Raw genomic sequence first — 101,322 nt, forward strand, 5'->3', positions numbered from 1 at the left:
AAATCATAGAAATCAAATGTCATACTTATATACGCCTGTTTACTCAACAAACATGTGACGTCAAAACTTGAAACCGTTAAATTTTGTTTAATTGTTTTCGGAGAGGAAAAAGCAAAAGTAGACAGTCAGCAGTTATCATGGTTATGAATAGATTTGATAAATAGTAAATATATTTTTTCTATATTTATCTGATCCAAGTTTTCCAAACAAGTTTTGTTGTTATATGTATTAGTTTCTACAGTTCTGCTTATTTCAAGCTTTCATTTATTGACAACCCTGTGTACCCGTGTACCGGGATACAGTGATTTTCACCATTTCATGAGACTATCCGAAATTACAAACATTCACCTTATGTATATATGATCTAGAGTTACAAATGCTATATATACATGTATATATTGGTCAAAGTTTCATATCAATGAAATTGGTCTTTTTCAACCTAGTTGTAATCTAATTTACTTTTACATAATGTGTGTATCATGGTGTATAGAAATCAAAAGGATCAGTTCAGTTGAAAAAAGGCTTTAAAAATATGAACAAGAAAACAAAAGTGGCACAATCTACTAACAGTTCTCTATTTGTTTTGACAACTAAGTTGTCTGGTTTAATAATATCTTTAAAAAAAACTATTTTCTATTGGTTAATTACCATGTATACAATGTATCACTGTCTTCATAGTTTAAATTTCTGCTCTAGTAACTTTAAATGACACTGGATGACTGGTACCTTAAAAACAAATTAATAATAAATATTCATAAGATTTTTAAATTAAGCTAAACTAAAAAAAAAACTAAATACACGATATGGAGTTTAGTATGGCTTTCATTATCACTGAACTAGTATATATATTTTTGTTTGGGGCCAGTTGAAGGACACCTCTTGGTGCGGGAATTTCTCACTGCATTGAAGACCTACTGGTGACCTTCTGTCTGTTCTATCATGTGTTTATGGTCGGGTTGTTGTCTCTTTGGCACATTCCATATTTCAATTATCAATTTTAACCTTCATACCTTTTCTCAAAACATATTTGTGTATATATAAATATAGAAATACAAATGCAATTCCAACATTCCTAAAAGTGAGTCTGGCAACAGTACATGTAATTATAAAGAGTAATATAAAGTCAGTGATGTCCCCTGTGATATACATGTGTGGCGTGGTCAGTTACAGCTAAGATTTGATGGTCAGTTCTTAATCAGTTTAATGATCTTTCATCTTGATTAATGTGACACTTTATACGATACATGAGTTGCACAGTTGAATTGCAATAGCATTTACAAGTTTATCCAAATAACATAAGACCATTAATCTATGCCTTACATAAATTAAGAACAGATGTTTATAGCTAGATCTTGTGAGAAACTTTATAATGGTCAGTCGTTTTAAAGAGTTTGAAATAACAAGTTGCATTATATTTGAGAATGAAATAACATGTAGTTTTATATTGGAATTTGTAACTGTGAATATTATTCATACATGTACTGTTACAAGATTAAAGATGTGAACATTAAGTAGACTTAGTTATACCTACAGTTTTGACAGTGACTTTATGAAGAAAGATATGCGAGTGCTAGTTCTCTCTCTATATATAACGGGCAAGATGGAGTTATCGATCCCGGATACATATTCCCGAAATAATGACATGTAGTTCCAAAACACATACACACACTAAAGCCCCGTTATATCTGGTGGAGGATTCGGATTTAATGTCATATAATTTAAGAAATAGACAAGTAACTGAAATGCCTGGAGACGAGCATAAATCCGCGGAAGCTAGTGGTGGAAAATCGGAGACAAAGGAACCCCAATTGGATGAACTTCTAATTACTCTCAATAAAATGACTCATGTGATGGAAATAAATACAAAACGTGGCAACAGTGCGTCAATCATCGCTATGGATACTTTTTCAGGACACCCTTCCGAAGATGCAAAACAATGGCTGGAAAAATTTGAGGCCTGGATTGTTTTTAATGGCTGGTTACAAAATGTGGACAAAACTGTCAGTGCAATGCAGCTTAAACTTGAGGGCAATGCACTCTCATGGTTTCAGACTCTACCCAACATTACAAAGCAAAGTACAAATGCATTGTTCAAGGGATTTTCGGACCACTTTCTATCTCTTCATCCAACGTGGATGCTGAAGCAACATCTATTCGAACGCTCATTAAGTTCAGGTGAGTGTCCAGAAGATAAAATCACGGACATACAAAGACGGTGTTAGAGATTATTGAAAACAGACAGGGAGACAGTGACAGCGTTTATTCGTGGTCTCCCAGCCTCTGTTCGTTTATTTGTGATACAAAAGAACCCAAAGGATTTTAAAGATGCAATTCAGTCCGCGAGACTAGCACAGGAGTCTCTGGCAGCTTTTCCCTCGTTCGATACTGGGTCAAATAACATTATTCAGCAAACGCTAAAAGAACAGCAGGAAGCAATTCAACTGCTTACAAAGTCGATACAAGAAATGAAGACAGCAGATGACGGTGCGCGTATAAATTCCGCTAGAGAAAGAAATTCTAACAATAAATGCCAATTGTGTGATCGATTTGGACATCAAGCAAAAACATGCCGTCTGTTGAACGCAACTACACACGTGAGGACTCCGCAAAGGAATGGTGCGTGTTATAAGTGTGGTAAACCAGGACACTTTGCGCGTGAGTGCACGGAAAACTAAAAGCGCCTAGCAAAGACGGGCAATTTGTTAGGCACGAGATGAACTTGGATTATAATCGCCCTGATGTAAGTGACAAGTATGGAACGTTTGACAATAATTATGTATCAATGTGTCAGTCTTCTTTATTGAACAATTTTATTAATGTAAATATAGGTAGTTTATCAATGCATGCAATGATTGACACAGGTGCGGACATTAGTGTAGCTAATCCGTCAATTTTATCTAAACTTGGCTCTGTGGGTATTAATGTTGTTGTTAAGCCATCTGATAAGAAAGTACTAATTACTGCAAATGATGAACATGTAGAAATTGTAGGGACAATTAATGTTGATTTGAAAGTAGGTGGTGAGAGTTCAGATGTTAAGTTTTATTTAGTACCTTGTTTGACCCCACAGTTAATTTTAGGTTTAGATTGTTTAAATCATCAGGGCGCTGTTATTGATTTTAATGCACAGAAAATTTCTTTTGATCCCCGACGTGTATTAATTGCCAAGTCAGATATAACTGTTCCGCCAAAGTCTGAGGTGGTAATTGCAGCAAAAATTATAGGTGCGCAGTTACCGGAAAATGTTTTAGGGTTAGCGTCAGGATCACTTAGTTTGGCTTCTCGTGGGTTATTAGCCGCTAATTCGATTGCACATGTTAGCAATGGAACAGTTTGCATGGCTTGTGTAATATTTTTGATAAGCCTATTAAAATTAAGAAAAACTCCAATGTTGGGAAATTTGTATGCATTTCTAGAGATGATAAGTTGTACGATATCAAGTTAGAAAATACACAACAAGTGGGGAGATAACAAGAGAGACATTGATTTGCCAGATGTGTCACGTGATTTGAAGGTTGAGGACTATCAGCTGAATGATTTACTTAGGAAATACTCTGACGTATTTGTAAATAAAGAGGGCAAGTTAGGTCAATGTGATGTTTTCGAACATGAAATACACATCCCCGACACGTGTAAACCGATAAGGCAAAGGCCATACAAACTGGGCGCAAAACAAAAAGAGTTATTAGAAAATGTAGTATCAGACATGTTGAAAGACGGTATTATAGAACCAAGCACTAGTCCGTGAGCAGCACCTTGTTTATTGGTCGCTAAAAAGAGTAATAATACAAGAAATACAGATTATCGTTTCGTAGTTGACTATCGAAGAGTAAATGAATGCATTGAATTAAACGCACATCCTTTATTGACTACAGAAGATGCTTTAGAAAGCGTCGGCGCTAAGCAACCAACATACTTTTCGGCGCTAGATTTAAAAAGTGGTTTTTATCAGTCCAGTATACACCCCAAGTCTAGACCTTATACTGCATGGAGATGTCATTTAGGACTGTTTCAATTTCGTCGTTTACCCATGGGTCTCAAAAACTCACCGCAAATGTTTCAGCGTCTAATGGAAACTGTTTTGCACGGGTTGACATTTAAATTTTGTCTAATATATCTTGACGATATAATTGTATTCTCAAAAACTTTTGAAGATCATGTTTAGCATTTAACAGCAGTGTTCGAACGTTTGAAAAATGCAGGTTTGAAGCTGCATCCTAAAAAGTGTACATTTGTCAAGCGACAGATTAAATTATTGGGACATATAGTGAGCAGTGACGATATTTTACCGGACCCGGATAAAATAAGTGCTATCAAAGATTATCCGATACCAAAACGTCTCAAGGACGTTCGCGCATTTCTTGGACTATCAGGTTACTACCGCAAATTTATTAAAGACTATGCAAAAATCGCATCCCCCTTATATGCACTTACTAAAAAGAATGTGGATTTTACTTGGACTGAACAGTGTGAAAATGCGTTTAAACTACTAAGAGAAGCTTTAATTTCACCACCTTTATTGGCTTATCCAGATTTGACGAACCGTTTCAACTGTATACGGATGCAAGCTCATTTGATCTCGGAGCGGTGTTATGTAAAACACAAAATGGGACAGAAAGAGTGATTTGTTATTCAGGATGATCGTTAAGTAAACAAGAGCAACAATATGGAATAACGGAAAAAGAATGTTTAGCATTGGTGTATGCAGTAAAGAAATTTGACTGTTATTTGCGTTTTACAAAATTTACTGCGTATGTAGATCATTCAGCACTAAAGTGGCTATTAACTTTGAAAGAACCAACTGGAAAATTTGCTAGATAGATAGCTTTGTTACAGTCTTATAGTATGGACATACTTTATCGCCCCGGGACTACTCATGGAAATGCGGATGGAGTGAGTCGCCGTGAATATGAGAATATCACTGATCAGGACATGGAGTCGTTAATAGATATTTTGCCGCATGGGGCTGTAATTGACAAAACTGGTAATAACGTTAAAATAGTAAAGAAGCATTCCCCGTTTGTACGTAATATAACGGATAATGACAATATCGAAATTGATAATACTACTAAGGAAAGTGTGAATATGTTTCCTATGGCGCAACTGAAAGTTGAACAGAGAAAAGACACGTACTTTAAGAACATAATTACATTTCTTGAATCCGGTGAACTTCCCGAAAATGCTAAGTGACGAAGAAATAAATTAACTCTGCAACCATTCTACTTCATCAATGACGGAATACTTTACCATATCAACAAGAAATATAAGAGACATTGTAAAGACACTGAGGTAACAATTCAAATCGCAGTACCGCACAAATTAGTACCTGTTGTATTGAAAGAGACACATGATGGACTTTTGTCAGGTCATTTAGGAATAAACAGAACAATACAAAGAACCCAACGATCGTTTTTCTGGCCTTCAATTGGATCTGATGTTGCAGACTGGGTTAAATCTTGTGAATTGTGTAGTCAGCGCAAGAGACCTCGAAAGCCAACAAAATTACCAATTTCATCTATGCCAATAGCTTCACAGCCGTTTGAACTACAGATATATTAGGACCGGTATCAAACTCTGGAAAATCAAAGAACCAGTATGTATTGGTGTTCATTTGTTATCTTACAAAATACGTAGAACTAATACTGTTAAGTGACATCAAAGCAGCAACTATTGCTACAGCGTTTTTACACAACGTAGAGTGTAGACATGGAACACCATTATTTTTACACTCAGATAGAGGTGTGAACTATTTGTCTTATATTGCTAAAGAGACATGTAAATTACTGGACATTAAAAAGACTCCATTCTGACTGGGACAGATTTATACCTTTCGTACAATTTGCATATAATACTTCGCCGTCAATAGATTCAACAGACTATTCTCCGTTTTTCTAAGTAAATGGTCGTCACCCGAAATCGTTTTTAGATACGCATTTACCAAACATGGAGATAAACGTTACTGCGAGAGAATACATAGTGCAAACATTAGAAAACATTGAAAAAGCCAGAGCTGTAGCACGTGAAAATCTTCAAGAGCACAAAACTGAGATGTTAAACAAAGCGAATAGAAACCGTGAAAATTCGAACTTTAGTGTCGGTGACATTGTTTATTTGTATACGCCAGCCACAACTCCAAATTTGAGCAGGAAGCTACGACGCCCTTGGACGGGGCCTTTTTATATTGTGGAAAGATTGTCCAAAATACACGTCCGACTGAGAAGAAAGTGTGACGGTAAACTACTTTAACTGACCACGGCACACATGCATATATGTATAACAAACAAACAAATTACAGTAAAAACAGTGTATGTATAATTTCAGTTGCTCACTCTGACATTCCCAATATTCAACTGCATGTAAATGGCTAAAAAAAAATATAACATAAAAGATAACAAGAAAACACACAAATTACACACTTACATTGACTTGTAAATACTTTAAAAGCAGCCTTAAAAGTATGTAATACATATAATTCAGTGCATGTGGTTGTCCTTTGTTTATGTACATGTTCTAACTAAATGTTGTATATAAATCATCATGATCATGTATATATCATACCGGCATTTGTTTTTATATAAAAAAATGGATATAGATAAGATAAGATAAATTTTATTTTTCAAATTAGGTTTCCAGGGGGCATATACACATAACATATATAATTGATACAACATACAGTATTTTACATAGCATTGTAAAATAAACTAATATTGAAATAAAGTTATATAGGTAGTATTTGTTAAATAAAAGAAGTATAAATCAGATCGTTTAATAGTTTTCTGTTTGGAATGCTTTACATTTGTTATTTCTGGGTTATTTAGACCTTATTATACAGTATGGATTAACTCATTGTTGAAGGATGTAAAGTGTTAATGACCCTAGTCGAAGAGGTACTAGGGCGAACGTGAATCAGGGTGAATAGTAATCATTTCATATCTTCCTATATTTGGATATTTCGATTTATTTAGGTTTATAAATATTAATAAAATTAAAATAAATAATTTAACTAAACAGGCTAACCGTCATAACTACATATCTAGCATTTCACTGGGACCAGCAACCTGAAAGCTATTGGTCATATACTTGTACATGAAACCTAGTAACTACTTGAAAAAATACTTAATTGAGTCATTGCCCCCCCCCCCCTTTCCAAAAAATAAAAATATCCTATTTTATGAATGTACTTTTATTCCACATTTTATAAAAAAAGGTAATCATGTTGTTAAACCTACCACTTTAACGTCGAGAAGTATTTTGTATTCCTTCAGGCTCCTTTGACTATGAAAAGGCATTTGACTGTCTGTATTTTGATTTTGTCTTCATCCTCATGTCAAGTTTCCATTTGTAACTTTTAATTACCCTGTTGAAACTCTATACCAAGTTTGTAACAGTGTGGTGTATAAACACTGAGTGAAATATAAGTAGTAAACATCCATTCTCTGTTGGATAACACTATTAACAAGTCTGCTTTCTTCAGTTGTTATTTCTTGATTGTAGTAAATGATTTGTACGGAGCAATACTTTTCAGTCCAAAAGCAAATTTCAAATGATATTTTACATCTCTGTGACACAAACTTAGCTTTAGTTGTGTCTTTTGAGTAACATTAGTGAAGAACACAACTGGAATTTCTTTGATGAATTATTAGTGATTGCGACTAAATGTGATCAATTCCGTTAACGTTTAAGAGTTTTTGTTCATTCTGTCCCTTCATATTCAACTGAATCTGATGCATACGATATAGTAGCAGCAATGTATTCACCGTCATTGATCACCAGCAGCAACAGGCACCGTTAACACAAAGTTATATATATATCAAGCGGTTTAATGAAAAAGCCTCAATTAACAACCATTCTGTTACTTGTTACTTATAACACACACGCATTTTAAATCTATTTTGAATTGAAGAAAGTGTTAGAAAAACTACTTCTCCTCTTATTAAGCAACTCGTCTGCAAAAATAGAAGGAAGTTCACAAGAGAGAACCACGTGAAAAGTAGAAAATGAAATTACAAGAGAAAAAAACAAAGTAACGAAACCAAAGTTTGGCATGGAAAATATAGCAGATCCCGAAGATCTTGGCTCTTTCAAATATTATGGTCATGTAAATTTTCAAACCCATAAACTTACATCATTTCATAAATGTGTAACTTTGAAATTAATGTGTACATATAGACACAAAACATACATAAAAAAACTACAGGCTCTTGAGATCATAAATCACTTAACCGTGTCTTTAATAATGGGCAATTGTTAGGCAGAAGACATGGTCATTTTTCGTTCTGGTTATGTATGAAGTTTAGCACTCAAAATCACATTTAGCCGATACACATTCATTATTGTCCTTTTCCAAGTCGGGAGTCTGTAAGTAAACCGATGGTTATTGTAGGTGCTGTCTCTCATATTTGTTTTTCATTTACTGTTTTTCTGCCTAAATTTATCTCGTAAATAACTTCACATTTTGACATTCTTATTATAGTTTACTACTGATAGTGTATGATACACTTTTGATCATTTTTGAAGGTCGTAAGATGACCTGTAGTAGTTTACACCATTGTCCATCGTTTCAAGAACAACATCTCCTTAATGTTTTGTCCGTCTTGACATAGATATATTATTGATTTACAATGAGGTCATAAATATTTACATGATAAAGTGTAAATATGTTAAGTGTTGGTTGGTGCGGTCAGATAATTTTGTTATACGAGTCAGTCTGATATATCAAAGCTACTGGGATTTGTTTACGATTCAATATTTTGAATAAAAAGAGGACATGCTGATTCTGTCAATTGATACAGAAAAAATAGGTAGTGATTGTGTTCCACTATTGCTGTCATTTGTATTACACAATCCATCCTAATATAAAAATATTAGTGATTTACTATGCGGCTATTAAGATTTACATAATAAAGTGCAAATATGGTCAGTTTTGGTTGATGCGGACAAATTATTTGGTTATACGAGTCAGTCTGAGTTATGAAAACTACTGAAATTTGTTTACGATTCAATATTTTAAATAAAAAAAGGACATGCTGGTACACTAAATTGATGCTGAAATTTTGTGTAGTCATTGTGTCATTTGTATCATACCATCCATCCTGATATAAAAATATCAGTGATTTACTATGCAGCTATTAAGATTTACAAAATAAAGTGCAAAATGGTCAGTTTTTGGTTGATTCGGACAAATAACTGTGTTGTACGAGTCTGTCTGAGTTATCAAAACTACTGATGTTTGTTTACGATTCAATATCTTAAATACAAAGAGGATATGCTGGCACTATAAATTGATGCGAACAAAATTTTGTGGTCATTGTTTTCTACTAACAGTTTGACTAATGCTGTTATTTGTATCATGCAATCAATCCTAGCCTTAAAATATAACTGTATTACTGTGCGGCTACATGTATATATAGATTTAAATGATAAAGTGCAAATATGGTCAGTTTTATTTTTTATAAATTTCCTGTTTATAAAAATTTTAATTTTTCGAAAAACTAAGGATTTTCTTATCCCAGGCATAGATAACCTTAGCCGTATTTGGCAAAACTTTTTGGAATTTTGGATCCTCAATGCTCTTCAACTTTGTAACTTATTTGGCTTTATAATATTTTGATATGAGCGTCACTGATGAGTCTTATGTAGACGAAACGCGCGTCTGGCGTACTAAATTATAATCCTGGTACCTTTGATAACTATTAGTTTTATTTATAGTGGATTATTACAATTGGTTAATGAGGTCAAATAATTTTTTTAAGTGAGTCATCCTAACTTCCAGAATGACAAATGTAAAACAATTCAAACGAGAAAACTAACGTCCTTATTTATCTACAAAATGAACGGAAAACAAATATTTAACACATCAACAATGGACAACCACTAAGATAGACACAGACAGACAGACAGACAGACAGACAGACAGAGAGAGAGAGAGAGAGAGAGAGAGAGAGAGAGAGAGAGAGAGAGAGAGATAGATAGATAGATAGATAGGTCTGAGGTAGAAACGTCTTAGTATTTCAAGAATTCAAACAGATAGATAGATAGATAGATAGATAGATAGATAGATAGATAGATAGATAAACTCGGGGGGAATTAAAACTCCACCAGCAGTGGCATCGACCCAGTGGTTGCAAATACACTCATCATAGATAACAGGATTAAATTTTGTATTTACGCCTTTACGCCAGACGCGCGTAAACAAATGCAGTACAATTCTCTAAAATGATGTACAAAATTATGATGGCATACATGTTTGATAACATGTGTTACACTAGATCCTTTAACTTAGTAGAAAGAAACCAGTACGTTGATTATGCGTTTACATTTACATGGAGGGACTGATTTTATTTATAAATACACTTAATAAATAAACACAATTTTCTTAAAAATTAATGCTTTTCGGTATTAAACAGTGAGCAAATTGACACTATATTTGCACTATATGGAAATTAATTTGTTAAAAAGATTTTGGTTTTTTCGTCAATTGCGAACAGCAAAACAAATAAAGAAATTCGTCGTCTATATCACCGCACCTTCACAACGCACATGTCTTCAGTTAACACATGAATTTACATAAGATTGATAACATTTTTTTGTCATAAAAAATATTCAAGTAGTTCTTAAAGTCTAATGGTTTTTGAACAGTCATTCAATAGTTTATGCATTCTGGGAGTTTTGTATTGACGAGTACCATGTCTTTTTTATATATTGTTCAATTAGCCTCATTTTGATGGTCTAATTAAGCCACTTTGAGAAATGTCCATTTTATAGTTGGAAAATATTTTGAAAAATCTGCACATGTTTAAAATTTCTCGAACATTCTTGATCCATTCCATGCTTTCATTTTTCACACTGTGTTGATAGTATGCGATCTTGTTGATCAATGACGATAATTTTTATATAACTGTCAATCTGTCTGATATTAACAAGTACATATATACAACATTTATATTCGTCCTTATATATCAAAAGTTAAAATGTGTTGAAATGACACTAGTTAAGGAATACAGGAATATGCAATGAGCTTAATCAATCTAGAATGATGAAATGGTAACAATAAAAAAACATAAAAATTGTTAGCCAAAGATTCGAATAATTTGTCTTAACAGTTTTATTGTAAAATTTATCATGACATATTCATTATATAAATATATCTTTACGATAGATAGTCTTTTAAAATATGTAGTTAGATTGCATCAAAACAATGTATGTACATGTGTTAAAGGCATTGGCTGTTTTCGTGTTTTCTGTATTCTGTGGTTCTTTTCTTGTGAAGGGGGATGCAGGTAAGATAACTCTGTTTTTTCCAGATATTTTCAATATGATGTATTAGTTTTTTTTAAATCTGATATCAACAACTATTTTTTGTTTTTACATCAAATTCAAATTCTATTCGAAATGAATGCAATGTACACAAAGATTATTTGACGTCTGATGTTTGTATCTGCGTTGTTTTTCGTATTATCAATGTTTTTGTAATGTTTGGTTGGTTTCTTTTCGGCTAGAAAATTGTGATTTTCTCAATTAAATCTTCCGCCAATTTAGTTTACACATATGACAACGATCCAGTAAAACTGAAATTAAAAAGACCGTTAACATGGTTAACTTATATAACACTGCTAAATATATGGTGATCTATAATTGCTTTGGAATATATAGATACAAGTAAAAAAATGCAAAACGAAGAAACTAGTATGGATTCGTGTCATTCACTTGTTAGGATCATGAAGGAGACCGATCCTAAAACAGTTATTTAGGTAAGATTGATATGATTCAATATACCTGAGGTCATATCAATGATGGAACAGGTAACGTCACAGTATCACAATTGCATTCAGGAAAATATATGAGCGGAAAAGTTTCATTTTTATCTTGGAGATTAAACGATTTGTATGTTTCATGATAAAACAATATGCAAGTCTTTTAACATAGCGAACTATCTTTAAAATCTACGCAAAACGGCCACAGCAGATTGAGATATCTTGGTGAAAAACAATAAATTATACGTAAAACTTTTCAAAAAAGAAATGAACAACTAAAATATGTCACAGGCATTCATTTCATGAAAAGAACAATAGCAAGTTGTTCTATATATTTGGAGAAATAAAACACAACATTAGTTGAATAATTTGCTTACGTACGTGAATTTAAGCGTGGATTACATTTGAGTATTCGTCTTTCAGAATCGGGTCGTGCGGAAGTTTTTACTATGTGAAATATATATACAAATCATTGAATTGGTGAAACTATATAGTGAGCAAAGATACAATTACAGAATAAACAATGAGGGAAAACTTTTGTCTAGATAATAAGTAAATGTTGGAGGATAAACATGTAGTTGATACCATACTAGTAGTTGGTAGATGTGATTATCCTTAATGAAATTGAGAATGGAAATGGGGTATATGTCAAAGAGACAAGAACCAGACGATATAGCAGAATACAGCCGAATCCTACCAATGGGTCTTCAACGAAGCATGAAAACCTCGCATCCGTAGACGGGTTTCAGCTAGCCATAGACTAAAATATGTACTAGTTCAGTGAAAATGGACCAAAACATATAAATGAACTAAAATTAGAAATCAGACAGTACTTACAAAGACAAGAGGCTCCTGACTTTGGCAGGCGCATACATACAGTGGAGCTCAATTTGCTTGTGAGATCTCAACACTCCCCATGCCTCTAGCCAATATAGAAAAAAAAAAAAAAAAACGCACAGAATAGCGCAGAGTAAAACTCAGTTAAAAGAAGTCCGAATAGGTAATAAAAAAAGAAGCAAAATGGCAATGATACATTTATCAACAAAGAACTACTGGCAGTTACTGAGATGACAGCTTCAGACCTGAATTCAACTGATTGACAGATTATGACAAGTATCATATGAACATCAAGCACAACCCCTCCCGTTAGGAGTTTAGTATCACACCATTACAAAATATACGTGAAGAAAATAACCAGTATCATGCCAACAAATGGTGTTCAAATAAATACGTTTACTTTCGATGCAAAGACCCTATCAGTGAATCAATAATTATACCATATCATGACACCTTTAATGACCTGGCAACAGTATTGTAATTATATATCTTTTGTATAAGTCTGTTTAAAGCTTTGGCTAGCTTCTGGGTTGAATGCCTAAATTTTAGTGTTTTTTTTCCAAAGATATCACCATATTGGAGGTGAAATACCTGAACGTATAAGCTAGATGTCTGCGTTTTGATAGATATTTACAGAAGATGTCTTCGTACCGATAATACCATTTAGTAAATGTTTTGACTATTTTGTGACATCGAACACCCTAAGGTTGTAAGTTTTCAGTAATACAGAGATTTCTTTGGTTAACATCATATACGTTCTTATATACACAGGTGAATCGAACAAGTTGAGATTTATAATCACCAGAATATAGCGACAAGGGAACCTCAACATCTAAAAATGGATATATTCTTAGTCGATACCACAGCTGGATAAGATAAGAACTGTAAAACGAAAGGTCTATTTTGAAATTGCTCACAAGTATTTCATATTTTCTGTTTTTTCTTTTATTCCAGGAAACATGTGGGGATATCAAGATGGTATACGTAAGTCATTTGTTCATTTGTAGTCATAAACAAACATTTCAAATATTATGTTTGGATTTTATGATACAATATGAGATTCACATAATACAATACCACAACCCTGACTCCATTTAAGAATAAGTCTCTTATCCATGTGCTTCGAATAATAGATTAGCTAGAAGATCGGATTGCAAATGTATTTTAATTAATGATTAGATACAAGCTTTATCTTTTTTCTATCGGTGCTATATATCTTTATTCTCATAAAACAAAGTACAATGGTACAGAGATATACATGTATACAAATAAATTAACATGGTATAAATTTTAAATACAAATATAAAATAGAGACATAATTGATACACAGTGCTTGATGGCCGAAAGGACGAAGTAATCAAACTACTGGATCACTCGCCTGCAAATATCTCTGTGAACGCACTCTTCAGTGATATTCGATAGAAACTATAGAGATAATAAAAATACAATCCTATTGAACACAATGTGAATATGCTGTTCTATTCAAAACCCAATTCATTAGAAAGCCTGACTAAAGTTCTATCAGTATGGAATAATAAATTGTTGCATATCACAGCTTAGATTAGATTCGACACCATCTCGTCCCGAACATGCACAAGTTGTCGTTGGATGCTTGCAAGCAACGACCAATCAAAACATCATTAGAATCCAAAACCATAAAAAAAAAATGCTATTCTAGAGCCTGATAATTGGTCAGCAGATGAAATGTTATGGAAATGATGTGTTATTATTTCTTCATCGTATATTTTATATACTGTTTTCTAATTTCACCACAAATGCATTATGTTAGGTAGTTATTCTAACGAAATGGGAATTTTGGTTCCACTATAGCAGAGAAAATGGAAATATACCAATAGCTGCGCGTAACTTTTTATATCTTTCTTCTGTAGCTCGTGCTATATTGCCAAGCATATAATAAAAATATAAAAACAGTATATAATAACTTACCAGGATTTATTAAGGTGACACAGCAGGTATATAAAAATAAACAAATCCATGCAATCAAAACCACGGTATACAATAAATACATGCGGTTAAAGTCAAAGAGTCATCGATCGACAAACAAACCAATCAAAACACGGTTTATCTCTTTCTTCTGTAGCTCCTGCTGAATGGCCAAGAGAATATAGAACATGTGGTGGTCGGCGTCAATCCCCGATCGACATACAAACTAGTCAAATAGTTGTGAATGAACGATTGGGCAGATTTGACCTGAGTGATTTGAATATGATCAACAATATTCGGTTGACATTGAAAAATAATGGACACACAGGTATATTGATGAGAGAATTGTATTAACATTCACAGTAAAAAAAAAAAAAAAAAAAAATATCACGAGTTACAAATGTTTGCGGCACCAATGTTAACAAATAATAATAACATGTTCAAATGATAGTTTCTGTTTCCTTGTATTTGAAGCTCAAATTACAACGAATTGCATTCACTTGTGTGCATATGTTCGTTTGCCTAAACATCCACAAAAATGAACAAGATTCCGACAAAAATGTAAACATTAAATGACACATTCTTAAAGTTAGGGTTTTCTATTGTTAATACTCATTACCTAGATAATCTACAAACAGTTGTAAGAATTGTACTAAATAGAAATCATGACTTTGAAACATTATTTTCAATAGTAAATAAATTCATCAATCATGTCTGAAAGTCAGTTGTTCTTATTAAATCATTCAATGACTGCAAAATATTGAACATAGTTTACATAGATCAATTGTAGGCACGAATGCCTATTCAAAATTTCTCTCATCAGTTTTCTCCCTTACATAGTATATTTCATTTAGTTGAAGTTGACGTAGAAGGACGTAACAACTTAGCAGTTATTGGTGGAGGACTACCTGGGCCTTATCTTGTAAAACAGTTCCACTTCCATTGGGGATCACAGGACAGTCGAGGATCAGAACATGATATAAATGGACGGTTCTTTCCTATGGAGGTATAGACAGCTCTAGATATTCCCCCTTAATGCATTGGACAATATAGAATATCAACACATATCTATAACCGAAAACAGTAGAAATAATGCATTAAATTTTCATTTATTTCATGATAATTCAAACGATTGTAAAGACCCAATGTTTAATGCAGTATAAATGATAGTAAAATGTATGAAATGTATCATCATTATACATATTTTCTTGTAACTTTATTTATTTTCGTGATTTTAGATGCATGTTGTGACCTACTCACAGAGATACAGAATGTTTGAAGAAGCTAAAAATGCAACAGGAGGCCTCGCTGTGCTGTCGTTTCTATTCGACGTACGTATATTGTAGGGCAGGAGAGTATTGTTGTTTCACGTTAGATCCCACAATTTTTTCTGAAACTTATCGTTTTAAAATTATTTCTTCTTAGTAATTACAGTTACAGTGGTAAATAATCCACTCATCAAGATGTTTCCTGTTCGGAATTTCTCTTAGTTATTAATTCAAATATTCTCTGAAACAAGGCTGTCAAACGTGTTAAAAAATCGTTGGTATTCTTTTTGTATAAATGAATAACGCTTCGATACTAATAAAGAATAATGATTTAAATACCAATTTATAAAGTTATAATTATTATAATTATCGCTTGTTTTAGGGACATTTTATTCATTTATTACACTCCACTTATAGCTGTATAATACCAGTCTTATTAGTTAATACGAGAGAGACATTCAACTCAAACACATGGCTTTGATAGCGACAATTTTTAAAAAGGTTCATACACTGGTTTTAGATTTAATAGCAAATGAAAACAATTCATTTAATGTAATAAATTATGACATATTTGGATGAAAGAGCGGATTGTAACTTGAAAAAAAAAGTTTTCCATAGGAGCTTTCATTTTGGTGGACACTGTTTTTTCTCGATTAACATGCTCTATTACCCGTCCAACTACTTGGATGAGTTATTAATATATGTTAGTTCTAGTAAAAATACCTAATATCTATAACAACTCTTATAAAGGTTGGTGCTGATAATCCTGCATTTGACGAAATGATTTCTCATATGAACGAAGTACAACACAAAGGTAAATAAATATTAGCATTCGAGCATTACAGTAGATATGGATAAAAATGACAAATACATGTGTATCAATTAGTCACAAAAACTGCATCTGAACACCTAGTTTGTCTTTAGTCCTTTTTTTATTTGCTATGGCGTTGTCTATTTGGGCGATATCTTTTTGCGCCAAAAAGTAACTCCTTTGCGCCACAACTTAATTGTGCCAATACTTCTTTTGCGCCACCTAATTTTCAAAACTATAGGTATCATTTCCGCCAAAAGAATAACTTAAATCATCTTATTGCGCCAATTTCATTTATTGTTATAGATATATATATATCTATATATCAACTAAATGATTGACTTCTCTCCTCCTTTATCCGGGCTTGGGACCGGCAGTTTACAGAATGGCGGAGTTTAAGTCATTTTAATAACAAAAATTATGCTGAATTAAAATGAATATGATCTAATTCTCCATTCAAAAAAATTGTACACGATTCATCTGTGAATAATCTACCACAACACGACTTAACTGTACCTCTCCACCTTATTTCTCCAGTTTTCTTTACAAATGCCTGACGGAATTTGTGTTCTTCAACAATGATGACCGGTTTTCCTCTATCAGACTCTATTTTCTTGAATGGTATATCAGACATCTTGACTCGTGAAAAAATATTCTATTACTAAACAATTTATTTTTTGGTGAGTTTTCTAAAATTTGATGAGTGTTCATGAAGGGTGTTTGTTACTTCATGGATTTATGTGCATTAACAAATGGTCTCCATATAATTTGAAAGAATCAATGTTACCTGAATTTATTTTTGCTATAACTGTCGAGAGATTTTTCTATTTACCGATATTATGTTTTGGTTGTAATCAACAATGAATCAACATCACATGCGTTTGCTAATTTTGTTGCTTTTGATTTTGGTTTCAAAGCCGTTTGTTGTGATATATTAATGTAAGTCTTTTTTTTTTCATCTTTTAGTCGTTAAAATTGTTTTGTCCTGTAAATCTATAACATTTCTATCTTAGTAAAATAAATGTACCCGAGTTCACGTGACGTCAGCAGTGTACATTTAATACTTCGCCTGCATATGGGATATACATTACCTATTTATTTGGTATTCAAGAGCTTGCAGAAAGTTGATGAACAAGGGGTATGTCAAAGAACGTCGTCTCGTCCTTTTTCCAAAAAAAAAAAAAAAAAAAAAATCATCGGAGGTACGAAGACCTTGTAGATAGATATTTCGTATCAATTTCACAAATGATACACGATGGTGTTGAAGTATATATTCTAGGTACTGACGTTGTTTATCATCTTAATAACGTGTTATAGTGTGCTTTTATTGTCTTTATTAATAATATAGCTTTTAATGTTGAGTCAGCTTTTGGTTGTTCATGTATCCACTTGTCCTGGCTCTGTTATCATACGTTATTGCTCTATGATAGTTTTTGTATTTATGTCTTTCATTTTTGTTAATATGCGTTGTCTATTAGATCTTTTGGGATTCTTTGTTACATATGACGTGACTGTATTTATGCCTACCGATTGTGTTACGTATTAATCTTTTATAATTTCTGTCTTTCATTTTTTCTTATATTCTTTGTCTATATGACTTTTTGTGTTTTCTTTTTACATTTGACTTGGTTCTGCATTTAAACATCCCGCTATTGTGTTATTTTGCCATGGTCAATGTTTGTTCCCTTATTTGTTGTTTTTTTGACACAATAATGACTGTTGTACCCCTATAATGGACATTTTTGTTATCTGTTGTATCTGTTAGTTTTGTTAATACATCGATGTCAATGTAATGAAATTGTATGCGACTGTCATACAAGTCAGAGGTTTAGCTAGCTATCAAACAGTTTTAATCTGCCATTGTCTACATGAGAAAATTCCTGTACCCAGTTAGGAATATGACAGAAAAGTTATATTCCATTCGGTTGATGTGTTTGGGCGTTTGATTTTGACATTGATTAGGGACTTTTCTTTTTGATTTTTTGTAGGAGTTCTATATTTATGTGATTTTTTTGTAATTCGACATATAATAATTGATTACTTTTCATATATTGTTTCTTTGCTAGAGAGTTATCTTATTGACACTCATACATGTAGCACTTCGTCTTAATTATATACACATCTTTGTTTTCAGACGACCATGTAGAAATTCAAGCGTTTCCTTTAGGATCCTTGTTTCCACGTTCCACTGATGTATTTTATAGATATTACGGTGGATTGACAACGCCACCATGTTATGAAAGTGTAATTTGGACAATATTTCAAGAGCACATACGAATTTCTGAAAGACAGGTGAATGTTGAATAATATTTATATAGGTACCCGCCAAATGCAATTACTCGTATGGTTCTACCATACGCGGATAGTCGGACCATGAGGATTTATCTAGTTTCGTTATAAAAAAAGCTGGACCATGTGAGTATTGAAATAATATGGGTATTTTCTCGTTTGGTTATCATGGTTAGAAACAGACCGGACCTGATGAGTATTCAAACAATATAGGTATTTTCTCGTTTTGTTATTAAAAAAACGGACAAAATGAGTATTTAGATAATATAGGTATTCTTTGAATAAAATCTTTCTTTCTTAGCTAGAACACACTGCTTTTTCTTCCTGAACCCAAAAGCTCAAACACATTAAACAAATCAATAACAGCTGTCATATTCCTGACTTGGTACTGACATTTACATATGTAGAAAATGGTGGATTAAACCTCGTATTATAGCTGGATAACCTCTCTCGTGTATAAAAAAAAAAAAAAAAAAAAAAAAAAAAAAAAATATGTCAACAACTTTCGTGGCCTTTTATAGCTGACTATATTTTCTTTATGGGCTTTGCTGTGACCTACAACTGTTAATGTCTGTGTCATTTGGACTGTTATGATGAGTTGTCTCATTCATTGTTAATCATAAATGTACCACATCTCTTGATTTTTTTTATGATACATCTTTGATTTATTGCGTATTACTTTAAACATTGTTCAATTCTTATTCCTTTATAGATAAACCAATTCAGACATCTAGGCGATCGTCATTTTGTTCGTTTCCGAGGACTATCAGACAATTATAGACCAACGCAGCCTTTAAATGGAAGATATGTTTATACCAATACTCCAATGGGCTATCAATATCGAAGGGAAGGTACATTCGGAATACAACCTCAGCGACCAATGTCTGCTCCGAACAGACAGTTTGGTATTAGTAAACTTATCATGCCGCAGGTAGATGTTTATAGATTTTTAAATAAAGGCAACAGTAGTATACCGCTGTTCAAAACTCATAAATCCATAGAAAAAACAAATCCGGGTTACAAACTTACACTGAGGAAAACGCATTAAATATAAGAGGAGAACAACGACACAACATTAAAATGTAACACACACAGAAACCAACTAAGCATTAGACAAATTCCGATGAGAATAAGCACAATAATATGAAGGGAAATGTTAGTAAAAGATATGGGGTATCCATCTCTGACACATAATAAGTATATGTGCACAGCAAAACACACAAACAGTAAAACTTAAGGAACAGTGCTTGTATAGCTAAACAAATGTTTATTTATTTGATTTATTAAAGTGTTAACATTAGAGCTCCATATGCTCTTAGAGAATCCCGTAATGTTTTCACATAGTTTTCATTGCTAAGCACTTGAAAATTAGAAGTTACGGTAAGTACTCAGATAATGTACGGTTATTGCATGAATATTGAAGAATAGTGTTCCTAGTTTTTAAAATTTATTAATAACATTGATGGCAAGATGGATAAAATAATTCATAATAAAATAATATTTGATACGTTTAGGGGGTCTTTAGTATTTTTTTGGATGTACGTATATCAATAAAAAAAACTCTTAACATTCTTATCTTTTTTGTAATTGTCTTTTTTCAGTTTCTTTCATCAAATACCAGATTAATTGGGAGGATAAGCAATCTCAGAAGAACCTCACAAACACGCCGTTATAATTTAAATGGGGGATTATTTCCAAGATACATTAACTTATATTAACTGTGTACATGCTTGATGTTTACAGTAAATAATGGAGTAATAATTCAAACAAATGTGTTTACTTTCAAATAGCAAAGAATGAGACAGGAAACACTTACAGACCAAACATCTTGTTATGAGAACAACAGCGTTTGCTCTGTGTGTGAAGAATTATATAGCACATTGAAAAAACGCACTAGATGAAATTGCGTTGAATGATCGGTATACATATATATGTACGAGTTACGGAAACAACCAAAAAAAAAAAAATAGGGGTGTCAAAGAGACACTTATATCTAGATGTGGATCAAGGCTTTACACAAAAATGGTGTCACAAATTAGGTAACGTTTGGAGTGGGACAATCATGTAATGTAAATAGTCAATGCACTAACCATATATATATAGCTCCATTCAAGAGTTTCAGGCACCCCGTCCCTGATTCTGATATCATTACTGACTTGAATGATCAACAATTTATATAGTCCTCGTTTCTCATCTATTATATAGATAAGACCGTTGGTTTTCCAGTTTAAATGGTTTTACATTAGCAATATTTTGGGGTCCTTTATAGCTTGTTGTTCGGTGTGATCCAAGGCTCCGTATTGAAGGTCGTACTTTGAACTATAATGGTTTACTTTTATAAATTGTCACTTAGATGGAAAGTTGTACATCTTATTGGCATTCATACCTCATCTTCCAGTACCACTTTAATGAGATATTTTGCCTTATTTCATTTTGTTATGTTTATATTAGGCTCTGTCGGGTATACATTATAGTTTTTGAAGATATCTGATGGCTTAATATTGTGACAAGACCATAGGTCCTTGGGGACAGGGCAATTATTTTGAGATCCCACCCTATTTTATTTCCAAAATCCGTTATATTTTTGTTTTATTATCCTTGATGACAGTCACTGATATATATTAGATAGAGCCAGTGTCCGCCGTGGATAGAAAACATGGAAATAATAGTTAAAAATAGCAAATACCAATCATTTATGCATGTAGTTTATTTAACATGTTTAAAGTCAAAATATACAACAACAAAAAACGCAAAAATAATTTAAATTGAGAGAAAACCAAAAAATAACGGATTTGGAAAAAAAGGGATGGCCTGTTTCCAAGTAGCTATGAACAAGAAAGATACCTGCAACACCAGTTTATTGAAGGCGGTCTGGTACGGCGTGTCCATAATTGTACAAGCATAATAAAATTGAGAATGAAAATGGGTTTATATACAATATCAATTGAATAAAACATTTTATCAAAATTTCTATTAGTTTGACAATAATAGTTTTATTTCAACAGCTAGACAGATATATATCCATCAACCTGGCTTTAAATGTCACAAAGCTGGATAATTGACAGTTGCAGAACTTGCTTGTGTCCAGTCTAGTGATAAGTTAAGAATATGGCATACATGTACTTGTATTTACATGTAATTTTAACTATTTAATAGAACAGCATTTCTAAATCTTAGATTGGTATTATTTTCTTGATGTCTTATTTTCCCTGTGTTATTTTTTATTCAATATTATTAAACATAATTAAGAATATATAAATGTTCGAACCCCGCTGAAGGAAGACAATTTTTAGATTTAACATTGTTGTGCGTATATTTAGATTCAAATATATGAATTATGGATATAATATGTATTGCCTTCTCTTATGATCTGTCGTAGACTTTCACTTGCTTAGACGTACTTATATATAAACATATTACGGTTTGAATACCGTTGAGGGAAGAGCAAACATTTTCAGATTTAACATTGTTATATATATATATTAAGGAACCCTTTCTGAAAATAATTTTACATTTTTTTAAAATCGATAAGAATATAAATGCGGCCTTGCAAAAAAAATCATAAACAATATTATTTCAACAGTTCAACATCTGAATGTCCAGCAGTTCAAAGCTCAAAATGTTCTTGAATGGAATAACTCAGCTGTAAAACATCACGGATCAAAACATTGGAATACAAGAAAAATAGACGACTACTTACTGTGGACAGTCTTTATAACCCCGACTCCGGTTAACTGCTCCTTCGAACATTGTTGTCAACTCCAACAATCAAATTGGTTGTCTGCAACGCCTACCCCTATCCTTCAAAACTAATGCAACTTATACGGCTGTCGTTGATATTAATCCGACTTCCATGTGATCAACCAACCGTCGTAGATATTACTCCAACCTCAATGTGATCCACCAACCGTCGTTGATATTTCTCCGTTCTCCATGTGATCCACCAACCGTCGTTGATATTACTTCGACCTCAATCTGATCAACCAATCGTTGTTGATATATTTCTGACCTCAATGTGATCAACAAATCGTCGTTGATAACCCGTGACTTCCATGTGATCTACTCACCGTCCTTGATCATCCCGACCTCCATGTAATCCACAATCCGTCGTTGATATTACTCCGTTCTCCATGTCAACCAACAACCGTCGTTGATGATATTCCGACCTCCATGTGATAAACCAACTGTCGTTGATATTATTCCGACCTCCATGTGATCAATTAACCGTCGTTGATATTATGTCGACCTCCATGTGATCCACCAACCGTCGTTGATATTATTCCGACCTCCATGTGATCCACCAACCGTCATTGATATTATTCCGACCTTCATGTGATCAACCAACCGTCGTTGATATTTTTACCCCGACCTCCATGTGATCCACCAACCGTCGTTGGTGATATTCCGACCTCCATTTGATCCACCAACCGTCGTTGGTATTATTTTGACCTCCATGTGATCCACTAACCTTCGTTGATATTATTCCGACATCCATGTGATAAACCAACCGTCGTTGATATTATTCCGACATTCATGTCAACCACCAACCATCGTTGATATTACTCCGACCTCCATGTGATAAACCAACCGTCGTTGATATTATTCTGACCTCCATGTGATCCACCAACCGTCGTTGATATTTTCACTCCGACCTCCATGTCATCCACCAACCGTCGTTGATGATATTCCGACCTCCATGTGATCAACCAACCGTCGTTGATATTAATCCGACCTCCATGTGATCAACCAACCGTCGTTGATACAAATGACGATGTGATGCCAATTAACATTAAGCTGTTCAATTTGACCTTTGATTCTGAGATTGTCCAAGACAGTTGTTGTAATGGAACAATGATTACTATGTTAAAAGATCAAGGATCAAGATCAGAAATATACATCTCTAGGAATCACACTAAATTCATATTTTAGTAAAACTTTTTTTTAAAGATAACTATATATATTTTAATTTTATAAAGAGCTAGAGCCATTTCCCCGTGTATTCTTTTCATTCGATAAGATAGGTAAATCATGTTTTAAATAGCCAGATAGATGCTTATTATAGTACATGAACATACGTCACATTATTTATTTTATACCTTGAAAGGTATTCCTACAAAAAAAAAGGCCAAGACTATTGAATTTTTATATTGACTTTGTTTAATTGTTAACCCCCTTTATGCGTATAAGGTACAATACCACGTAACTTGTCAACAAGCCAAATAATATCGAACAAATTCAAATGGGATGCTGTTTTTCTCATTTTGAATATATGCATATCTGTATTTGTCTTTTAAGGTTTTATCGTCTATGAGATAAGATAAGATAATATATATTTTAACCGGAGAACATCTTACCTTAGCCGTATTTGGCACAACTGTTTGGAATTTTGGATCCTCAATGCTCTTCAACTTTGTACGTGTTTGGCTTTATAAATATGTTGATTTGAGCGTCACTGATGAGTCTTATGTAGACGAAACGCGCGTCTGGCGTACTAAATTATAATCCTGGTACCTTTGATAACTATTTACATCAGTTGGTCATAGAACACCTTGCGTTACTAACACATGTTATATGGCCTTTTCGGGCATTTTAACAAATCGGCCATTCGTTGTGATACAGATGCAATAGCTTCTTGATGCTTTACCTACAATCACGATTTGTAGTGTAATTGATTTGTTCTGTGGTGTTGGTCTGATGACTTAGGTACCGGTGCAGGGACGGTGGTAAAAGTGTCATTACTAGTATCTACACAGTTAGTGAATTTGCGACAAAATTGCTATTGAATGCATTTGTTACACATAATACCATGTTCAAAAAAGGTTTCGAAAAATTGTTTGTGTTGTTTTGAAACTTGTATACAATGGCCTCATTTAAAGTTATGTGTATATTACACATGCAGCATTTGGGCTTCATTACTATATATATAATAAATTCTCGTGTTATTGGTTAATAATGTACAGGCACCGACATCAGTTTGACGGCAAATGTTTCTTGCATATATGTAATAAATGTAAACTTTGAATAGAAACTAAGTCAAGAGTATGGACAGTCATGGGAATGCACACAATAAGCGATACATTATTTTGTCTTTAATGAAATGGTATACTAGTATACTATAAAGTCAAAATGAACCAGAATGACTCTATGAATTAAGCCAACATCCGAAGAAATATATGGTAGAAACATTCAAATTTAATATAACAACACAAAAAATGCAAAAAGTCTAAGCGAGATTCGAACCTTATCTTCAAAACAGTCTTTGATTAGTAGTTCTATGCTCGCTCTACTGATGGAGCCACGGCGACAGTTAGTTATTCTGTCTTATTTAGGAGCTATATCAGTACAATTTAGCGATGTTTCAATTTTTTTTTTATTAAAAAGTTGTTTTTTTATGTAATAAGGACACACCAAACCAATTTCATTTTTGAGGGAAAAAGTAGTATAAATTACAACAGTCACAAAAACATAACTTTTTTTTTTGGTTTGAAATGTCCTTCTGGGGGGATTCCCTGTTTTCCCCACCTAAAATCTCAATAAATTCCGCATATTGGACTTTCATCCTCTTTGAGAGTTAAATTAACTACAGTATTTATCACACTTATCATAATATATGTAAATCGATATATTGATCAAAAAGCATTTTTATTTTTTGTTTTTATAGTAAATTCTATTCTGTCGGCACTTTTTGAAATTGGCCCTTCTGTGAAAAAAAATCACGACAAATTGGCCCTACCTCAAATTTAATTTATGACTATACACATCTGCACATGTGATTTTTTTTATATATATATATATGTGTGTGTGTGTGTGTGTGTGTGTGTGTGTGTGTGTGTGTGTGTGTGTGTGTGTGTGTGTGAGTGAGTGTGTGTGTGTGTGTCTACAAAAGAAACAATTAGATATGATACATTGTAGGTGTACATATAAAGGAAAAATATTCAATAAAAAATGTCAGAAATAGTGATACATGATTAATAATAATATACATGCATAAATATCCATTAGTTAAACTGTACATGTCCATACAAAAAATGTCTGTGATAAAATTAGTAGCTTTTCAAGTGATTTCTGCATTATATTGTTCTGTTCTTGTGAAAGGGGACGCAGGTAAGATCTTCATTATTTTTACAAATAACTTTTAAAGAATAAATTTCATATTATAAAGAGGTCACTTTGACAATGATGAAAATAGATAATATTTATTTGACCAGATACAGTAACACGAGTAACCCACGGTATACACAGTGATAAAAAAAATCATTACCTTTCTTATGAACATAAAATTTAAGTAATAGAAATCACAAAGAAATCATACGATTTGTAAATTAAAAAATAATAAAGTGTTTATCATTTGTTACCATTATTTGTTCCTCAATCTTTTTTGTTTGGATGTATGTCAAATATCTGACCCAATAGTTATTTCTAAAAATAAACCCACCATAAATTATGCAAACAGGGTGTTAAACAAACAGAAGATCTTCAACAGTTTCATGTTTTTCAAAATGTTTTTTAGACTTTGGTTCATTTAGAATTTATTGTGTTACAACGACACGTGTTAATGTTCCAACCCGTATGCTTTATTCTTAAGACTGTATAAAAAGAAAATGATGTGGTATGATAGCTAACGAGACAACTAATCACCACCTTTCAAATGAAGAGGGTGGAATCAATAACAGTGTTTCTTTTTATACAGTCTTAAGAATAAAGCAGACGGGTTTAAAAAAATGTTTTTTTATGATATCGATGATAATTGGGAAACAATGCTATGATATATGCGAATTACAATGCATTAACTTTATCATACATTTATTAGTGTATATATACAGTAATTAACTAATGAAGAGGTATATATGTTGCAGGGAATTTGTAAAATCAGGGATTTTGTAAAATCACTGGACTAATCAGTGATTTTGTAAAATCACTAACAGTTCCTGACCAGTGGTTTTGTAAAATCCCTGAAATTGTTAGGGATTTTACAAAATCACTGAAAATAGAGCTAGGGATTTTATAAATCCCTGATTGCAATTAAGTAAAACTTTCTATTAGAAATGGTTTTTTTTTTTAATTAAAAAAAGACTACTGATCAATAATGATTTTGACATATTTTCGTTAATAAACACTATGAGCTAGCACTAATGTATAATGATAATGACTAAAAAAGCATTTAAACGGATATTTACACCACTGTTATTATTCATTTTAGCATGACAAGTTTGGGTGACATCTACTGTTACAAAATGATCTGCTTTTCGATGCATATCTGAATCAAATCAACTTGTCTTCGGAAAATTTAAATCTTTGCTTATTTTATACTTAAAGACAATGCCTTCAGTTTACTGTAGCAGTTCTACGTACTTTTTAGTCAGCATTCCTCTCATAGTTCCTTGTAAAGTTCTAAAGCTTTTTAAGAAACATTTGCACACTTTCTATTTGCGCACTTTTAATACCATTTCGTCTCTCTACCATGACCTTGTGATATGTGAATTTTCTGAATAATGCTGTACTTGTCTTCAAGACATACATTATATTTTTAAAACATCTTCCTCTGATGAATAGCGTTATTAAACGATTTGATCAAATCTCCGTAATGAAGAACTCCGTTCCTACATTAAAAAGTTGAGAGAGAAAGTTTAAAAACTTATCCAAAGTATGTATCTGATATATGACCAAAGTAAGTAAAACTTTTTTTATTTTTGCTTGGTTAGAACCTATTCATAAACATGCAAGTATACAAAACAAATTATTCTTACCTATATTTTCTGTTGTCTTTATTATTATTATTTTTTTTAATATAAATGTTATTTTGTAGGCATCAAATTAATAATACAACACTTATTTGCTTTTTATATATCAAATTTCATGCAGCAATAAGATGATATTGCTCTGATATATGAATGTAATATTTGCCACTGGATCACATACCCTTACCCACCCAATTTCTTATACCTAACATATGTGTTTTTTTTTTATTATGACAGCAATCAACCTAATTTTCCATCTCTTTATTTGATTTTAAAAATTTTATATAATTGGTTTTATTTTTACAGTAATTACAGAAAAAAAACTATAGTAAACAGCAACTTTCTTTCAGACAAGGTAGTGATATCATATTTTCCCACGGGTTTCATATGTTGCATTTTAAATTTACCTCAATTATTTGAAGTAACTTTCTGTGTGTATGTTTGTTCTTGATTTAAAGACATCTGTGCTTTAGCCATTATTCTACAGTATGTCAGTTGTATAGTGCATGAAAACAGCTCACTTAATATTAAAATAAAGGCTAGATTAACCTCAAACTTATTGAGTGTTACTGTTGTAAGCTTTTTCACAGAAATTCTTAATTAAAATGAATAAATTTATTTTACAAATTATTCCCTGAATTTAATCAGTGAATCTGTAAAAATGTAAATAAAAGATCTTAAGTATTTCAAGGTTTTTGTAAAATCACTAGTCAAAATCAGGGATTTTATAAAATCACTTATTAGTTCAGTGATTTTACAAATTCCCTGAAATTTCAGTGATGTTACAAAATCCCTGATTTCACAAATTCCCTGTAATATATATATATGAGTGCTAAAACTATGTCAAACAGTTCCTAAAATTCTCACTTCTTTCGAAATCATTACCGTCTCTAGATATATTGCACTATAATTACATTAGATGTATGTTTCACTACAATACGTTATTCTGATTGGCTCGCGTTATTCTAAAATCAACTTCATTTCAAAATAGATTAATTGTAACCTCCTTGATGGCACGTTCTTCTACAATAAAGTATGCAGGTAAATAAAAGAAAAAAACTTGATAGTAATAGTGTTTTAAAGATTTTAACAAAAAGATGTAACCATACGTATTGAATGCTTCTCTAAGTAATTTCATAGGGTTGTAAATGCGTTGAAGGTGTGCATAGGTGCTTGAGGACAGGATCCTGTTATGAGCACCCCATAGTCCCTCCCCCTTATTATCATAAATCTCAGATTTTTTAATATATATCACTTATTTGTAACATAGATTGCCTAACAATGTAATTTTAACACACTATTTAGTATGTAAATATAAGAATGTTTAAATTATTTACAAAATGATGAAAATAAACGCAATATTTCGCTAGACCAACTAGCTTTATCAAGCGTGCATCTATCCAGGTGAAATCGGATGTAGATGATAAGAAACTTTTGCAGCTCAACGTCTATGTTGCACTGAACTGCCTTTAAAATAAGAAAATTTTGCAGCTCAATGTCTATGAGCTCTTGCATTTAGCTGCTTTGAAAATAAGAAAATTTTGCTGCTCAATGTACATGTTGCACTTGGATTGGTAGTTGAAGTTAGCAACGTCCATTGGCCAATATTACGGGATAAAAAGGACGATGCTTTGTTTAAAATTATTCTTTATCTTTTCTGTATCTTTTTTCGTCTTTTTCGTTAGGACCATCAGGTTCTAAAGTGTGGAGTTGGTGGATCCAAAAGTTTTCTCTTCTCCTTCTCGCCGTGGTGTCCCACTCTGTGTTGACTTCTATAATTTGGAAAGTGACATTATCAAAATGATGTTTCGTTGAACGAAGATGTCTTGTGAGAGGACAGTTTTTGTTGGTTTTGTACGATGAACGATGGTTATTGAGCTTAATATTAAATTTGTCCATTGTTTCTCCCACATACTGAATGCCACAAGTGTCACATGTTAATACATAAATTGAGTTCTCCGTTTTACAGTTGGAATTAGAGTAGATGGTATAATTTTGTTAACTTTATAACTTATTTGTAACTTATATATACTAATATACCATATTTTTACTTTAAATATGCATGTTTACTATCAACGTGAATCTCGACTATAGAGCGAAGCGAAAGGTTGACAACTTCGTCTCATGAAATTAAGGCAACGGTCAAGAAAAGTTGTTTTAAAATGTAATAAAATTTCACTTACCGGTTAAACCAACGAGTCCATGCTCTTCCCAGATGATTTTCCTTCTTGAATTTGGATATCCCGATATAATATAATACCGTTTTAACACTTTTATTTCATTTTTTCCGCAAGTGATGTTGCTTTTTTTTACTCCATTCAACTTCGATCAACGGAAGTAACAATACAACGACATCTGGGTGGTCTTCAGCTCAAGAAGGATAACTCCACATGTAACCGCGGGAAATTAGATGAGTTCCGGGGTATATGCAGGGAAAGTACACATACGAGAATTTCGAATGTATACATTTCGAAAATCTCTTACTTTTTCTACCCCGGAACTCATCTAATTTCCCGCGGTTACATGTGGAGTTATTCTTCTTGAGCTGAATACCACACAGATGTCGTTGTATTGTTACTTATATTATATCGGGATACCTAAATTCAATAAGGGGGAGGGACTATGGGGGGGCTCATAACAGGATCCTGTCCTCAAGCACCTATGAAGGTGTGCACATTTTAAGAATGAAGCGCGTCGATCGTGCTTCAAACAAAATGTACTTCGATCAACGCTTTTACACCCCAATGAAGTAACAATAAAGAAACATTCAATTCCTTAATATTGATACAAATGTTTTTTATATAAAATGTTATATTACTAGGTGCAAGTCATGTAAATTACAGATTTACTTTTGGACAGTTGATATAATTTTAAAATTAGTTATTGTTGTTATCTCTGTACTGATGTAATGCATTGGCTTAATGAGAAAAATAAAGACAAAAAAACGGGTTTTTGCTATTAATTATGAACGAATTTTGTCGTCAATTCTTCCAATAATCCGTCATTTTATAATATTGTAAAATAGCATGGATCTTGTAACATTTTCTTTAAGGCCTATTGGTTTATAATCTTGAGTCGACAAGGATATTTTCGATTAGTCTATAAAGATTTTCTAGATTTTCATTGTTTTTTTTCTATATATATTACAGGTAACACGTGGGGATACCAAGATGGAATACGTAAGTCATGTGGTTTTTATCAGACATGCAAACGATTGTTTGTAAGGTATTGTGCTCGAGTTTGACAAGACGATATATTGTTTATTTTTAAACAACTATACATTGAACAGAAAATCCAAGTACGAGTAATATATATATGTGTGTTTCTCTTACTTGGATAATAATATTAGACCCAAAATAAAAACAAGTTGCTTTCTTTAAAAAAAGAAATGCAATCGTAAACCCAAATGCTTGTTTGGCATTATAGTAGTCTCAGGCATTATATATTAGAAAATTGTTTAATAAAGATGTATTGTTTTATATTACTTTTGTTGTATAAGAATTAAAAACTGACATTGATTGTTTGCTCAATGTAATACAGGCGTCACACATCAGCGTGTAGTTCCAACGTACGTCGGCCGTGGTAAAAAATCATGCACGCACACGCAACCATATACGCTAGTAATTTTGGATGCATTCAACCTGTCAATCATATCTGTATCGTGTGCACAACGAGCTTAAAGCGTGTATTGGGCGTGCGAGAAGCGTACCTCAGCGTTTATCGGGCGTTAAGGTGACGTATGTTGGCGTATGTCTGGCGTTTGTCTAACGTAGATGGAATGTAGGCTACGAAGGAAAAAAAAGTCTATTGAACGTATTTGAGACGCGTCCCGGTCGTATCTGGAACGATAAAAAAATGACTCATAGAAGAGTTACAGCAGGTTTTGAAGCAGTTTAAAAATATAACTGTATGTATTGTGGTGTTGTGAAGAATCCGTGCTGTTGAAGTGTCTGGGACGTTAAATTATTGGGTGTTTGTTTTATACCGGCGTCACACATCAACGCGTATGTGCTCCGACGTACGCCTGGCGTGTAAAAAAATCATGACCGCTACCAATACGCTAGTAATTTTGGATGCATTGAACCTGTCAATCATATCTGTAACGTGTGCACAACGAGCTTTAACCGCGTGTATTGGGCGTACGAGAAGCGTATCTAAGCGTTTATCGGGCGTTCAAGAAACGTATGGTTGCGTATGCCTGGCGTTTGTCTAACGTAAATGGAATGCTCACTACGAAGAAAAAAAGTTTCTTGAACGTATCTTCAACGTTCTATTATGGGGTGTTTGTTACACACCTGCATACGTTTTAGTTAAAGTACGATCTCGAAGCGTATACAACGTGCCATAAACGTGACTCAAACTTATCTGTAGCGCGTTAAACGCGCTTGTAGAGTATGTATAACGTGCGTGTAGCGTATAGGTATACGCTAGACACACTCTTGAGCTGGATGAAATTTTTTATGCTGCATAAAAATTTCCTCGAGTTGTAGCGTTCACCAAGCGTTTACCTTTGTATTTCGACGTACTTAAAAATTATACAACGCTCGTTTAACGATTGCTCAAAGCGTTCCTCTGGCGTGCAACTAACGTATACCGACTTTGTCAATTTTCTCTGTACGTCTAGTGCACGTCAATTTATACGCCAATGTGTGACGCCGGCATTAGTAATGTGTGACGCCGGTATAAAACAAATACCCCATAGTTTAACGTCCCAGACACTCCAAAGCCGGCATTAGTAATGCCGGCGTTACACATTGGCGTAAAGACAGGCCTGCACCAAACGTACAGAGTAAATTGACAAAGTCGGTGTACGTTAGTTGCACGCCTGAGCTGAATGAAATTGTTATGCTCCATAAAAATTTCCTTGATTAAAAGCGTTCACCCAGCGTATACCTTTGCATTTCGACGTACTTCAAACTTATGCAACGCGCGTTTAACGCTTGCTTAAGCGTTCCTCTGGCATGCAACTAACGTATACGGACTTGTAGATAGTTGTCTTATTGACATCATACCACATCTTCTTTTTTATATTTGATATCTTATCGCCGACCCTGTTAAGTTTGCTAAAATTGCATGCATGATTAATTTTAAGGTAATCAGCCGTAATTAAAGTGGCACATTTGATTCGTTGTTTCATTGTTTGAAGTATTATTTCTTACATCTGCATGGTCAAATGTATTATTTTAAAATATATTTTAGATTAAAATTTCAGTTTTAGCTTTTTTTTTCATATTGAATATCAGTCACACACAAACGAAAAGGATCCAGAGGTTATGTGACCTCCTTGTTTTAATAAAAAGTAAATAACATTGCAATATTTAAACAAAAAAAATAACTTAAAATTTGCAATTTTAATGAAAATAAAACGGAAATATACTTTCATAATTAATTTTAACGTTATTTTCAATAAACAATATTTTTTTTTGAAAAATCTTCGTTTTTTACCTCAGTCTATTCGAGGACGTATATTAGATTATGTATACACGCCCTTGGTCTATCCTAGACGTAAAATTTCAAGAAAGTGCAAGAAAGACTTCCTTTTAATTTCAGTATGAAAAAAATTAGCCTGTTTTGTACATCATGTACATATTCCCTAGATCTGAGACTACTATAACACACGTGTTATAGTAGTCTCAGCCTAGATTCATACTTTTAAATAAAATGATAGTACATGTAATACTTCTTTTATAGATTTTAGTTAACAAATCTCGTTTCGAATATAAATCGTATTGGTTACATAAAATCATATAACGTACATGTATCTACGCATATATTGAAAGTAAATATTAGCAGCTTGTAATTGCATGCAAGGAAGTATGCAAATGCTAATTAAAGTAGCTTGCGTCTTAATAAATCTACATTTGAAAATGCCTGTACCAAGTCAGGAATATAACAGTTCTTGTCCATTCGTTTTTGATGCGTTTTGTTATTTGATTTTGCCATGTGATTATGGACTTTCCGATTAAATTTTCCTCTAAGTTCAGTATTTTTGTTATTTTACTTTTTATGCATCCTCTCTATAGCAAATTTAAGATGCTGATGCTTTTTCAACAGGTAAATTAATAAGCTATAGCGCATGTATATGCAAGGTGGGCATGGAAAGAACAGATGTATTCCGAATAACATCTGATGTTCCGAAAGACTACGGACATCGTCCAATATATACTGCGTAAACCCTCAGGGGTTTACACAAAAAAAAAACAACATAGGGTACATGTCTTTCTAACACAAACGATGCAAATTACTGCTAAGCGCGCACATGTTGTGATATTATTTTTTTCAAACATTCGTTTGCAAAATTTACATAAATTTTGACAAACTATGCAAACGATAAAAATGCGTCTGCAGTTTGTCGTTTGTCCTTTGTTAGTACACAGGCTACATTTGTTTCTTACTTCAACCTGATTAAACGAAGTATTTGTTTCTACGATTGTAAAAAGTCTGTTTACCAACAACATGTGCATGCATTATTGAAAGTTCAAACAGGGTCAGTAAAGACCTATTAAACGATGTTTTTATTTCTACTTTTATAGCGTTTAGAAAACAACAACAAACGCGACACAACGTTTATAAAACTTGGTTAGAAAGACATGCAGCCTAAGTACTATAAAAAAAGAACTGTTTGTACATAATTCGTTCTTATGTCGTTCTGTTATAATACTGTCCCAGGTTAGGGGAGGGTGGGGATCCCGCTAACATGCTTAACACCACCACATTATTTATGTATGTGTCTGTCCCAAATCATGAGCCTGTAATTCAGTGGTTGTCGTTTGTTTATGTGTTACATATTTGTTTTTCGTTCATTTTTTGTATATAAATTAGGCCGTTAGTTTTCTCGTTTAATTTTTTTGACATTGTCATTTCGGGCGTTTTATAGCTGACTATGCGGTATGGGCTTTGCTCATTGTTGAAGGTCGTATAGTTACCCATAGTTGTTATTTTTTGTGTCATTTTGATCTCTTGTGGGGAGTTGTCTCGTTGGCAATCATATCACATCTTCTTTTTTTATATTTACATATGCTTGTTATATAAACAACAGATAGATACATGGTAAAACAAGGCGAAATACAATTTACATTTGTCAAATGTTTTAAGTAATGTGTATTGTAATGTATGGACACATGTTATTACGTCTTAGTGTATGTCCGTAACGATAACATTTCGAGATATTATATCAGTCGAAGCCGATAGTCGAGGCCCTATTGTTAATAAGTCGAAAAATGATATTGATATAGAAAATTATATGCCATTTATTTCTTGTTATCATACTTGACTACAGTAGTCCCTTATAAATAATGAAGATGGTATTATGAGTTTGTTGTCCTCAAAAGCCAATTGAGCGTAGGCACAATAAATGTTTGGGTATATATGCGCGTAGATAAAAAAAAAAATACTGTTCGGGAATATGCGCATACACAAAATAACTCCTCGGGGAAAATCCTTGAACATTCCCATATGTTAGTCACCGATCGTCATACAACCAATCATAATACGGTTTATATCTTTCTTCTTTAGCTCCCGCTGAATGGCCAAGAGAATATAGAACATGTGGTGGTCGGCGTCAATCTCCGATCGACATACAAACCAACCGAGTACGTCTGAATCAACGATTTGGCAGATTTAACCTGAGAGACCTGAATAATATAAACAATATTCGGTTGACTGTTAAAAATATTGGACACACAGGTAATTTATAAATCAGGAAAATGAATAATGGATTTAAGAAATATATTATTATAGCACTTATTTACTAAGACTACCAAAGGAACGGATATGATTTAGAAAAAAAAATTCAGAACAATCTTTTTACTTAGACAAAAACAAAATCTTTACCTTTACCCTGCAATCTGTTTAATGGTATTGACCTCTAGTAAATATGATCTAAACAGGTCGGTATATAACTAGTGGATCTAGCTGAACAGGTCAGTATATAACTAATGGATCTAGCTGAACAGGCCAGTATATAACTAGTGGATCTAGCTGAACAGGTCGGTATATAACGTATGGGTCTAGCTGAACAGGTCAGTATATAACTAGTGGGTCTAGCTGAACAGGTCGGTATATAACGTATGGGTCTAGCTGAACAGGTCAATATATAACTAGTGGGTCTAGTTAAAAATTCATAATGGATAATATGCTCATTACTGCAACTTCGACCAATCATCGAATAACAGGCCAAAGGACAGAACAACTTTAGCATGTTTTTTTTTCTTCTCAACTACCATATATCTAATAGTATATTTCGTTTTATTTAGCTGAAGTTGATGTTGAAGGACGAAACAACCGTCTGGTAGTAAATGGCGGAGGTCTTCCCGGTCCTTACACTGTTCAACAGTTTCACTTCCATTGGGGATCACAGGACAGCCGCGGATCAGAACACGACATAAATGGTAGATTCTTCCCCATGAAGGTAAATTTAAAAGTTTTGTTCGTCGGTAAATTCTATTTTTACTCCACAACTCAAACATCTCTTTATGTTTACTAACGTATAGGTATTTAGACTTCTTATTTATATATTTAGCAACAATTATATACAATCAACCATCACTATTATGTTAAATGTTTTCTTATAACTGTTAGTATTTTCGTAAATTTAGATGCATGTTGTGACCTACTCACAGAGATACAGAATGTTTGAAGAAGCTAAAAATGCAACAGGAGGCCTCGCTGTGCTGTCGTTTCTATTCGACGTACGTATAGTGTAGGCATTAAATATTAAACATTTAAGGTGGTATTTAACAACTTGACTAACATAAATTTGTCTCGTTAAATTTTCATAAAATTTTGACAAAATGCTTACTTTGACCATATGACAAAAATATATAATTAAAAAAAAAAACATGAACCACACACTATATCGGAAAATTGTTGTTGAACAAAATATCCAATTGACTAACACAGTCCTGTTTTGATCATCGATGCACATAACATTTCCTGAACAAGAAACGTTCATCTGATTTTTACAGAGTTATCTCCCTATAGTGTTATGTACCACCTTGACTATTAATCTTAAATTTCATTTAAATATGTCTTAAGTTTGTCAGTGGTTCTCTCCTTAAAATATGTGACATGTTCGGCTAATCAAATGATTCATGTTTTGTATTTTACTTTTATATTATACAGTCCGCTAAAGTTAAGCACCACCTAAATATAACTTTTAATATTTTTTTCAACTGTTGCGATTACATTATTAATGTTTAGTGTTATGAACTGCCTTAAAAGAGGGACGAAAGATACTAAAGGGACAGTCAAACTCATAAATCTAAAACAAACTGACAACGCCATGGCTTAAAATGAAAAAGACAAACAGAAAAACAATAGTACACATGACACAACATAGAAAACTAAAGAATAAACAACACGAACCCCACCAAAAACTAGGGGTGATCTCAGGTGCTCCGGAAGGGTAAGCAGATCCTGCTCCACATGTGGCACCCGTCGTGTTGCTTATGTGATTACAAATCCGGTAAATAGTCTAATTCGGTAAGTCACATTCATGAAAGGGAAGGGGATTGTAGTTACGACGTAGGGGATTGTAGTTAACATACGTTCTACACTTACATTGTTCCTATCGACCAAAAAGATTCAACTCTGATAAACCCGCCAGGCTACTTTTTATTAAAGGTCATCTGCATTTTTCCAAATACAATGTTTCAAATGGTTACCTGTAAATCATCTCCCCACTGACACGCGTACAGGTGAAATTTGACCGTTATCATCCAAGTCATTGTGTAATATGGCAAGGCGTACGTGATCTAGTGCTGAGCTTTGACAAGCAATTGGCATGTCAAATGCATATATAAGCACTAGGAGCATAGGTACCCTTCAATATTAATCACACCGTTATCGCATGAAACTGGTAATTTTTCACCGTGCCCAATTTTATTTCAGATTGGTCCTCATAATCCTGCCTTTGACGAACTGATTGGTCATATGAGCGATATACGACACAAAGGTATTACACATTGGTATACGTGTATATGTCTGTAGACGTTGTTATTAGTATTCAAAAATTTTAAGAGTAACATCTTTTAAATCATTTGAGATGGTACGTTACCTAAAGTGTAAGTATATATATGCAAATCTTGATCACATGAATTTCACAGAAATCTCACATGAAATCCAAATGAGTTAATTTCACACGGGTTTCACCTCAAAAAAGCTTATATATGAAACTCACGTGAAAAATTGCATGGGGAATTAGATTTTTTTTACAATTGCAATTAAATTCGGAAATTTAGATGTTATTTTTACTTTGTTGAAAAATTTCATGAATTTTCCGTAAAATTCACAATTGTCTCACATGAGATTTACATGAAACTCACATGTTTACTCCTTGGTAACCCCAGCATCAACACAACAACGACAATAAGACAACAAACGCATCCAACCATTAAAGTATCATAAATTGATTTGATAATATACATGTGTTTATCCAGACCTCTCCCGTATGGCAGTAAGGTCAATTATAAGCTGTCGTCCGTTGTCATGTACGAGTTGCCATAACTTTGTGTAAGAAAATAACATCCTCTCCCAACAAACCCTTGTTACAACGCTAGAATAATGTTCTAGTTACTTGATACAAAATATAAAATTGAGAAAGGAAATGGGGAATGTGTCAAAGCGACAACAACCCGACCATAGAGCAGACAACAGCCGAAGGCCACCAATTATTTACCCATAGCCATCATATCAGTGTTTCAGTCCGACTTTTCTCTAACATCTTTATCAACTGCCGTACCTAATTATTTGTTATATTTTATGGTTGGGTTTTATGCTCACTGCAGTACCTATTTATCTAATGTTTTTTATGATTGGTTCTCATGCTCACTGCAGTACCTAGTTATCTCATTTTTTTATGATTGGTTCTCATGCTCACTGCAGTACCTAGTTATCTAATTTTTTATGATTGGTTCTCATGCTCACTGCAGTACCTAGTTATCTATTGTATTGTATGATTTTTTCTAATGCTACTGAACTTAACAAAGCACCATGTAATCTTATTTTTTTCAGACGACCATGTGGATATTCAAACGTTTTCTTTAAGATCCCTGTTTCCACGTTCCACTAAAGTATTTTATAGATACTACGGTGGATTGACAACACCACCATGTTTTGAGAGCGTAATCTGGACAATATTTCAGGAGCATATTCGAATTTCTGAAGGACAGGTGATAAAAGGATATACATATTTACTGTATTACTTCATGCAAATACATAACTCGTACAGTCAAACACTGCCACGGAACAGTACTGGTAATGAAAACTAGAAAAATAACAACATTGAATTTCATAACTATCGAGCTGGGTCAAAAAGACATCGAACTCATGTAAATAAATATCAATACATCTGGTAACCTGTTTTGTGTCGAAAATTCTATATGCCAAGTCTGTAACAGTTTGCAAATAGAGTTGAGTTAAGAACACAGCAAAACAAACATCATTCATCATTTATTTATAATTTGAATGTTTCAAAAATCAATCAGAGTCTTTTACATGTACATGTATATACCTACATTAGGTGGATTTCTATTCGACACAGTTCATCATGCTGTATAAAAAAAAACCAAAGACATGATGCTTACATCTTATTTGTAATAGGTGCGTCAGTATGATAATTTCAAAAATGTTTTTTTTAGCTTTGGTGTATAAATCAAAATGTAGGAAACCCGAAATAATCAAACAATTTCAAAATTAAACAAAAAAAGGAAAACTAAAAACGCCACATAAGTTCTGTATGAATTTTGTGTGACTAGTTTTTTTTTTTAATTTATAGACAAACCAATTCAGACATATAGACGTCTATGACTGTTGTATTACAAAAATATTTGTAGATAAACCAATTCCGACGTCTAGGCGATCGGCATTTCCTTCGTTTCCGACCACTGTCAAATAATTTTCGACCAACGCAGCCTTTAAATGGAAGATATGTCTATACCAATGATCGAAGGGGTTATCGATACCAAAGACAAAGTACATTTGGAAGACAACCTCAGCAACCAGTACCTGCTCCAAACAGACCGCTTGTTTATAGGCCACAGGTAAAGTATTTTATTGTATAAACAAAGTTAGAACGTAACCGTTGATATGACAGCAACACTACTCCGAAATCATAAAGATTGATTAAACGGAAGATGTTGTATGATTGCAAATTAGACAGCTCTCCACAAGAGACCAAATGACATAGAAATAAACAGCTATAAAAGGTCCAAAATCACAAATGTTAAACAATTCAATCGAGGAAACTAACGGTCCAGTGTACAAAATGAACTGGAAAAATGTAACACTGCATTAAACTACAACCAATGAATGTCTTTGATTAATGAATTCGTATAGAACTTTGCTTTGCTATCATCTGCTTCTTTCTAAATACAGTTAACATATATAGAGACATCCTTCTATTTATTTGTAAGGCGGCTTTCAATAAGACTACTATCTAACAATTAGTAGATGTCCTTCTCATAGTTAGGCAGATACACGTCTGATTGCAATAGGGATACTATCTCACAATAAGCGGACATTCTCCCTTTTGCGAGGCAGACAAACTTCTGATTTCAATGGGACTACTATCTCACAGTTAGTAGATATCTTTCTCTTCGTGAGGCAGCCACACATCTGATTTCAATAGGGCTACTATCTCAAAAACAATAGTCGGTAGTACTGCACCAAAAGTGCATATATAAACAATAAGAGAAAAAAAAACTGTACCATATTAAAAATATGAGGTATACAAAATGTAAAGTAAGTGTCAATGAAACACAAACAAAAAATAAAATATCAGAAAGAAACAATTGTATAGAGCTTGATTGATACATTTTTTATAGCAGTAAACACATGTCTACATGTAGAGCTCGGGTGACACAATCTAAACAACAAGAAACAAGTATCTAAAATTGGTTGACACAATTTATACAGCAGGAAACACATATCTAGAGTTCAGTTTACAAAATTTAAACAATGAACATATATTAATGAAATTGTACTTTTTTCAGTTTTCTGTATTTAAAACCAGATCCAATGGTTTTCCTGTTTCTAGAACTAGATCTAATAGTTTTCCTGTATCTAAAACTAGATCCAATTGTTTTCCTGTATCTAAAACAATATCCAATTGTTTTCCTGTATCTAAAACCTGGACCATTGGCAGACGAAAAAATAGGAGGAGGACTTCACAAAGTCAAAGACGCCGTAACAGAGTGAAAAACCGCTTTAATAGATTTTAACTGTTGGGTTTTTACGGGTTTAGGTTCTTACATTTATATACAACATATTCGTAATCATTTATAACTATTGCCTGATGTATGAATTAGATAAGGCAGTCAGAAATAAGATGTGTTTACAAAAGAAAGGAGCATTATATTTACACATGTTAGAAAGCAGATCATAACGAACAATAGTATAACAAAATGTTCTGTAATTATTAAAATACACTACTAGTATATTTCCAAAAATAAAACTCCGATAAATAAAGGCAACAGTAGCTGTATATAGTATACCGCTGTTCAAAATTCATAGATCAATGAAGAAAAAAATCCGTATTACAAACTAAAACTTAGGGAAACACATCAAATATAAGAGGAGAACTATAACACAACAGAAACAACACTAAAAAGTAACACACACAGAAACGAACTATTATATAACAATGGCCATTTTTCTGACTTTGTACAGGACATTTCAAGAAAAAATATGGTTGGTTGAACCTGGTTTTGTGTCATGCCAAACCTCCCACTTAAATAGGAACGTTTAATATACCATTAAAATGATAACATTACATGACCGGACGTACTAAAATACAAATAAACGGGAAAATATAGCACAGAGAGAAACACGAATAATTGCTAACAAAAGGTATCAGGCTTAAAATTTAATACGCGAGACGTGCGTTTTGTCCACACAAGACTAACCAGTGACGCTTATGAAAAAACTCAAAAGCCAAAACAAGTACAAAGATGAAGAGCACTGAAGAACAAAAGTTCAAAAAAGTTGTTACCAATACGGCTTATGTTTTCTGCCTGGGATAAGGAAATCTCTATAATGAAGAATAATTCATATTTTGCAAACAGTAAATTTTATAAAATGATTATATAATAGATGTACATGATAAAACCGAAGTGCTGACTAACTGCATAATAAAAACGAATGCATTACATAAAACAAACTGAAACCAGTACATCAGCCTAGTAAGCCAAAGTCAACAACTCACTTGGTGACGTCACAATTGAATTTCTAAAACGATTTCCCAAAAATAAGATTGAATTAAGATAAAATTCAATAGTAGATTTGTATCAAGTCAGGGAAATGGTCATTGTTATATTATAGTTCGTTTCTATGTGTGCTACATTCTAATTTTGTGTTTCTGTTGTGTCGTAGTTCTCTTAAATTTGATGCGTTTCCCTCAGTTTTAGTTTGTATCCCGGATTTGGTTTTTTCTCTATCAATTTATGAACTTCGAACAGCGGTATACTACTGTTGCCTTTATTTGTAAGACTGATAAAAAATTATTAATAACTATGAAAATTACAATACTTATTTATATCAATTTGTGGAAGTAATAAGATAATTAATCATATTATCTAGATATGTCGGTGTTTCTTCTGAATCAAAGTGTAAACCATCACGAAAGACATCAATTGTCGAAATGAAGAGACATTAATTGTCGAAATAGAGGGACATTAAATGTCTAAATACACATATCGTACAATAAAATGAAGACCGTTAATTCATTTAAAGGATGGCGGTCCATTTGTTCATTGCTCTTTAATTAATGTCAATTTTGTTGCTTTCAATGAGATAAAAAAAAAAGTTGCAAAAAGAAAAAGAAAAACATAATACCGAACTCTAGGAAAAATTCTAAACAGAAAGTCCTTTATAAAATGATGGCAAAATAAAAAGTTCAAACATGTCAAACGAACGGAAAACAACTGACACATTCCTGATTTGGTACAGATATTGATTTACGAAGAAATGGTGGATTGAACCAGGTGTTTAGTTTAATTTTAGTTTAAACATATTTATGTATAGTGGATTGGGAAAACAAGTTATCTCAACCTATAAAAATCCCTTTCCACTATGTTAAGGCGAGTGCTTCGGTGTTGACATGAATATCAATAATGTGGTCATTTTAATAAATTTCCTGTTACAAAACTTTAAATTTTTCGAAAAAATAAGGATTTTCTTATCCCAGTCATAGATTACCGTAGCCGTATTTGGCATAACTTTTTGGAATGTTGGATCCTTAATGCTCTTCAATTTTGTACTTGTTTGGCTTTATAAATATTTTGATATGAGAGTCACTGATGAGTCTTATGCGTCTGGCGTACTAAATTATAATCCTGGTACCTTTGATAACTATATAGAGTTATATTAACAACAATGTGTGCCCCAAAAAACCCGGCTTAATAGGTTAAAATTGGGATACAACAGTCAATATTGTTACAAATCTTAATCACTATATAAAAACAATTATCTATGCCAACAAAGAACAATACAATAGCATATCAAAATATTATTAATAAAGGATATAAGCAAAGAATAAAAGATATTAAAACAAAAACAAAGATGACCACAGTACAAAAAAAGAACAAACCAAATACCAAGCCACGCCAAATGGCTGTAACCAAACATGGACCAAACAAAATATACAAAAAACAAAAGAAGTAACACGTGCATAACAGTAAGATGATGATGTTGAAATATATCAGTACTAGAATCTATACTTCAAGACCATCATTATGTATGTTTAGGGTGCATTTCTTTTTAACACAAACGATGCAAACGGCTTAGCGCGCACATGTTTTGATCATTTGTTTCTAACATACGTTTGCAAAGTTTACATAAACTTTGACAAACTATGCAAACGCTAAAATTTCAAACAGGGCCAATATGGACTTATTAGACGATGTATTTGTTTCTACTTTTGTAGCTTTTAGAAACCAACAACAAACGCGACACAAAATTTACAAAATTTTGGTTAGAAACAAATGCGGCCTTAGTGAAGTTGAAACGAAATATTTATCAAAAAATTATCGGTATCTTTTGAAGAACCTGTTTTAGAAGAAAGAGGCGAGTCTTTCTTTTATTATTCCTGGTTCATCAACTTTTTGCTCAGGTACTGAGTAGCAGCTGTGAGATCTTTCAAGAATACTGAATGATATATCGAATATTGAATGTAATAGAATATTACTGGTAAGTTGGGAAAATGAATAATTTCCGGGCGACAATTAAACTCGTCTCTTTTGTCATTATAGAACTGATATGATTGGTATTGTCAAATTCCATAGATAAGTCTAAAACATGTGCCAGAAGAAGCCGTGTCTGTTGTTTCTTTAATTTCTAGTTCTGGATGATACATAACAGAACAGTATGGATTGTTAATGGAATGAAAATCATCAATATATTTGAATGTGAAATAAATAATCTGGATTTGTATATATATTTTCTTGCTTTTTAAAAAGTCTGGAGGAAGTAAAATAAAAAAGAAACACTACCTAAACATTGTGTAAAAAATAGGTAAAGGAACTTCACAAACATACTTTTTATTTTATGTTACGACTGTCAATAGGACATGATATATATACATTGCTTGTTATTCATGCACATTAAATAGCCTGTAAAAATTGTATTCGAGTATATGACCCATGCTTGTTTAAGAATGATCGGGATAAATGCGTTGGCTTCTATTCTGTTTTCTGTATGTTCTTCTTTCTTTATGGTCAAGGCAGATGGAGGTAAGACCTATTCTATTAACAGATAACTACATTTATCGTATATCAAAAAATAATTATCTATTGAAAAATAGTGTTAAGAACAGTGGTGTTTCTGGTATTGTTTATATGTTTTATATTATTTTTTTAATAGTATATGTCAAAGTTTACACACATGGATACCAAATTAAATTTTTTAAAAAAAAATCCTAGAATTAAATCATACTGGTAAAATTATTTAAGCTTTGAACGAACTGACATTTATATTAAAAGAGGGGCGACATATTCCAGAGGGACAGTCAATATCATAGATCGGAATAAACTGAAAACGCCATGGCAGAAAAACACAAACAGACAAATAATAGAACACAAGACACAACAAAACTAAAGACTAAGCAACATGAACCCCATATTAACATGCATGTAAAGGCGATATATAATGTGTTTTTTAGATATTTATTTGATAAAAGTGAGGCTGCATATAAATGAGAACACTATCGAAACCGTATTTTAAAATCGTTTTTACTTTTGTTCTAATCTATCTACAATGACTTCAAATAATTCTACATGAAAAGCTCAATATTGTTTAAAAACGTCCGGAACAACCAAATTCTATAAAGCTTGAAAAAACTGAAATAATCCTAGTCAAAACACAATCAATAAACAACTACTTATAAAAAGTAAATAAATTTAGCAATGCGGTAAAGATGTGAAAAATAAATGAACACTAAGTATGACAGAACATAAGATAGGGTAGCTTTTTAAAGTATTTTACGTATTACTGAGACGCACGTTTCGAGAGGGTTCGTTTGGATGTGCTGGATGTATACATACGATATTATTTCGGACTTTTTCTAGTCCCGTGTGTAAGTAAAATTTAATGACAAAGTACTTTTCCAAGAAGTAGTCCAAATTACCAGTTTTAATTTTGAATAATAAAAATTGCGCAAACGTATCAATAAGACAAATGGTTAAATAAAATAACTATGATTACAAATATGGCCTTGATACAAATCATAATAAAGTTGTCACAATTAATGAATGAAATGATTTTTAACTGGTCATCGATCTAAGAGGTAAGTAAATGTCCTCGTACACGTTATGTGCCATATTATAACACTACAGGTGAACATTGAACTGATTCCAAAAATATATATCTTCTACATAACATATGAAAAATTAGGGTATAATAAAAAGGGGTCGAAATTTATCCTTACAACAGGCCATCTACTGACCCCCTCAAAAGACATGCTGTAGGTCTTTAAACGCGAAGAGAGCGTGGCACTTTAATCTTTAATAGGCATTGATAACGTCCTCCAATTTAACGTCCATGTTCTAGCATTGATAACGTCCTCCACTTAAACGTCCATGTTCCAGCATTGATAACGTCCTCCAATTTAACGTCCAGGTTCTAGTCGGTCATTGATGCATTTTTTAAACATGCCGCCCAACCAAAGGTTCTCATTTGAACATTGACAAAGATTTACGCAAGTCATAAGAAAACCTAAAACGACCATGTTACTTCTCACCAATCACCTTGACAGGAAATTTATTATACATAATACTTTTTTTTTTATTATAGAGGAAGAAGACAAATTATTCTCATCATTTAGTTTTTGCTATAACCAACAAAATTCTTACAGTAGAAGTGACTACATCAATAAGGTTTCTTTTAAAAAAATATGCACTTTTGTATATGTATATATAGTTACATTCTAGTTCATAGTTTTTGGCCTCGAAGATTGAGCTACCCATGTCTTGTCTAAGAAACTAGATTGTGTTTACTGTTAACATTACGATTTAGTCTTGACAGAATCGATTACATCAAAACAGGAGTTTTTTTTCTACAAAAATACATTCAAATGATGTATTTTCGTTTGGACGATTTACAAGCCTTTTTGACCAAATCAGTCAAACATTCATTGTAGTTTGTCAATTAAGGTAGGCCAAGAAACTATAAGCTAAGCATGAAAGACAAATCAATTTCAGAATATAAAGGTTTTGTTGCTGTCTTTAAGTATGTAGGGTGGTCAGTTAAAGCCTTTATACGTTTTCACCTATCATATTCCAACGGGTTTTGTCCGGCTACCATACGCATGTGTTATTTTTTACCAAGGAAAAAGTAGTCACCCAATTTTTCAAAACAGTGAAGTGTACAAACTATTAATTTAGACAAAAACTAACCTCGAGAAAAATAAAATAATGAGAAGAACAGAAAAGCATCTCGCTCGCTTGGTGTTAGATATCCAATGCTGCACATAACATCGCCAACACTTGAATTTATATCTTTAGCGTTGCTTTTCCTTAAATATCCAACACTGTATTATTATCATATGTTCAGCGTTTTTTTTTTATATATATTCATATATCTATACCACTATATTCTACATTTGCGGCGCAAAAGTTAACATCTTCAGTGTTGGACTCAAATCTACAGCTCAGGACTTTATACAGCCAGCGCTGGACTAAACAACTTAAACTCTATACTTTAAATCGTCATTGATCGATTATGAATCGTCATCGCTTGACTTTAAATCATCATCGCTTGATTTAAATCGTCATCGCTCGACTTTTAATCATCATCGCTTGATTTAAATCGTCATCGCTTAACGCAAGACTTTATATCATCAGTGAACAAAATTAAACTTTATATGTATGAGACCAAAGGTTTAGGAATATTTGAATGTGACTTTCTGTAATAGTTATCCCATGAGGACGCGGTGTGCCAATGTAAGAGGGTGATCTTACATTGACACACCAGGTCCGAATGGGATAACTATTTTACATCCTTATTTTTCCTATCTAGTCGTTCTGGTGTAGGTGTGTGAGTTGTGGGTAACGGTCTTGAGTTCGAATTCCATCATGGATTTTTTTGTATATCAATTTTGATTATAAGTCTTTACCGTATAAATAATTCTTAGTTTTATTGTGGATTATGTATTCCCACCAGTGTTACAAAACAAAGGAACGCATGTAAAATGAAAAATACAAAGCTAGGCGTACCTAGCAGAACAAAGGAGCTGGGATGTAAACTATTATTATAAATATTTTGCATATGTAAATGTAAGAAGTAAATATATTAAGATATACTATTATAAAAAAGCCATCTACTTTCAAATTATTTCAATTACTATCTGTACGAAATATTAAGAAATGAAATAATCTGAGTAAATACCTTTATGGGGCAGAAAAGAATTCGTAATACTTGATTGTTTGTTATGTACCTTTATAACCAATGGAAATTGTATGCCAAACTCCGCTATAGTATTAATGCTGTATATGTATATATGTAAATTGTATGCCAAACTCCGCTATAGTATTAATGCTGTATATGTGTATATGTAAATTGTATAATTTTTGTATCTGTTTACTCATATGAGCTGTATTTGCTTACGGAATAAAGTATTATTATTATTACATTTACAGGCAACTCGTGGGGATATCAAGATGGCATACGTAAGTGATTTTATTGTTTGCACCTGCAATACACATGTGACATACATGTAATTATTTATTCTGTTTACATACGTTTCAGTATGTATTTTATCTATTAATGCAAGTTATATTGCCATAAATTGTCTGTTTTTATTAGCAAATTATTGTGATAGAGATTAATTATATATCAGAAAAATGAATGGAAATCCTCGAAAACATATGCGAATGTAGTATACGTTTTTGAACAGCTGGAAAAAAAAACACTACGCGAAACTTGTTCCGTACAAGCACATCTTCAACTATCTTATAAACAGTTCTTTGATAACTAGTTTTGTATCACCAAATTATAGTTTACATTTATAATTAGTTTCCTTTTAACCCAACATTTAATGAAGATTATTTCAAAAAGATTGGAAATACGTATAACATAATTATATTTATTTTAATTCATATATGATACAGCAATTTATCATCAAATTGTATTCAATCTTTATTTATTTATCTTATATTTACATTATCTAATCATGTTTATATTCTTCAATCATAACACATGGTAGCTTCTGGTTCTTGATTACAATTAAGTTAGTATATAAAATGGAAGCAACTACAAAGTTTCTACCTGCATGAATATGAAGTGAAAATAAAGAACATACCAGATGTGTCAAAAAAAAAAAAAAAAAAGATACTCTTGAAAATATTAAAGGAAAGCTCTCTTTCAAAGATACTTTTTCATTGAACGATTTTAGTCTTGAGCATTGAATTATTTCTGTTTTATTTTGTAGCTCCTTCGCAATGGCCGATTGAGTACAGAACATGCGGAGGTCGTCGTCAATCACCAGTCCATATAGAGATGAAGGATGTAGTGCTCAATCAACAGTTAGGGGCTTTAGACCTGAATGATATAAATGTTATTAACAATATACGGTTGACGCTGAAAAATAATGGACATACAGGTCTGTACTATACGGCAAAAAGTCAAATAAATGAACAAAAATATCCTAGACGATCACTTTGTATAAAAATAACAACTATGTTGTACAAGGGAAACACCACATTCTGACAGAGACTGAAATAAATAAATTATTTATAAAAATTATACAAGAAAAGTCACAAAATGTATGTTAGCTTTGGTATTTGGGCATGCCAGCTCTGGCGGACAGGCTTGAGCATCCTTATCCAAGACGAAAATGTGAAAACATGACAATTTTGTAATCTAGTGCATGGATCATAAACAAACATGAGTACGTTGATCTTTCAGCTTACTATTGTATAATTTAATTCACAGATATACATATAAAGAACATAAGATACAAGAGTATTCAAGTTTGGGATAAAACAAAAAACATTACTGGTAAAGCAATTACCCCCTTGAGTAGTAAATATAGGCTGATAAGTTGTATTCAGAGCAAAGTGGAATTTCAATTTCATTTTGCAATGCTTTATTGCCCTTTTTCTCATTATGTGAGAAAACAATATTCTCCTTTTAATCGCATAAACTGTCTTTTTTTTCTTATAAATATGTTGTTTTGGTTTTGTTATTTCAACAGAAAACTCTAAACATCCTTTTTTAAGTTCTCATTATTTATCAATTAGTTGAAGTTGACGTGGAAGGTCGAAACAACCTATTGGTAACTGGTGGAGGACTACCAGGGCCTTTTATGGTTAAACAATTCCACTTCCATTGGGGCTCAGCAGATAACAGAGGATCAGAACATGACATTAGCGGGAGGTACTTTCCTATGGAGGTAGATATATAAATATGCATGTTATAGGTACATAAAACAAGTGACAACTCTACGAGAATTCAATCTAATAGAACACCAGTGATGGTGATACACGTCTGAAAACAATTATTATATTATATTCATAATTATAGTTAAACTTGTAAATATATTCAGAGAATATATGTGTTTCAGCCGTGTATCATCTTCACTAGTGTTCTAATGGATGGGTTTACGCAAATATGCAGAACTCAAACAGTAAGCATGAATATGCATATTATAATTAAACATAAAATAAAATATTATAACTAAAACCTGCTGACTAAGACATGTGAAGGTCTATGATTAATAAGAAATACACGGAAGATCGATTTTTTCAAGAAAGTAGAATTATGGATCAAAGTTTTAATATATTGAAAACTTTGAAATTGCAGTTGTATACATTCAGTTTTTGCATTCCTTGTTCTTTATTTTGGAAAAAATCCCCAGAAATAAAACACGTACATCATGAAATAAAATGCAACGGAATAGATCTATCAGTGTTAGTGTGATTTCTGAAATTTTGTACATTTCATATGGTAAGGTAAGTGATCATGGCTTTTATAGTTAGTTTTAATATTACACCATTTTATGTTTGTTCATAGTAAATTTTATTGTGTTACTAACGCATGTAATTTCACAAATGACTAAATAATTCAAAAATACCAAAAAATCAACAAATGCACCGAAACATATTAACCTTCCTTTAAACACGAATAAAAAACTACTACTACTATAATATTCATAATAAAAAGTAAACCACTGAGTCAGATGATTAGCATGTTTTCATAGGAAACTTATATTGTATTTCTAGATGCATGTTGTGACTTATTCTGCACGATTTAAAATGTTTGAGGAAGCTAAAAATTCCACAGATGGCTTGGCTGTACTGGCTTTTCTGTTTGATGTGAGTAATATCGGTTGAGACGCTAAGTTTTTTAAATTAGAAAAAGAATACTATACAAATGATCACCATATTTCAAAACATATTGTTTTCAAATTGAACAGGGAATACTAAAATAGAAAAAAAATCCATGCTTATTTCAGATTATAGCTAAAAGAGACGACAATTTATACAAAAGTAGTCATGGTTCAAAGTTGTATATATAAAATCTAACGTTTGTAGATTGGCGATCATAATCCTGTGTTTGATGAAATGATTGGTCATATGAACGACGTTCGTCACAGAGGTAAAATAAGATTTAACGCTTAATTGACGTGTATTTAACCTTTAAATAAGAAAACAAAACAATGGGGCTTCTTATTCCTGAACACAAGCTACCGAACATTTAACAAACCCCTTTCAGTAATTGTACCTATAAGTCGTTGAGAAATCATCAGTTTATTGGTGTACAGACCCCTGGAGAGGATGAGAAACTGAAAGTACAAAATAACAATAAAAAGCATACTATTAAGACGACACTAACACAATAAATGTCAAATAGTAGTACATTCACAATGAGAAAGGTTATAAAGTTCAATACAAGTAACTCTTGTACACTACACTTATAATAAATTAGAAAACTGTCGTATATAAATTGGCAAGCAAAATGATAGGTTGTATCTGAACTTTTCATTAGAAGAACGATAAAAATGTGTACACACGTTGAGAATGTGCTGTACTGTAATCCTAGAAAATTCGAGCGTGACCCTTGTCTACATGTATAAACCACAAAAATAAATCCTTAAATGTGGGATTTATAAATAATGAAAGGTGTTTAAGGGCAAAATGTATACATAAAACAAACAAACAGTACTGTTTACTAACCGCGGCAACAATTACTGATGCCGTGAGTAAATGAACTCCAAAATTCAAATTTGAAAAAAAATAAAAGATTAACTGACTCTAATGGTGGCTTAAACTTCAAGTAGAAACAACAACATGTTTTTTCAGTTTTGACAATGATCGAGGGAGTGCGGAGTGAAATCACCAGAAAGCACGACAAGGTCAATTCGACACTTACACCAAATAAGACTAGTACAGTAATGTTCAAATTCATAGGTTACGAATTCAGAATGTTAATGTAAATGTGGTTAATTGTTCTCACCGTACAATGAATAATCTGATTCCTCCTCATAATGTATTGTTCAACTCTACGTAACCGAACCAAAATAAACCTTACTTTATGTTTATTGCAAATTAAAGACAATTAAATCTGCATCGTGGTGTCACTTTACATACTTTTCAGATTTCAGAAATATACATCGTTACCAGGGTATGATAGGATAACATACACCTTAGTTATTTATATCCTTCGTTAGTTCTTACCTAGACACTTTACTTTTAATATATTTTTTGTAGATGACCATGTAGAAATTCAGACATTTTCTTTGAGCTCGTTGTTTCCTCGTTCTACTGAAGTATTCTATAGATATTATGGCGGACTGACGACTCCTCCATGTTACGAAAGCGTTGTGTGGACAATTTTTCAAGAGCATATACGAATTTCTCAAGCACAGGTGATCTTTTTTTTAGTTCCATAGTGTTAAGCAAAATCTCAAATAATACTGAACTCCGCGAAAAATTCAGAACGGAAGTACCCAATCAAATGGCAAAATCAAAAGCTCAAACAAATCAAACAAATGAATAACAACTGTCATATTCTTGAATTTAAACAGGCATTTTTCTTATGTAGAAAACGAGAGATTAAATCTGGTTTTATAGCTAGCTAACCCTTTCACTTGTACATCTGAGCCTCTGGCCTTTGTTAGTCTTGTATGATTTTTAATTTTAGTTTCTTGTTTAGTTTCTTGTGTATAATTCGGAGTTTAGTATGACGTTCATTAATCACTGAACTAGTATACATATTTGATTGGGAACTAGCTGAAGGATGCCTCCGGGTGCGGGAGTTTCTCGCTGCATTGCAGACCCACTGGTGGGCTTCGGCTGCTGTCACCTCTTTGCTTGGGTTGTTGTCTCTTTGACACATTCCCCATTTCCATTCTCAATTTTACTTAAGGGTTCAAACAACTATCAACTTGAGACCTCATTACGTAGATGTGAGCAACTTTAGAGAAATGTACTTCCTCTAACAACAAGCCCTACATGAAACTATACCCCATAGCATGTTATTAAAGGTCCGTTATGTCATAAATTGAAACAATTCATACGAGAAAACCAAACGTACAAACATAACCAAGACATACAATATAACATAACACTTTTAATAGCATCTAAAAACTTTATATAGATATTGTTAAATTTAAATAGTTTATATACATAGCTATACGAAGATGTGGTATGAGTGCCAATGAGATAACTCTCCATCCTAGTCACAATTTGTAAAACTAAACCATTATAGGTCAAATATAAAAACAAGAAGATGTGTTATGATTACCAATGAGACACTTCTCCACAGGAGACCAAAATGACACAGAAATTGACAACTAAAGGTCATCATACGGCTTTCAACAATAAGCAAAGCCAATATCGCATAGCTAGCTAGCAAAGGCCCCGCAATGACAATGTAAAACAATTCAAACGAGAAAACTAACGACAAAAAATGAAAGAAAAACAAATATGCAGTACGGTCTTTAACACAGAGCCTTGGCTCACACTGAACAGCAACCTATTAAATGTCCAGAATTGTGTGTACTTTGATTGATGTTCTTTTTTTAAATAGATAAACGAATTTAGGCGTCTCGGCGATCGGTATTTTCGTCGCTTCCGAACATTATCAGATAATTTTAGACCAACGCAGCCTATAAGTGGACGATATGTATATACCAATCATCCCCGGGGTCTTCAATACCGTAGGGAAGGTTCATTTCCAAGACAGCCTCTACTAGAAGAAGTATCAGGAAGAGTTTCAAGACAACCAATACAGACAATAGCAACACGAACATTTTTAAGACAACCGATACAAAATACAATAGGAAAGATGATTCCAAAACAACACATGCAGAGAAATCATGTTCGAAATATTCAAAGGCATAACGTTCAAAGAAATTTTACAAAAAATATACCAAGACAACTAGTGCAAAGACAATTAACTCGTAATATTGAGAGACAACAGATGTGGAGTAACTTTTCACAAAAAATGTCACGGCAACCTTTCCAATCGAATGTTGAAAGACAAGTTCCAAGGCAGTTTGTTAGAAGTAGATTAAGACGAAGGCTATTCATAGTAAAGGAACAGGTTTGTACATTTAGATAAATTATTTCTTAATTTTTTTATCTTTTTTACTCAGGAGACCAATTGTTTTAAAATCTCAAGATGAAGGTTATTATGATGTCATAAACTTGATAGTCAATAGCAAATCCCTCCAACAATAATTGGTTGAAAAAAAACGACATAACAAATAATTAACAATTCAAACTCTTATTTAGTATTTATTTTTTTCACGTGAAAATGATATTGAACTTATGCTAACCAAACTTTCCAAGGATATTGGTAGAATCACCTTAGTCATATACTTAATCTAAAAATGGTAAATAGATGTTCCATACACTAAGCAATATACTACATTTAAAAATGATATATAGAATTATAAAAAATAAGCTCAGCAAAAGAAGAATGACGAAAGATACCAGAATAACAGCCAAACTCAAATATCGAAAATAAACCGACCACGCCATGGCGAAAATAGAAAAGAAGACAAACCGACACATAATAGTACACAAGAAACAACTTAGGGCACTAACTACTGGGCAACACGAACCCCACCAAAAACAATGTGGTGATCTCATGTGCTCCGGAATTTAAAAATGGTATAAAGATGTTTCATACAATTATTTTAGCAATATACTTAATCTAAACATAATATCGATGTTTCATACAATCAGCTTAGCAATATACTACATCTAGACATGGTATATAAATGTTCCATACACCCAGCTTAGCAATATACTTCATCTAGAAATGGTATATAAATGTTCCATACACTCAGCTTAGCAATATACTTCATCTAGAAATGATATATAAATGTTCCATTCAATCAGCTTATACAAATGTAGCAATAACCTACAGCTAAAAAGGATTTACAGATGTCAGTACAAAAGTATATGTTGTTTAATACAATTATGAAAAGAAATAAAATGATTTCTGATGTATGAAAAACATTAACTCATTATATATAGATAGCAGGATTATTTTGTCTAACCCAGATGCGCGTTTCTTGAATTCTATAAAAGACAATCACTGATAAGCGAAACTCGAATATAAAAGTCAAAACAAGCCAAATAAGATATCTATGATGGGTTTATTGATAGTTCTTGTGTTTTTAATGAGTTGATAAATCCAAAAAAGTAATTTAGACACACGATATATATAAAGTACATGTTATATTTCCTTTGACCAACATAGGACAATAAGCACGGCTGTTGTTTAAAAAACATATCATCTTTCAGTTCCCTGGGAATAGAACACGACTGTATCTTATTACCTCAAATGTCCAGGGAAACATAAACAGACAACACAGCAATTTAAATAGTAACAATCACCGTGTATGGAACCGAGGTTGATCCTCACATGATGAGATATATGCAATGACCAGGGCAGTTTGAATTTGATTAAAGTATGAACAATAATCAGCTACAGTGTATACAAGTCATGAATTTATATTCCGTAAAACATGCGACTATTGTTTGTGTTTACAAGAAATGGAAAATTGTGTAATGAGATGAACTTTGGGTGTTAGGACACACCTATTCATATTTATTTATACAATACATTGGTATCTATCATGGTGACGGGAGTTCTTTTGAGAAGACTGTGCTTTTTAGTATCATGCATGTAGTCTCTAATATATTTGCATGACTCGGATTTCTCTTGAACTGAATTTTAATGTGCGTATTGTTATGCGTTTACTTTACTACATTGGTTAGAGGTATAGGGGGAGGGTTGAGATCTCACAAACATGTTTAACCCCGCCGCATTTTTGCGCCTGTCCCAAGTCAGGAGCCTCTGGCCTTTGTTAGTCTTGTATTATTTTAATTTTAGTTTCTTGTGTACAATTTGGAAATTAGTATGGCGTTCATTATCACTGGACTAGTATATATTTGTTTAGGGGCCAGCTGAAGGACGCCTCCGGGTGCGGGAATTTCTCGCTACATTGAAGACCTGTTGGTGACCCTCTGCTGTTGTTTTTTATTTGGTCGGGTTGTTGTCTCTTTGGCACATTCCTTATTTCCATTCTCAATTTTATGGTATGTCCGCATGTGATAACGACAGCCAGACCATCTATGGCTTTTGGCTGTTTTCTGCTCTTTGGTCGGGTTGTTGTCCCTTTGACACATTCCCCATTTCTATTCTTAATTGTATATTAATATACCAGTGTGAAGATAAAGGCAAAAGATTTAAGCATATGCTCCCTTAATTTGTCAATATAACGGAACTACAAACTGTCATCTAACTGAGATATTTACCCATAAAACCATGTTTAAACTACCATTATATTCCGAAACATATATGTACCAATTCATGTCTGCATTACATTTAGCACTTTAATCTCTATATTCTTTAATAAGACTGACGAAATATTGTTATGATATAAATAGTTATCGCTATTTTGTGCATTTTTCCTTTGATCTTTTTTTGTGATAATTTTCATATCATGCTACTCGCTTGTGATTGAAATTATTGCTAGAAACTAAGGACTCACTTGGCGTTGCTAATGAAATTGACATAAAATTAACAACGTTGTCATAGGTAAAATAGTGATAAACAGATTATCATTGGTCATCTCAACTCGATTGCTTTTCTCGTTTTTGCCGCGCACCGGCTCAAGCGAGAAAACTAGTCTTGTTGAGATGATCAACGATAATCTATAAGAACATGTGTTTTCGAAAGGAATGGGTATTGCTGTAAAAAAAATTCTGAGTCATAAACATATATCTTGTGTATTTTAATGCACCATTTTATTTTGTGTTTTTAAAGTATTTTTTGGAAACTTGAAGAGACTAATTAGTTCACTTAAGCTTGTTCACTGGAAACCAGTGGAACACATTTGTTTGATAACTTCCAGTGATGGATATTATCTCAAATATTTAAGTTTCGTTGCATTTAATGCACTTATCGAAGACGTTAAACTGGTATGCTAAGGTTGAATATTATTATTCAATAAGCTGGGATCACAATCGTTATCAAAGGTTCCAGGATTATAATTAAATATGCCAGACGCGCGTTTCATTTACATCAGTGACGCTCAGATCAAAAAAGTTATACAGCCAAACAAGTACAAAGTTGAAGAGCATTGAGGACCCGAAATTCTTAACAGTTGTGCCAAATACTGATAAAGTAATCTATTCCTCGGATAAGAAAATCCTTAGTTTTTCGATTGTTTTATCAACAGGAAATTTATTAAAATTACCATATAATTGGTATTCATGTCAACACCGAAGTGACAACTACTGAGCTGGTGATACTCGCGGGGACAAAACGTCCACCAGCAGTGGCATCGACCCAGTGGTATAAATAGTTATGAAAGGTACCAGGATGTTACACTTATCCAATTTATAATGTTTTATGTATCAGATAAGTTATATTCGTTTGAGCGTGGCAAATTAGAATATAAATATATGTATGAGAGTTATCCCTCCATCTGAATCATGAGGTGTACGTCATTTTTTGTTGTTGTTGATAAATTTCTTGAAAATCTGTACAGTTGTTTATGTTTGGCAAGTATATTTAATATTATACAACGCAGAATTAATTTAGAGGTAATCTTTATTTCTCATTATATTGCTGCTGCTGTAAAAAAAATGTATGATGTATTATTCTCCAATTATCTATTAGATTAGTTGAGCAAAAATTATAAACATGTTTTAATGTTTTATAAATACAAATTGAACTTGGCATTTGAACTTACTATATTGTTATGTGTATCTACCCCAATAGATAATTTCTATATAGTATTATCAATTTGACAATTCTCTACCAGAGACCAAATGACATTTACATTAAAAACTATAGGTCAACGCAGGCCTTCAAAAATCAGTAAAACCCATATAGTATATTCAGCAATACAATGCCACTTGATGACAAATGTAAAACAATTCCCACGAAGAAATTAACGTGCTGATTCATGTACAAAGAAATGAACGGAAAACAAATATGATATTCAGCAACAAAAAACAACCAATGAATTGAAGGTTCATGACTTTGGACAGGAACATGAACACTGTGGCGGGAGTAAACTAATTTGATGGCTGACCACCTCCCCTAACCTAACCTCGGATAGTGTTTGAACGGGACAGCATAAGAACAGTTAAATCAATCCTATTTCGATCTTTTTTTTTAGATATAATTTTTCAAATATGACGTAATTTTTGAGCTTTTTCAGAAATTCAAATGTCTTATTAATATTATATTTCTGTAAACATTTCATCGTTTTAGCTTTATTCAATCATTCATTTTTTAAAGCTATTATACATGTTATAGGCACACTTTGTCAGCACACTTAAACATACATTCTTTTTTATGGTTGTTCATACCGGTAAAAATGACCATGATTCTATAAACATTGAAAGGGGTCTCGGTGGCCGAGTAGTCTTAGTAGTTCCTATCGGTAGCCAGTCAACACAGAGGTTGTGTGTTCGAATCCCGCTAATGTGGATGCACTCGACTCCAATCGCCATTAAAAACACAAAAAATCAAAAATCAAATCAATTAACAGTGAAGATTAATATGAGTTCAGTTTATCATGATTATGTGCATTGGGAATAAAACATATGGAACTGAAGTTGCTCAATTTTGGATCTTTTGTTTTGTTGTTGGTAAAACGTTTTATTTACGTAATTTCCTTGCATAAACCATTATATACTGTAGGTGTTTATGGTAAAGTTTTATAAAGACTCGCTTTTCGTTGTCATAATGACAAATAAACGGATATTTATTGTCGTTTGTTCCTGATCTTGATGCGTATTTTCCCGTTATCGCTTGATAATGTATAATACAATTAATTGCATTGCTTATCTTGACCTTTGTGCACAAAAACATACACAACTAGACGAATGTAGTTCATGTCGATCGAATGCATATGTTCAGACTATCCGCTTGTTCTTACCAAAACGTGTTGACATTTCAAATAACACATCTCTACGCACCCTGATAAGGATTTGTTGTCTGAACATATGTTTACATGTATATAAGGTATACTTTAAACACAAAAAGTTCAAATGTATTGTCTCCATCATTCGTTTTCGTTTCCTTGATATAATTTAACATACGTAATAAGAGCAATTATAAGTATTCAATATACACATTTATATATATATTTGTTAGGAATAAAATAATACATTGTATAATTATTATTGACATCAATTCAACTGTTAAATTAGATTATTATATGTGTTTTACAATATATGTGCATCTTTAAATATAGTATCACAAACTGATACATTTTTGTGTTTTTTTTAATGACTAAAATAACCGTTACAGAATTAAAGATAGTTATTTGTGTTATATATGAAAAAAAGCAAAATATACAATAATTGATCACATATTATTAATGTATTCCAGATACAGGAGTTCAATTCGCGCATATATTTTTATTATTTAGATTGTTTAATAATAACAAACCCAGGATAGCCCAGTGTACATTGTAGCTACCTTCTTTAATCTGAATATTGAGTCATTCAAGTATTCAATGATTCTTGTGCTTCTCATTTGCATACAGTGTTTTTCTATGGATGGGTATTGGAACTATAATGAACTTCAATTTGGACACAGCTGAATACAAGCCTTATTTGTACTGTTCGAAATATTTCGGAACATCTCCGGAATTGTATCCAGGCCAAATATAGGTTCTGCCCAAGTGTTAACTGCCAGCGTTAATACTGCAATCCCGATAATATTCATAACAATACCAGCAAATACCTGTATAAAAAAGTGTTTATTATATTGCTTTATTAAAATCCCACACAGAAATTTGTTCGCACAAGTATGGATTTTAGAATACAAAAACCCACACAGAACACTTGGTGTCATATAAACTAGGAAAGCCTCAGCAGACCAGCTCAATATTGTCCGATATAACTATTTTATAGTTAATAACATTAACGGTACCAATTTTACTGCACCAGATGCGCATTTCGACAATACATGTCTCTTCAGAGATGCTCATGGCCAAAATATGTAAAATCCAAAGCTTATATAAAAGATGAAGAGCTATAATCCAAAAGTTCCAAAAAGTATAGCCAAATCCGTGAAAGGAATCAGAGCTTTGCATGAGGGAGATACATTCCTTAATTTATAATGATTTTTAATATTTTGTAACAGAAAATTTAATAACACAAAATAATCGTCTTTTCATGCCAGTACCGATGTTCATGATGTACTGGCTACTGGGCTGGTGATACCCTCGGGGACTCACAGTCCACCAGCAGAGGCATCGACCCAGTGACAGTAATAACATTAACGGTGCCAATTTTTCTGCACCAGATGCGCATTTCGACAATACATGTCTCTTCAGTGATGCTAAAGTACACCTGCTTATTTTACATCATGGAAAGTGACAGTCAGGACGAGGAAATTGAAGAGGGTGGGGAAGGGTTATTTTCGTGCAACGTGTTTTGCCATTTTTATTTTACGTAAAGCCGTGAAAAGATCCGCTATTCACCCTGTTTCGTGCAATCGGTAAAAAAACGTGCAAGACATTTTCAATTGTTCGTTCATCGTGAAATGACAATTTTATTTCGCGTTCTTCCGTTCAGATACTCCCTTTATGCCCCTCATTTAACAAGACTCAATATGATATTTTTATGAACAACGAAAGAAGTTTATCAATAGAAGACAAATGATTTAGTTTTGAGTACATTTTTTTACAATAAATTGTTATTTGGTTTTAACTAGCTTCCAGATTTAGCATTGAATTTTCAAATATATTTGGGTCTCGAGCATCTCTGAGTACAAGTATTGACGAAATGTGCATATGTTGCAGAAAAAAAACATTTGTACCGTTAACTTATGTTTATTTTTTAAAATGCGAGTTCAAACCAATCGACTGCATTGTTTTTGTATTTATAGGGACTCAATTTTCTTCTATTTGATGTGTTTTTCTCAGTTTTAGTTTGTAACTCGGATTTGTTTTTTTCTCAATCGATTTATGAATTGCGAACAGCAGTATACTACTGTTGCCTTTATTTACGACAAATGATCTAGATAGGTCATTTACGAAAAATGATCTAGATAGATAGTTGATGGAAAGCAAGTATTTGTTGTGATTCTTATTATTCTTTTATCAATAATATGTTCAATTATAAATAAACGTATATCCTCGTCAGTTAGTCTCCTCTATATACATGTAGCTGTTTTATCAGCAAAAAGTAAAATCATAAAAAAAACTGAACTTTTAAACGGAAAATTTAAAACGGAGAGTCCCTAATCAAATGGCAAAATCAAAAGATCAAACACATCAAACACATCAATCGAATGGACAACAACTGTCATATTTCTGACTTGTGACAGGCATTTTTTTATGTAGAAAATGGTAGATTAAACCTGGTTGTATAGCTAAAACACAACCTATTGTCATAATCATATAAACATACCATGTCGTAAATCTTTAAGTATCCCGTAGAGAACACGATTGCGTTTGGAGGTGTTGCTACTGGTAACATGAAAGCAAATGAACAAGCAATGCAGACACTAATCATCATATATAATGGATGCAGGTTCAATCCTATGGCCTGAAAATAATAACAAACATTTTACATTTTATTTGTAATACACCAGCTAAGCTAATAATACACCCCCATTGTTTCACAAGAACACATGATGAATTTCCCTTTGTATGTAGGTTGTATCTTACCCTTCCAGAGCACGTGAGATCACCCCAATTTGTATGTGGGGTTCGTGTTTCTTAGTACCAACCCAGGAAAACGGCAGTTGTTATCTTATGGTTCGTTTCTATGTGTTGCATTGTCGTTTGGTTTTGTTCACTTTAGTGTTTCTGTTGTGTCCTTGTTTTCCTCTTATAGTTGATGTGTTTCCTTCTGTTATAGTTTGTAACCCGGATTTGTGTTTATCTCAATCGGTTTATGACTTTCAAACAGCGGTATATTTCTATTGCCTTTGTTTAGTTTTTTTTCTCTGGTGCGGTTTGTGTACTTTTGTTTGTCTGTTTGTTGTTTTGTTTAGCCATGGTTTCGTCAGTTAATTTTAGATGAATGAGTTTGAATGTCCCTATTGTGTCATTCACCCCTCTTTTATAATACTCTATGTTTTTATAAGAATACCAAAGCTAAAATCACACCGAGCTTTCAGCGATGTTCAAACATTACAAGCAAAATTCAAATATATATACAGTCGTAGTTTTTATTTGATGACATATGTACTTAATCAAACCGGAAAGGCAGTCGTAATTGTAATGTGCTTTCAAATACATACTAACTCAAACATGTGTATTCGTAATTGTAATGTGACGTGAAACGTTCTAAATCAAACATTAAAGGAATTCGTAATTTTAATGTGTAATATTACGTATTAAATCAAACATTCTTTGTTTCATGTAATAGAGACATTACTTTTGAATGTTACCAGTATAAATACACATGGATAGCGGCTAGATTGATTTATGAGGGAGACCCAAAGTAATGGGTGGTTAGTACAGAACTGAAGAATAAGTTTAAGCTCTTGGAAGGTCGGGGATTATAAATATTGAAAAAAGGTCACACAGCCTTTTGTTTTGACCTTAAAGAAAAGTAGTGCATATGAATGAGGGGGGGGGGCATGAATTATAGGATATATATTTTACGACATTTATAGTGGAAGTGGCAAAGTTTTAGCCGTAAAGGATTTCCTAGGGGGAACCTACACTATCTATATTTTCAGAAATGACCATGTATGCAGGAGTTTTTGTAATGTGACACGGTACGTGCTAAATATAACCTGATAGGCAGTAGCAATTGTAATTTGACACGGTACGTACTAAATCAAACCTAATAGGCAGTAGTAGTTGTAATGTGACATGGTACGTACTAAATCACACATGATAGGCAGTAGTAATTGTGATGTGACAAGGTACGTACTAAATCAAACATGATAGGCAGTAGTAATTGTTATGTGACAAGGTATGTACTACATCAAACATGATAGGCAGTAGTAATTGTAATGTGACATGGTACGTACTAAATCAAACATTATAGGCAGAAGTATTTGTAATGTGACTAGATACGTACCAAATCAAACATTATAGGCAATAGTAATGTGGCTGTAGCAGTATTGCTCGTTACTTCTGTTGCTCCAGCAACAACACAACAAATTATTAAATTGATGATCCAGGGTTCGTATTCGTTAATCGAACTGAGCTCACAACTCAACCATTTAGACAACCCAGAAATCTGAAAAATACAAAAGCAAAATACATGTTTAATTTTTATTCCAGTGTTAACTGGTTAATCGTAAGGTCTTTAAAAACTCTAAAGGTATCCAATTTATCTCCAAAGCTGGAAATTATTGTCGTCAACGAGACAAGAATGTACTATACGAGCGTATCTAAAGAAAAACTAATCAGCTAACCAGAAGCTTACCAATTTTTTAAATTTTTTGGGTGGCCCAACATAGCCGTGATAGGGGTGCTCTTGAAGCTGCAGTTTTTGTAAGATTTTGTTCAATGTTGCAGGTCATGATCAGTTCATACAGATGACATCAATGATTTTTGTCTTGTACCTGACTTACCTCACGCGTAAAATTTTATAAGAATTCCGAACTAGCCTGACATTTTTAAATCGGACTTGTTTACCTAGTATTTGCCTGACAGTTATAATTTTATTACTGTAGTATGGAGGACTTTAATGAAAGTCAAAATCTAATTCGTACACTTTCAAGACGTGCCTAATGCTTACATTCTTATAGGTATACCTGAATCGCATGACAAATAAATAATTATTAGTATATTCGACTTGCCTGACTGTAATAATCTAATCAGTGTATCTGCCTTACTTGGCACTTATAATCTAATTGGCATACCTGACTTGCAAGAACCTCATAGTCTAATTAGTTTACCCGACTACATGACCCTCGTAGACTTGCATGACCCTCATAGTCTAATTAGTTTACCCGACTTGCAAGACCCACAAAGTCTAATTAGTTGACCTGACTTGCATCACCCTAATAGTCTAGCTTGTTTACCCGACTTGCATGACCTTCATAGTCTAATTAGTTTACCCGACTTGCATGACCCTCATAGTCTAATTAGTTTAACCGACTTGCATGACCCTCATAGTCTAATTAGTTTACCTGACTTGCATGACCCCCATAGTCTAATTAGTTTAACCGACTTGCATGACCCTCATAGTCTAATTAGTTAACCCGACTTGCATGACCCTCATAGTCTAATTATTTTACCCGACTTGCATGACCCTCATAGACTTGCATGACCCTCATAGTCTAATTAGTTTACCTGTCTTGCATGACCCTCATAGTCTAATCAGTTTACCCAACTTGCATGACCCTCATAGTCTAATTAGTTTACCCGAATTGCATGACCCTCATTGTCTAATTAGTTTACCCGACATGCATGACCCTCATTGTCTAATTATTTTACCTGACTTGCATCAGCTAAAGCGAAACCACCACCGAGGAGTACTAAAACTCCCCAAGGTACTTTCTGGTTAGTGACCTGCCAATTTAAAATCGGTCGGTATGTTGGTTTCTCGTATTCATTAGTGGTACCTACAGAAGTATAAAGATACAAAATGACGAGTATGCAACGTTTAATATGATTAATCATGTATACTTGTATGTATTCCTTGTTTGTGAAAAAATCACAAAAACACCGAACGCCGAGGAAAATTCAAAACGAAAAGCCATTCATCAAAAGGCAAAATCATAAACTCAAACACACAAAACGAATTGATAACAACGAATCCATCGTTACTAGTATAGAACATAACAAGTTGTTCATTTTTATGATAATGAAATTATAATCAAAACGGAAAAAATACACGTTTTACCAGTTTATCTTGGTTAATATCATATGAACCGTATTTTCTAGATGTTTTCGTATTTCGAAATTTTTTAACCAATGCATGCACTAAATGTTTATACCAATGTATATAATAATCTTAGCCTTGCATGAACGATTTTTATATTCCTTATACATTTATAGCGTTTTTTCGACGAATAACATTTCTATTAAGGGCTGTTGATAGCAATTAAGCAATTGACCTTAGAGTTTGTTTGCGAAGTTTACCGGTTCGTGACATGTAAACAATAAAATCAGAGCACGTGCAACATGTGGAAAACGTGACAGATAAGAGCCATGACATTTGTTGTCATATTTCCATGCCTTCCCATTTGTTAACTAAGCCCATTATACACATGAGTTAAATTAATTTGAAGTTTCATATGACTTAAAGGTGACACTGTTTTATGCTATTGTAATAATTATATTTATTCAAGTTGGCCTGATTTGTTTTGTGTGGCCTGATGGTTGTTTACTGAATAATCTTATAACTGTGCAGTTTAGAAATCACTGGAACAATCACAGAATGATTGGAACTTTCCATTTGACTTACATAATGATTCCAGAATGATCCTAATAAAAGATGCGTTATTTAAACTTCTACATTTAACTGGAAACTTTTGTTGTAACTTTCTAGGACGTTCCATTTCCAGATTGTTCTAGAAATTTCCGTGACAACTATATATATACAGACACTCAAGTTCTCTCAGACTTAGACATGGATAGACATTAGTATTTACATTATTTGGATTGACACTTTAATTCTACAAACAACATCATACTGGATTGTGACCTTAGTAGTGAACGTAATATACAGATTGGATTCCGAGAAGATTTCCGAATACAGATAAAGATAAAAGATTGGGCTCGCATATTTTGACAGTTAAATTGACAGTAATATTTGTGTAATACTTCTTGTAAACTTTTGTATAATAAATCTGGTTAAATTTTATTATTGATTTGTGTCTTTTGTTGGCTACAATTTTAAGGTGATTTCTGGCCGTAACAACTGATATTACAAAGAATTGACAAAACCAATTGTCTAATATAGAATCGATATCAAGTATTGTATACGGAATCTCTTGTCAATAAATTTTTAAGACGATTTAATTTTTACTTAATAAATATGATATTGTGATTAATCTATTTTGATTTAATATAATGTACATTTGTATCTCCCATCATTCAAATGAGACCATAATGGCCCATATGCATAAAGCTACTCAAAAGTGTACTCTGTAAACACGTAAGTTAAGGGAACTCCGCACTTATTAACTAACCTGTTAGCGTATAAGATTCTAAAACAAGTAATTCCTTAGTAAAATCTAAGTTGGTTCAAGTCGCATACTGCTGTTCAATAGTCTAAAATCGATTGAGAGAAAACGAATCCAGGTTAAACTAAAATAGGTGGTCAGTGATCATAAAGCTATCAAATGAGTCTATTGATAAACCACAAAGCACTGCACGAATGCTCTTACTGTATCAGTCAGTCACGTACATTTGTTTATAGAAGCAATTAATCAAAACTCCGGATCCTAAACAGTGCAAGATATGGAAATGTATTTTTCTTCTATGATTTTGTAATATTAAGTATCAAAAACAGCTAAATATGAAATTTTGATAAAAATTAGTTATTTTTGTATTTTGCTACATTAAATAAGTATCTTAGTTAGCACGTACTAAATGTTCGTATTGAATGTGCATGTCATTGAAATTATATCAACTTGGAAATGAATCATTTTCTTAAATGATTTTATTTAGTATGGCAAATTGGTCGTTAGGTTCTAAGTAAAGGCATCTGTAGCCCTTTTCACAAAATATCTTAAGTGTAAAATAAATCTTACGACAAAAAATATTTAGTTGAATTATTAAGGAACATTATAGACTTACGATGAATTTTACACTTAAGATTGTTTGTGAAAAGGGCTACTGCTCTTTAGTCGGGTTGTTGTCTCTTTGACAAATTTCCTATTTCTATTCTCAATGTTTTCATTGAAAATTAACACTTTGGACGTTTTATGATCTATTATTTTATGTTATATATATAACTTTTGATGCATATAATAAGAATGATGACATAAATAAAGTTTTATAACATTTATGAATATCCAAGTTTGATAGGATATCCCCTTTTGTAATTGAAGTGTATCGAACCTATAATGTGCGTCCTTCAATGCCATTGATTTGATAATACACCTGTATACGTTTGAGTATTTTCATCAATATTCAACTTCAAACTAGTCAACAGATTTGTGATAGTTTATCATTAAGTCACTTACTTGAAATTTTGTTCCAACAGAAAACATTTGGTATCTCTGCAGGCAAAATAAAAAGTAAACACGCCATTAAGATGGACGCTGTTGAGTCACTAACGTACTTAGTTTTACTGTAAAGACAAAACATATAGGTTGCTATAAAGGATTTTTGAGAAACGTCATGAAATGTCTATTGATCATGGAAAAGGGAATGAAATGGATGAGCATTAGACAGAAATAGACTGACATAACTAAGCGTTTTTAAAAGAAATGTAAATTTAAAGGTTGTTGCGACGTTTTTAGTAATGCGAAAAAAATAGACAGTATCAGGTTTGCAATAATTAAATCTCGAAATCATATGTTCAATAGTCATTGCATGCATGAAATATTCGTATAAGAATTATTTAGATCTATGGTCTGTGAGTTGCTATACATTTTCACAACAAATGAAATCTACGTTTCCATTCAAATGGTGGGGTAAAACATAAAAATGGACATTCATACAATAGCCGTCATTGACCTTGTCGTATGTGATATTTTCTGTTAATCCCTGAGAAAAGATTATAACAATATTTATGACGAGCAACATCAGCAACCGTTAACCATATGAATACACATAAAGGCAAAACATACTGTTTTCAGTGAGTTCGTTGCGTATTCTTGAAGGTGTAATACCACCAAATCATGGTACGTCACATCCGGTTGCATACGACAGTAGGTCTAAAAAAATATTCCCTTGAATTTGACAGTTGTAGAAAATTAACCCTGCATTTCGATGCACTTAAATTTTTTTGAGTCATAAACATGTATGTTGGGTGTCTGAAAGCATCATTCTTTTTTTATTTGATGGTCTTATAAAATATTTTGGAAAGTTAAAGTTACATAGTTATCAAAGCAGGTAACCAGTAAATAACAGTGTAAAAATTGGGTTGTTTACTTCCGGTGTTGGTTACTTTCTTATATGCAATGAAATGTAGTGTGAAATTTTCACTGTAGCACTGGAAAAGATTAAACTTTATTCATGCAAAGTATTTCTTTGGTTGAAATAAAGGTAAATACTGTACATTTTTTTTAAAAGTGCCAATTTAACAAAAACTAATAGGGGAAAATCAATGGTGGTATTACACCTATTTATGTTTCTTAAAAAGAAAAGATTCCAAATAAATTTAAAATATATGTATAAGACATCGTCAACATAAGCGATATGCTTGCGCACGCATAAGGTTCAATGTCAGAGGCGGATTTAGAGGGGCCCAGGGGGCCCGCCCCCCCCCATTTTTGGGAAAAAATTGGTTACTTATATATGACCCGCCATGACATTTGCAGGCTTATGGAGGTAGAACGTCATTGTTAGAAAAATTATAAACATGATAAATATCGAGATTCAATGAAATACGTAATTGTGAAGAAGAGATAAACACTTTCCTCGGCTTCATTTTGCGGACGCCGAACTATACATCATCTATAAGTTTTGAAGAAGTTTTACTTTATCGTTTGAAGTGAAAAATATTTGAATCTACATTTTAAATTGATACAAAAAAAAAATAATTTCTGCCCTATAGATTTCCTTTCATAAATAAAGTCTGAATATATCCATAATTAATGCACCGTATCAAATGCATTTAAGATAACACCTACTTATAAACTGTTACGCGTCGCATACTATGTATAGAGACATGCATAATAAATCTAAATTAAAAAAAAGGAATTCTTAATGCTTACTTTGACAAATGTTAAACTAACTTCATTTCAAAAAGTTTAAATTACATGTTCTAAAATAGAGCTAAAAATTGCTTGCATTGTAGTAAATTTAAGTCTTTAAAATTTTATTCAAATACGCTATTGAACATCACTAAAAGCCAATAAATACAAAAATTTTGTGTTTTTTAAATAAGGGCATTCAATAAATAAAAGTCGTTACAGAACAGTCCCATTTTCATACCGGTATTCGAAATGACTCGTTTCATTGCTATTACAACAAATATGTCATAATAACATGACAGAGAGTTTTGTTTCGGAATATTCTAGATAAATATACAAAAATCAATTTTAGACAATGTACCCTCCTAAGCCTGGAAATGGTTAGTCACATATAATTAACGGCGTTTTTCTCACAATGACGTTCTACCTCCATAAGCATGGATATATCGTGGCTATATTATATTATAGGGAATCACTGAAGCGTGACTGGAGCGGGCCCCCTCTTAGGTCTGTCAGTGGTCCCCCACTTATGAACATTCCTGGATCCGCCACTGAATGTGTTCTTCAAACAAACAAAAAAAGGAAGATATATGTAAATATTCGTAAAAGCATTTATCACTCCGATTTTCCGATGGTTATCCTTCGTAATTTGTAAAACTATTAGAAACAGATATACTCACAATGCAAGTGACCATCCGTGAATATCAGGAAGATCACGGAAAATCCAAAGTATTGCTAAACAGATAAATACTATCAACACTGTTGCTTCCGCAAACCTAGGATAAGATAAAGCAGACTAGTATTGAAATATTGCTTTCAGAAGACGACCTTCTAAGATTTAAAGTTATACATTTGCGGTATGCAGCATCATTCTACAGCTAGTTTTTAAATTTGTGGATATGCCTTTTTTACTGTATTGTTTTAGGTACAAATCTTTTGTCTTTGCATCCTTAATGCAGCGCTACGTGTGTTGATTGAAAAAAGAATGCTTTCATTTGGTACTTTGAGCATTTGTAACAACAGTTGTCTTTGTGTATATGTTTCAAATTACTTATACATTTTACTATCATAAACTGTACCAATTTAACTACACCAAATTACGCATTTGGACAACAAATGTTTCTTCAATGATGTTCTGGGGCAAATAACTTGAAAATCCAAAACTTATTAAAAAAAAATAAGGCAAGAGCCTATAAAACTAAAAAAAAGAAGGTTTAAAAAGTCTAGTTTTAAAAGTAGTAATAAGCATTTATATCATTGATTTTGAAATTTGATGATTCACAGTAATTTACAATTCTCGGCTGTGAACAACATATGTAATGTTTTGATGAATAAAACAACATTTAAAATGTGATATACATATTAGAGAGTCTGGTCTGCTTTTTTGTTTTATATCGATCTGATGTTTTAATCCTTTTTGAAATTTCTATGTAGCAACATTCCAGCAGCGCAAGCATACGGGGTATATATCTCCCAATTGAAACGATATCCCGGGCTTGTATTTTCTATCATGATTTCCTTGATAGAGGGTTGCTGCTCACAAGGAAGCTACATGTATTAAACCAAGGGTTCCAATTGGTGAAGTTGAAATCATCCCTTCGTAAATTGTCGGACGCCATCACGAGTTGGTTGACTGTAACTGTTGCAAGTGTGTCGATCGTTCATCAACCTAAAAATTTTCTATAGTGAAAACGCAGAACTGAAAAAGCTTCCATTGTCGTCTCTGTAAATAATTACTTCATTCAAACAATAAACAATCATATCCATGTTGATAAAATTTCAGAAAAGACGTACTTCACAATAAATGTAAACGTATTAAATTAATTTTATTAAAACTATCAATTATCATATTCTATACTTAGGAACTATGAAACAAAGTAAAAACAAATACTGACAAACAATATATGTATGAAGGAATTAATGTAACTAAACTTACGTAATTTTTCCAAGTTTTTTAAATTCCTGATCTATTGCTGTCTTGATGGCTTTAGATCTACTTCTGTTTGCCTTGTTTAAACACCTAATAAAAATTACAAAATGTGACTTTCTGTCAAAATACGAATATTGTTTCTTACCTTAATTCATTCCTTTTCGAATTTCATTCACCGGTTGTCACATACATGTATTTCACATGAATGTATATAAATATATATATATATCAAATCATTATTTCTGTTTCTGCATCTTTCAATCCTTTACGTCTGATAATTAGCTAATCTGCAATCAATTCTATGTTATGTCTACACTACCATGTTCTGTGTTACAAATCTAGATTATACTAAAAAGGAAAAATAACACTAGTCCACCGAAAGCTGATTTTGTTTGTACAGTATACATGTAGGTGGCAATATAGAGCGCATGACATAGTGTAGGTGTTGTCTTCACGATATCTCAATAGCATAAGTTAGTTCACATCCCGGCGAGGGAAGAACAAAACTTTGTTACCGAAAATATGCAGATTTAAAATATGCTGATAGTTAGAATAATTATATAGATATAATTATAAGTAGTAGTATGCATATGAGTGTCAATGAGACAACTCTCCGTCCAAGTCACAAATTGTAAAAGAAAACTAGTATATTAGGTCAAATTATGGTCTTTATCAACACGGAGCATTGGCTCCCACTGAACAACAAGTTTTAAACGGCCCCAAAAAATGACTAGTGTAAAACTATTTAAACGGGAAAACCAAAAATAAATGTGTTGAAAAATCATATTATGGAAGAATAGCGTCATTCCACTAAATATACTCACCCACATCGAATGAAAAGTAACTGAATCCAAAACCATGAAATAATGAGCATAATGAGCGATAATAAGAATGCAAATCCCATCCAGTTTGCAAACGTTATTCCTGCATCTGTGCCTTTTTTAGTTGCATCATACTTACTGAAAAATCATTTACAAATATCAAGTACAAATTAATATGTACTGAAGCAACTGTTAAATTTTGAAGTGATGTTGGAAAGTACATACGGGTTGGTGTTGAAGTCTAATGATGATATTAAAAGGCTGTAAAGGTATCAATTCCGTTTATAAATTTTGAAATTTTAAAGAAACTAATATTTTAACTCCCTCAGGCAAAGATGATGGATTGGGCATTTTTAAAGGTTTTTGTTTTGTTTTAAAGCCTTTCAACTGTTTCGAGATCGTTGGTGAAATGTGCAAATTTTGAGAAAAGAAAGTTATTCATCTGCGGGATTTTTTTTTTATCTTAGTAAGCACAGTTATGTACATTAAAAATCTACTGTTTTGGTTGATTCAATTTATTGTAACAGTGCAATAAAAGGGATGAAAGCCGACATTATGTTAATGATATTTAGGAATGTGGTCTGTATCATTTTGTTAAACAAAAATAGTACCATGACCCGAAATGTTTTTTTTTATTTTATTAAAGAACATTATTAGAGCTCTCTCTTTTTTTTTATCATATTTGGTCTTAAAATTATATCATTTAATTTCTTTAAATCACAAACAGTGAGTTTTCAATGTATTATCCAAACAAATCTAACAATGTTTCCCATTCTGTAGTTTAAGAAAAGGCCCGTGATTCAATTTGTTCATCCTATTTTCGAACAAATAAAATTGAGAATGGAAATGGGGAATGTGTCAAAGAGACAACAACCCGACCAAATAAAAAACAACAGCAGAGGGTCACCAACAGGTCTTCAATGTAGCGAGAAATTCCCGCACCCGGAGGCGTCCTTCATCTGGCCCCTAAACAAATATATACTAGTCCAGTGATAATGAACGCCATACTAATTTCCAAATTGTACACAAGAAACTAAAATTAAAATGATACAAGACTAACAAAGGCCAGAGGCTCCTGATGTGGGACAGGCGCAAAAATGCGGCGGGGTTAAACATGTTTGTGAGATCTCAACCCTCCCCCTATACATCTAACCAATGTAGAAAAGTAAACGCATAACAATACGCACATTAAAATTCAGTTCAAGAGAAGTCCGAGTCTGATGTCAGAAGATGTAACCAAAGAAAATAAACAAAATGACAATAATACATAAATAACAACAGACTACTAGCAGTTAACTGACATGCCAGCTCCAGACTTCAATTAAACTGACTGAAAGATTATGATTTCATCATATGAACATCAGGCACAATCCTTCCCGTTAGGGGTTTAGTATCATACCATCATAACATATATGAGAAGAACATAACCCGTGTCATGCCAACAACTGTTTTTAGAATAAATGTGTTTAGTTCCGATGCAAAGACCTTATCAGTGACTCAATATTAACGCCAAAATATGCAATCTTTAATGACTTGACAACAGTATCGTAATTATATCCCTTCTTAATAAGTCTATTCAAAGGTTTTGTAAGTTTCTGAGGTGAATACTGACACCTTTGTGCTTTATAAAGAATATTTCCATAAAAAAATTGGATGTGAAATACCTGAACGTATTAGAAGTCTGCATGTTGAGCTATATTTACGAATGATGTCTTTATACCGATGATAAAATTTAGTAAATGTTTTGACTAGTTTGTGATATCGAAAACCCTGGTGTAATAATTTTTCAGTAATACATAAATTTCTCTCGTTAAAATCTAAAACATTGTTACATACACGAGCGAATCGTACAAGTTGAGATATATAAACACCGTAAGATGGTGACAAGGGAACGTCACCATCTAAAAACGGATAATTAACGATAGGAAATGAAAAATCATCCCTTTTATCATAAATTTTAGTATTCAGCTTTCCATTAGTGATTAGATATCAAGATCGAGAAAAGGGCAGTGGTCATTGTTAGTATTAGCTTTATTTAAAGTAAGTTCAACAGGATACATTTCATTAATATAGCATGATATAAACTAAATTTTAGCGAATTGTTGAAATAACGTAACCCCACTCCAATTGCCTTTTATACAGGCCGATAAAGTATTATGATGTAACATCTTATTAGGTAATTGATACAGATATACATTTGTTACAATTTGAATAAATATAAAATAAAGATAGACATACGTATTCGCAACTGATTGTAAAACAAGGTTTGGTGGTGTACCAACCAGTGTTGCTATTCCTCCAGTATTAGCAGCATACGCAACGCTGAGGGCAAATGCTTTACTGAGCCTCTTTATCTCTTCTGATTTACGTTGTGTCGTTTTCCTGAAAATCAATCACAACAACATCGTTACACATAAGTGTGGTATCAATAAAGAAACAAATCACAGGAAATTGGAATTATCGGGAAATAATTAAAGGAATGTACGTATCAATTGTATTGCTTTCGATTAAATTTATTATTATAATATAAACACCATAGTATGTCCCTTATATTTTGGTATATAATGGTCAAAATCGTTTTCAGTGCATGCATACATTGATATTAGATGCTGGCTTTTGGATCTATACTGTTTGGTATTTAAGTCGTAAAAGGTTTTACTGCGTTTTTGGTTATTTTTCTTTTTAACTGATTTGGTAGTTCGTTCTTATATAGTACTGTTACACCACTGTCCCGGGTTATAAGGTGTAGTTGTCGCCAAACAAGAATAGTACCGGTCCCAAGTCAAGAGCCTGTTATTCGGTGGTTGTGGTTTGTTGCTGTGTATCATATTTGTTTTTGGTCCATTGTTTTATACTTTATTTATACTTAATTCTGGTCGTTAGTTTTCTTTTTTCAATTTTTTTACATTTGTGTGTTCGGGGATTTTAATATTTGGGGAGAAATGCAAGGCATATATTACTTTAGATAAATATAATATATAGAATAATTACCTCTGCGTATCACTAATTTCAATTTTGATATCCTTTTCACTGATTGGTCCGTTTGAATTATCTTTTTTGTCCATCACATAGTTTGAGTCATCATCTGATGAAATAAGACATTGTGTTTTAATCAGAAATACTTTGTACATGTACTGTCAATCGTCAGCATGCCTCCAAACCCTCATCATGCACGTGCATATACATGTATAAGGAATTTCATGCGGGAGTCCACTAAAATCCAACACCGAGTTACTGCTTACTGAAACCCTTTTACCGTATATCGGATTTTTTTGCGGCCCTTTTTGTTGTCAATTATTCTTAGATAGTATCTGAGTCCGCATAATCAAAAGAACCCGGATAAAAAATTTAAAACACAAAAAAAATCCGATCTACGGTATGACTTTTAAACTTACCACTACAAAATCGATTATCGCAGTTATTTTCCAAGTTTTGATGATTTTCATGTCTATTTGACAACATAAGTGTTTCTTCCGATACTTCTATCAAAAAACAGTAAACAAAGTTTTAAGTTTGTAACACCGTCACCATCACAACTAGCCAATCTTTATCGGGCGAAATTGTCAAAACTAACTGAAAGCAGTATTTCATTTGTGCTATTTTATATTCGATTAAATTAAAAGTGTTCCTTACGCATGTTAAATGCATGAACAAATGGGAGTATTGTGAAACATAACGCCTGAAGATGTAAAAAAAAAAACGAAATCAACGCTTTTAAGCATTTTCAATTATTAGATACACGATAACTTAAAGATAAGAAATGAACGACAGTTACAAATTAATGATCAAGACAACTTGTTTATTTGTCTGCTTTTGGACAGCAATCTGTTTTTAACAAATTTTAAATTTAAAACAAAAATCCAACCTGATTCAGCTATTTTCATTTGATCAACAACAGCTGTAATAATTGGTAACATCATGGACGACGTCGCTGTATTACTGATCCACATAGACAGAAACCATGTAGGTACCATCAAGCCAAGAAGCAACCTAAAATAGAAACATTACTGGTACCATCAATCCAAGGAGCAACCTTAAAGAGACACACAAATGGTACCATTAATCAAAGAGGCGACCTAGACGGAAATATGACTGGAACCATAAATCGAAGGAGCGACCTAGAACAGAAATATGACTGGAACCTTTAATTTGAGGAACAACTTATTTTCTAATTTTGTTGTCATCTTGAGGATACCTTAAGTTTGTAATATGTTCTAAATGGCTTTATTTATGTGTGCTTTCAGTGGTCGGGAATTGGTACATCCACATGTAATGTTTCTTTTCAATATTGCTCGAGTATAAACATATCTGAAAACATGGGTCACTCACAGTTTAAATATAAAATATACTTATATTATTAAATAGAATACTGAATAATAAATAAAGAAGAAAGAAAGCTATATCAGCTGGAATAAATATGATACAAACGTTGAAAATATGCTACATCCAATCATACTTGCTTAACATCAGAGTCACTTTAGGAAAACTAAATAGTACTGTATGATGTTTTTAATATACAATTAAATTCATTATACCGATGAAAACCTCCTCCCCCTAAAAAAAAAAAGAAAAAAAAGCAGAAACCAAGACTGAAATACTTACTTCACGATTAGCAAGCAAATATTTGAACTCTGACTATACATTTACTCACATATTTGGTGAAACTCCTACCAACTTCATAACTCCTAGAGCTATTCGTTTGTGTAGACCTGTTTCTTCAATAGCTACAGCCACTATCAGACCTCCGAAAAACAGCATTGATGTATCCTGTAAATTGTAATGGTAAATATAACGTTGCGCTCATATGATTTGTTTAATCTGAATAATATTTAATATTTTTGTATTTCTATAAATATTAATGGTACCATCAATCTGAGTATCAACACGTCGAATGTATCTGATCCATTACATTATTTGCACAAGCTTGGTATGATTGTGAAATCTGTAACTCTTTATAACATTTTAAGATTTAACTTCCACAAATTTGCTTATTTGTTTTCATCTTGAGGCAGAGCATATTTTTTTGAATTTTTTACTTTCCTTGCAAAAAATAGCATTATATATAAAGGTTTCTTTTGAAACCTATTCTGACATCGGACTCGGACTTTTTAAAATTGAGTTTGACTATGCGTATTGCTGTGTGTTTCTGTTTTCTACATTGGCTAGAAGTATAGGAGGAGTTTTCAGATCCTACAACACTCGCCTTATTTTTGTTCCTGTCAATAGTCAGGAGCCTCTAGTCTTGTATGATTTTTTTTCAATTTTAGTTTATTTATATGTTTCGGAGTTAAGTATGACGTCCATTATCATTAAACTATAACAAAGAAGATGTGATATGATTGCCAATGAAACAACTGTCCAAAAGAAACCAAAAAGACACAAAAATTAACACATATAGGTCACCGTACGGCCTTCAACAATGAGTCAAGCTCAAACCGCAAAGTCAGCTACAAAAGACCCCGAAATGACAAATGTAAATTCAAACGAGAAAACTAACAGCCTAATGTATGTACAAAACAAAATGAACGAATAACAAAAATGTAACAAATCAACAAACGAAATCCACTGAATTACAGGGTACAACATAAGAACGAACTATAACAATCAGTTGAAAAGGTTTAAAACTCATTTGATGGATACAAATAGAAATACATCTAACCAAGGAATTGTATATTTAAATATACAATTCCTTGATCTAACAAAAACGCAAAGTGCACGTGGCCGGGTATTTGTATATCCCAATACCTAAAAAACCCACCAAGTATAGATCTGAGAGTACTCGCAGTTACTTACAGCTACATTGTAGTTCAAAGTTACTTACAACCATTAAGAAATATGATGAATCTATAACACATTTTAGTTAAGGGGCCAGCTGAAACACGCCTCCGGTCTCGGAATTTTCTTGTTGTGTTGAAGGCTTATTGGTTGAAGTCGGCTTCTTTTTGCTCTTTGGTCGGGATGTTGTATCTTTGACAATTTCCTCATTTCTATTCGTAATTTTATAGTACTACATGGATCATGATTTCCAGTTCAAGTTCTTTACTGTTTTCTCTAAAGATTTTATTTTTGTTTCCTCAGGAAAGTTTAATTGAGAAACTATTTAACTTTTTTATCATTTGTCTTTATCATTTTACATTTGAATAATAAAATCCAAGAAATAGTAACGCCATAGTAAACTAGTCATTATAATTAATATCTCGGATGAATTAACAAACGAGAATTTCTCAGACAAACAGTAACCTGAATATAGTTTTGTGATAATACACATCGAGCTTTCTATATGAAACTAATTCTAAAATCACGTCTTGAGTTTTGTAAACAACATCGTTATAAAACTCTCGATATATCTTTACTTAGCACTGACTCGTAGATGTGACCGTTACATTATGCCTCGAACAAACCACGCTATGCTGATTTCGCTGTGTTGGTAATGGCAATTGAAAACAAGAACTATCTTTAAAAAGATATCCGACGTATTTAAATTTGAGTTTATGTTTAAAACTATCATTTCGATAACCTTCAGAAGCACAAAGATACCATTTAAATAACGTTTTCTCTGTTTGTGTTCGGATTCTCGGTCCTCGTATCTTTCTGCAGTTTACATTCACCAAAACCCCGCGGAAATATCACATGCGTAGGTACGTTCTAAAAGTCATGTACGTTCGTACAACAAAGTTTACATTACAAATTATATAATTGTTCCGAATAAACAGCTGTCACGGATGCAAAGAGCTATTGGAGAAACAATTATTTTAATAAAAATATAAATCTTTGTAAGATCTAGTTCAAATATTTATAGTTTTTCACTTGCTTTCCATCACGATATCATTAACGAGACGTTTTTTTCAAACACAACCCAATCACCCACCATGACAGCATTTTGTCCAATCACAGATAGGATTTTCGAGCATGCGTATTCTGTTGCCATAGTTAAGCGTCCTTAAGTTCAAAGGGCACAAACCGAAACTATACCGACTACGTCGGAAAAATATACAGAGCCTATATTTTTAGTTTGATGCATAACAAAAATACAGGATCAGAGTTCAGAAAAATGTACCTTCTAAAAATAAAATAAAAATCTGCGATATTCCTTTAATGCTTTTCGATCCTGATACATTTCGAATATCACGGCAAAGGCAAAGTGTAAATTTTCATCAAATCTGTGGCTTCCATGAATTATTTCCTAAATAAATGTAAATGTTGTCAGCTATTGCTATTCAACAATACTTCCATATTTTGAGGACACGTGTTTTGCTATTGTTATTCAACGATACTCACATTTACATATTTTAAAGACACGTGTTTTGCTGATTCTATTCAACGATAAAATTGAGAAAGGAAATGGGGAATGTGTCAAAGCGACAACAACCCGATACTTACATTAACATATTTTGAAGACACGTGTTTTGCTGCTGCTATTCCTAGCATTGGAAACAGGAAGATAGGAAACAAGGATGTTACTGATATCGGGACTGCTTCCGTCACATAACACAGTCCCATTACACATATAACGTAAAGACATTTTGACTCCTACAAAAAGATAAGTAAAACAGTCACTATTAAATTATTAAAGGTCAAAGTCTGTGCTGCATGCTACTTCGTCTCATTTCTGTAAACATTTGTAAACAAAAGGACAATTCCTAGTTATTTTTCCAGTTCTTTTTTTGTATTCTTTATCACGACTTCGTCTTATGAGAATATGTAATTAAAAGTGTATGGGTAATTTACCCCTGTAATTATTTTACTCACATGATCAAATCTGGAAATTGAATATACTTACAAAGGAGTCTTTGACATAAATTCAAAATATTGCTTTTTACCCATACATGTTAGTGTTTAATCAAAATGTTATTCAGCACACCATGTTCCCGTTGAATTCATTATAATGCAAAAATGCAAATTATTTTTTCGTCAACCTTAGCATTTAGGACTGCGCTAACGAAAATGATTTTATTTCCATTTGAAAGTACATGCTAAGCAGATTATGGAATCGGTCATGGATTAACTTCTGATACATTTTAGAATCGATACTCAAAATTTGCAAACATCTGTCCTATTTCAGTTAGGCTACCTCATGCGTTTATAATTTTGTGATCTGTTTAGGAATTAGCCATTATATTACTTGAAACTTATAGGGTACACACATTGGGATACTATGAATTTAAATAAGACATTTCGAAAATGACCGTGGTGTGAAATGAATTCATGGAAATTGGCCCTTTTGCTTTCGACTGTTTTCATGTCAAAAAATGATCATTTTCATTAATTAGAGAAAACAGAACGCAAATTGTGTATTGTGTTGAAATTTGGCAAAATTGGCTTGCATGTGTGGGTTTCAGGATTGAAGAGAAATACTTCAATTTGTCAAACGTGTCACTATTTTTCAATATAGGAAATATTATTTATCTATGCAAAATGATGTATTTCATGCATGAGATGATGTAAAGCTTTCCCATAACACTTACACTGACTTCTTTGACTCTGTATATGACTAACATTGTCAAAGTTGCACCAAGCATGCATCTTAACCAATGCAATGTATAATATCCAAACTGCGTGATACATTAAAGAAAGCTGCACGTTTAATAAATACAATATTTGTGAGGGAGATTAAAGTTTAACAATTTCGTTATGTAATACCATCATAGACTTATGCATAAAAGGATTTTTTTTCTTAAACAGATTTATGAGTATTGCTAAATAGTACGCAAGAGTAAACGGCGTGGTTTATGATTCGTTTCATAAATTCTTTGAGTGACCCAGACAGTCATACATGTAATCCAACAAGTGCAGACTATCCATTACATAGATGATCAGTTTCATACTGGCATGCATTCAAATTTCATATTTTATCAATTTAATTAAATGTTAAAAAACAAGAATTTATAAAATATCAACTATTTAACGTTTAAAAGTGAAGTAAAAATTTCAAACTTTCTGTCTAGAGATAGGTAAAAATGGAAATGTACACCTTTACGTACAACTCCAGTTTTCACATGTTCAAATAAATTTGTTGACAATCTATAAAATTAGGACAATAGGTTTTAAGAGATTTAAATGCAGACCTTGTGGTATACGTGAATAGCGAGATTTTATCTAGTGAATAACAATGACAAAGGCTGATTTATTTAGTTCCTGGTAATTTGTTTATAATTTAGATCGTAATAAAAAATAAAATGCGTTCGACAAGTTCAATGTCATGTATACATATAAATTAAGACCTCATCTTCTACTGCAAAACAAAATGGTATCACGGGCACAGGGATAATAGTTATGCTGAAAGGTGCGCAACCACGGCCTCCCGTGCAATAAAAAAACCCAAACAAACATAAATTTTATTTGTACTCGGCTCAAAAAGGATTTAAATGTTATTTGTCTCGAATAAAAACAATTTGTTGGAAGTATAAGACAAAAAAGATTAGTAAATGTAATTTCCATATTAGCCTGTGTATCATTGCTCGACCTAAATAAGCACTCGACTAACGCCTAGTACTCACATTGGGGTCTCGGGATGATATCCGGGCCGATATGCGGCCGATATGGAATAGGCTATGTAAACTCTGAGGTCACGATATTTTGTAAAAACCACACACCTATGGAAATAATAACTCGAAACTAAAGATGAGATCACGGATATAGACAATATTTATTAGGAATAACTTTGTGTTCGGTATATAAGAAAAGATAGGGTCATCGTATGGTTTTTCCAGCTAAAATATAAAAAAAAAAAAAAATCAGAGTAATCACCCCTTAAACAACTCAATTCAACAACATTGAATTTCAAGCAAAAAAAAAATCTTCGCTCGTAGAGATATTAATATTTATAGGTTAAAATCTTGTAAATTAGTTCTTTTAAATCAAAATTCACATTAGTTATCTTCATTCCTCATCAATTTTTTCTGATTTGATTCAAAATCTGGACATAAGGTTCTCTGTTATTTATAATCCAAGATGGCGCAATACACCTACATATTTGGAATATTTGTGTGTTTTCTTTTGGTAGGATTCTATTTAACGCATAGTATAGTTCAGTCGTATCGTATTTATTTAAATAAGTAAGATTTCGGTAAGATTGGTACATTGAAACTTATATAATCATTGAAATATTTAACATTGCAAAATCAATAAGATTAGGTAAGTTCCTTTCAAGAGTAAACATATTTCAGATAATATTCCTAAGTCGAAGCTACCGAAATATCATATAGTTGTGTTCTGTGTAGTCATGTCCAAAAAATGAAAATAATTTTAAAAAGAAAACAAAAGAAAATAATACTATATTTTTTTTAATTACATGTATGAGTCAGGAATCTGATGTACAGTAGTTATCGTTTGTTTATGTAATTTATACGTGTTTCTAGTTTCTCGTTTTTTTTTATATATATAGATTAGACCGTTGGTTTTCCCGTTTGAATGGTTTTACACTAGTAATTTTGGGTCCTTTATAGCTTGTTGTTCGGTGTGAGCCAAGGCTCCGTGTTGAATGCCGTACATTGACCTATAATGGTTTACTTTTTTTTTAAATTGTTATTTGGATGGAGAGTTGTCTCATTGGCACTCACACCACATCTTCTTATATCTATGAGTAACCGTTAATTGCAAAAAAAAAAGATGTTTCGGACATAAAACTCCGCGGAAGAAGAAAACAAAAACGTACAAAGATAAACAACAAAGAAAAACAAATGATCATCATAGTGTGACTTGGTACAGACACAGACACTTGCTGCGGTTAAATCAGTGTTTTTTTTTTCTTAGCCTAAACGTGTGTGTAGACCATATATCGTAAGAAAAAAAACAATTAATTTTATTAACTAGCTTAAGCTGTATCTAGACCGGCATCAACTTAACAAATTAAAAATCAAGAATAAGCCCGGCAATTGGTTTGCCGTTATCAGTGGTTATGCTTTTAGAAACAGCTTATGGATATCCAATAAATGTATTAGATTTCATCAGAGAAATATACCTTACACTATGACCATTACGAATTAACGAATTCCAAAACTTGTACAGAACAACATGGAAATGAGATGTGTAAACTAATAATTTGAACTCTTCTTGGTAAATAACTGTAAATGTATCTTTCTACTTTCGTACGTGATGGAAGTACTAATTGTACTTAAACATGAACAAATATCTCTTTACCCATGTAATTTGGTATGCGAGAATAAAGAAAAGAAAGAAAGAGAGAGAGTGCTAGAGAGAAAAAAAAAACCACGCAGATTAGTCGATTGTCGATGTAAACATATCAATACATGTAGCGTCCTATTTGTTTAACTGTAAGATTAATGCTAAAATGTCCTTCTGTACTACATGTACCACTTACCGGAGTTTGACATATAATCAGCTTACATGGTACTACGAAAGCAACTATAATTATAATCCAACTCCTTATGGCATACACATTTTTTAAAAACCACAAAGCACCTCTGTTAGCCATTTTTTCACCTTTTCTTAAGGTTTATTTTAATATTTATTTACGTCACGCCTACTGCACTCAGGTGTATATATATAAACGGATTTAAACAGAGGCGAACACAGACATACTATTTATTACTATAACTGTACTATCATTTCGCAGGTTCATCACACACATATCAAATTAACTGTATGTAAGGTAGGATAGCCGTATAACAGAAATAAACATGATAGGTGATGACATATCATATTTATTATACTATATAAGGGAGATAACTTAGACTTAACAAACATTTTGATTAATTAGATACATATATGTATATAAACGGAACATCAAGAGAGAACACCTCAATAACAAACAACAAAAAGACTAGACTAGACTAGACCAGACCAGACCAGACTAGACTAGACTAGACTAGATAGACCAGACCAGACCAGACTAGACTAGACTAGACTAGACTAGACTAGAAGTAGTAGAGACGGTTCAGTTTGAGGCACCACAAAAACGCAAGGCGCTAAGGCGCTGACGTCATATGCCCATGCCCCGCCCCCAATATGATATATGGGCATATACTAGCCCTAATGACGTCAGCGGAAATAAGAAAGATGAATCACGACGGATGGACGCCGGTCAGATTTGGTCATGTCGCAACCATGAGTCATCAGGATGCAAGATCGGGGCATGACTCACTACATGAGTAATCAGGATGCAAGATCAGGGCATGACTCACTACATGACAATACCATGATGTACGTATGAAAATTTGAGAAGTATTTTTTCTGTTCGTTATGATATTTATTTTTTAATCTAAATAGTCAGGGGAAAAAGTACTTTTCGAAGTTACACCCTTGTTTGTTTTTGTCGGAGGTATTGCCCCGAGATGACTTTTTACAGTGCAATCCATTTATCACTAATTGTCTACATATAAGATAACAATTCCAGATAAACTCGAAACGTAATTACAATGAAAAGATTGACCAGCAATCGTGGTCACCGTGTGTTCTAATCATAGTATGATATGACCATATAAGGAAAGCATGTCCAAATAAGGACAACACTTTATTTTCACTCGAAAATCGAAATAAACACACATGTCCCTATATGAAAGTATGATATGACCATATAAGGAAAATATGTTCAGACAATGTATGTCATTCAAAAATCAACCTCTTGAAAGCGATGGAGAAGGGGAGGCAACTCGGGAAATGGGAGATAACTCTAGACGAACCGACATTGGTCTAGCATATCATTCTGTTTAATCATATATAGGAAGGAGTGATGTATGGCGTCCACAATAACGACGTGTCTAGTTTTAAACGTTTATTTATTCACAAACAAATTCATTGGTAAATGTTTTTCAATTCGGAATCGATCGTCTTTGGGTCTCGGGCGGTGAGTTCGTTCACGATATCTTCCAGTGTGAAGTTCTTGTGTCTTTATTTGACGAAATGTATGCAGTACAATCCACAACTGTCGCCGTCTTCGGGCTGCACCCCCACCCGACTGAACTTGTATCGGGGTCCGTTGGCGACCAACACGTCTCTGAAGCGAGATCGATACTTTTCTGGCGCTCGACCGAACGAATCGAAAAATTCGACGGGTCCCTCTCGCGGGAAGTGGAACGCCACCCAGTGAATGCCCTTGCCGTCGCAGTCGTCCGTGTTGACGACGAAACTGCGGGGCCTGTTCGAGACTTCATCCGACAGTTCATCGGCACAACACACGGTCGCCGGCAGGTTTTCGAGATAACACTCCATTTCGTATCCGTAGGTTCCCTCCACGCCGTCGTCTTCCGTCGTCTGCATCGTTTGGCGGATGGTTCTTCGCCACAGCCCCTCTCTTGATGGATCTCGAGTCCCCGGGCGTGCGCAAATGCGACGCAAGAAAGTTTTCGTTTTCAACACCCGTTCACCATGATCGTCTCCGGTCCGACCTCCTGCGGCAAGACGTTTTTCGTGAAGGAAGCATTGCGAAGATCCACGTGCAACCCGGTGCCGGAGAGGATCGTCTGGCTGTACCGACGATGGCAACCCCTCTACGACGAGATTCGAAAGACGGTGGTGCCCACCGTGGAATTTGTTCGCGGTATCCCGACCGAGTTGGAAGCCGATCACTTCTTCGATGCACGGACCAGAAACTTACTCGTGCTGGACGACCTGATGTCGACCTCGGCCAAAGACCGTCGCATCAACGACTTGTTCACGGAAGGATCGCATCATCGGAACCTGTCGGTGGTGGCTGTGAATCAGAACCTGTATTTCGGGAAGGATCCGATTCAGAGGAGAAACTGTCACTACCTGGTCCTCTTCGACAATCCAGTTGATCGCCAGCCCGTCGCCACGCTAGGTAGACAGATGTATCCGAGTCAGAGACACCTCTTGATGCAAACGTTCAGAGAGGCCACGAGGAGACCCTTCGGATACCTTCTGGTGGATCTGAAGGCCGCTACACCCGAACACTTGAGATTACGTAGCGACGTCTTGGGCGGAGGCGAGGACGACGCCGAAGCCGAGGACGAAGACGTCGATTCCACCGGAAGCGAATCGAACACCATGGAATTCGGAGAAGAAGACGTCGGAAGCGAATCGGACCTGATGGCTTGCCGCGCATGCGGACTGGTATTTGCGCACGCCCGGGGACTCGAGATCCATCAAGAGAGGGACTGTGGCGAAGAACCATCCGCCAAACGATGCAGAACGGAAGACGACGGCGTGGAGGGAACCTACGGATACGAACTGGAGTGTTATCTCAAAGACCTGCCGGCGACCGTGTGTTGTGCCAATGAACTGTCGGATGAAGTCTCGAACAGGCCCCGCAGTTTCGTCGTCAACACGGACGACTGCGACGGCAAGGGCATTCACTGGGTGGCGTTCCACTTCCCGCGAGAGGGACCCGTCGAATTTTTCGATTCGTTCGGTCGAGCGCCAGAAAAGTATCGATCTCGCTTCAGAGACGTGTTGGTCGCCAACGGACCCCGATACAAGTTCAGTCGGGTGCGAGTGCAGCCCGAAGACGGCGACAGTTGTGGATTGTACTGCATACATTTCGTCAAATTCAGACACAAGAACTTCACACTGGAAGATATCGTGAACGAACTCACCGCCCGAGACCCAAAGACGATCGAATCCGAATTGAAAAACATTTACCAATGAATTTGTTTGTGAATAAATAAACGTTTAAAACTAGACACGTCGTTATTGTGGACGCCATACATCACTCCTTCCTATATATGATTAAACAGAATGATATGCTAGACCAATGTCGGTTCGTCTAGAGTTATCTCCCATTTCCCGAGTTGCCTCCCCTCTCCATCGCTTTCAAGAGGTTGATTTTTGAATGACATACATTGTCTGAACATATTTTCCTTATATGGTCATATCATACTTCCATATATGGACATGTGTGTTTATTTCGATTTTCGAGTGAAAATAAAGTGTTGACCTTATTTGGACATATTTTCCTAATATGGTCATTTGATACTCTGAGTTATTTCCTTATATGGTCATGTGCGTTTATCTCGGTTTCTGAGTGAAAATAAAGTGTTGACCTTATTTGGACATGTTTTCCTTATATGGTCATATCATACTATGATTAGAACACACGGTGACCACGATTGCTGGTCAATCTTTTCATAGGTAATTACGTTTCGAGTTTATCTGGAATTGTTATCTTATATGTAGACAATTAGTGGTAAATGGATTGCACTGTAAAAGGTCATCTCGGGGCAATACCTCCGACGAAAACAAACAAGGGTGTAACGTCGAAAAGTACTTTTTCCCCTGACTATTTAGATTAAAATATAAATATCATAACGAACAGAAAAAATACTTCTCAAATTTTCATACGTACATCATGGTATTGTCATGTAGTGAGTCATGCCCTGATCTTGCATCCTGATTACTCATGTAGTGAGTCATGCCCCGATCTTGCATCCTGATGACTCATGGTTGCGTCATGACCAAATCTGACCGGCGTCCATCCGTCGTGATTCATCTTCCTTACTTCCCCTGACGTCATTAGGGTTAGTATATGCCCATATATCATATTGGGGGCGGGGCATGGGCATATGACGTCAGCGCCTTAGCGCCTTGCGTTTTTGTGGTGCCTCAAACTGAACCGTCTCTACTACTACTAGACTAGACTAGACTAGACTAGACTAGAATATTATAGAATAATTGCAATGACAAAAAAAGGGCCTTGGACGGCATATAGCATTTGCACAATGTCATTATGAACAATAGCACTAGCAATGCAATCTACAAACTAATCTAGACATTAGATATGTAAAATGTGTACACAAACTATTCAAAAACTAGATTTTCACCCCCTGAGGTAAAAAAAAAAAAAAAAATGGAAACAACACGTTTAATAATTTCTTGCGTCCGAAGCGCTTTTCTGAATTTACCTTCATCAGGAACGCTCAAAGCCAAACATTTGAAATCCGAAGATGTATAAGTACCGAAACAGTTGAAGAGCTATATGTAAAAAATACCTAAAATAAATAGCCAAATTCATCTAAAACCAACTTTGCCTGAGGGAGTTGAAACCTTAGTTTCTTAATAATTTCAAAATTTATAAACGGACATTTAATAAAGTTTGTTAAATCATGTCAGTACCGAAGTACTGACTACTGAGCTGATGTTAAAGGTGATGTTAGATTGGTGTAGCTATTCTTTTAAGGTCCGTTTTCACTATATTTTCATTTCTATCAGTTTGTCGATGAGGCTGCTTTGGATTTATGCGACAACATCATCCCAGCAGTCAGCGCTTCGGCACAAATGTGATTTGCAAGAAATCGTCCTTGAAGTCTCATTTGGAAGGAGAAATATGTGAATTAAGAAGAAGAAAATTTTGTTTCAAATAAACGGGAACTCGAAGGGCATAGCCGTTTGACATAAACATTATGTTTGTAAATGTTTGCACCTGTCCTAAGTCAGGAATCTGATGTTCAGTAGTTGTCGTGTGTATACATGTCATGTTTTTCGTTTCACGTTTTTTTATGTAGATAAGACCGTTGGTTTTTCCCGTTTGAATGATGTTACACTAGTAATTTTGGTGCCCTTTATATAGCTTGTTGTTGGGTGTAAGCCAAGGCTCCGTGTTGAAGGCCGTACCTTGACCTATTATGGTTTACTTTTATAAACTGTTATTTGGATGGAGAATTGTCTCATTGGCGCGCACTCATACCACATCTTCCTACATGTATATCTATTAACATTATAAAACTTAATTAAATATAATTGGAAAATAATTATATAAATCACAGACGAGGCTATATAGTTATGCAGTTGTTGTAAGAGTATTACTACCACTCATTGCTCGTAATTAAATGTCTTCAAGTGTAAATCCTTACGATACTTTGCATTTGCCAGTTTGCCCTCGACGAGGGTGTTTAATACAATTAACAGTTGTACTGTCTATGATGCACTTTTTAACAATACATGTATCTTTAGGGATGGTCAATATATATTTGGTATCTTCCGACTCTCTTTCAAATAAAAATAATTCTATTCTGGATATAGATGATCTATAGATACCGAGATACGTAGTACAATTGTATCTTCAAACTAAGCTTGAAAAATTCCTTTTTTTTTATACTGGCTTGAAAGCATTTCAAGATTTGGTTCAGACGTTTTCACGGTGCAGATAACATATTATATTTTCCCCCGTCTGTTATCAAAGTATTCTTCAGACGTTGAACTTTGTTTAGCTTTAGATTAGTCATATTTTTAAAGCAATTCAGATGACGTTGAACTCAACATTATACATTGTTTACTTCAGGGAAATTTCAAATTATTTTCTAGCAATGAGAGCAATTTTGTAGACAGTGTTTAGAATATCATCTGTTATAGTTCAAGCGATGTTCATGATATTTATAGATGTAAGTGAAGAGATATTTTCTATATATTGTCTGTCTGGAACAGAAAATCTCACAAAAAGTATTTAATATTTCTATGAAAATATAAAGAACAGTGACTTAAAAGATAGAAAACAAAGGTTTAGACACAACTCTTTTTTTCCTTATATGTATTTGTCTGCTATCTGCTTTTGTTGTTAGTAATGGTATAATAAGTATGGTCCTTTTTAACACCGATGTTTATAGTTTATTCTTCTTGTTTTTATAAATGTTTTCACACCGATGTTCCAACATACATATCTATAAATTTGTGGTATTTGTATGCATTATTAGTAAATTTTTATTCATTACATAAACCAAGTTGATTAATTTTATAAATTGTTTCGTAATTTGTCATAACGATATATTTAGAACCGTACCTTACGATAAAGTATTGACCATTAGTGACGTACTTGTATACACCCTCATACCTACGCATCCGCGTTATGTTGTAAACGGGGAATATATTTTTTTCGTTGGTACCAATTTTCTTGGATTGATGAAGACAATTTTGTGGATATTGAATTTCGTGGCATTGGCAAAGTTTATATACATTCCTTTAAAAAAATTGTGATTTGTGGAACGTCTAAATTCGAGGTTCTTCAGTACCATAGAAGTCCAGTGAAATAAGTAGTTAGCGAATTATAATCAATCCACAGTACATACCTTAGTCAACCAGACACAATCAATAAGGAAAAAGAAACCGAATAAGGAAATGAAAATCGAATAAGAAAATAGAAACCGAATAAGAAAAAAGAAGCCGAATAAGGAAAGGAAAATCGAATAAGGAGATAAAAAACGAATAAGGAAACGGAAAACAAAATTTGAGGAAAAAAAATGTTGAGGAAAAAAATATTTTGAGGAAAAAAAATTTGTGAAAAAAAAATTTTTGAGGAAAAAAAATTTGTGAAAAAAAATTTGAAAAAAAAATTTTGAGGAAAAAAAAAATTGTGAAAAAAAAATTATGAGGGAAAATAAATATTTTTCAAAATTTGAATATCAAAAAAGGAAAAAGTAAAAAGGAAACAACTTGTGTCTGGTCCTTAGTCAACCTTCGACTTTGCCGACTGCTATAAAGTTTGCTTTCAATTATTACCTCAACGTTAAATGGCTATGTTTTTGGCATCTATACTTTAAAACTTAAAATAAATAATGCTTCCTAATCAGGTTCTCAGCAGTACATTTCATGTAAACCTGCAAACGTTCTAATTCCTCTGTTTGTGTTTCTGGTTAGGAATAACAACATTATTTTGTCGTTTTTCTGGTTTAAGTTCAACAGCTCCAAGCATTCATTGGTGGTTTGTCCAAAGATAGAATAAAGTGATATTTACTTCAGGCCAAAGCAATACCTTATCATGACTTGTCTCTAAACAATTGAAAACAAATTAGTTGCATGTAAGTGCACACTGTTACCTGGATACTTCAAACATAGGTAGTCCAAAAGCAATTTCACATATGCCATCCTATTTTATTGTCCTTTTTTCTATTATTTAGAAAAATCTTTTACCAGAGTTTTACAGTGATACAAATCTGTAATCTTTCATTTGAAACCAAACTAACTAAATATGAACATTTTATTTCTATGTAGCAACATTCCAGCATCTCCTACAGCTACAGAATTTTTCTTCTAGTAAATAAGACATTCTAAAGCTCTTGTTTTAAAATCAAGAGTTCAAAGTAGGGAAGGATGAAAACATCCTTTCGAAAATTTAACAGTGATTCCAAATCCATAATCTTTTATTTGTAACCAAACTAACTAATTGTGAATTTTCATTTCTATGAAGCAACATTCCAGCAACGCCTACATCTACAGAATATTTCTCCTATCTATAATACTAAAATGACGAGGTCCAATTTGTCAGCCGTCATGGGGTAAAAAGGACAAATCAAAGAATTCAACTATATATATATCTAATATAGGACAATGGTGTAAATTAAAAATTACACCACTCCAGACCCTTTTGTTTTCCACATAATTAATATTGCCAATAATTAAAAAGTTCCGGGTCGAATACGATACCGATACCAATTGTATGAAAATTATTCACCTGATACCAATTACCTTATTTGTACGTTCCGCATCTGACAGGAGCACCACCAAACGATGTATTTAGGATTTTGCTATATACACGGGTTATGATCACATGGGTTGACACTAATAAATTCAATCAGTGTCACATTGTTCCCTATTGTAGTACTTTAATCAGTATGACTTTTTATTCTAAGATGACAATATGAATACTAAAAATCTAGACTTAAAATAATGCGTATAGGTACAGTTTTTAATTTGTTAGCTGGCATGACGTAAAACAGCGAATCAAAGAATTCAACTCTATTTATAACTTCTATAGGACATTATAAAATATTTCATTTCATTCCAGGCCCTTTTGTTTTCCAAATAATTAATATTACCAATAATTCAGTGATAAGTTTCAGATGGAAGGGTTCAAACAGGAAGATTTTGAAAGCAGAGAAAAATGTGCATATTATAATCGATATGACTTTATCAGATGACAATACCAATACTAAAATAAGTCTTACGCATAGTTTTATACTTTAATGCAGCCACGGACCCGCGATATCACGGGTGTGTTCTAGTTTAATGAGAAATTCTAGGGCTTTAGTTTCCGCTCATATTTTCCGTTATAGAGGGAATCTGTTCACACGAAGAAGAGTTCAAAGTAAGGAAAGTTATAATCATCCTTTCAACAATTGTACAGCAGGAGTTGGTTGACCTTTATTGAATTTATGTTACAATTGAAGTAACAGGACACATAACACAACATCCTTTCGATTGTAGCATTTCCAAAAAGCGGCTTACAAAAGAAGGAAGAAAGATAACAGACGGGAAGTTAAACTCATAGTCGGATGTTTACCTTCATGAGCAACACGGTGGGTGCCACATGCTGACCAGGAACTGCGTACCAACACATATCACAAGTGTTCACTCTCCTGTTGGATAGGGTTTGTGTTGGTCAGTCTTTTGTTTTTTATGCTAGTATTCTGTTATTGTTTTGTATATTTTCGTCGTTTATATTTTTTATTGTTATATTTCCTGATTTTATTAACGTTTGGTTTTTGAATGCCCTTGGTATTGATCTTTTTCTCTTTGAAAGGTGAGTATAGTTTATATAATTTATTGTTTTACCGTAAAGTGTTGTTCCTATTTAAATACAACCCTCGAAATGAACAGGTAATAATTAAAAAAAACATTATCGTTTTTAATAAAAAAAATATTGTAATTGTGAAAAGAAGCAGGAACACTTACCAAACATATGGAACATGCACACTACGATCAGGGAAAATGAAATGTATTTGCTCTCCACATAGACTGCTTACCCTTCTGAAAATCCAGAGGTTTTCTCCAGAATTGTGGGTTTGGTTAATGTTACTCAGTCTTCAATTGTATGTTGGGTTTTGTTAACTTTTTTGTTTTTTTTTGTGTTTTTTTTTATTATTTAAAAAAAACAAAACTATGATCACGTTCGAAATTTGAATGTAAAAAGACCACTTCACATTATCCTAAGATGAAAACAGACAATGCCATTCACTTATAAGAACGGCAACATACAATGTTTTCAATTCAACAACCCCGATACAAGATCTTGCCTACACAGTACATGTATTCCATTGAGAGTAAATGTATTCCTCAACACGATCCATTTCAAACAGTGACGTTTAGGATTTTCATATTAACAAATATCAAATTAATGCATAATTATATTTTGAATAAAAAGATAATTTATTTAAACTAGCATTACAGATAGTTTGAAAATGTACAAATTGTGCATGTATGACACAAAAGAAAAAGCTAGAAAGAATTGAAAATATCTTGTATATACAATTCTCTTACCTCCTATAGATTTATAGGGATGTGATAGGTTAAAGGACTACACGTGTTGACTATGTATATTTGATATAGGGTGTCTAAAAAATATAAGGTTACTTACCATACATGGTTAGTTACCATATGGGGTTAGTAAGGAGCTACTTCCCTTTCAAAACAAAAAAAGATGTCACAACCCTTTATCAAACAACACGGTTGAAAAATCTCAAATAATTCAACAGAGGAATAAATTGAGGATGAAAGGTTGAAATAAGTTCTTAAAACATATTTAAAGCTAAAAGGTTGTTAATGTTGGCATTTGATTTCTGTATAGAAAATGTAAATAGGTACTTCATAGTAAGTATTGGAGACATCATCACTTTGATAGGCTGCTTGTCAAAATACCACATGTGAGATTGTCGTTAAGATTAATTCGTTACACGGTGTGCTAGTGACCTAATACGATATATATGGGGTCAGTAAATTCCAGATGGTGATTCGAGCTTGGCTCTCACCCCATATGGAATGTACTGACCCCAGATATATCGTATTAGGTCACTTAAACATCATGTAACTAAAAATATATTTAAAACCTTGATATTTTATTTTATTTGATTACATGAAATATCAATAAAAGTATGAACACAAGGTATCAATGAACCAAAAATGAACATGATGGTATAATATCATCATTATAAGGGTTATCCGTATTTACAATTTTTACATAGCGGATTATCTAATCATAATAACACTAAGCATACAAATAATCAATGAAAATAAAAAAGGGGTTTAACAATAAACCCATCAACACAATGAAAATGCAATAAAATTGTGAACTCTTATAGAAATAGAAACAGAATAATAAACAAAAATGACAAATACAAATTTTAAAAGGCATATCCAAAAATGATAGAACAAGTAAAAAGTTACTATTAGTCTACCATGTTAAAGGTATTCACTTAAAACGCGTTTAAAATAATGATTTCTAAAGTTTTGTTAAAGTGTTCAATGGAATGTTCATGTCTCAATTGCCAAGGCAGATTGTTTCAGAGTCTCGCAGAAGCTTTGTCGAAAACAATTTTCTCCATTAATTGTTTGTGCATACTCGTGATTGTATTAGTCGCATTAAATGTTCTTATCTATGAAATGTTCATAACTGATAGCCTGTACAAAAGGTTCATAAAATAGACGGGCACAAGGCTATGTAGAGTTTTGAAAATATACCAAAGCAGCTGACATTATATTTAGCAATGTCCCGGGATCCAATGTTATGACACAAGAACTGATGTTCTATGATGGTGTTTCTTGGTACTTGTAACAATTCTTGCTGTCGTATTTTTTACTCGTTGTTATTATTGACTTAACTGGCAACAACTTCATAAAGCAGAGTCTGGTCGTGCCTTGGCACACAAACATACTAAAGTTTAATAACCCGACCAAAGTGCAGAAAACAGCCGCAGACCACCAATGGGTCTTCAATACAGCAAGAAAATCACGGACCCGGAGGTGTGGTTTAAGTGGCCCCTAAACATAAATATGTACTAGTTCAGTGATAACTGACGTCATACTTAACTCCAAAATATATAAATGAACTTAAAGTCAAAGTCATACAAGATAAACAAAAATGCGGCGGTGTTAAACATGTTTTTTTAAGTAGTTTTCAACCCTTTCCCTCATACCTCTAGCCAACGTAAAAAATACAAACACAAAGCAATGTCGATGTCGACCAATGTATTAAATTTGGAAGTAGCATGACTTTGTAACGGCATTGACATGATTGTCCATGCCCAATATCATATAAAAAACACACGCAGTATTTTGACCACCGATGCACTACTACCATATGAAGTTATTCTGTAAGACGACATTCTCAGAAAACATCGAACAGCGTGGCTTATATAAACAGCAAAGATAATAGAACATTCACACTGCCAGTCAAAATTGACAAACAGTTAAACAGTAACATAAACCTATAGATCATAATTGTAAACAAAATAAAATGTACAATGTACGTTATAATATTTCTGAAAGTTTAACATTTTCCAAAGGAAAAAGAAATAGTCATTAGTTTCGTAACTTATCATACGAAAATTTCAGAAACGATTTTTATATCTGTATATCTCTGTCTCCTACTTCCGGTATGCTTTTCTATTTCACTGCAGTTATTTGGTTTTAATTGAACCTTTTCTAATGAAATGTTAGCTACAAAATTTTCCTTTACATTTGAATCTGTTTTGTTATCTAAATCGGTTCGTCTACGACCTCTAAATCTTCTTCACTGTTGAATTTTGAATACAGATGTGGTTCGTTAACTCTATCGGATGTCAGAGATTGATAGAGATTCGTACAGGCGTTGTTATCGTCTGGATCGTCAGACATCTGCTGCATGTGTGCAGGTGGTTGCGGTGCAGGAAGCAACGATTGGTAAGTATTTAAGTAATCATCACTTGATAGTTCAATATCATCTGAAGAATTGCTTGAAGGGTAAGTATTTAAGTAATCATCACTTGATAGTTCAATATCATCTGAAGAATTGCTTGAAGGGTAAGTATTTAAGTAATCATCACTTGATAGTTCAATATCATCTGAAGAATTGCTTGAAGTGTCTTTATTATATAGATGTTTGTGTTGAGTTGAGGTCAAAATGGAATCTGACATCTCAAGCTCGTGGATATCTTCGTATTGATGGCCGCTTTCCCTTTTCGTTGAAACGTTTTGACTTGGTTCGACATTATCGTGTACATTGGCACCGTGGTTACTTGTATCTTCAGCTGGATTAAGTCCTAAGTTTGTGTTAAAAGATGTTTTTTTATATCTTCTGTATACAATACAACACAATATATTGCAACTCACAATAAGAAAAAGTGCGGATCCAAACGATGTATAAATGATAACTTCTGTATTTATGGTTGCTGAAAAATAAAAGATATTAATTGAATTAAAAAATCTTATTGAAACCGATGTTTCACTTTCCTCCGTTCATTTCATTGTCATGATGTCTACACGATTTAATACTAAAAGACTAATCAATGATGCTTAGATTAAAATATTTATAAAGCCAAACAAATACAAAGTTAAATAGCATTGAGGACCTTAAATTCGAAAACAGATTCAAAGTTTTCTAATGTCTTAATTAATTAGAGGTTAATCTCCACAATCCAAAAAAATCTTAAAAATTCATTTGGTTTGCTATTGATTATGAAAAAATCAATGATTACATGTAGCTATTTTAGAAATATTTATGCATATTGTCCATACATTCTGTAACTTTACAATTTAATTCATTGACATAGCGTCAATTATTTGCACATCCATTAAATAAAGGCAACAGTATTATACCGTTGTTCAAAACTCATAAATCCATGGACAAACACAAAATCGGGGTAACAAACTAAAACCGAGGGAAACGCATTAAATATAAGAGGAGAACAACGACACAACACTAAAATGTGACACACATAGAAACGGACCAAGATCAGACAAAATCCTACTAGAATAACAAATATAACATCAAAACCAAATACATGAATTTGGGATAGACAAGTACCGTGACACGTCTTATCGCAATGTGAATTTACACTAAAAAATAAGAGAGAAAAAAACGACGCAACGTTAAACACACACAGAAACAAACACTAATATAACAATGGCCATATTCCTGACTTGGTACAGGACATTTTTAAAGGAAAAAATGGTGGATTGAACCTGGTTTTGTGGCATGCCAAACCTCGCACTTAAATGGCAATGTTAAATATAACATTGAAATGACAACATAATATTACAGGACTACAATACAAATACACTGGAGAACGTATTAGACAAAGAAACACATGATTAATAGATAACAAAAAGCATCAGGTTTAAAATTCAATACGCCAAAAAAACGCGCCTCGTCCACACAAGACTCACCAGTGACGCCCAGATATAAAAGATCGAAAGTGAAAAAAGTACAAAGTTGAACAGCACTGAAGATCAAAAGTTGAAAAAGGTTGTGTCAAATACGGCTATGTTTTTAAAATACCTCTCGAATTGTCATAGCAGTAAAGGTCAAACGTTTAGTTTTAGATTTCACGATCAAATTTCTGATGTGACCCTGGACATGATTGTTCGATTGATACATTCAAAATCATCTTTATATTTTTCGATGATAACTGTACATATTATCTATTGTATTTGTCTCTTATACCAGAAACAGTAGTTTATTTTTATGTTTTTAATTATTTTTCATCGCCTTATTCAACATACAGAAAACGCATACATTCCTGTTATTTTTATCAATACGTTTAATTAAAAAGATACGGCGACCACAATCCTGTAAAGGCTAAATATTTGCAACTGCAGGTTAACGTACGTATATTGTTAATTTGTTTTTGAGTTTGACCACAAGATGTGTAAAAAAGATAGCAAACTACACGTTGATACAAATAATAAAAAATAAATTGTTTTAAGAATTTCTCTCATATACATTAACTATCTTCAATATTCCTTTTTATAAAGTAAACTGCAAATGTCAATTATCGAATACAATGTATACAAAATGCAATGTTAAACGAAGATGTGGTATGATTGCAAATGAGACAACTCTCAACAAGAGACCAAACTGACACACAAATTAACAACTAGGGGTCAACAATAAACAAAGCTCATACCGTATAGTCAGCTATAAAAGGCCCCGAAATGACAATGTAAAACAATTCAAACGAGAAAATTAACGGCCTTACTTATGTTATGTATTTTTAATCTTGATAGTATTTCGTGTATTTAACTTACGTGAAGTACGTTCAATTGTGCTTGATTTATAATCTGCAGTAGTAGATGTTTGGTCTTCTTCTGCTATTGTTTCTGGTAAACATGTAAGGGAGAGAAAAAAATGGTCCACTATTTCATGAATTACACGATCAAAAACGCCACATGTGAAACTGGAGAGATCTTAATCTTATTGAAAAGATTAGAAGTCACTGTTTCAGTGCATGCATATTTGTACCTATTTTTATAAAATAGTTTACCTTAAATGTAAAAAAATATCAAATTGAAAAGAGAATGTAACAATCAGTTGTCTAATAATCTGATAGTGCAAAAGAAGATTAGAAAAAAAAATTAGTTGCATTACTATTTAACCAGATTCTTACAATTCTTCAAGATTCACCAGGCCTCGAAATTGATTGACATCTAGTGTGGTTGTTGATATGTATGCTCAAAAGGATTATATTTTCAAGCATGCGTTTAATTTAGTTTGTTATTTCTTTTATTAAACTTACCTGTAGTACGTTCAATTGTGCTTGGTTGATAATCTGTAGTAGTATATATTTGGTCTGCTTCTGCTATTGTTTCTGATAAACATAAAAGGAAAAAAACGTAGGTTAACAAGAAACAATTAATCAGTAATTAGTAACCAATGTCAAAGTAAGAACATACTTTTGGAATATGACAACTATTCGACAAAAAGAGAAATTTTGCAAGAAGAGACCACTGTTTCACAAATAACACTATCACAACGCCAACATGGAAAACTGGCCTGGTCTTAATCTTATTAAAAAATATTGGAAGTCACTGTTTTAGTACAAGACTTATATATTTGTAAACTTATTTGTAGAACTTTCAACACAATCAATGGTGGTTGTTTGAAAATAAGCAGCAGGCGAAGTTCGGTCTGTCTCTGTTGTTTTTTCTGTTAAACAAAACATGTGTACATGTAAACGTAGGACGATAATCACGCTACCATTCATTTGTTAACCAATGTAAAAGACAGAAAATATTGTTATAATTTACCAGCTTCTCAGCAAACAGTCATTATCATGTGAAAATATATTCAATAATGAACCAAAGTTTATATTATACCAACGACAACAAATAACTAACCGAAAAAAGACAAACAGTTTTTTTTTAAATTTGTAAGAGCAATGCTTTCCCTATTTTGTCTAAAACATGATATTAATAAATACAAGAGATAGTCAAAAGAGGTAATAATATTTGTGTTTCTCTAAATAGCAAACAACATGTCAAATAAAACAAATATTTCAAAACGAATGGGCAAGAAATTCTACAGTGTTTTTAAGTAGTTCAATAAAGACAACAGTAGTAAACCGTATTCAATCGGTATTCAAAGGTCACAAATCGATTGAGATAAAACAAACCGGGGTTGCATATTTAAACCGAGGGAAACGCATCAACTATAAGAGAAAAACAAAGGAACAATATGAAAAGTAAAGTCCAACAAATACAAACGCAAACGTATATTTCTTTCTTATTTTGTACATTTGTTTTTCTTTAATTTTTTTATACAAATAAGGCCGTTAGTTTGTCTCGTTTGAATTGATTTACATTGCCATATCGGGGCCTTTTATAGCTGACTATGGGGTATGGGCTTTGCTCATTGTTGAAGGCCGTACGGTGACCTAGATTGTTAAATTGGTAATGGCTGTGTCATTTTTGTCTCTTGTGGAAAGTTGTCTCATTTGCAATCATACCACATTTTTTTTTTATATAGAAATGATTTATTTGATTACAACTGCCATATATCTTACTTTGTACAGGACAAAGTAAGAAAAATGGTGGGTTTTAACCTGGTTTAATGTCGAGCAAAATCTCCCGATCTATATGACAGTGTTTCAAAATACCGCTGGAATGACAACACTACTTGAAAGAAACAAAACACACACGTACACTAGATCATTTATCACAGAGAAACGCACATACAAATAATGCAACAGTCGGCAAAACATGCACGCTGGAGAACAACAAGGAAGATTTTCCATCAACGAAAAATATCACAAGATATTAAAACAGCATAAAAAGTTCTATTAAACTACCTTTGCAGTTGATAAAGTTATGATTGATTATCAGTTTGCCTTCACATACTGCACCGGAAACATTAAAATTGTTGTTTTTGTTTAAAAAATCCTTCAATAGTTTCAGTCTGCAATTTGAACAATTCAGTTGATTGTTTTCAAGTTTCCTGTAACAAATAATAAAAAAATAAACTGTCGTAAGAATTTCTCTCTGATGCATTAACCATCTTTGATATTCCCTTTTATTTAGATAAAGTAAACTGCAAATGACAATTATTTTAAACAATGTATACATAATGTATTGTTAAAAGAAATCGCATACAAAGACATCTGATAAAAACTGAAAGTAAAAAAAAAAAAAGAATTCACAAGTGCCCATGAGGTTTTGAAAAAAAAAATGATTAAAATAAAATTACCGATCTGCAAGTAAGATAATTTGATTAACTTATCAATATAAATTGAGTTGAAATTGTTTGATTTGTTTGAGAACCCTTATGATCATTATATTGTTATTAGTTGTCAGTAGCTTTGAATTCTTCATAATCCCTTATCCATACAGTATTTTTACTATTTTTAATTAAAAAAATACAAAGTTTGTATGTGTATTAGGTATATTAGTTGGAATATATTATTTGGACAGATAATAAAATATCAATTATAAACAGAATGAGCAAGTTGATATAGACATAGTACATTAGAACCGATGATAGCAAAAAAAAATAATGTTAGTAACACATTCAAATCACAGTATATTATGAAGGAAAAATTAAGTTCTCAATGATCAAAATAATTATTGAGAAACTGCTATATAATCAATGAAATGTTTTCCGATAAAGTGAAATTCAGCAACATATAATATTTCCGACTGTGGCTGTAAATGTGTTGGTTTAGGAAAAAAATATTTGTGTTCAAAGTATCTTAAATTTCCAGCAGGCGTGAACGTACATGTACTAAATGAACTGTATATTTTATTAAAAATCTGCTGAGGAAAATTGTAAAACAATTAACAAAATCATTTACAAAAATTGCTGCAGAAACAACGTTCAGAAAATTTATTTTTGACAAAAATTTGAGGAAATTGTGTTGCGTTATTTATGCAACACGTGGGTGTTTTGTTAGTTGTTCGGAATTAAATTACTTACAAAATTCTAAGTTTTGTTAATCCTACGATTAAATTTGCATCTAAAACGGTAATATTGTTGCTAGACAGGTCCCTGAAAAACACAGATAATTATGTCTACAACTATAATGTAAACATAAAGCAACTGGTAGTGCGACAGAACTTGAAACTGTTAACATTTTGAAAATATACTGAAATGTGGTTATATTACAATAAATAGTACCTATCTGTATCTGCATACACGTTTATATCATTTGTGTGATTTTAATTTTAAGTTTTGTCCTAAATTTCACAAATTCTTTTGTTTTTTCAAACAGCTTTACCATAGTGTTCTTGTTGAATTTGAGTATGGAGGTGTAATATTTACATTGTTTTCCCCAATTAGTAAAATGTGCACTTCAGATTATTAAATTCTGTGCACAATTATAAGATACAAGATAATAACCAGAAGTTAAACAATCAAGTTTTCAATCCTTGTTTTGTCCAAGCTTTTGTATCAATATAACCTAAAGTTTCCAAACAAATATTCTATAGAAAAGCAAAATTGAAAAGAATGGTGCCTTGAAATATTAAATATTATATGATCAAATCTACTCTAACATCGTTAGGTTGATTTTCTAGGCACTTTTTATATATTCTAACGCCTGGTATTTTTTAAACATAAGAAATCCGATGAACAAGGTATAATTTGCAGTTGTCACTACACATAGGCAGAGATATACATATATAAATTTACAGTGATTGTATGCTTCTAAAAATATATTAGCATCATGTAATTATACTGACGAGATGAGTAGATGATCATGTCTGTACACTTTAAAGAATACTTCGTGTATTGTATCAAAGATCCTTGTTTAATTACTACGACAAGGTACCACCTCCCGATACGAAAGCTTATTTTTATAAGCTAGAGTTACAGGAGGGGATAAGGTCTCTGCGCAATGCTAGGCGGTGTTGTCGTAGAAGTTAGAAATAAAAAAGTACAGGTTTCAGCCCCAGCGCCGGGGAGGAAGTTACGAATCAAATCTACTCTAACATCGTTAGGTTGATTTACTAGGCACTTTATATATATATCCGTTATTTTATAGTGATGGTGTACCCTTTTTGAATTGTTATTTTGTGCTGTT

The 101,322-nt window shown here is 33.0% G+C and overlaps 4 protein-coding genes across 6 annotated transcripts; 2 read left to right on the forward strand and 2 right to left on the reverse strand.

Annotated features, from left to right (window-relative positions):
* The first annotated feature begins 13,547 nt into the window (after nucleotides 1-13,547).
* On the forward strand, nucleotides 13,548-39,702 carry LOC143076967 (carbonic anhydrase 1-like). Its single transcript, XM_076252863.1, has 11 exons — nucleotides 13,548-13,574; nucleotides 14,692-14,862; nucleotides 15,389-15,540; nucleotides 15,773-15,865; nucleotides 16,553-16,616; nucleotides 18,748-18,905; nucleotides 19,615-19,833; nucleotides 36,238-36,330; nucleotides 37,532-37,595; nucleotides 38,654-38,811; nucleotides 39,475-39,702. The coding sequence occupies exons 1-11, from the start codon at nucleotides 13,550-13,552 to the stop codon at nucleotides 39,700-39,702; spliced, it is 1,425 nt and encodes a 474-aa protein (XP_076108978.1). The 5' UTR covers nucleotides 13,548-13,549.
* A 4,548-nt stretch (nucleotides 39,703-44,250) lies between these two features.
* On the forward strand, nucleotides 44,251-55,291 carry LOC143075027 (carbonic anhydrase 6-like). 3 transcript variants are annotated; one of them, XM_076250263.1, is made up of 9 exons: nucleotides 44,262-44,367; nucleotides 47,770-47,799; nucleotides 48,561-48,731; nucleotides 49,372-49,523; nucleotides 50,353-50,445; nucleotides 50,665-50,728; nucleotides 51,841-51,998; nucleotides 53,162-53,677; nucleotides 54,889-55,291. In XM_076250263.1, the coding sequence occupies exons 1-9, from the start codon at nucleotides 44,271-44,273 to the stop codon at nucleotides 55,000-55,002; spliced, it is 1,395 nt and encodes a 464-aa protein (XP_076106378.1). In that variant the 5' UTR covers nucleotides 44,262-44,270; the 3' UTR covers nucleotides 55,003-55,291. The 3 variants fall into 3 exon arrangements, with proteins under 3 accessions (XP_076106380.1, XP_076106379.1, XP_076106378.1); XM_076250264.1 differs by lacking the exon at nucleotides 54,889-55,291 and having other exon boundaries at nucleotides 44,261-44,367; nucleotides 53,162-53,705; XM_076250265.1 differs by lacking the exons at nucleotides 50,665-50,728; nucleotides 51,841-51,998; nucleotides 53,162-53,677; nucleotides 54,889-55,291 and having other exon boundaries at nucleotides 44,251-44,367; nucleotides 50,353-50,593.
* A 1,896-nt stretch (nucleotides 55,292-57,187) lies between these two features.
* On the reverse strand, nucleotides 57,188-82,629 carry LOC143075028 (Na(+)/citrate cotransporter-like). Its single transcript, XM_076250267.1, has 14 exons — nucleotides 82,473-82,629; nucleotides 78,533-78,682; nucleotides 75,804-75,919; nucleotides 75,018-75,142; nucleotides 74,144-74,237; nucleotides 73,391-73,534; nucleotides 71,156-71,290; nucleotides 70,338-70,421; nucleotides 69,082-69,177; nucleotides 66,725-66,831; nucleotides 64,026-64,153; nucleotides 62,659-62,820; nucleotides 61,030-61,167; nucleotides 57,188-59,356 (listed from the first exon to the last, which is right to left on the reverse strand). Exons 1-14 carry the CDS (start codon nucleotides 82,584-82,586, stop codon nucleotides 59,195-59,197), a joined length of 1,755 nt encoding a protein of 584 aa, XP_076106382.1. The 5' UTR covers nucleotides 82,587-82,629; the 3' UTR covers nucleotides 57,188-59,194.
* Nucleotides 82,630-92,880: 10,251 nt separating this feature from the next.
* On the reverse strand, nucleotides 92,881-100,521 carry LOC143076787 (uncharacterized). Its single transcript, XM_076252662.1, has 6 exons — nucleotides 100,511-100,521; nucleotides 100,218-100,289; nucleotides 99,097-99,242; nucleotides 97,546-97,617; nucleotides 97,058-97,129; nucleotides 92,881-95,199 (listed from the first exon to the last, which is right to left on the reverse strand). The coding sequence occupies exons 1-6, from the start codon at nucleotides 100,519-100,521 to the stop codon at nucleotides 94,529-94,531; spliced, it is 1,044 nt and encodes a 347-aa protein (XP_076108777.1). The 3' UTR covers nucleotides 92,881-94,528.
* Nucleotides 100,522-101,322: the final 801 nt, after the last annotated feature.

This window comes from Mytilus galloprovincialis, chromosome 5 (assembly GCF_965363235.1).
Source record: "Mytilus galloprovincialis chromosome 5, xbMytGall1.hap1.1, whole genome shotgun sequence".
NCBI classification, from domain to species: Eukaryota; Metazoa; Mollusca; class Bivalvia; order Mytilida; family Mytilidae; genus Mytilus; species Mytilus galloprovincialis.

Excerpts from the sequence above, each read along its gene's own strand:
- LOC143075028 (XM_076250267.1), bottom strand. The coding sequence starts at position 82,586 with ATGGCTAACAGAGGTGCTTTGTGGTTTTTAAAAAATGTGTATGCCATA. Across the intron at positions 75,143-75,803 it reads GTAGGAGTTTCACCAAATAT|GTTGCTTCTTGGCTTGATGG; the intron begins GTGAGTAAATGT and ends TTTCTATTTTAG. Across the intron at positions 70,422-71,155 it reads TTACTTTTCATTCGATGTGG|GTGTTTAAACAAGGCAAACA; the intron begins GTGAGTATATTT and ends AATTTTTATTAG.
- LOC143076967 (XM_076252863.1), top strand. The coding sequence starts at position 13,550 with ATGTGGGGATATCAAGATGGTATAC. Across the intron at positions 13,575-14,691 it reads GGGATATCAAGATGGTATAC|CTCCTGCTGAATGGCCAAGA; the intron begins GTAAGTCATTTG and ends TTTCTTCTGTAG. Across the intron at positions 19,834-36,237 it reads GTAAACTTATCATGCCGCAG|ATGCATGTTGTGACCTACTC; the intron begins GTAGATGTTTAT and ends TCGTAAATTTAG.
- LOC143075027 (XM_076250263.1), top strand. The coding sequence starts at position 44,271 with ATGACCCATGCTTGTTTAAGAATGATCGGGATAAATGCGTTGGCTTCT. Across the intron at positions 50,729-51,840 it reads GAACGACGTTCGTCACAGAG|ATGACCATGTAGAAATTCAG; the intron begins GTAAAATAAGAT and ends TATTTTTTGTAG. Across the intron at positions 51,999-53,161 it reads TACGAATTTCTCAAGCACAG|ATAAACGAATTTAGGCGTCT; the intron begins GTGATCTTTTTT and ends TTTTTTAAATAG.
- LOC143076787 (XM_076252662.1), bottom strand. Across the intron at positions 97,130-97,545 it reads CACAATTGAACGTACTACAG|AAACAATAGCAGAAGAAGAC; the intron begins GTAAGTTTAATA and ends CATGTTTACCAG. Across the intron at positions 95,200-97,057 it reads CACAATTGAACGTACTTCAC|CAACCATAAATACAGAAGTT; the intron begins GTAAGTTAAATA and ends TTTATTTTTCAG.